Source organism: Gobio gobio, assembly GCF_949357685.1.
Source record: "Gobio gobio genome assembly, chromosome: 6".
Classification (NCBI taxonomy): Eukaryota; Metazoa; Chordata; class Actinopteri; order Cypriniformes; family Gobionidae; genus Gobio; species Gobio gobio.
In genome coordinates, this window is record NC_137102.1 from 17393814 (window position 1) to 17517861 (window position 124048).

General features: G+C 40.0%; 5 protein-coding genes across 11 annotated transcripts; 3 read left to right on the forward strand and 2 right to left on the reverse strand.

Annotated features, from left to right (window-relative positions):
* Positions 1-914: 914 nt before the first annotated feature.
* LOC307128423 (uncharacterized protein) lies at positions 915-8562 on the reverse strand. The gene is made up of 17 exons (XM_079820272.1): positions 8483-8562; positions 7332-7563; positions 7014-7128; positions 6821-6913; positions 6230-6625; positions 5987-6091; positions 5618-5850; positions 5351-5529; positions 4314-4407; positions 4008-4243; positions 3092-3209; positions 2917-3008; positions 2177-2294; positions 1938-2039; positions 1685-1852; positions 1362-1538; positions 915-1215 (listed from the first exon to the last, which is right to left on the reverse strand). Exons 2-11 carry the CDS (start codon positions 7410-7412, stop codon positions 3101-3103), a joined length of 1641 nt encoding a protein of 546 aa, XP_079676398.1. The 5' UTR covers positions 7413-7563; positions 8483-8562; the 3' UTR covers positions 915-1215; positions 1362-1538; positions 1685-1852; positions 1938-2039; positions 2177-2294; positions 2917-3008; positions 3092-3100.
* An 8321-nt stretch (positions 8563-16883) lies between these two features.
* On the reverse strand, positions 16884-18545 carry LOC307128513 (zinc finger BED domain-containing protein 5-like; the record flags this gene model as incomplete). The annotated part of the gene is made up of 1 exon (XM_079820425.1): positions 16884-18545. One exon carries the CDS (start codon positions 18543-18545, stop codon positions 16884-16886), a length of 1662 nt encoding a protein of 553 aa, XP_079676551.1.
* Positions 18546-31375: 12830 nt separating this feature from the next.
* Positions 31376-37693, forward strand: LOC307128514 (serotransferrin-1-like). Its single transcript, XM_079820426.1, has 17 exons — positions 31376-31439; positions 31526-31686; positions 31781-31883; positions 32522-32695; positions 33825-33960; positions 34046-34101; positions 34216-34376; positions 34562-34709; positions 35291-35439; positions 35538-35634; positions 35744-35761; positions 35894-36055; positions 36169-36319; positions 36429-36496; positions 36602-36789; positions 37021-37180; positions 37283-37693. Exons 1-17 carry the CDS (start codon positions 31403-31405, stop codon positions 37309-37311), a joined length of 1998 nt encoding a protein of 665 aa, XP_079676552.1. The 5' UTR covers positions 31376-31402; the 3' UTR covers positions 37312-37693.
* Positions 37694-45277: 7584 nt separating this feature from the next.
* eif4g1a (eukaryotic translation initiation factor 4 gamma, 1a) lies at positions 45278-90049 on the forward strand. 7 transcript variants are annotated; one of them, XM_079819283.1, is made up of 34 exons: positions 45288-45712; positions 61036-61106; positions 61256-61374; positions 61459-61542; positions 61719-61751; positions 62371-62391; positions 63654-63833; positions 63922-64021; positions 65887-65997; positions 66346-66497; positions 66569-66661; positions 66745-66820; positions 67745-68521; positions 68603-68691; positions 68803-68989; positions 70703-70836; positions 70931-71050; positions 71147-71554; positions 73481-73627; positions 73709-73945; positions 74178-74282; positions 74423-74692; positions 74835-74943; positions 75435-75546; positions 75647-75942; positions 76049-76173; positions 76379-76551; positions 80177-80302; positions 80411-80492; positions 80579-80677; positions 80944-81078; positions 81209-81290; positions 81404-81544; positions 88598-90049. In XM_079819283.1, the coding sequence occupies exons 3-34, from the start codon at positions 61300-61302 to the stop codon at positions 88777-88779; spliced, it is 5061 nt and encodes a 1686-aa protein (XP_079675409.1). In that variant the 5' UTR covers positions 45288-45712; positions 61036-61106; positions 61256-61299; the 3' UTR covers positions 88780-90049. The 7 variants fall into 7 exon arrangements, with proteins under 7 accessions (XP_079675415.1, XP_079675409.1, XP_079675410.1 ...); XM_079819284.1 differs by lacking the exon at positions 65887-65997; XM_079819285.1 differs by lacking the exon at positions 65887-65997 and having other exon boundaries at positions 63922-64012.
* Positions 90050-96319: 6270 nt separating this feature from the next.
* Positions 96320-119540, forward strand: fam131aa (family with sequence similarity 131 member Aa). Its single transcript, XM_079818524.1, has 5 exons — positions 96320-96547; positions 103631-103718; positions 103825-104010; positions 111250-111384; positions 115989-119540. The coding sequence occupies exons 1-5, from the start codon at positions 96494-96496 to the stop codon at positions 116453-116455; spliced, it is 930 nt and encodes a 309-aa protein (XP_079674650.1). The 5' UTR covers positions 96320-96493; the 3' UTR covers positions 116456-119540.
* The last annotated feature ends 4508 nt before the right edge of the window (positions 119541-124048 follow it).

Sequence of the window (124048 nt, forward strand, 5' to 3'; positions counted from 1 at the left end):
AGATCAAAGGGGCAACATCTTTTTATCAAATATTGGCTATTAATAGCTTTTACATGACAACAATGCTAATAGCCTACAATAACTACAACAACAATGACAACAAAGTGCAACATGCACACAATTAACAAACATTTACTGATAATGTCAAGATACTGATAAGCTCTTATGGCTTAGATCAGTGTTTCCCAATCCTAGTCCTGGAGAACCCCCAACACTGCACATTTTTGATGTCTCTCTTTTCTGACACATTCATTTGAAATCTTGGAGCAGGGATGGGCAAACTCGGTCCTGAAGGGGCCACTGCACTGCAGAGTTTAGTTCCAACCCTAATCAAATACTGTTTGCTATATTTCACTGTTGTTCATGATGACCAATGTAGTTAATGTTACAGTATTAAGTGTTATCCACAGAAGAATAAAAAGGGTAGTATTTGTAATTAACGTAATATTAATAAATAAAACATTAAATATTAAGTGTGGATATACAAATTGATAAGAAATAAATGACCTTAAAAGCGCAAAAATGTAACTGAATATAGTAAAAGTACAATTCATAAATAACAGTTATGCAACAGTGGAGGTGTAATGCAATGTCCAGTAAAAAGGTATGGTAAGTTAAGCAGGCTAGCTGTATTTATGTAGTAATTGTGGCAGAGTTTTTTTTTTTTTTTTTAAGTTCAGTTGCATAAACACAGCCATCCATTATGTTAAGACAACGTCTTAAGATCTATGATCCACTTACAGTTAGTCAAGGGGCATTCAGTCTTTTTGTATCAAATCAGGCAGATGTTTTTTTAAAAAGTTCATAACTTTTAAAGTTATGAACAGTCTTTTGATGACTAACTTGTAAGACTAGTATTAGCGGTTTATGTAAGCAGACCCAAGTTGGTATAAGAGAAAGAACAGACAGTAGCTCAGGGTTAGAATTACATTTTTATTTTATTTGTTTATAAATCAGAAATCTATTTGATCCAAAAAAAAAAAGAAGAAAAAAAAAGTCCAATGGTCTAAACCTCTTCCTCTGAAAGTTCTGGACTGCTGTAGTCCTCTTCACTTTCCTCTTTGTCTTCCTCCAATATGAAAAAAGAGGGACCAGTGTCAACACAGGCATAGGTGCTGGTGACAGCACTCAGTGTCTGCTGCAGAATGTGCCGTTTGTGTAAAATACAGCAGTACAGTCCCCTGTGTCCCTCTTCGGTCAGCCCTCTGGGTGAATCTAAAGTGAAAAGTGAATAAAATGTACATGAACAATTAGGCATCATTTCATGAACAATTTAGTTGGAAACATACTGCAGTTTGAATGCAGAGTTTTGAATTCCCAAATCTGGGACATTAATAAAAATAAAAAATAAATATATATACTATTGATTTTGATGTCCTCTTTAGTCTGCTGAATGAAGCGGTCCTGTTTCTCCAGTGCCTTTTTCAGATATTGATAATGTTGACTCATCTCCTTCACAATGATTATTTTCTCCTCTTCCATGCGCTTGACCAGCATGACCTGATCAAATAGTCGCCTCTTCAAGCGGAGGCTCACCACTTTTTTTTGGAGGGAAAAAAAAATTAACACTTAAACATGTTCAGCTTTAGGTCTAGCACAGTGTTATTACTTGTATTAAAAGTCAATTGAATTTTGTGAATTTCTAAAAGCGAAAAAATAATAATAATAAATACACATTGCTTACCATCTCCTTGTGCTTCCCAAGGCAGAATTACATCATCACTGCATGCTGCATCTGCATCAATTTTCTCTCCACAGCCAGGAAGGGTATTGTAGTGCATTATATTCTCTTGGAGGGTCTTTTTGAGCTCACCAAGTCTCCGCCTTTTTCGTTGCCTTGTTTGGCTGCTGTCTGCAAGATTAAAAAAAATATATATATTATATTATATTAGAAACAAAAATGTAAATAAAAAGTTGAGTGATGTGGTAGCAAATACCATTTTGTCGATACAAATCATGCTTCCTTCTTCGGATGGAATATATGATCTCGTCAATTTCTCTCTGGAGCTCTTCCTGGCTACTGTGAGTTTTAGGTTTCTCTTAAAAAAAAAAAAAAAAAGAAACAAGCAAATGTTGACCATTACAGAAAACAGTATCACAGCCAAAAAAAAAAAAAAACAAGCCAAATGTATGGCAATAAAGTACTAATTTAAACACCAGTAACTACATGACATACCAGTGGCTGCCCATTTCTTGACATCACACACCCACCGATCTGCATCCTCCATAGAGACGTTAAACTCTTGCTTGAGACTCTCAAGTTTGGCTGTTTCAATTTCTGCTCTCTGTGTAGTCTAACAAATAACAAAAAAACATAAGCCCCAAAAGTTAATCTCTAAAGCTGTTAACATAGGCAATTCAGTATTAGATTTTTAAGGTAGGACAACCATACGTTTCAATAACATTTATACAAAGGACATATACAGAATTATTTAAAAAATAACAATAGCAGTTTTCTAAATGCATGACATTATATTTCATATTTAAATTTACAAACCATTTGTAAAAATGTACAAACCAAAGTATAAATTTAGTTAAATTTAGTTTCAAACATGTATACAAGAGTGCAATTGTTGGCAAATACCAACGCAATGTAGGATTTTTTGTAGGATTCATTGAAATGTAGATTTTATTTTGAAAATTAAATAAATAGAACATTTTAAAAATACTACATTTGTTGCCTTTGCAGAATAAAACAATACAACTTTAAAACATTAGTGACAAATGACATCTGAAAAATACAATCAAGTACCTGTCAAATTTTTATTGAAAAAAAAATCTAAAATTTTAAAGTCTGTTGAATACTTGTCATTAACCAACAAGTGCCTAAGGTCAGTATTAAAAAAAAAACACAAGACCATTACAAATACACTTCAGAAGAACCCAGAGGATTAACATGCAGTGCTGCCTTCTTACTTTGACAAATCTTTTCGCCAGTGTCTTGTGTAGAGTCTCAACCTTCCTCTGGTTCCATCCCATGGCCAGCACGGTTATCATATCTGCTCTTCCTTTAAAAACAAATCAGATGGCAAAATCAATTGTACAATCTAATGTGTAGTGTCAAAACACTTTTTTTTCACCTTTAACCAACCTGACTTGGTCATGTATTTTGTGGTAAGAGCTGCCCTTGAAAGGAAGCTATTGACCTGTTCCACCTCTTCACCAACAGTATTTCCTGCACCATCCTGGCTTCTACCACCCCACCTAACCTGCTCCAAAACATAAGATCAATACATTTATCATTAGAATCTTTCACAACTGTAGTTGGTTAAAGTGTTAAGGATGGTTTTGGAAGCAGACAGTCCTACAGACAGTCCAGCTGTTTTGTAACAGTATGCATGCATATGCATACATACACATACAACAGGTTGACAAAACATTTAACACACACACACACACACACACACACACACACACACACACACACACACACACACACACACACACACACACACACACACACACACACACACACACACACACACACACACACACACACACACACACACACACACACACACACACACACACACACACACACACACACACACACACACACACAACCTCACATTTGCCAGTGTGAGCCTTGGCATGCATTACAGAGAGAAAAGGCTTCATCACTGTAAGGGGTTGCAGCTCAGGCAACTTTTCTGCCATCTTTTCCAAATATGGCCAATACCTGTAATGAGAAAACCACATTGTATTTGGTGTGCATGGCAGCAAAATGGTAAGGAGACAAACCAGGACCAATGTGACTTTTACAATTTCTGTAAACAATCAAAGAACACAGCTAATGCTGTAATGCTAATGTTGCCTTCTATCTGCTGGACTAAACTGTAGTAACAGTAAACTAATCACATGGTTACAATATTAAGCTTGCAAGTCCATTATATCTTAAATATAAATATCTTTAGCAACTCACAGCATTACGTGCCTACATTGCATAGATTACTACATATTAAAATATCAGTGAAAACATCAGTTATCATTTGGTGATGGTTATCTACCTGCAAGTGATGTCCATACAAAAGAAAGTTGTATTTGCAGCTTGTGCCAGCTCTTTTTGCAGAAACATTGGGTAGGCATATATTTCACCACGGTAGTGATTCAAGCCTTGCAACAAGATTCCATGTCTGCACACAGCTACTTCAAGGCCCTCCTCATCCACCTTGGCCTTGGATTTCTGTGATATTTCTCTGGCTGCTGTAAATGTTGCCGGCCCACAGACATCCTTACCTGTCCTCTGAAAGTAGAAAAATGTCAACACAGGACTAGTAAAAAATTAAGAATTGTTGAGTTTAATAAATTCTTACACTAATCATCTGGCTTCTGATTTGGTCAACAAATACTGACACTTTGGCATCTTGTGCAATGAACAATCCATCAAAAAGAGATGGTCCATCTGTCCTGTTAAATAAGAAGAATTCATTGACAACATAAATCACATAATCAAATGCTTTATTCTTCTCAAATTAATGACAATTATCCATCAAGTTACCACATCACATTTGATCTGGAACATTGTTTAGAGCAGGCACTCAACACTGCTCCTGGAGGGCCACTGTCCTGCAGAGTTTAGCTACAACCCTAATCAAACACACCTGAACCAGCTAATAAAGCTCTTCAGGATTACTAGAAAGCTACAGGCAGGGGAGTTTGAACTCTGCAGGACAGTGGCCCTCGAGGACCAGGGTTGAGAACCGCTGATTTAGGGTATCATGTTTTATGTCACCAATGGAAATTAATTCGGTCATTTTGCATTAACTTGCGTGAGAAGTTCAAAAATGTTGTGATTTACTTTTTTTTTTTAATTTTTTTTTTATTAGGCATGGAATCAAGTTACAGAAGTGAGAAATATTGAAAAATGTATTGTTTGGATCTGAAATATCACAAGCTGGTTTAATACACTATTTCCAGTTGGTGTACAAATATTAACTTATAATGTTGTATAATGGTAATGTTGAACATTAATGCATTGTATATTTTGTTACTTTATATGCTATGAATTTCAAATAAAAATCTAATTATACAATTATGTGAACCTAATGTTGTTTAACTGCCCAGTGATCTTTGCAAGCCCTGCAATAGACTGATAGCCTGGTTTATCACCTTTCACCCAATGCTAGATAGGATATAGGATTGAAATTGTATGTATATGGAAAGTTACATGTTTTAACAATAAGCTGCAGCATAGTTTCTATATAAAAAACTATCTGACCATCCAAGACCATCTAGCATTGGGTGAGAGGTAATGTACAACCTAAACCAGGCTACCAGTCTATTGCAGGGCTCGCAAAAAGATCACTGCAAAACTGTGCCACCCATTAAATTGTAAAATGATTACACTGACCCTTTGGACTTCTTAAACCGGTAATGCTTTCTATTGCCATCAGCAGATATAGCCAGCATGTCTGGTGTGCATGCTGGGCATTTAAAGGGCTCCATCAGGCACAGATCTTCCTTCTTAAAATTGCAGAAGGCAAACTCTCGAAAGACTCTATGAAAAGTATCACCACAAATTCTACCCGTCTGGAAAGAGAGATGGTATTATTTTGGTTAATGAGAGATTTTGAAGTTTGAATTTCTGAATTTAAAAAAAATTAAAAACAGTACTTACCCGACCAGTGCAAAGAGATCGGTGTTCAAGCATTTTGAGAAATGCATGTTGGGATAAAGCTGGGCTTGCCAACTTCATCTGCCCAAATGATGTGAGCACATCAAACTTGAACAACATTTGGCAGCTTGTGGTTGCTGGCCAGTATCTACATCCAAGCAAGTCACTAATTCCAGGAGTCCATTTAAAAGAACAAAGTGGGCAGCATATGCTAGGCAGGCACAGGTTGTACGGACCTTAAAACAATGATGTGACAACTATTTTACTAGTATTTGTACAGCACAAAACAAAAGAATAAAAGTAAGCCATTATTATGCTTGACATCATGTCACCTTCTGATGGAATACCAAGTAGAAAGACGTGACAACATACCATTGATAGTTACCAAGACAGTCTGCTTTCCTGGGATAACTGTGAAGTCTTGGTTTGGACCACAGGAGCAGATTTGTATTGGTGGAGGAATTGGAAGCATACACACTGCAGTAAATACAATTTCAGACATGAATATTAGTAAAGTCTACAAACTACAGATAGAGCTTATATTGTACCACTATACATGTAGTCAACATTTTGAAAACATGGTGAGAGGACACCTACTAAATTCCTTGAACATACCTTGTTCACAGAGTTGATATTGGCCACTTTCATCAACCACCACTAAGGATGTTGGTGGAATAGGTTTGTAAAAACCATCAATCATAGCTTCTCTGTCATGGAACACATTTTTTCTGTGAATGACTGAGTCACATGCAGAACAGAAAAACTGACTTCCTGAGGGAACACAGTCTAGACACCGGACAACAGCATCAACAGTTTTGCATTGTTGACAGCAATGCTGGGTTACCATCTCTGCAGCCAACATGCAATTTAAGAGCTCGGGCATTGCGGCTTTAAATTTCTCTTCAGTGATGACCTGTCTTTTGGTCCATGCAGACATGGTGGGTGTCTCCTCTACTTCCACTGAAGCAGAGACCGAGCTTAGCAGTTTTTTTAGTCTCTGGAGATGTTGATCTAAATTAATAAAATATTTTAAAAAGACAGTTACACAAACATTTTAATAAAACCAAATGAATTTCTTAGTTGGCTTTGACACTGCATATGCATCATAAAAATGGGCATTACATACGTTTGTCAGTTACCTATATGTCACATTTTTACGTTTAAATAAAGACCGACTTTTTTAGGCTGTCAGTTCAATATATTTACCAAGACTTGGAACCTCTTGTGGAATTTCACTTCTTTGCAATTCATCAACGTCTTCTTCAACATCTTCAACATCCTTAGTGCCAGAAGATTTAACTGCAAATACAAAATATTATGACGTAGAATAGAAAAAGCAGACTGCTGACCAAAAGCATAAACACTTGTAAATAACAAATTAACTATATATTTTACTGACCAGATCGATTCTTCACGATTCTAACACGTTGTGGTACGATGTTCCCATGCTGGTCTCTCTTCCTCCAGGAAACATTGGAGCCTTCAGTTCCCTTCTGCTTTCTTTTCTTTGAAGGCTAAAATAATAATAATAATAATAATAATAATTATTATTATTATTATTATTATTATTATTATTATTATTATTATATATATATATATATATATATATATATATATATATATATATATATATATATATATATATATATATATATATATATATATATATATATATATATTATTAGGCCAAAACCATAAAACATATTTTTTTTTTTACTTTTTTTGTTTCCAACTCATCTGCCATGGTTTCTCCCGCTTCCAGCCATTCCTTAAACTGTCTGAATGACTCAGATGCCATTTTTCGATGTTTTTTTTAAAGAAAAGAAAAATAAAGACAGTCAAAGTACAAAAAAATACAGGGGGGGGGGGGGGTCTCTAAAAAGAACAGATTGATTTCAAATATTGAAATGATATAAAGATGAGTTTGATTTGGGTTGGGTTTCAAAAACCTGAAAAAAAAGATGAGCTAGGATTAGTTTTACCAACACTATATACATTTAGCTAAATGCAGAGTAAATGACCAAGTCAAAAAGGAAAAAGCTGTATGTCTACAAAAGCTCTGAGAGTACACTAATCAAACAACCAGGACTGTATGAGTGGTCACAGACTGGTTACCATGTGTGCCTATAAATCTGAATGCACTAACATTTAATTGTTGTGTGGCTATAGTCTTGAATAGGCAGTGAACCTGAACCTGAACCTGATTCTGTCAACCAATTTTGTCAATATTGCACCTTAATGTGCTTTAACAACAAATACCACAGTAAAACGATGGTTACTGTGGTAAAACCATGGAAAGAGGTGTTTAATGTGCTTTAACAACAAATACCAGAGTAAAACTATGGTTAATGTGGTAAAAGCATTGCAAGTGTTGTGGTTAATATGCTTTTACTACAAAACACCACAGTAAAACTATGGTTTCTGAGGTAAAAACCATGGAAATAGGTGTTTAATGTGCTTTAACAACAACTACCACATTACAACTATGGTAAATGAGGTAAAACAATTGTAAGTGTTGTGTTACCATGCTTTATAACTTTTGCTGTGGTAAAAGCATTGTATAAGTAGTTACTGTGTTTTAACTACAAATACCACAGTAAAACCACAGTGTTAAAAGCACGATGCTTTGTTACTATTATGGATATACAAATACCACAACAAAACTACAGCTACTGTGGTAAAATAAATATGGTAAGCTTTGTGGTAACGGGGCTTTTTTACTAACTAACAGCTAAGTTACAGTTACTGTGGTAAAATCGCGTTAGTTCAGTGGCATTCGCAAATGATTTGTAAACGTCAGACTGCACTTACACATGAATTGCAGACGATCAGAAAGATAACTTACAAAGAACATAAAATAAAACCCACCTGGATTATGAGGTTCAGGGTCACTCCTTCCTCTCATTGCATGTTTTTATTGACAACCGCAGTCATATTCCATACCGGTCAAAGTTCATTTGATGACGACACACCCAACAAACGAGACTGTCGTTATTTATCAGACCGCTAGAGGGCGCTAAATTTCAAAACGTGAAGATAGGTCGTAATATGCTGCATGCACAAACGACCTATGGTGTCGTTTTTTGGAGGAGGACAGGCTGTTAAATGGGCACTTTTACATTAGCTTTGAAACTGAATCTTCCGTCGTATATTGTTATTATACGAAATTATTTGTATTACTAAAACAATCAAAATTATATCTATACGACTGTTTATAATTTCATACAGCTATATATAGGGCCTAACGAAAAAACATTTTCAAGTAACATCATATCCGGGAGATAAGTCAGTAAATTCGAGTAAAATCACAGTTTATCTCGTGCGAATGCGCCACGCAAAATTCAGATGTGGGGGAGTAATTTCTAAATCACACGAGGTCCCCAGATAATACTTATCCCGTGCGAATAGGGCTTTATTTGTTGTTGTTGTTGTTGTTGTTGTTGTTGTTGTTGTTACAGTGGGTCATAATATAGCATATCTTTGTCAGTGCGTTTTGTGGTGTTAGGAATTGTTTTTCTGCGCATTTTCGCACTAACTCAAAACGTGCGTACACCACCTCCTGAGCTGGTGTAGGATTTGAGCGTGCGGTACGCCAACGTCCATATTGATAAATCTCAAAGTCACCGTGGTTTTGGGTGTACGCCAGGTGTACGCTGGAAAATTGGTGTACGCAAGATTGATAAATGAGGGCCAGTGAATTTAGTCATAACAACTGTCCATTCAATTTAGAGTTTGACTATCTCTATGAACAAAGCCATTTTCTGTACATGGTGGAGGCCTAGATCAGACACCGAAGTTACTGGTCATATAATACATTAATCAACAAAATCTCTCATTTAAGGTCTGTGTGTAAAAACATCTTATACTTCTTTAAACACTTTGTTTTACTTAAAACATGTCTTATTATTTTCAAGTGATGCCCTGTGCTTTTACTTATCACTATCTAATCATCTACACTCTAAAAAAAAAGGTTCTATATGGCACCAAAAATGGTTCTTCGTCGTAATCATAGAGGAACCACTTTTGGTGCTATATAGCACCATATCTTAACATGTTCTGTATATGGTAGCGGTACATATAGCACTTAAAAAGGTTCCCCTATGATTAAGAGCCAAGAACCATTTTTGGTGCCATATAGAACCATTTTTTTTTTTTTTGAGTGTATGACAGGCTCAGATATCAGCTTTGAGCTGGGTTCGAAAGAGAGAGAAACTCCTAGGCATTCAGGACTGTGTACTGCATTTTCATAAACTTTTAACTTCTCCCTCTAGCACAGCATAAGACTTGGCTAGAGATTAAATTTGTCTTCCAATAAACATCAGACATTATCCTTTTAACTCTATCCTTTGCCAGAAATGACGTTTTCAAAAAACCATAGTTTTCATATTTTGTCTTTTTCCCATACAATAAATTTAAACTTTAACTTTAATCCAAATTGAGTCTGAGTTACTCTTCCAATTTTAGCCACAGCAACAGAAATGACATGGTGGGCCAGATTCAGATAAGCAAATTTTTTTTTTTTACAGCTCAGCACAAGCTTATCTTTTGAAACCAAAACATCAGCTTCAAGAGTTTTCAACATTTTTTAACACCAATTCTCCTACAGAGTTTTTTTTAATTACTAACATTCAGTCAAATAAACATTAGCAGAAATAGAATAATAATAGAATAATAATTTTTTGTAATTTAAACCCTCTATGTCACTAATTATAAATGTATTGCCATTCACATGTTTATAGTTATGTCTTTAATTTTTAACCTCATAGTTTATTTTAAAATTATCATTGATCTTTCCTTTAAAAGGAATTCCTTAATACTTCAATTTATTGCTATTACCATTTCATTATTTTCAATCTGCACACCTCTGTTTAAAGGTCCTGTTCTTCGTGATCCCATTTTTCAAACTTTAGTTATTGTGTAATGTTGCTGTTAGAGCATATATAATACCTGTAAAATTATAAAGCTCAAAGTTCAATGCCAAGCAAGATATTTTATTTAACAGAAGTTCCCTTTCAAAGCCTACAGCGAACGGCCGGTTTGGACTACATCTCTGTACATCCTGCTTTAATGACGTCAGTAGAACAGTTTGTTGACTAACCTCCGCCCACAAGAGTACGCGAAAAAGGGGGCGTGGTCTTGTTGCTCCCGCGTGGAGAAGAGGAAGTGTTGCGTTCGGTTGCGTTTGTATAGTTTGTTTGTCGCCATGTCGTCGAGACGCTGTTATTTTCATCCCAGAGTCAAGTCACCTTTGTTTGGTTTTCCCAGGGACGCTGTACTTAGAGATCATTGAGCGCATGCATCCCCGTTATGGTAAGAGACGTGACCTTTCCGGTAACGTGCGCTCTGCGTGCGCTAAGCTGCTGTCGAATCACAACACGGGAACCGCTGGCACAATCAGAACTCGTAACGTGTTTCTGAAGGAGGGACTTCATAGAACAGGGAAATCTTTCAAGCCGTTTTGAGGACAGTGAAAACAGCAGTATACAGATAAGTAAATTGTGTGAAAAATACTGTGTTTTTTTACACGCGAAACATGAACACATGTTATATTGCACACTGTAAACACAATCAAAGCTTCAAAAAAACACGAAAAACGGGACCTTTAAAGTCCCTCAGTCTGATTCTAAGTATCATATTGTAGTGTTTTTAATGAATGTGTTGTTAAGTGAATGAAACGCCACCTACAGGTTCAATGATGTAACCTCCAGGGAGTGTTATTATGGCTTCAGTCTTCTGTCAACAATTATGTAGGCTACTGAGGGACTAATGAAGTTTTAAACTTGGAGAGCATTAAGAAGGCAGCCCTAAAGGGTTAGTTCACCCAAAAATTTAAATTACCCCATGATTTACTCACCCTCAAACCATCATAGCTGTATATGACGTTCTTCTTTCAGACGAATGCAATCAGAGTTATATTAAAAATGTCCTGGCTCTTCCAAGCTTTATAATGGCAGTGAATGTTGCTCTGTAATTGAAGTCCATAAAATGCATATCCATCATAACTGCTCCACGCGGCTCCGGGGGGTTAATAAAGGCAATAAGGAAATAATCCATATTTAAAAGTAAAACTTTATAAAGTAAAATGTCTAACTTCCGGCGGACCGTCTTCTGTATTCAATTTACGGAAAAAGTGTAGCGCCTGCGCCTCTCGCAGTTCAAAATGCTTACATTTGACGAGCGTAATTGTTGTGTGCAGTGTCGTCAGACGCACCGTAAGCATTTTGAACGGCAGAAAGCGCCTTTATTAACCGTGTGGAGCAGTTGTGATGGATATAGATGCACTTTTATGGACTTCAAAAACAGAGCAACATTCACTGCCATTATAAAGTTTTTTAATATAACTCTCATTGTGTTCGTCTAAAAGAAGAATGTCAAATACACCTAGGATGGCTTGAGGGTGAGTAAATCATGGGCTAATTTTCAGTTTTGGGTAAACCAGCCTTTAAGAAGTGCTTTTTCAATAAGAGAAAGAAAATCACACGAGTTTGTAACAAAATGAGGGTGAGTATAAATGATCATATTTTTTTGGGAGCTGTTCTGTCAAGAGTTCTGGGACACCCTCAAGATTCATGTCACAAATTGATCACCAGAGGTCACTATCAGTTTTGTTTTAGCCCTTGAGTTAATATCCCCTGTTAATGATTAGGGTAGGCTACTTTGTGTGTTCTTAGTTCATATTTCTCATTGTTTATTCTGATTTTACATTTATTCACAGTTTTAGATATGACCGTTAAGGTGTTGAAATGTAAAAAAGTATTTTGCAAATCACACCATGTGTCCATATGTACATAACCATACAAACCATTCTATATGATCTCGTTTCTCTATAGCTCATGTAGCCTATTGAATTTTCCTGCCCCTACATGTGCTGCCAGCTCAGATCTTTACCCTCCACATGCTGACAGCACAGTTTTCCAGGCAAAGGTCACAGAAATGTGTCTACTATGATATTTTCTATTATGTGGGTTGCAGTTCTTTATCTAGGGAACCACTAACGGCAGTGAACGCCATTCCATTATAATCGATAGCCTAGTTGGAAATGAACCCACAATCTGCATTAGTGGCCAAGATGCTTCACTGTTAGATTACTACCCTGTGATAGAGACCCGAGCGGTGGCCAGGAGAATCACACCAAGATGTAAGAAACGTGGCGATGTTGGCTTTCAAAAAGATGCTTATTCAAACAGATATGCAAAATGTGTATAAAATGTATTTTGTGTAAATAAATAGACATGATATCACTAAAAACAGTCTAAAACTAGAATTGTAGTGTCCTAAAACAGTACAAGCTCTCCTCTGCATATGAGGACAGAGTTTTGGTGCACTCAGACAGCCCTTTACCAACCTCGTGCAAATCTCTAAAACCATGGCTGCAGAATTTTGTCACGGGTTGGTACTCAGGAGCAGGCAGAGGATACAGGAGATGCACATTCAAACAAACTTTAATCAAAACTTCTCAGACACAGTACAGGGGAAAACTCCAACATAACACAACAGAGACTAGACAAGGAGTGAATGAACAAGGGGAACTTAACAGAAACGAGATAATTAAGAAGACACAGCTGAACAGAACTAGACTATTGGGGGAACCAAGGAAACGGAGAAAGTGGCGGGAAAGAGAACAAAGGAACATGTGACAGAATCAATAGGCTTGTTCGACTTCACCCAGCGATGCGCAGACCGATCGGCGGCTGACTTGAAGCAGTGCATGCCGGTTAGAAATGTTGTCCAACTTGAGGCAGCGCCGACGCCACGTGACAGTGACGTATGTCAACAAAGTGCCGCGAGAGCGATTCGAGAGCAGCCGGCGAATACAGCCGGTGCAGTTTCTCCAGAGCAGCTGCTCGAGGCTGCAGGGGCTCTGATGACGACACAGCCATTCCACGATTGGCCAGATTCACCGCATGACAGCGATCACGTGTGTTTCGTGTTTATTCTAAAACCTTCAGCTCCACTTATGCGCAAAAATCTGTTTTTTATAACAGTAAAACCTCCTTTCATGTAGTCGTGATGTTATATTGTCATGTTTATCAAAATAGAACTGATTAAAAACATAGACCCCACTTCATTGATAGTGTAGGCTTATATGTTGAACTTTATTCTTGTACAAACACACCCTGTATTAAAAAGTACACGAAGTATTACATGACAATAATGTCTCTGAAACATCTGTGTATTGCCAAATATTGCATTTATTTCACTTCAGCTGATAAAGTATGCAAACCAAGCGCGAGCGTCACTGCGGGAAGCAGAAAGTGTCCGACTTCACGTCTCCGTTTGCAGCTCCTCCCCGCCTGCACGCAGCTACTCTCGCCGATCAGTTGCATCCAGCCGCAGCCGATGTCGAACACACCTAAAAACACAACCAAAACAAACTAGACATGTGACAAATTTCTATTGCACATTTTTTTGGTTATTATTCTATTATTTTATTAACATTTTGCTAATGAGTTAAAATAATTTTCAAAATGTTTCTCAACATCCGATTCTTTCTCAGGGTAATACATTAAGGAAAGTACTAAATTAACTTTCCATTACAGTGCACCTGCATGGTAACAAGCTAAAGAGCATCAACTTTAAGAAAAGTCTAGAGATAAAATAGAGAGCTTAAACACACTATCCAAATTTTTGTCATACATCATATGGTTAAAACACTTTTTATAAATCTTGATGGTCAGTTGGTGGATCAGAGAACAAATGTATTTTGTTATAAGTAAAGTTTCAATGGATCAAAAGATCTTGAAGAACACAACAGTTTAAAAAAATTTAAATCTTATGTCATATTCAGAGTCAGGGCAAGGGGTGCGCAGAGTGAAAAGGGACAATGTGAATGAGTCACATGAGGTTCAAAGGCTGGTAAATGAGGTTACAAAAACAGAATTCCAATGAATGTCCCAAGATATCTTTATTTGGCTGTGACGGGATCTCCAGAGTTGCAAAAGCTTATATTGTAAATATTATGTGGCCCAATTCATTAAACAAATAAAAGTCATATTGTCATGGGTGGTTGCAGGAAGGGAGACGAACACGATGATAAGGCTATAGAATTACAATGTGAAGTTTAATGAAGAAAATACAAATTAATACCAGACAGGCAGGAGAAACACACAAAAATTGTGAACGTAGACCGAACAAAGACAGACTGTGAAGGGAGAACTAAAATAGTGGCTGTGTCTGAAAACCTAGGCAGCTGGCTAGGAAATGTGTCCCCCAAAGGCAGGCTTTTCCAGGTTTTGGACACAGCCAGTGACTCTAAAAAGACGATTAATAATGAGGAGCGGGAAAACTCACATTATAAGAATGAAAACAAACTAAAGGTCTATGAAAACTAAGGCAAACTGAACATACTGTACAGAGTCACTAAGGAATTTAAATGTAGAAGAATAAATAGTAGAAAGCAGGGTTAGTTGTACTTTGTTGAATATCGCTGTGGAACAATATACATTAAAATAACCCAACAAGATGCAAATTAAAGCTTAAAAAGAGACCAACTCTTCAAGTTATGTGTTGGTTTAGTTTTATGTGTTCCCAGTTCCTGTGTTTATTTCCTGTCTTCCTTAGCTGACCTAGGCTGTGGCCTAAAATTTAAAAATTCTGCATTTCAAGGTAGGAAGGCACATCTGAATCCAATGTTAGCTTCACTTCCAATACCTTCATCTGATCGATTTTTGAAGGCAGCATAGATGTAGGTAGGCCTATCCTTCACTGCCTTTAATATCCCACAATCCTGTGCAAAATGTCCATTCTGTGACAGCTAAAAAAATAAATAAAGATGGCATCTAAAAGTTGCGGTTGGTGGTCAGTTTGTGTGTAAATGTATATTTTTGAACAACGTTTTCCCACTTCTGATGTCATTTCTAGCGATAAATTACTATTGTAGTAATTCAATATTTGCTTAGTTATCACCAAATCTTGCTCTATTTTTCTGTAGATCATTAAACCGTTATGCTGCCTCAGACGTCTGACCAAATTCAGTTTCGTAAGGTACCTTTGTGCGCAAATCCTGCCTGCAGAGTCACTGGCTGATAGGGCAGCTAGGCAACAAGTCAGCTGCCTAAGTTTTGGACGCAGCCAGGTGAAACTCGAAAAATTTGAATATTGTGCAAAAGTTTATTTCAGTAATTCAGTAATTCAACTTAAAAGATGAAACTAATATATTATACAGGTGCTGGTCATATAATTAGAATATCAACAAAAAGTTGATTTATTTCACTAATTCCATTCAAAAAGTGAAACTTGTATATTATATTCATTCATTACACACAGACTGATATATTACAAATGTTTATTTATTTTAATTTTGATATTTATAACTGACAACTAAGGAAAATCCCAAATTCAGAATCTCAGAAACTTTGCATATTATGAAAAGGTTAAATATGGAAGACCCCTGGTGCCACACTCTAATCAGCTAATTAACTCTAAACACCTGCAAAGGCCTTTAAATGGTCTTTCAGTCTAGTTCTGTACACTCTAAAAAAAAAAGGTTCTATATGGCACCAAAAATGGTTCTTGGCTCGTAATCATAGGGGAACCTTTTTTAGGGCTATATAGCAGGGGTTTTCAAACTTTTTGTGTGTGTGGACCACTATTTGTAATCAAAAAATTTTGCGGACCACCTCATAACACACATAATAAAATATTTCTACACACAGTCCTACCTGAATTAATCCGCACCTCTCAATAGGCTTACTAGCACTAAAACTATAACTAGTCATCACATCAGTACAACAGGCTTGTTAAAAGAAAGTTTACTGCACACAACGGCTTGCCACATATTTAATTTATTTATTTACTCAAGCGCCCGAGGGCATAATCAGGTTAATTTGAACAACAGGCTTATTTCCATAGCAATGGAAAAGAACACTTGGATAGTCAACATTTCAAAACCTTTGGCATTTCTGAAAAAAACATTCTGAAAAAAAAAAAACATTTCAGAAACATGAGATCAAGAAACTAAATAGAAATTAAAATAACAGGTTTTATTCATTCCATATTTCCATACTCCAATATTTTATTTCATAAAACTGCCTATAAAGGCTATGTGTGTGATGTGATAATGAAAACACATTTAATGAAAACAGTAGGCCTACTCCAGATTAAAAAATAAAAAATAAAAAATAAAAAGTAAAAAGGAACAGCCATTGGAGTCTATTTACCAGCCCGATATGAACGTTATATCCCCCTTTTTCCCCCTCCACATCTTTCCCTCCTCTTTTTATCGTCTGTCTAATATAGGCCTATATTAAACAGCTAAATAAATGCTCACCTAATGAGACGGATGATGTTGCTTTGCAGACGTCAATTTCTGGATGTCAGGTTCAATTGATGACAGCCTCAATCTGAGATCAGATTCAATATTAAGTCTGTTCCGATATTTTGTCTTCAACATGACCAGGGATGAAAATCCTGATTCACAGAGGTAAGTTGTTGGAAAAGGCACAAGCCACTTCAGGGCTTTGTCGGACAGCTCAGGGTATTCTGTGGCAACATTCAGCCAAAAAGCAGGAAGGCGTTTCTCAGAAAAGCTCATTTTTAAAGCACTGTCACAGGACAGTTCGGCCAGGCTGTCTTGCTCTCTGGAGGTGAGGTTTGTCAGGATGTAGTCATCCAGGGTGGCAAACGGATTTCTTATCCAATTCGCTGTTGTGTCGGGGGTTGGGAAATAAATCCGTATCTGAGTTTTCAGCAGGTGTAGGTACTGTCTGATATCATCTTGCACAGCACTTGAAAGGTGCGTGTCTGAGCTGTCTAAAAAATCAGAAAGATTTGGAAATGAGTCATAGTTTGCCTCCTCCACACGTTTGGCCCACATCCCCATCTTCTTAATTGCGGCTTCAACTTTGTCTTGCGTATGAAAAAGAGTAACCGACTTCCCCTGTAGGCTCCTATTTAGTCCATTCAAGTGCTCAAAAATGTCAGACAGATATGCCAACTTGCAAAGCCAGTCTGCATCATTGAATCGACCAGAAAGGTCGAACTTTGTGTCAAGAAGAAACAGTCTCACCTCATCTCGCAACTCGTAAAGCCGTGCAAGCACCTTCCCTCTTGACAGCCACCGGACCTCGGTATGGAGCAGCAATTGTCGGTGCTCACTGCCCATCTCATCACATAAAACTGAAAATAATCTAGAATTCAGTGGCCGGGCCTTGATAAAATTGACAGTTTTTACTGCTTCATCCAGAACAGTTTTGAGATCAGGTGGCATTCTTTTGGCTGCAAGAGCCTCTCTGTGGATGCAGCAGTGGATAGATTTTGCTAGCGGAGCAACTGCTTGCACACATTTAACAAGGCCACTGTGTTGGCCTACCATGGCTGCTGCCCCGTCTGTGCTTATTCCCACACATCTTGACCAATCAATCCCATGTTCTGTGATGAAACCGTTCAACATGTCAAAAAGTGCCTCTGCGGTTGTGCGTGTTTGCAAAGGTTTACAAAAGAGAAATTCCTCCTCTATTTCTCCGTTGTATTCATATCTTACGTAGGCGAGCAGGTTGGCAAGGTTCGCTATGTCCGTGGATTCGTCCAGCTGAAGAGCAAAAGATCGACTGGCTTTGATCCGCGATATTAGCTGGTTGTTCACATCGCTGGCCATCTCCTCGATTCTGCGCTGCACAGTGTTGTCTGATAATGGAATCAAGTCCATTTGCTTTCGTGCTTTTTCACCCAGCATGATACACACAGTCTCTTTAATTGCTGGTAGCACCACCTCCTCCCCGAGTGTGTGTGGCATCCCTTTTTTCACTATGATTCGGGACACCCGGTACGAGACTTCAACTGCTTTAGCAGTAGCGCCACCTGCAGATGTCGATTCTATAACTTTTTTGCTTGTGCGGTATTCCTGGAGCTTCCTTTTGAAAAACTCGACTGGCTTAGATTTAAATTCCCCATGCCTGGTTTCCAAATGCCGGCGAAGATTTGATGGTTTCATGCTCTCGTTAGCCAGTGCCTCGTAGCAACAAATGCAAACGGGCAACGGCTCGTCTTCGGGGCCGGTGTAGCTGAAACCTAATGCTAAATAGCTTTCACAGTACTTTCTCTTCACCCTCCTTTTCTTTGTTTTTTTATGATGAATCTGGCTCATAGATGCATCCGACTCACTGTCAATCTCTTCATTTTTTGTTACTTCTGCCTCTGTCTCTTTTCTCTTCAGAGAACCTGTTGCTATCCACCGATCCATAACGGCACTGAACTTGAACGTCACGGCCGAGTGCCACTAGCCTATTTTAGTAATCGCACAATAACTTGACAATTTAATACAAATGTTATATCAATATATGCCTACATATTCTTTTTCTTTTAATTTTTTTATGGGAATTTTCTGGTAAAATGAAGGTAAAAAAATATTATTTTATTTTATTTTGCCTTTCACGGACCACCTGCAGTACCCTCACGGACCACTAGTGGTCCGCGGACCACAGTTTGGGAATGACTGCTATATAGCACCAATTTTGGTGCTGCAGTGGTTCTTCAGCAGTTCTTCAGAGGTTCTTCACCGGTTCTTTGACTAAGGTGCTATATAGCACCCTGGAGAGGATTGTGAAACAAACCCCATTCAAAAATGTGGGGGAGATTCACAAAGAGTGGACTGCAGCTGGAGTCAGTGCTTCAAGAACCACTACGCACAGACGTATGCAAGACATGGGTTTCAGCTGTCGCATTCCTTGTGTCAAGCCACTCTTGAACAACAGACAGCATCAGAAGCGTCTCGCCTGGGCTAAAGGACTGGACTGCTGCTGAGTGGTCCAAAGTTGTTCTCTGATGAAAGTAAATTTAGCATTTCCTTTGGAAATCAGGGTCCCGGAGTCTGGAGGAAGAGAGGAGAGACACACAATCCACGTTGCTTGAGGTCCAGTGTAAAGTTTCCACAGTCAGTGATGGTTTTGGGTGCCATATCATCTGCTTGTGTTGGTCCACTGTGTTTTCTGAGGTCCAAGGTCAACGCAGCCATATACCAGGAAGTTTTAGAGCACTTCGTGCTTCCTGCTGCTGACCAACTTTATGGAGATGCAGATTTCATTTTCCAACAGGACTTGGCACCTGCACACAGTGCCAAAGCAACCAGTACCTGGTTTAAGGCCCTTAATTGGCCAGCAAACTCGCCTGACCTTAACCCCATAGAAAATCTATGGGGTATTGTGAAGAGGAAGATGCGATATGCCAGACCCAACAATGCAGAAGAGCTGAAGGCCACTATCAGAGCAACCTGGGCTCTCACAACACCTGAGCAGTGCCACAGACTGATCGACTCCCTGCCACGCCGCATTGCTGCAGTAATTCAGGCAAAAGGAGCCCCAACTAAGTATTGAGTGCTGTACATACTTTTCAGTTCTGTAATTCTGCCACAGAAACACACTTAAACCACACTCTGTGACCCGGTTTAAAAAAATATCAGATTCATGCTCCCAAAACGGCGGATCCGTGTGAACGAAACGCTGATACGGTACAAAATTTGACGTATACAGCTAAACGCGTCTCCGTGTGGACGGGGCCTCAAAGTGTCACACTCTGCGCATACAGATGGCGCCGAGGATGGCCGCAACGTCGCAAGCTCTGCTGAAACATTGTAGTTTTTTGTTTGTTCTGTTTATAGTTTTTGTGTTTTTTGTCTTGGATGTTGTCTGCCTTACTACGTACGACAGACAGACACTTTTGGACATTGGTTCAGCAATCGCACACCGAAAACTGGACTTTAAATTCATCAACGACGACACGATGTTTACAAACACAGCAGCGGATCCCTTTGTTTGGACGGCCCGACCACGGAAACACCGCCGGAGAAGGGGATGTAGAGCCGGCGTACTCATCAGAGTAAGACGACGCGCAAACCGACCCCCGCTTCCCAGTATTTTACTGGCAAATGTTCAGTCTCTGGACAATAAACTCTGCGAGCTGAGAGCGCGGATCTCTTTCCAACGAGACACGAGGGACTGCTGCATTATCTGCCTTACAGAAACTTGGATGTCCGCTGAGATTCCAGACTCGGCCATCGAAACCGCGGGGTTCTCCGTGCACCGAATGGACAGAGAAAAAGATCTCTCCGGGAAAAGCAAAGGCGGGGGTGTATGTTTTATGATCAACCAATCCTGGTGTGATCAGAGGAACATACATTCTATCAAGTCTTTCTGTTCTCCTGATCTGGAATTTCTCACGGTTCTGTGTCGACCATTCTGGCTACCGAGGGAATTCACCGCGGTCATCATCACAGCTGTGTATATTCCCCCACAAGCCGACACAGACCGGGCACTAAAGGAACTGTATAGGCCAGTGAGTGAGCAGGAAACCGCGCATCCTGAGGCTGCGTTTATTGTGACCGGGGACTTTAACAAAGCCAACTTCAAGCGCATTGCACCCAAATACCACCAACATGTTAGCTTCAACACGCGAGGGAACCGCGTCTTAGATCACTGCTACTCCCCCTTCAAGGATGGTTACAAGTCCCTCCCGCGCCCACCATTCGGCAAATCAGATCACGCGTCCATTCTCCTTCTGCCCGCTTATAGGCAGAGGCTGAAACAGGAAGCACCCGCCCTCAGAACCATCCAGTGCTGGTCGGACCAATCAGACTCTATGCTACAGGACTGTTTTGATCACGCGGACTGGGAGATGTTCCGGTCGGCCTCTGATGACGACATCGAGGTCTACGCTGATAGCGTAACGTGTTTCATCAGGAAGTGCGTAGAAGACGTTGTTCCGACCAAAACAATACGGCTGTACCCAAACCAGAAGCCGTGGATAAATGGGGATGTTCGCGCGGCACTCAATACGCGGACCTTCACTTTTAACTCCGGTAATGCGGAGGAGCATAAACAAGCAAGTTATGCCCTCCGGAAAACCATCAGAGCAGCAAAACGCCAGTACAGGGACAAGATTGAAGGACAGTTCAACACCACCGACTCCAGAAGCATGTGTAGGGGAATTAACATCATCACAGACTATAAAGGGAGCACAAACTCCACCGTGAACACCGCTGCCTCTCTCCCGGACGAGCTCAACACCTTTTATGCTCGCTTTGAGGGAACTAACACCGCCCTCGCGGAGAGAGAGCTCGTGGCTGAAGATACAGAGGTTGGTACACTCTCCGTATCTGTAGCGGATGTAACCCGATCCTTCCGGCGGGTGAACATCCGTAAAGCCGCGGGTCCAGACGGGATTCCGGGCCGCGTCATCAGAGCGTGCGCGCACCAACTGGCTGGAGTTTTCACGGACATTTTTAACCTGTCCCTCTCCCTGTCTGTGGTCCCCACATGCTTTAAAACGTCCACCATCGTTCCTGTACCGAAGCAATCAAAAACACTCTGCTTAAACGACTGGCGTCCTGTTGCTCTGACCCCCATCATCAGCAAATGCTTTGAGAAACTAGTCAGAAACCATATCTGCTCTGTTCTCCCCCCCTCACTGGACCCACTGCAGTTTGCATACCGCACAAACCGCTCCACTGATGATGCCATTTCATCAACAATTCACACTGCTCTCTCCCACCTGGAAAAGAGGAACACGTATGTGAGAATGCTGTTTGTAGACTACAGCTCAGCATTCAACACCATTGTGCCCTCCATACTTGACAGAAAACTCCGGGCTCTCGGCTTAAACAGCTTGCTATGCAGCTGGATCCTGGACTTCCTGTCAAACAGACGCCAGGTGGTCAGAATGGGCAGTAACATCTCCTCATCACTGACTCTCAACACTGGAGCCCCTCAGGGCTGTGTTCTCAGCCCACTCCTGTACTCCTTGTACACACATGACTGTGTGGCAACCCACAGCTCCAACACCATCATCAAGTTTGCTGACGATACGACGGTGGTAGGTCTCATCACTGACAATGATGAAACGGCCTACAGAGAGGAGGTACACACTCTGACACGATGGTGTCAGGAGCACAACCTCTCCCTCAACGTCAGCAAGACCAAGGAGCTGGTGGTTGACTTCAGGAGGAATGAGAGAGAACACCGCCCCATCACCATCAATGGAGCTCCGGTGGAGAGAGTCAGCAGCTTCAAGTTCCTCGGTGTCCACATCACAGAGGAACTCTCATGGTCCGTCCACTCCGAGGCCGTTGTGAAGAAGGCTCATCAGCGCCTTTTCTTCCTGCGACGACTGAGGAGGTTTGGAATGAGCCGCCACATCCTCACACGGTTCTACAGCAGCACCATAGAGAGCCTGCTGACTGGCTGCATCACCACCTGGTACGGCAACAGTACCGCCCGCAGCCGCAAAGCCCTGCAAAGGGTAGTGCGCACGGCCAGCTGCATCATCGGAGGTGAGCTTCCCTCCCTCCAGGACATTTACGCCAGGCGGTGTGTGAAGAGAGCTCAGAGGATCATCAGAGACTCTAGCCACCCGAGCCATGGGCTGCTCTCACTGCTGCCATCAGGCAGACGGTACCGCAGCATCAGAACACGCACCAGCCGACTCCAGAACAGCTTCTTCCCACAAGCAATTAGACTCCTCAACTCCTGATCCATCAGGATCATAACACACACTGACAGAATATCACTCAGCACAACCCACTGTAGATACACACACATTATATACACGTTTATTTATCATACAGCATCTATTGCACTTTGGATTACAATTTTCAATTTGTGAATAATATTTTATACTATACATTGTATACTATTATTATTATTATAGCGTAATGTATATTGTTTTAGTGTATATTGTTTAAAGTATATGTATATTGTAAGTATGTGTATATTGTTTAAAGCTGTGAGAACTACACTCACATTGTGTAAATTATTTATTGTTTATTGTAGAGTTTACTGTGCTGTGAGTAATTGTGGGCGCATCAGATGTGTAATCTGATGCTGCTTTAAATGTTGTACATGTCATGTCGTGACTACTATGTTACTCGGAACTGCACCAAGAATTTCACCTGCTGTTGCACTTGTGTACATGGCTGTGTGACAATAAAGTGATTTGATTTGATTTGATTTGATTTGATTTGATTTGATCTAATCAGCGAATTAATCCAAAACATCTGCAAAGGGTTCCTGAGCCTTTAAATGGTCTCTCAGTCTGGTTCAGTACAATTCACAATCATGGGGAAGACTGCTGACCTGACAGTTGTGCAGAAAACCATCATTGACACCCTCCAAGGAGGGAAAGCCTCAAAAGGGAATTGCAAAAGAAGTTGGATGTTCTCATAGTGCTGTATCAAAGCACATTAATAGAAAGTTAAGTGTAAGGGACAATTGTGGAAGACAAAGGTGCACAAGCACCTCCCTCTGGAGAGGATTGTCAGGAAAAGGCCATTCAAATGTGTTGGGGAGCTTCACAAAGAGTGGACTGAGGCTGGAGTTACTGCATCAAGACGGATCCTGGACATGGATTTCAAATGTCGTATTCCTCTTGTCAAGCCTAAAGAAATAGAGAACTGGTCTGTTGCTCAGTGGTCCAAAGTCCTCTTTTCTGATGAGAGCAAATTTTGCATCTCATTTGGAAACCAAGGTCCCAGAGTCTGGTGGAAGAATGGAGAGGCACACAATCCAAGATGCTTGAAGTCCAGTGTGAAGTTTCCACAGTCTGTGTTGGTTTGGGGAGCCATGTCAACGGCTGGTGTTGGTCCACTGCGCTTTATTAAGTTAACGCAGCCGTCTACCAGGACATTTTAGAGCACTTCATGCTTCCCTCAACAGACAATATTAATATTAATTTTCCAGCAGGACTTGGAACCTGCCCACACTGCCAAAAGTACCAAAACCTGGTTCAATGACCATGGGATCACTGTGCTTGATTGGCCAGCAAACTCACCTGACCTGAACCCCATAGAGAATCTATTGGGGCATTGCCAAAAAAAAGATGAGAGACATGAGACCGAACAATGCAGGGCGCTTTTGAAGCATCCTGGTCTTCCATAACACCTCAGCAGTGCCACAGGCTGATAGCATCCATGCCATGCCATGGAGGCAGTAATTCATGCAAAAGTGTCCCAAACCAAGGACTGAGTACATATGCATGATTAAACTTTCCAGAGGGCCAACATTTCTGTATTTAAAATCCTTTTATTGATTGAATGTAATATTAAAATTTTCTGAGATTTTGAATTCTGTGTTTTTATAAGCTGTAAACCATAATTATCAAAATTATATCATATAACGCCTTGAAATATCTCACTTTGCATGCAATGAGTATATAATAATATATTCGTTTCACCTTTTTTAATTACTTGTTAAATTACTGAAATAAATGAACTTTTGCACAATATTCAACATTTTCGAGTTTCACCATATGTCCGAATTCGCCCCCTATAGCCTTAAATAGGGCACTACTTGAGGGGACAGCCATTTGTAGTGTGTCCAAAACCATAGTGGACATTATCCAGTGCACTCATTCAATCCCAAAATGTACCGCAATAACTCATGTACGCTTGAAAAACAAAGTAAAGTGAAATAGGAATAGTATGACAAATGCTTAGTATAGTTCACTTACATGAACTTAGCTCCGTCGAATGGCTAGTGAAAATCCATAAAAGCATCGTGAAGGGGAAACGCAGAATTAATTCCTGTGTCTCTCTAGAAGATGGTGCCCACAGCTGAATCATCCATCCATCCATCAATTTTCCAAAGTTCACACTTGTCATGTTTAGTTAGATTAAAACGAACCCTGGTGCGATTGCTCGGTTAGTGCGGTTCATTTGAACATGTGTGAACGCTCACGCTGCCAAACGAACTCTGGTGCGCTTCGATTGATATAGATTCAAGATTCAAGAGATTTTATTTGTCACATACACAATTATATGCAATATACAACTGGCAGTGAAATGTATGATATATGAACGCAACACGGACCAAAGACATGTAAATGAACCAAAAACAGGGCGTGATGTCACAAGATGCGATGCTACAAGTCAGCTGATTTGACGAAGCGGAAAGATCGGTGTATCCAAAATGAGTAGAGGGCAAACCTGGAGCAACGAGGAAGTAAAGTGCCTCATCAATATATGCAGATCTTCGTTTCTGCACACAACGGAGGAAATCCTGATGCGGTTTTGAATGTTTTGAACATTTTATGAGCTCTTCGTGAGTTCTCAGCTGGTAAAATAAAACCATATGTACACGCATTGTTTTGAATGTTCGCTTTGAATAGCGCTTCAACCCGGGCACGTCCTCATACAGCTTAAGGGGTTAAGCAAGCTCCGTCGAATGGCTAGTGAAAATTCATAAAAACACAGTGAAGGGGAAACGCAGAATGAATTCCTGTGTCTCTCTAGAAGATGGTGCCCACAGCTGAATCATCCATCCATCAATTTTCCAAACCGCTGGTACAGCGTAATAGCAGGTATTAATTCCTTTTTTATTAATTATTAAATTGTACAATTAAGGTTTATAGATAGTTTCATGACAGAAAAAAAAATGGGCAAGCATAAGGATTTAGAGTTTGACAAGGGCCAAATTTTGATGGCTAGACCACTGGGTCAGAGCATCTCCAAAACTGCAGCTCTTGTGGGGTGTTCCCAGTCTGCAGTGGTCAATATCAAAAGTGGTCCAAGAAAGGAACATTGGGGGGGAACCGGCGACAGGGTCATGGGCGGCTCATTGATGCACGTGGGGAGCAAAGGCTGGCCTGTGTGGTCCAATTAAACAGATGAGCTACTGTAGCTCAAATTCTCAAGACCATTCAGGGTGCACATGATGACCCCTGTCCAACGCCAAAAAGCGCCAACTGTGGGCATGTGAGCATCAGAACTGGACCATGGAGCAATGGAAGAAGGTGGCCTGGTCTGATGAAACATTTTCTTTTAAACCACGTGATTGGCCGGGTGCGTGTGCATCGCTTACCTGGGGAACACATGGCACCAGGATGCACTATGGGAAGAAGGCAAGCTGGCAGAGGCAGTGTGATGCTTTGAGCAATGTTCTACTGGGAAACCTTGGGTCCTGCCATCCATGTGGATGTTACTTTGACACGTACCACCTGCCTAAGCTTTGTTGCAGACAATGTACATCCTTTCATGGAAACGGAATTCCCTGGTGGCTGTGGCCTCTTTCAGCAGGATATTGCGCCCTGAGCCTGACACAAAGCAAATATGGTTCAGGAATGGTTTGAGGAGCATGAGTATGAGGTGTTGACTTGACCTCCAAATTCCCCAAATCTCAATCTAATCAAGCGTCTGTGGGATGTGCCTCACCTCGCAACTTACAGGACTTAAAGGATCTGCTGCTAACATCTTGGTGCCAGATACCACAGCACACCGTCAGAGGTCTAGTGGTCTAATGCTTCGTCAGAGGTCTAATGCCTCGATGGGCCAGGGCTGTTTTGGCAACTTTATCACATAATAAAGCCAAACTAAAAATACTTAAACACATACCAAAAGGGAACACAGGGGTAAACGGTAGACGTAGACAATACAACAATCCGACGAAGACTGAAAACACAAAGGGACTTATAAAGGGGACAAATCTAGAGGGAATGAGGAACACAGGTGGGATAAATTAAACCAATAACGAGATAACAAGGGGGGGGGGGATATCTAGACAAAGACAGGAGCACATGCCCAAACTACCAAAACACCACATGTGCACACGAGACAGGACAGGCATGTGACATTACCAGATGCCAGGGGGGCGCAATCAGAGCAGGACACCTCGGCGGCGCGGTCAGAGCAGGACATCTGGGTGGCAGAGGCAGGAGCCTGGATGGCACGTCCGGCACCGCAGTGACCACCGGAACTGTATCCACCGGAATGGAGATGTCTGTCAGTCAGCACAGATCAGTTAGTAGTGAAGTAAAATTCAAGATCATTGTTGATCAAGAGACTGTAGAAATATTCCTGTTGAAGTACTGCAACCTTAATTTCCTAGATGCTTTTAGTAAATTTTCAGTCAAACATATGTTGCCATATTTTTCATGATCTGCCATTTATGAGCATATCATTGTGAGTATAACACATGATCTCTTCAAACAGTGGCCCTGTATCTCTGGACAATGTATCATGGAGCATCTGCTTGAAGCCTGACTGTTATCTCATTCAGATAGTGGAGTGTCCAAGGTTAGAGTTCATGAGACAGATAGTTGGACTTGGTAAACTCAGGGTTTATTGTTTGAAATGTCCTGGTACAATGAAGGAAAAAATCCACTTAAAAAGAGCAAGATTCTTAATAATATAATAATGAAAAATGTATATGATTTGAATATTAATATTTTTAGTTTCACTGCTTATTCACTACTTATTAATATGTGAAAAAGTATGCATCAATCAAATCAATGTCATGTGATGCATTTATTAAACAATTAAAAAAACAGGAAATTATAGCATAGAGATGACTTAGATGGCACTTTCGACCGCTCCAGACACGACGGCGCACCCACCATCTTGCAACGGTCAGCGCGTCCTCACCGACAGTAAATCAATGATGCCACATTATTACGCAAGTTCTGTTTGTGAAACCGCCAAGATTTAAATTCCAAAAGAAATGGGATCACCTTTCACAGGAGAGAATGTGTTGGTTTGAGTTTTTATATGCATTCAACAGTCTAAGGGCAGCACACAAAACATCCAAACAATGATGAGACCTAACAACAATGAACAGAACCAAGGGAACATAAATACACACAAGAATAATTAATCACACACACCTGAAATTGAATGACGAACCAAATGAATGACAATGACAACAAACAAGCCAGGGATGAAAACCAAGTCCAAACTGAATGAAACAATCATTGATTCTACTACTGATTTCACTACTTTTTTCATGGCATTTTTATAGTTATTACATTTAAACTGAAAATGGTTTTAAATATGAAACCTGCAAAGAGTACATTTCTAATAACTTCTAATAACCAACAAATGTTTTCTTTTTTCTTTGGAATAGAAGACACTAAAAATCCTCAATGTGGATTAGTGTTGGGGAAAGTTACTTTGAAAAGAAATGCATTACAATATTGCGTTACTCCCTTAAAAAGTAACTAATTGAGTTACTTAGTTACTTTTTAAGAAAAGTAATGCGTTACATTACTTTTGCGTTACTTTTACGTTACTTTTTCTCACCTCGGCTGGGCTTGTTTTATTGTTTTTTTTTATAAAAAAAAAGAGTTCTATTTTTGTGCAAATGTAGACCTCTTTATACCAAAATTTAAATAATAAGCCTCAGGCTGAGGTAAAAATGCTAATTCACGCATAAACAGTAGAGGGCGCAGCTCTGCTGTGCTGCCATTCTGGATAATGGAAGAATAGGACGCAGGAGAAAAAGGTTTTACCAATAAAAACAAAACCAATAACCATTAAAGGTAGATTAAATGCATAAACATATTTGTTTTATTTAACATTTAATTATTGGAGGTTTGCATAGTACTCTGATTTAGCATTTGACTGATTTTATTCATTTTGAGGAGTACTGGATCTTTATTGTGCAAGTGAGATGAATAAATGCTCAGATTTAGTCTAGAACTACAATAACCATCATGTTTACACACAACGCCTCTGCACTTGCTCTCGATTTTTCTCAACATGGGGACAGGAGAGCTGTCAGTCAAATAAATGTGAAAAAGTAACTCAGATATTTTGTTGTAAATTTGAAAAGTAATGTGTTACTTTTCTAGTTACTTGAAAAAGTAATCTGATTATGTCACTCAAGTTACTTGTAATGTGTTATGGCCAACACTGATGTGGATAGTGCGAATTACATGCCAAATAATGCATTTAATCAGTCAAAATACTTTTATTGTATTTTGCAATAACTATAACAGTTTTTTTTCTTCATTCCCTTTCTTTCTCTGGAAAGCCCAGAGTTGTGCAATGCCATCACAAACTGGTGTGATTTTTGTGATTTAGTAGCAGATACTGATACCCGCAATGTTTAATCTGGACATCATCACACTTCTGATATACCCAGAAAAGGCTTTTTGGTTACTTTGCTGAACCTGCATCAGTTTGTACTTTACACTTTTGCATTGAGCAATATTTACAGTGTACAAAAGTCAAATACAAACCAATAAACTGATTCTACGAACAGAGACCATGTTTACTCTGGGTAAATGTCTTTACAAATGGTGCCATCCACCACAAAATGAGTTAATCATGTAAAGGAGCACGTAAGGAATGTGTATCTGTGTTTGGAATAAATCAACACCCTTTTATGCTGATGCATACAGCAGCAGGGAAGACCGGGGCTAGTTGACACATGGACTTTATCTTAACTATAAGATTTTGAGTTAAAAGTCCAGTTGCATAAATGTGGTTTTGCACTCAAAAGTACAAACTTTTGTTGTAACTGTTAAACAAAATACACAATAAAGCCACACTAACATTTAGTAGGGGTGTAACGGTACCCAAACCAATTGGTACGGGTTCGGTACAGCAAGGGGGAGAAAACTAAACAGTGGTTTACTGAACAAATTGTGTCTCTGTATTTAAATGAATTCAATTATAATTAAATGTTTCTTTAGGATAAAAAAAGGATCTCTGCTAATGTTGTGAACTATATAGGGAGCCCTTACTTGCACATTACTATAATATTAAAGTTTAACAACAGACCCGAAACCATTAGCCTAAATTCAGTTGCTTTTTATTTTTTAGATAAAATAATTAACACCCAATTAACAAATTGTATGCAAACATGTAAACTGCACATAAGGCTGTTTTTGCATTAACTTCTAAATCTAATTATTAAATAGTTTTTACTCTGATTGGTTGTTATAGGCTATATAGCTAGGCCTAATCATTTGTATCAAGACATCACTAACAGGTTAAGTAAAATATAATGAATATATAGGCTAATATATTGCATATATTTAGTGAAAGAGTTCACTTCTCTGGTAACAAGCTAAGGACATTGAAAGACTTGCCAGAAGTGAACCAATGTAATGCTATACATGACATTGTTTACAAGCGGTTTTATTGATGTCTTAACGCCGTTGAAACACTGATTGAGCAATTACACGAGATATGATACGTTTCAGTAAGTTGTACTGTATCTTTGAACATACCTTCAGATGTTCATTCATGTTTATTCTGTAACTAGTACTAAAGAGGTAGAGATGGTCACATTCACTTACGCTCCGCACTGCCACTTGAATTTAAGAGGCGCTTCAGTGATCTTTCACAAAGAGCGCCAAAAACAGCATTTTTTGGTTGGAATTCCGTGATAACATGGACAGAATTTGAAAGATGACACTTTTTTCTTATCGGAAGTAACAAAATGTGGAGCGTATTGTGATTATTGGTGGTTAATGATGGTTGGGCTACAACACTGTAGCCTATTTGTCATGTAAGACATAGAACGAATATGTACTGTTACACGCCTAATTATTATTTAATCAAATATCATGGAAGAAAAATTTGAGTCATAAGGTAGAGTAAGGCCAGGGCTGTGCCATGAGAGTACCGCAGTACATCCTGTGGGTGGTGTATCACGGTTTTCCGGTTCAGTTTGAATATTGTTACACCCCTAAATGTTGAATATATAATGAAAGTACATTTTACTGAAAGGCAAATTGTCATGTTTTAATGTAATTTTTTAGGTGACAGTATAATTGTACTGTTCTACTATTCTTTTATATAAAAGAGAAAGCTAAGGGTGATTTTTCAAATTGTTAATAAATGTTTGACATTAACTTTAGCCATACCAGGGAATTTCCATGACAGAAAATGGCCACTTTGCAAATGTGATCTGGCTCACTGCCTGCACAAGCAGATATTGAGAAACCATGAGCAAACGATGATGATGAATGATCATCATGTCTTGTTTTTGCCTGGCCCAACCCACTAGTGCTTCTAGGCCTCCTATAAAAAGCATTGTCTCTTCTGTCCCTCCTGCCAGATATCCCTGGTGAAGGCCTAATATGAACATCCTGCTCATCTCATTGCTGGGCTGCCTTGGTAATTCTCATCTTTGATATTGTCTTCATTTTATTCTTCAGATAATATTTAATCATTGTGTTTATCACTGATTGTTTCCTTTGCAGTTGTGGCACTGCCCTCAGCCAGTGCTCAAAAAGTCAAATGGTGTGTGAAAACACAGAATGAGCAGAATGAGCTGAAAAAATGCCAACACCTTGCCAGCAAATCAGCAGATCTTGAGTGTCATATTGAGCCTTCTGTAACTGACTGCATAACGAGCATCCAGGTAATAAAACGTGTATTATTTTACCTCACTCACCCTTGGGGATTTTGTTCAGTCTAAACTATAGCATTTTCATTAAATTGTCTATAATTCACAGAAAGGTGATGCAGATGCTGTAACTGTAGATGGAGAACATGTTTACTTCGGTGGACTCAAACCTTATGAACTCCGTCCTATCATTGCAGAGAAATATAAGAAAGGTAAATATTTTATTGTGGTGTTGAGAATATTGTGAAAGAAGCCCCCAGTGGCATATTGTTGCTGGTGTTTTTATTATTTAATGAAATGATTATTATAATTCATGGAGATATTTAATAGTTCGAATATAATAGTTCGTAATGAATAAGATGCACATGATTTCAAACATCTTAATTATCCCTCATAACCTATGGACCTATATTGGTATCATTCGATCTAAGTAGCTTGACAATTAAAGTAGAAATATAGGTCTGTATTTAATTTATAGAATAATGTAGTGCAATTCAGATGGATCTCTTTACCTGTGATTTTTGTCATTCATTATTCAGTTTTTCAAGTAAATTGTCAAAATACACTCATTTAAATGAAATACTTGACCTTTTTTAAATATAAAAATAAATAAATGATGATATCACGTGTATTTGACATATTCCCCAGTAGTAAGGCGAGATGGCCCCTTTTTATGATTTTCAATTAAATTAGCAAATGTTTCCTTTTATTTCTCTTAATAATATTTTGGAAGATCCATCATCAAATCTGCACATGGTTTAATCATTTCAGTTTAGCAGTCATTTTTTTCCTGGCAGATTTTTGTGTTTTTGATTCTGTTTGATTCCTCTTTGCTCCCCTTCTTCTCAAGAACGCTGTTATGCTGTGGCTGTGGTAAAGCGAGGCACTGACTTCAGTATCAAGGATCTCAAGGGAAAGACTTTCTGCCACAGTTGCCATATAATCTTATGTACACACATTGCAAGACTGGTTGCAGACGGGATAATTCCCTGGGATGGTCCTGAGGACATGCCTCCTGAGAAGGGTTAGTGTGGCTCTATTTGGAGATCATATGTAGATTGCACTCTGGTATTTCCTAATATTGATTGTCCTCCATGGCATATATCAGTCCACTCATCAATGCAACTGAAACAAGCGCCACTTTTGTGTCTCTCGTATCACACCAAAGACTCATACAAACGAAACTGCCGTCATCTTGAGTCTCAGTTATGTTCTAACAATAACCTCAGAGGACTTCAGTATGCTGTAATATTGTTGCAGTGTTTGTCTTGTTGCTATGCCAATTGTTTTGTACATGGACTATTACAGCTTTAAAATATATATACTGGGAAAATTATCAAATAATTGACCTTCAAATTATTTAAATTGTATTTTTATGTATTTATTTATTTGGCGAATAGTCATATGATAAGCTGGGATAATAATGCTGAAATAAAATTAAAATAAAATATAAATATTAGATTGAAAACTTAACCCTTAAAACAAGCTTAGTCCTAAAATGGCTAAAATAAAATTAGGTGGCCCCCACTTATTTTAGGTGGCCTTAATTATGTACTTACATCAAAAAATAAGTACAATGTAATTATTGTGTTCATATTGTATTGCAAAACACTTTTGCTCATATTGAGGTGGGATACGGGTAAAGTTAGGGACAGGTGTGGTGGTATGGGTAAGTTTAAGGGTAGAGTTAGGTGTAAGGGAAGTGTCAACTGTGTAATTATAAATGTAACTTCATGCAGCTATTTTTAAAAATGTAAGTACAATGTAAAAACATGTACACAATAAGTGCATTGTATCAAATGATTAATTTAAATGTTAGTACATAGTAGTTAAGGCCACCTAATATAAAGTGGGTCCAAAATTAATTAAATTAAAGCTAGAAATTTAAAAAAAAGTACAAAAGCATAACAAAATAGTTTGAACTTAAACTAAAATGAAAACTGAAAATATAACAAATAACAAGCTAATTCAAAATATGAATAAATAGTATAGTAACATAAATAATCCTAAAATAACACTGATAGATCATATTGGGATAATGATAAGCTTACTGTGCATGACCTTTGAGGTATTAAATGTGATTTTTGGTCATGTGAATTGTTTTGTAATTGATGTATAACTCAATAATGGGGCACTTTTTTTGTGTTCTCCAGCTGTGTCACAGTTCTTCTCGGGCGGTTGTTTTCCTGGAATATCAAAAACCCTATACCCAAAACTGTGCTCAACTTGCCAGGGTGACTGCAGCTGCTCACAAAGTGAATTGTACCATACCCAACGAGGAGCCTTCCAGTATGAGCCTTCCATACTAGTACACTCATATTTCCACTGTCTTCTCTCTGTATAAACAACAATATAATTCATGCATCCTTTCCAGGTGCATGAAAGAGGGTAATGGAGACGTTGCCTTTATTTGCCACGATGGAATCCCAGGTGAGCGATATCTTTTGCCAAATCTAAAATATTATTGACTGTCACAAAACTGTTATTAGAGTTATTGCAGGAAGTCAAGGTTGCTGATTTTCTTGTCTAATCTGAACTCTCAAGAGAATGAGAGACCGGACTACGAGCTGTTGTGCAGGGACGGCAGTAGGAAAAGTGTTGAGGATTACAAACACTGCAACCTCGCCATTGAGCCGGCCCATGCTGTCATCAGCCGGAAGGATGCTGATTCACAGCACATTTATAAAGTCCTTAAACAGATTCCGGTATGTCATTCCAGTGGATACTGCATCAGTTACTTCATTTCGCCATACTAAATTATTACTGAAGAAAGACCCTGTCATTGTTTTAAGAAAGGTTGATCTAAAGCTAAATATTTAACTCCGTAATACAATACATTCAGGAGACAATGAAAGCCTCTTTTTTAATATTCAACTATTGTACTCAACAGGATTCAGATCTTTTCTCTTCTGATGCTTTTGGGGGTAAAGACCTGATATTCTCAGACTCTGCGTTTGACCTGCTGGAGCTCCCTAAGATCACAGACTCCTTCCTCTACCTGAAAGAAGATTATTATGAGGCCATGCATGCCCTTAAAGGTGTTACAATTATACAATTATTATACATTATTATACAATATCTGTTATACAATTATTATTAAACAACATTTATTTTAATTATTTAGCATTCATTGAAGGGTTAGTTCACCCAAAAATAAAAATAAAATGTCATTTTCTCACCCTCATGTCGTTCCAAAAACTTTCATTCATCTTCAAAACACAAATGAAGGTGTTTTAATTAAATCTGAGAGATTTATGACAGTCTATGCAACTACCACTTTGACCCATCAAAAAGTTCATAAAGAGATCGTAAAACTAATCCATATGAAAAGAGCTGTTTAGTCCAAATTTTCTGAAGAGACATGATCGATGTATATAGTGAACAGATTGAATTTAGGCTTTTATTCACATATAAATATTGATCAGCAAACAAACAAACCTCAAACGTGCTGCGTAACACAAGAATGAACCTCATTCTTCTGAGAAATGCTATAGCATCATGTGTTTGCCCCATTTTAAGGTTGACTTGGGTGTCAAGACACGTTTGGGGCCTTGATATGAAGTTCTTGACATTTACTTGAAAAACATGATTATATATTGTATGTATAATTTCTCATCAGTTGGTAACCCGCCAGCTCCGGCTCCGGACCGTAAAATTAAATGGTGCGTTATTAGCCACGCAGAGCAACAGAAGTGTGACATCTTACAGATTCCTCGTAAAGAGTGCACAAGGGCATCATCTGTGGAAGAGTGCATCCAGAAAGTCATGGTATTGTTGGGTCACATGGTTGAGTGCTGATGTTGATGTCAATCATCTTTACGTGCTGTCCACCTGTAGGTTAATATTCTGTTTTATTTACACTAAAGCGAAGAGAAGCGGATTTCTTTGCAGCTGATGGTGGCCAGGTATATATTGCTGGAAAGTGTGGTCTAGTTCCAGCCATGGTTGAGCAGTATGATGCACGTAAGAATGAACACTACCTCACATTTCATGAATTAGTTCATAAGCCACTTATTAGTCAGAATTTACATTTTTGATGAAACCTAAAATATTATTCTCTCCTACCTTGCAGAAAGATGTCCTGATAAAGGCAAGTATTGCGTACTTTCACTTTTGTGAAGCTCTAGACTGCATTTTCTCATCCGTTTTCTGACAACAGTTTTCTATAAAAATGTATCTGCTAATCCAGTCTCTAACTGGACTTTTTCTGTGATGTGCACAGAGGCCTCGAGTTACTATGTTGTGGCGGTTGTGCGCAAGGGCTCGACTGTAACGTGGAATAAACTGCAAGGGAGAAAGTCCTGCCACACTGGCCTGAACCGAAACGCTGGTTGGAAAGTCCCAGATTCAGCCATATGCGGCACAACACCTGACTGTACCCTATGTGAGTGTCACTGAGTGTGTTCTCACAGCTGGTTATTTAATGTTTTCTATTGATTCTATCAGATTTAGTTCCTGTAATCGCATAAAATAACACATTTTGTCTTAATTTCTCAGATAAGTTCTTCAGTAAAGGCTGCGCTCCTGGTGCTGATCCTGCATCAAACATGTGTGAACTGTGTAAAGGAGGTGGGAAGGCGGTGGGAGATGAGAGCAAGTGCAAAGCCTCTTCTGCGGAGATGTATTATGGCTATGATGGGGCTTTCAGGTACTGGAACGTATCCCAGACTGGAATGGAAAGGGAAATGTGATTTTTAGATCTGTATGCTGACTCTAATCCATAATCTAAATACTCCTTAATCTCACTGCTCTTGTAGGTGTCTTGCAGAAAATGCGGGTGAAGTTGCTTTTATCAAGCACAGTATTGTTGGGGATTACACAGACGGTTAGTGTGGTTTACGTCGATTGATAAAGCTTCACACTTTTCATAGTGTCACATTTATAAATATGATTTTTTTTCTGATCTGGTTCCCTCTCTGTATCTACTTAGGTAAAGGACCGGACTGGGCTAAGGATCTGAAGTCAGACGACTTTGAACTGATCTGCCCAGAAAAACCAGACACAACAGTCAAATACACTGAATTTGCTGCATGTAACCTTGCCATGGTCCCGGCTCATGCTGTGGTCACTCGGGAAGATGTACGCAGTGATGTGGTGTCCGTTCTGAAGGAGGCTCAAGTGAGTTCATTGTATATTTTCCTTGGGCTTTCATTTTTCTTCTTTCTCATAATCTGAATGTCATCTTTTGCGATGTTGATACTACAGGTGGGAGATGTCTCCAGTCCTGTTCACGTTTTAATTACTTGTATTTAAAGCATCATCTTTTGTGCTACTAGACCTCAATCTATTTCTATATTTTGTCTTCAATGTCATTTATATTATGGCTGAATTCTCTCTCTCATGTTTCAGAACTCTTTAGACAATCTGTTCAAGTCAGAGGGTGGAAGAAACCTACTTTTCTCTGATTCCACTAAATGCCTTCAAGAAATTAAAAAACCTCTGCAGGAATTCCTGACTAAAAAGTACACAGACATGATTGAAAGGACCTATGCGACGCAGGGTGTACCAGGTATAGAATATGTCTGTGATTTTCTATAATGATTTTATAGCTGTGTCTTGTTGCTTTTGACTTACAAAATGAAGGGATTCATTCTAATGTTTTTCTTCACAGATCTGGTGAAGGTATGCACTTTGGAATGACAGCAAAGGTGTAACGACCGCTCCAACAAGTTGAGTCACAAGAGTTAAAATTGGGGTCAGATTAAATTGTGTGATGTTGAGTGTTTTTAACAAGACAGTGTCACATAACACATTTGAGTTCCTAACAGAAATAAACAGTCTGACTACTTTGTCTGACACGTTTCGCCCAACTAAGAATCTACATCTCTAAATCACTCTATTTCTCTTTATAAGTTACCAGTATGAGGGAAACATGATGTTCATATGTTGCAGTGTCAGTATAAATGCATATGATCAAAAACAAGGGCAGCATTGCTGGTAAATCTCACACTCAAGAACAGAGATGGATGTGATTAGGTTTCTGTTTCATTACAACTATAAATAAATAAAAAATCTCAAAACCATGTCTATGAGTGTGTTTCATTTTCAATTATAGTCAGGCTAGAACTAGAAGGCAACAGTATAACCAATTTTGGGCTAAAAAATGTTGTATGTCTGCACCCTCTACTGGGGGAGCTGTGCAATTCATGTCAAATCGGGCATTATTATAATTTATGTGGGAATTAAATTGCATTTCTCTTGCAATTCCTGCTTCACTAACATAAAACTTTTGTGAACTTTCTTACAATAACCACAACACACATATTTCAAGCGTTTGCTGTATACAGATGCCTGCTGGAGAGCTACATGCCAGAACATGGCCCTGGCAGTAAACATAAAAAAGACCAACATTATGGTCTTTCTGAAAAGGCCCAGATGTTAGAAACACAGATACCAGCTCAGTCTAGGCAGTATCGCCCTTAGAACACACGATGCAGTACACTCACCTTGGACAGATTCCAGTTTGGTGTGAAGTATTTGATACTTTAATTCATCCCATAGTGATGGAAGTGAGGTTTGGGGTCCACTCAGTGATCAGAGCTACACAATGGGACACACATCCAACAGAAGCTAACTACAAAGGAAAAGAGCCTAGAGTGGTGCAGACCCAGAAGACAAATTAGCCAGTGGTTTCCTCAAGATTTTCCAATGGGGTTTTATGATGGGATTTTCAAAGTAAAATAAGGTCTGTGGTAAACACAACACTTGAACATTTTGTTCAGCAACATAAATTACACACACTCGCACCGCAAACATTCTTATCTAGTTACTTATTTATTTTAAAATAAACATAACAGATTCGAAATTCATGTTTTCTCAATTTTATTGCTAGTTACCCAGAGAGCAAAGCGTGTGTGCTCACTGTAGGACAGGAGAGATCGTGACAGAGAAGCACTTCCTCCTTCACTGTCACAAAATCAAATCAGTAAGAAACGTTTACATAAACAAATTCATAAAATTAACAAAGAACTTTACAGCCATGACTGAAGTAGAACACAAAAATATTCATAGGAGAGGACAGGCAGCAGCACTGGCTGTGAGATATATGTGGATGTGCCACAGGCTGAGAGACAGTGGCTGACTGTGTGTATTGTGTCTTACCTTAGACCCTGTCTATACCACGGCGGCCCTCAGTGTGTGTGTGTGTGTGTGTGTGTGTGTGTGTGTGTGTGTGTGTGTGTGTGTTACATTTGTCCTCAATTGCTTTGGCTTAATTCTCAAAATTAAATTTTTTTCTCTCAAAACAATAAGTTCAGATCTCTGAACAGTTAACTTTGAAATATGAGTTTCTTGATTTAAGAAAACTGCATTTGTTTTGGCACGTTTGCAAAAGAGTAAGTACAATTGTCTACAATTGCACAATAACTAAATGTACATGCCTTGTTGAAAACTCTTGCAGCTGAGAGAATGTTAAGACTTTTCTTCGAAAAATGTGCCAAAACGATTGAGAAAAACTGTAAACTCATGTTTTCCCTATTTTTTTATTTTCATATGTTTTATTCATTGTTTTTTGTTTGATTGATTATTTATTTAATAGTTTAACTTTGTTTAAATGTGTTTTGGTCCATCAAAATAAAATGTGCACTCTCAAAAAAAGAGTACAAAATTTTACCTTTTAAGGTACAAGTGTTCGTCACTGGGGTGGTACCCTTAAGGGTACATATTTGTACCTCTAAGTCAGAAGTAGGCAAGTTCAGTCCTAGAGAGCTGATGTCCTGGAGAGTTTAGCTCCAACCCTTCTAAGCCACCACAGTTTAAAACTCATCGCTCCCAGCATGCATTTCAGCATTAAATATGTCACTATTGTTGAGATTCATTTGCTGATTCTTGATATCTGTGTGTGTCTAAACTTTTTTCTCCATAGATTTATATATATAAACATTTTTTTAGAATGCCTGATCTGAGGCAAGAAAGTATTGTTGATGAATATTATTTACTGATATTTTTAGTCAGTGATGAGTTTAGTCAACCATGTTTCTTCATGACAACTTTTGTTTATGGCTTCTTTTGATTTGAACAGATTTTGTGTTTTGTTAACACTGTCGCAAAAAACCACAAAACTTGCATACAAATCTAAGAGTCAAACTGCCCAACTAAAGAAAACTAAACACTCATCACCATAATGGTGACCAAATATTTTCAATAAGACCAACATCTAAACCTCTGTTAATTCTCAATAAGAGCTTCTATAGATTTCTTTCAGGGTTGGAGTCAAACTCTGCAGGACAGCTACTAGGACCGGACTTGCCTGCCAATGGTTTAATTGTACCCTAAGGACCAAATGTGTACCTTTAAAGGTACAATTATACGTTTTGTTCTTCAAGGAACAAAATTGTACCTCCACTGGACCTTTTTTTCTGTGTGTTCATCATTATTATTAACAAAGCTTGGTGCACAAACTCTGCTATTGTTGGGAGTCATTGTTCAGCTAACCTGGAGTTTCTCATGGTTAAATGTAGACCGTTTTATCTACCGCGGGAGTTCACCTCCACTATTATAACCGCAGCCTATATTCCCCCAGATGCTGATGCCAAGCTTGCTATGAAAGAACTTCACGCAGCCATCAGTAAACAACAGACTGATCACCCGGAAGCTGCGTTTATTGTTGCAGGTGACTTTAATCATTCAAACCTAAAGTCAGTGCTACCCAAGTTTCACCAGCATGTTTCCTGCCACACCAGAGGAAACAAAACCTTAGACCATGTATATACAAACATGGCTGGAGCTTACGTTGCGACACCCCTCCCCCACCTGGGACAGTCAGACCACCTCTCTTTGTTTCTATCACCCAAATATTCACCCCTCATCAACCGTGTGAAGCCATCAGTAAAGACCATCAAGGTGTGGCCTGCGGGGGCAGACTCCACACTCCAGGAAAGGTTTCTAAACACAGACTGGAGTATGTTTGCTTCTCAAGCCACCAGTGGCGCTCACACGGACATTGACTCATTCACTTCCTCTGTATTGGATCATATCAATACCACCATCGACAGTGTTACAACCCAGAAACAGATCACCACATACCCTAATCAGAAGCCTTGGATGAACAGGGAAGTTCGACTCCTGCTGAAGTCACGCAATACTGCCTTCAGATCAGGTGATGCACAAGCCTACAGTACGTCCAGGGCAAACCTGAAGAGGGGCATCAAAAAGGCCAAGCACTGCTACAAGCTAAAGATAGAGGGTCACTTTTCCAACTCTGACCCTCGACGCATGTGGCAGGGCATCCAGGCTATCAGTGACTACAAACCCACCCACTCCACCCCCGCTGCCACTGATGTCAACTTCCTGAACGAGCTAAATTACTTTTATGCTCGTTTTGAAAGAGACAACAGAGAAACTGCCACCAAGCTCAAACCCTCAGCTGACCACCCACCAATCACACTCTCCACCACAGATGTCTGCAAGGCACTGAGCCGGATCAGCGCACACAAGGCTGCTGGACCAGACAACATCCCTGGACGTGTGCTCAGGGCATGTGCGGAGCAGCTCGCTGGGGTTTTTACAGACATTTTCAACCTGTCTCTTGCCCAAGCAGCTGTACCGACATGCTTTAAACGCACTTCCATTGTGCCAGTGCCAAAACACTCTAACCCGAGGTGCCCTAATGACTACCGCCCTGTAGCACTCACACCCATCGTCATGAAGTGCTTTGAGCGGCTGGTCCTGGAACACCTAAAAGACTCTCTACCATCCACATTGGACTCACACCAGTTTGCCTACCGCAGCAATAGGAGCACAGAGGATGCGGTTTCCATGGCACTGCACTCTGTGCTCACCCATCTGGACCATAAGAACACGTATGCACGCATGCTGTTTGTTGACTTCAGCTCCGCATTCAACACTGTCATCCCATCCAAGTTAATAGCCAAACTTGGAGACCTGGGCATCAACACTTCAATGTGTAACTGGATTTTGGACTTCCTAACTGACAGACCCCAGAATGTTCGTTCAGGATTCACCTGCTCCACATCCATCACACTCAACACTGGTGTACCACAGGGCTGTGTGCTAAGCCCGTTTCTCTACTCCCTCTTCACCGCCGACTGCAAGCCTGTGTATGGATCTAATTCTATCGTCAAGTTTGCGGACGACACTAAGGTGATCGGGCTCATCAGCAACAACGATGAGACTGCCTATAGGGAAGAGATCCAGCACCTGGCCACATGGTGCGCTGATAATAACCTGCTCCTCAACACCACCAAAACGAAGGAGCTCATCGTGGACTTCAGGAAAGAGTCAAGAGGCACACACGACACCATCCACATCAATGGAATGGCTGTTGAGCGTGTCTCCAGTTTCAAGTTCCTGGGGATCCACATCTCGGTGGACATGTCGTGGACGACCAACACCTCCAGCCTGGTAAAGAAGGCTCACCAGCGCCTCTTCTTCCTGAGGACACTGAGGAAGAATCAGCTCTCCTCGGCTATCCTGGTGAACTTCTATCGCTGCGCAATAGAAAGCATCCTGACCAACTGTGTGGCAGTGTGGTATGGGAGCTGCTCTGTTGCGGAGCGCAAGGCACTGCAGCGGGTGGTGAAAACTGCCCAGCGCATCACAGGGACTCCACTGCCTGCCATCGAACACATCCAGAGGAAACGCTGTCTGCATCGAGCTCGCAGCATCCTCAAGGACTCCTCTCACCCAGCCCACAGACTGTTTTCTCTCCTGCCCTCCGGCAGGCGTTTCAGGATCCACCGGACCAGGACCAGCAGACTAAAGAACAGTTTTTTCCCCAGAGCTGTCTCTTTATTGAACTCAAACCCCCGTTGATCCACTTCCCTCATAAACTGATAACTCTCCTACCTGTCATCTTCCTTCACTTTGTTATTTGCACTACCAACTGTTTATCACAGTAACAACTGTTTACATATGCATCTTGCACTGCCATATCTTAACTGGATTATGCTCATTTGCACTGCCGACTGTATTTATAGTACCAATGTTTACATTTGCATTTTTGCACTGTACTTCTAAATGTAATATGCAACCACTTTCCACTGCACTGTACACTTTTTTTTTCCGGATAGCTCTGTCCATAATTTATTGCACTACCCTAATCCACTGCTATTCCTCATATTAGCCTAACATATTATTGTATACCTCTATCTGTAAAATTCTGTTTATAGTAATAGCCATCTGTATATTGTATTCATAGTACATATTCACCTGTAAATTCTGTTTATAGTAATAGCCATCTGTATATTTATTCACTGTACATATTCACCTGTAAATTCAGTTCTGTTTATAGTAATAACGTCTCTCTATTTATACATATTTATACATATTCAGTACATATCCATGTCCTGCACTTACGCATCCATTGTATATCCTGCACTTGCTGCTATTGCACTTCTGGTTAGACCTAAACTGCATTTCGTTGCCTTGTACTTGTACTTGTGTAATGACAATAAAGTTGAATCTAATCTAATCTAATCTAATTATTATTAATTGTGTTAGTCCATTGGTTGTCATTTATGTATCTTATCAAAATGAATAGCACTATCTCAACTGGTTTTTAATTTCATGTTGAGTGTGCAAAACATGTTAGGCTATATAGATGACAATTATTGTTTAAGTTAGCAGGAAAAAAGTAGAACCACCAAAGTATCTCAAAAATCGAAATAATCTGACAGATGTAGGACATTATTTACTGTTCTGTCATTATCCGAGTTCCATGCTTTTGCTTGCTCTGATTACCAGCTGCGTTGCAGAATGAAGAAAATCTCTTAATAATTTGTAATAAATGTAACAATTTCTCCACCACAGATAGCAACACAACACGTAATTTCTGATAAATATTCTGCAAAAATATGTAGGCCTATCTCTCACAACTTTAATAGGAGAAAGTAACAGGGGGAGACCGGGGGCAATTGTAACATCTCAAATTACACCAATCAGAAACAAGACAGAACCATGAAACTCATTTTGTGGAGATCCCTCTCTGCCTGCCAAAGGACAAGCTGCTGAGTGATACTTGGTAAACTTTTTCTACAAAAACTCATTTTTGGGGCATGAAAGTAATTTTTTTCATCTACAGTATTTTCCTCATGTCTTAACCATTCATGTCTATAAATTCTTGTTTTCATGACCATTCTGTTGTCTAACATTTGATATTTTTTGTCAAACTATATCTTTATTGTTTCTACCAGGGTAGCTTGTCATGGGGTGGTACAGTCGGGGGCAATTGTAACACTGCGTTACAATTGCCCCCGACACTATCAAAATAGTGTCCAGCTTAGTAAGGACATCTAAATAGATTTTTTCCCCCCAATAATTTAAGAAAAGAGTTTTGTGTTCAGTTTAAATATCTATGTAATACATCTCTAAATATTGTATTGTGGTAGCATAGTCCAGTGGTTTACAGTCATAGTCTTTGAGTGCCTCTCAATCTGGGGACCGGGGTTCAGATCCCACCAAGAGCAAATATCTATGAATCAGAAGTTGTCTTAACTTTAAATACCGCCATATTGGCATAAGATCAACATATTTATTAACATATTTACTATTATTTTGGCTTGTTATTATTTTTGTGTAGCCTACCATGGAAACTCAATATAAAAATAGATTATTGTTTTTTTCTAATGTCATAACAATAATGTGATAATGTGACAAGTGTTTTTTTTTCTTTTTTTTCAGTTTAAATATATATGTATACGAATTAACTATATCCTACTATACTTAATATATCAATATATATTGATATATGTTATCAATATATTTAGAGGTATATTCAGTATATTTAGTGCAGAGGTTAATGGTTTTGACTCTCAATCTGGATCCATTTTACTGAGTAGGCCCTGTACAATCTCTGTTCACAGCCCCGTTCAGACAAAACAATAAAAAAAAAAGTGTCACTGTCCATATTGTGATGGATATTAAATAGTTTAAACTATATCTATATTATCTGAAGTTTATTATGGTCTATTTATACAAAGGTATTACATGTGTTGTTACAATCGCCCCCGCATGTGAGGGCAGAAGTAACATTTGACTTCTAATGTTTCTATCAATATTGTGACTCTAACATTGCTTGTAAAAAAAGCAATGTTTGGTGAACTGTTAACAAGTAGAACACAGATACAAGTTACCATATTTTATCCAAATATTTCAAAAGGTTTTTAAGCAATGACAACATGACCAAAATGTGTTACAATTGCCCCCGGTCTCCCCACATCCCAAGTGGTAGGTATTTCATGTCGTTTCTTATTTCAGTGTATAGTCATTTCATTTTTTACGATGCTTTTAAATAAAATAAAAAAAATTATTTATGCTCAGTTCATTGTATTATATTGTACTGATGGCAACGTGTTATTTTTCTATTTTGCATAAATTACTTTCACACATTTAATAATTTCATAATGAATGTCGTATTTCATTTTTTTTTTTCCATTTCATGTTATAAATAAATACAGTCTGTGCCATACTGAAACACTCGCGGTTCGTTTTATAGCTCTTTCTAGCAAAACTTCAATATGCTCGTGAGTATTTAATTATTCTTCTGTATGCGTACATGTGTGCAGGAGACTTTTATTATAGCGACTTATATCTACCCTTGGCGAATGACCCCGCAGCGCTCAAGGTTGATTAACCCGGAAGTACCCACGCGGCTCACTGAGCACTCCGTCCGGTTCTGCGGGCTCAAGGGGAGAAGCGCCGAGGCACCATGGCTCTGTTCTAATCGCGTTTATTAAGAGAAGTGTGATCAACTTACCGGCAATCCGTCACCATCCGCGCCTTAAACATGGACCTCCAGTCAAGAGGCTTGTCCTGGGGGCATCAACTTTGTCAGTAGCAACATCTGAAAACTGTATTTATTATCTTTTCCCCCATACTGTCACTTTTTCTTGCTTTGCACGCTACATGGGATTTAAACCTAAAGTGTCAGCCGCTAGCCAACACTTGTCACTTGATTAACCCAAATATCCCTGTGGAAACCAAGACGCCCTTTGATAGTAACGAAAAATAAAAAAAACAAACTTTCAAGAAACACGTTGACGAAGTCTTGCCCTCAAGTTTTCCCATTTGACTGCGGTGCCGGGTGAGTAAATCCTATTGCCTATGCTAACTTTGATAGCCGCGTCTAAACCGATAATCGTAGGGGCCAAGCGGGCCTGGATGGATTCTCACGACGGGTTTAATGTTGATGGGTGGTCACGTATCAAACGTTTTCTCATTTAAACGCGTTTCATTAAACTTGTCACTAGTTATTTCCCAATTTCCCTCCCTGATAAGCCAATTATGTATTCCCTGTGCTTTATTTTCCAGGACTTGGCTTTTTTTTCAGGTTCACACATCCATATTGCTCATTTCTGGGAGTCAGTCCAGTTTAATTTGGGGAACATATAAACACGGGGCTTTGTGCCGTCCCGTTTGTGTTTACATGACCTGTCGGCTGTGGATGGTTTGCTCTCGGGGATTTTAAGAGCATTTGTGACCGTTAAATGTCTCGTGTGACGTAAAGAAGGAATGTCGGCACGCGGACGTTAGAATAAGTTTGTGCGGCACGTTCCGTTTTTTCTTCAACGACCGCAACTTTACTGAAGTCTTGCATACGATACAGTTAAACGAACCAGGGAGATGGTCTCATGGACCGTCGGCTTTCATCATGTCATTGATTTAGAGGGGGGTAGCTAATAAGCTAGTGCGGTGGAATGGGCACTTCCCCTCACATTTACTGAAGGCCCGGGTTGATTTTATAGTTTTCTCAGATGGTTGTCGAGGTGGATATTTCGTGGGTTGTGTGTTGAGGTGGTTAAATCTCGGTTTGGGAATGAAACTGTTGTTATGGTATAGATAGTGGAGTGGATGCGAACGTGTCAGTGCCATATGGAGGCTAGCACTGTTAGCCACACCGGCAGTGCATCATGGCTGCGGTGTGACACGTCTGTAGGAGCAGGGAGCACCGCGTGCAGAAAACTTGGACATTTTTGGAAAATGTTACCCTAGCGATTTACCCTACCTATGCCTGTCTGTTCCGCAATGAGTATGCGAACTTATTTTAAAAGGGTTTAACGCTATTTTTTTTATGTTTGAGATTCACTTACATTTTCATTTATCTTGAGGAATTCATAATTGAATCGGCCTGTTTGGTTAATTTATTTCCTCGTGGCTCTGACCTATGTATCACTTTAGTGGGTGTATTTGCTTAAAGAGGTAGTTAATCCTATTTAACTTTTAAAACAAAATTTGTGATAGACTTTTTTTTCTGTGGAAAACAGAATGACAGCCTCAGTTACCATTCATTGTGTGGTAAAATATGTAATTGAAGGGAATGTGTAATGCATGCACTTTTGTCCTATGCAGAATGAAAGCTATTTGTGCTTGGAACAACTGATGTGTAAATGGTCAACTTCACAAAAAAAAAGGAAAAACATCTGCAAAAATGGTTCTCTGTGAACCTTCGAGTCATGATATTATGTTTTTTTTTTCTTGAAACTAACTGCTTGTTGGTTTAGTAGCTATGTTTATGCAAATGTCAACAGATAAAAGAAAGTCTAAAGTCAGTCAAGGTTTTTTATTGAAGTATTCAAGAAATTTCCCAAATGTGTATTAAAAGGAGGTAAACACTAACCAACAGTACACTCAGTAATCTTGTAAGTTTTTGCGCACTGGGAATCTTTTTTTATTTTATTTAAATAAAAACAAGGAAACACTATTTTTACAAACAGCGCACAGTAAAAATGACATGAATATGACCTAGTGGACAACATGATAGAGCGCAGGATGTTTTGAAATCAACGTTTGCAGATTGTGCGTCTCCAGTGATGCTGAATTCTCCTCCTGTTCACGTTCAATTTGCACAGACCGACTGCCACACACAGAATGGTACTTTTTTGTTGTTGTTTGTTTACATGCCAGACTTGTCTATATATTCTACTGATCAGGCATAACATTATGACTAATATTATGTTTGGCTGCCAAAACAGTCCTGACCTGTTGGACCATGGACTCCACTAGACCCCTCAAGGTGTGCTGTGGTATCTGACACCAAGACGTTAGCAGCAGATCCTTAAAGTCCTGTAAGTTGCGAGGTGGGGCCTCCATGGATCGGACTTATTTGTTCAGCACATCCCACAGATGCTCGATTGGATTGAGATCTGGGGAATTTGGAGGCCAAGTCAACACCTCAAACTGGTTGTGCTACTCAAAACGTTCCTGAACCATTTTTGCTTTGTGGCAGGGTGTATTATCCTGCTGAAAGAGGCCACAGCCTCCAGGGAATATTGTTTCCATAGTGTATAAGGTTAGCAAACTGCCTCCGCCGGCTTGCCTTCTTCCCATAGTGCATCGTGGTGCCATGTGTTCCCCAGGTAAGCGACGCACATGCACCCGGCCATCTACGTGATGTAAAAGAAAACGTGATTCATCAGACCTGGCCACTTTCTTCCATTGCTCCGTGTTCCAGTTCTGATGCTCATGTGCCCACTGTTGGCACTTTCAGTGGTGGACGGGGACGTCAGCATGGGCACCCTGACTAATCTGCGGCTATGCAGCCCCATACGCAACAAACTAGGGCTGCAACGACGCGTCGGCTTCATCGACGACTACGAAAATACGTAGACGTGCGTGAAATGCGTCGACGCGTCGGCGGCACATTATTTACGTTCTAGAATAGAACAGAAGATCTAGAATAATGGCAGCTTCTGCTCCCGGGCATAGTGAAAATGATAATTTATCATATAAAGCCAGACCGGGACATTCAAAAGTGTGGGAGTACTTTAAACAGAAGCTGAATAAAACTGTGCTTTGTTCGCTCTGTAACGCCGGTTTCACACTGCACGTGGTGGCAGAGCAGAAGCTGTGTGCGTGGAGAGTGGGAGCTTTCACACTGCCAGTCAGTGTTGCCAAGTCCGCTTTTTTTCCGCGGAATTGGGCTACTTCTACACTGTTGCCGCGGGCTGTGTCTCATGTCCGCGGGTTGAAGCGATCCCAATTATGTGATATTTATCCCCGGGAATGAGAATTTTAGCAGGCAGCCCTGCAAAAAAACCCCACATATTTAACCCCCCGAACGCAATGTTTACCGGAGAACCTCCCCGAAACGCGATTGCGCTTGTTTTGGGCTAGTTTTGAGTAACGAATGGGTGGGTTTTGTTGTGTAAACCTGGCAACCCTACTGCCAGTGTTCGTCTCGCGCAGTTGAACCGTGGCGCGTGTATTGCAACAGACGGTCACATTTTCCGGTGTTCTTCTCCGACCCCAGTACGTCTCGTGCTTTTATTTATTATGGGCTGCATATATCTGCTGTAAATACGACCTTATTTGTTCAGCACATCCCACAGATGCTCGATTGGATTGAGATCTGGGGAATTTGGAGGCCAAGTCAACACCTCAAACTGGTTGTGCTACTCAAAACGTTCCTGAACCATTTTTGCTTTGTGGCAGGGTGTATTATCCTGCTGAAAGAGGCCACAGCCTCCAGGGAATATTGTTTCCATAGTGTATAAGGTTAGCAAACTGCCTCCGCCGGCTTGCCTTCTTCCCATAGTGCATCGTGGTGCCATGTGTTCCCCAGGTAAGCGACGCACATGCACCCGGCCATCTACGTGATGTAAAAGAAAACGTGATTCATCAGACCTGGCCACTTTCTTCCATTGCTCCGTGTTCCAGTTCTGATGCTCATGTGCCCACTGTTGGCACTTTCAGTGGTGGACGGGGACGTCAGCATGGGCACCCTGACTAATCTGCGGCTATGCAGCCCCATACGCAACAAACTAGGGCTGCAACGACGCGTCGGCTTCATCGACGACTACGAAAATACGTAGACGTGCGTGAAATGCGTCGACGCGTCGGCGGCACATTATTTACGTTCTAGAATAGAACAGAAGATCTAGAATAATGGCAGCTTCTGCTCCCGGGCATAGTGAAAATGATAATTTATCATATAAAGCCAGACCGGGACATTCAAAAGTGTGGGAGTACTTTAAACAGAAGCTGAATAAAACTGTGCTTTGTTCGCTCTGTAACGCCGGTTTCACACTGCACGTGGTGGCAGAGCAGAAGCTGTGTGCGTGGAGAGTGGGAGCTTTCACACTGCCAGTCAGTGTTGCCAAGTCCGCTTTTTTTCCGCGGAATTGGGCTACTTCTACACTGTTGCCGCGGGCTGTGTCTCATGTCCGCGGGTTGAAGCGATCCCAATTATGTGATATTTATCCCCGGGAATGAGAATTTTAGCAGGCAGCCCTGCAAAAAAAACCCACATATTTAACCCCCCGAACGCAATGTTTACCGGAGAACCTCCCCGAAACGCGATTGCGCTTGTTTTGGGCTAGTTTTGAGTAACGAATGGGTGGGTTTTGTTGTGTAAACCTGGCAACCCTACTGCCAGTGTTCGTCTCGCGCAGTTGAACCGTGGCGCGTGTATTGCAACAGACGGTCACATTTTCCGGTGTTCTTCTCCGACCCCAGTACGTCTCGTGCTTTTATTTATTATGGGCTGCATATATCTGCTGTAAATACGACCTGGTTCCCCTCTGTCCCAAACACATATGCATAATAACATGCTGTATATAGTTAGTTTACATGATTAAAGTAACATTAAAGTTAAGATATGCCTCTAGCTTTAATCATTTAAATATGTCTTTGAAATTTGGGCAAAAACTTCTGGCAGCTTTAGTCGTTGTTTATGCACAAGTATATCTTCAAAATAGACGACTAGTTATACATTAAAACTATGCTGAAAGCTCCTGTATGTGAACCTTTTGCAGATAAATACAAGTGCATTTTCGTTTACTATTGACACAAATCAATAAGTAAATCATACTCAACTACTATAGTAAACAACTTTTCCTAATTAGGCCTACTCTGTATAAATTTTATGATGAATAGTATCATTATACATGATGTTTAAAATGCTTCTTGTGTCCATATATTTAATTATAAAATGGCATACTATGTACACTACCCTTCCTGAAATACAATTAATATTGTCATCATTCATTGATTTCATGTTAAATTAATATACAAATTCACTACCCTCTTTGAAATACAATAATCAGTAAAAAAAGAATCATAAAATTAATCCGGAAAAATAATTGTTAGATTAGTCGACTAATCGAAAAAAAATAATCGTTAGATTAGTCGACAGAAAAAATAATCGTTAGTTGCAGCTCTACAACAAACTGCGATGCACCGTATATTCTGACACCTTTCTATCAGAACCAGCATTAACTTCTTGAGCAGTTTGAGCTACAGTATCTGGTCTGTTTGTTCAGACCACACGGGCCAGCCTTCGCTCCCCACGTGCATCAATGAGCCATGGCCGCCCATGACCCTGTTGCCGGTTCACCACTGTTCCTTCCTTGGACCACTTTTGATAGATACTGACCACTGCAGACCCAGAACACCCCACAATGCTCTGACCTAGTCGTCTAGCCATCACAATTTGGCCTTTGTCAAACTTGCTCAAATCATTGCACTTGGCCATTTTTTCCTGCTTGTAACACATCAACCTTGAGGACAAAATGTTTACTATATCCCACCCACTAACAGGTGCTGTGCCCGTGATGGAGATAATCAGTGTTATTCCCTTCACCTGTCATTGGTCTTAATGTTATGCCTGATCTGTGTGTGTAGTGTATATATTCATTCCACCAAATTCGCTTTGTAAAATGGCACAGCTTTTTAAATATCTCAATGTACACTCTTAACTTCAGTCAATCAAGCATTATATTATGATAATCAAGCACTATTTAATGATAGAACTTGAGTTGTTAGAACTATAACCTGGTAACCATGTATGAACGCATATTTGTAAGTTTAACTGAATTTAGGACTGTGGGTGGGTTCAGTATTACTTTGAAAAAGTTTTTATTATTGAAATATAATAATACTACTAAATTCTACTACTAGTAACATTATACAATGCACTAAGAATTGATGAGCTACTGGGATCATGAATCTTAATCACGTTGTCAGCGTTTGCTCGAACTGATTTGCTGAAATCAGAACAGGCACGGTAATAGGGGTGCGCCAGCCAATGAGATTGACGTTTGCGCATTAGTTCCGCCAATTACCGGAGAAACCGCCATATCTTCTACTTGTTTTTAAAAGCTCATTAATTCCAAATTAACTCCGTTGTTTTGATCTTTTACATGTAACGCGTTGATCGATTCTGTGTGGTATGTAAGATTCTCGCTCTCTCTCTTTGCAAGTGTGTGAGAAGCACGGCGCTCTCAGCAAAGCGACGGCGAGTTGTGCGCCTTCACACTATAGTTTACAGTATATCAAATACAGGGATGCTGTCCATTGAGCTGAATCGAAATACTACAGATCGCTTGATGGAGAGCGCAACTCTCGCGCTCATTCAGAGTGTTCAGCGAGTGAAAATGTATCGTAGAGCCAGGTGATTTTCAATAACTGTCAAACTATGGTTGTGGCAAAACATTCACACAAACACGTTCTCGTTTGTCAAGCGTGTACAGTTGAGTTTGTTCACTGATCAATGTTTATATGTGAATAAAAGCTTAAATTCAATCTGATCATATAAAGCGATCCGGTCTTAAAAACATTGTAAAACTAATCCATATGAATTATGAACTTTTTAAATTGTCAAAGTTGCATAGAATCAATGCAGGGACAGAAATCTCAGGTTTCATTAAAAATATTTGTGTTCGGAAGATGAACGAAAGTCTTATGGGTTGGAACGACATGGAGGGTGAGCAAATCAGGGCAGATTTTTTTTTTGGGGTTTGCTAACCCTTTAAAGATGGTCTAGCTATTTACATAGAAAAACAATATTTTCTACATTCCAAACAAGGTGAACACAAATTTATGCAGGCAAACTACTTTTGCCCTAACTGCCACAATATTTAGGGATGGACTTTTAAAATGTGATATTCTGTGATTTGATATCTTGTCTAGTCTCCCAAATGCATTGATCATAACTCTATGAGCCTGTTGTTCCCTCCCCCACCACCCCACAAACACTTCATCTGGATGTCACGGATGGCTGGGCATCGGGCTATATTGAACACGCGTGTGGCCTGCCCTTCCCCCCTTGTGCCATAAACATCCCATGTTTAGCTTGTTTATTTCCAGGTCGTTTTTTGGCTTTGCCTGTAACACCGATGCCTCTTTGACCTGTTCTCCTGCTTTTTTTGCTTTTTTTTCCCCTTTCATCTCCTTTCGAGTAAGAAATTCATAAAGGGAGTTGGGCCTTGGTGATCCGTCAGAGGCTCTCGTGTTCCCAAGGAGGCGCATTCCCTACGTGCTTTAGTTCCCTAGCATTGCTCGTCCTCCCCCGTCTGCCGTCTCCCAGAAAGTCAGGTCTTTTTTAGAGGGTCTGAGGGTGTTTATTGGTTGCCATCTGTCGGGATCAAAAACACAGAGTCGGATGGTAAGTCCCGCTCTATTGTGTGCAGGTCACAGGGGGCAGACAGACACTCCCAGAATGAAGAGCCTGCATCTCTATAACCCCTGGCCTGAGCTCTCCAGCTGCTCTCCTGTGCGTTCCACTTCTTTTCTCAGCTGAGCTGGGAGATTGTTTTAAATGCGCATTCTGTCTCTGTGTGTTTGAGATCTTAAGGGTGTGGTCTTATCTCGATAGACACTAGTAGACCCCCACCCATTCTTTACTTGCTTGCAGAGATCTTTCATTCAGGCTTTCTTGGAGTCTAATCTGGTACAGAGTGTACATCACTACAGCAGTATAACTACTGGTGTATCCTATAGTGCCCGTCTTTTCTGCAGTCATGTTTGACATTTGAATGCATGTCTGTCATTAATGGAACTTGGTCCCTTGTAATTGATGCAGCTGAAGCTTCATTGAACTCATGTTCTTTAAGAGATCGGTACTTTTATTCAGCGAGGAGGCTTTCAGCTAATCTAAAATTAAAGTAAATGCACCTATAGTGTTACAAAATGTTTCTTTCAAATAAATGTTGTTCTTTTGAACTTTGCATTTCTAGAAAAAGCTTCAGCACAACTGTTTAACATTTGATAAATGTTTCTTGAGCAGCAAATCGGCATATTAGAATGGTTTCTGAAGGATCGTGTGACACTGAATACTGGAGTAATGATGGCAAATTCAGCTTTGGAGAATTGTAATATTTCACAATTACTATTTGTACTGTAATTTCGATCAAATAATGCTGCCTTGGTGAGCATAAGGGACTTGCAAAAACATAATTTTGAAGACCTCAAACTAGGGCTGTACGATTAATCAAAAAATAACCGAAACCGACGTATTTTTCCCATGTTGGTTATTTCGGTTTTCACGTGACTCCGCCCCGTCAGTCACATCAAGTGCAGGTTGCAGGCACAGACAGATGCAGGAGCGGTTATCTGTGTTTATAGATGCCCAGAATCACTATAGTAACTGCATGTTTTACAGTTTATATACAGGTCAGTTAATCACCGTTCTTATAGCCTATACGCGCTGACACACACACACACACACACACAGACGGCGTGCGCAAGCCCCGAAGCAGATCGCTTTCACTTTCGTGCTCATAAAGTTTGTCAAGTATGCGTTCAAAGGATTGCCAGTTTCAACATTTAAAGCGATTGTGCACTATTCAAAAACAACAATATGGAAAACTTCTCCGTTCAGTGCTCAGCTTTTTTCTGTGACAGAGCCGAGCTGTGTCGCGTCTCTGACAACGCGCGCCCTGAAGGCAGACCTCTATCACCTGCGTCCTCACAAAGCTTGTCATTTGTATGTGGTTTAAGCCCTGCCATTTTGAACATTAAACGAGTTTCGACCATCAGATGTGTGTTATGTTGAACTAATGCCTGATATATTGTGACAAACGAACACTCTCAGACAGAAGCTCGCACATCACGTGAAGATCGCGCACAGAGAGTATCGCAGAAACGGTGTCAACGCTGTCCTGTGACTAAAGTCACTAAAGTAGCTTAGAAACTCAACTGTTATAGGCATACATTTGCAGAAAGTACAAACCACAGCTTCATAATGAATAGAGACACTATGAGTAGGGATGCACGATCCACATTTTTTCACATCCGATCCCGAAGTATGATATGTATGATAGTATGATATGAACATAATAGTGACCCAAATTATCACGGTTATCAATTTATATTTGAAAATCAACAAACAAAAAATAAAACAAGCAGCTCTAAGCACTTTTTTAAGATAGATTCTGTGGGATTTCCTTCCTTATAATGGCCGTCGTCAATGGCAACGCATAATGCATAAATCTCTATTATATCTGATGAGAATTTTGCTTGAGAATATATTTACAGTGTTCTATCAGCTATGACACATTTAAATCTAGCATATTTTGTGTAAGAGCCCATACAGTATTCTAGTGAAATAAAGCATATATTTTCATATGATTTGACAGTTTATTTGATTAAATATCAAAAATCCAAAAGGTGTGCATCATGCCTAACACCTAGATGAACACTTTACAGTCAGTTTTATGACTAAGTCATTCTCTTCAAATGCCATTTAAGTTAGAAACGTGTATAGCCTACCAATGTTGTATGTAACTTTAGAGACGGTCCCTAGATTCGCGAACGTCAAAGCAACATAATGCCAGTCATATAAGATGCGCTGTGTTTTGTTTGAAACTATTTTCGGTGCTGAAATATAACAAACTGTCAATCACTGTATGATGAATGAATCTCCTGCGTACATCGCACGTTTATCTCTGCTTTGTGTAGATTTCAACGAGAGTGAGAGCCGCGCGCGCTCTGAACAAAACTACGCTAATCTGAACGCCTCTTATTATATTCATAAACTCAATATAAACACGTGTGATTGGTTATAATGCGCAACGCGATTATAACAGATGGCTTTTGAGAAGACCATAATAAGTTCAAAGTGGCTGGTGTGAGTGTTACACAGCCAAAATACACGCAGATGGCGATTGTCAAGCCCTGATTATCTCTTAAATGTCACCCTAGTCTTGTCTGCTTTTTTAAATGTTTGATTGCATTCGTTGTGTTGTACGATGCGAGGGAGCTTCCACCTCTCTGAATTACGGTTTTGCAAACATTGTCTTGCTCTGCGGTGTTTCCAGTGTGAAGTATTTCAACACAGCTGACATTTTGGCTAGCTACAATGCTGCTCAATGCTATCCTGCTGCAAACTGCGGAATGGATTTCCTGAGTGGGGCGTGTCTCATAACTCTGTCTCATTGAGCCGCGCCTCCGTTCAGGAAATCCATTGCATAGTTTGCAGCCAGCTAGCAGACAAGCCGGCGGGAATCACTTTTGGAAAGCGCAGACGTGGCTCATGGGTATCAGATTTCTCCGCAGGTTCAGGGTTTTTCCTGGGTCAAAAATGGTCTTCGGTGGTGGCTGACAGACATGGTCATCCATACACACACACGCACGCACACACAGTAAAAAAGTACCCTACCCACGTGATCTGCAAGCACAATACTGACAATACATTTTATATAAATTCAAAGAAAGTTTGTAACTTTTGCTTATCTTATTTTGATCCCACATGAAAAAATACTAGAGTATATTATAGTAAAATTACTCTAGTAAATACTATAGTGTTTTTGAACCGTACTATAGTAAATATACTACAGTAAATTAACAAAGTGTAGTAAATACTATAATATACTACAATTTACTGTAGTATCTTTACTATAGTATGGTTCAAAAACACTATAGTAATTTTACTATAGTATTTTTCCATGTGGGATACCTTGATGTTTGTTTTTGTTCCTCATTTTTACACTATTTACTGATAATTGTTTTGGTATATAATCATATCAATATTAAAAAGTAGTATTAAAAAAATGAACAAATAGCCTAATTTTCTGCCATATACAATTTCATAAAATTATCAGCTAGCTAACAACAACTTTGTTCTGGGTTCACCTCACTCCAGTCTAAACTAAGTGATTTATAGGCTATTTATTTTACTACACATTATGAACATAAATAAGCTGTAAGACTGTGGATAATTAAAACTAACTCTTACACTCTTGCTAAATTGGGTAAGCACACTTGTGTTCTCATTTCAGATTGTTCTGAGTAAATTAATAAACTGATTTGTGAGTTCAGTGTTGGACAGATCAGTTGTTCTAACCAGTCGTTGAAATGATTCGGTTCAAATGAGTCATTAGGTGGCAAATCGGACATTAGCAGACGCGTTGTGTCTTGTGTGCGAATCCCGTCTGTTAGAACATCGCGAAAGATTTGTAAACACACAGAAAACACTTCATAACCGGATAGGATTTGTTTCCCGTTTATTGAAAGTATGGTTTATGTCAGCTGGTCAGAGAATCAGTCAATGTTTTTTGAGCGCATTTCACACCCAGCGGTTATTAAAGGAAAACATATTGTCTGATAGCGCCACGTGCAACATGGATTCGGTCTTCCGACCTTTTGATTTTGATTAACGTAATATGTGAATTATTAGAAAGCTAAGAATGCTTATTTTGAAGACAGAGAGCGTGCGAGCGGGGGAGGAGCTCTCTGATCGTTCTCTCTGACAGTCGGTTATGCGCAGCATCTATTCTACATCATTCATAAATCACAATAACTCATCAAATAAAGCTTTGGCGGGACAAATTTGTTTTGGCGGCCGCCAAAAATTTTTCAATGTAGGAAAAACCCTGAGGTTGGATCGGGAAAATCCGATACGTGAATTAAGCTGGTATCGGTCCCGATACTGGATCGGATCGGCCCCATCCCTAACTAGGAGTAATTCACATTCACAATCACTCTCTCATTAATGCATTAAAATAAATGTAATGTAGGCCTATGTGCTAATATATCTATCTAATGTACAACAAGCAGAAATCTGCCCCATAGACAATAACTGCTAAAAGTGAACCGTTTCCTTCAAGTATTTTTAAACCACAAAGAAATGCACTTTCATTAGAAAAAAAAAATCCACCTTTTAATAGTAGAAAATATTTACAGTACAAACCTTATCAGTGAACTTACTCAACCTTATGAGGGCAAAAAAAATAAAATAAAATCGTTCATTAATCGTAATCGAGGTCAAATGTTCAATTAATCAAGGTTTTTATTTTTGGTCAAATCGTTACAGCCCTGCCTCAAACTTTAGCGATTGCGTACATGACACAATAGAATGAGAACACATTGAGATTCACCTCTGGCTTTTGGAGCCAGCACATAACGCTGAGGCCAATTGTAGCTTAATTTTCACTCCGTGTTCAATGAAATCGAGCACATTGTCTAGGTCTTTTAGGGGGCTTTCACACTGGGCACATTTGCTGCGGGCCGAGTCTTGATTTGTTCCTAGCACCCCTGCAGCATTGGTCTGGTTTCACACTCAACTTGATTCTGTTGAACCCTGGTGCATTTGCTTTCATCTTACGTCATCAAAAACGTGCACGGTGCATGATAGAAAACAGACGCTGTAAATATTTTTTATTTTATTTTGGTGCTATTATGTGCAGCAGAATGAACAACACTTGGGTTTGCTATATGTGTCGAATGAAGATGGCTTTCTGCTGCTTGCAAACAGACTCTTTTGAGGAGACCTGGATTGCCATTTATTTTCTACCTTGATTGCACTCGCTATGCACGAATACATTGCAGGCTAACTCTCACTCATATCCAAGGTGAATGATCAACACCATTATCCCTTACATATGTTTTATTGAACTAAATGCACAGTCATCAGCTACAACGCATGCACAGGTTACTTTACTTCCTGAAAAAGTGTGCTTTCACATAGGGCTGGGCGATATGGCTGAAAACTGTATCGCGATAGAAGTTTCATATCGGTCGATATCGATAATTATTGATATGTTTTATGACCCATTTAAAATAAGTTTTTATTTTAAACTTAACCTTCCTCTGATTATAATCCCCTCAGTTATAAAGGCAGAAATGTCAACACAACCATGGAAAACATATATTAATTAATAATTAAAATATAAACACAAGTCTAAAATACAATGAACACTTAATTCTCTAAACATTAAGGTGCAGTGCCTCCATTATTTCTTTGTAACGTTACCTTTCCATGTAGTTTCAAAGGCTGAATCCAACATCGTCCTCTATAGCCTTAAATAGGGCACTATTTGAGGGGACAGCCATTTGTAGTGGTGTCCAAAACCATAGTGGACGTTGAGTGCACTTATTCTATCCCACAATGCACCGCAATAACGAGTGTACAGCCGATGTACACACAGCAGCCTGATTTCGCTCACTTGTTTTCATTCACTCCTTCAAGTGAACTATATTAGTGGACTAAAGTAGGGAATAGTGATTGAGGGTTTAGGGGGCGATTTTGGATTCAGCCAAAGTCAAGGATAGCACAAACGAACGAGGCACGTGCTGTCAGCGGAGGCTTGCGCTGACCAGTCTTGGGGATGACGGTCAGACTTATAAAATCCAAAAAACTACCATACTGGCAAGCTGGCTTGTTTTCCTGTTTTATCATCAATTCCTTGCTCGCTGCGGCACTCATTTTCCACGTATCACTCCACACCGGTTCTGTTACTGAAGAATCCAACACGAGACACGACATGGCACAACCAAACTTGATACAGTTACCTGATTGGCTGTTAGCCTGTCACTCCCTACGTTGCTTGTTTACCAGAGAGTGAGTGCCTTTGTTCATGCACCCAAACTTGCTTTGCAACCTCTGGTTTCTTCCGACGAAGAAATAAAAAATTATCGAATGCATTTTTTGATATCGATTGCATGTCTATCATGATATCGTTATCGTTTTATCACCCAGCCCTACTTTCACATTTATGCGAATCGTGGCAAAGTTCGAGTGCAACCTAACTCAGACTACACCTTCCAGGTAGACTCAGGTTTGGTACCTGATGGGCAGACGTCCGCATTACTGTTTTCACATGACCAATTTTTCATGCGACCTGTGCACCGTTTCGAACTAAACTGCCAGTGTCAAAGCACCCTTAGTCCCACTTTTGCGAAAACTGTGGTTTCAGTCAGTCTACAGCATTTGTGACATTTTAATTCAATTCAATTCAAATTTATTTGTATAGCGCTTTTCACAATACACATTGTTTCAAAGCAGCTTTACAGAAAGTGCATTTCATAGATGTACAGTAAAAATGTTAGAAAGACAATGTTAAAGAATAATGTTCGAAAAAGTTAATCAATCGTGTATTAATTTAGGCCATAACAACGCTGGCGTTGAGTCGTCTCTTCACAGGCGTGGAGTCGTCTCATCACAGGTGTCGGGGCATCTGAAGTCTCCATGAGAGGCTGGATACAAACTGGAGCTGATGAACTATTTACCTCGGGACTAGTGTCCCGAGATAACAACAGAAAAGCAGATGGGAAATGATTAGCGTAGCTGCTGTTCAGAATATTATATTAATGCTTTTGATCCGATTTAACTGTAGTATAAAAAGATAATTATAATGTGAATGCTTGGCTAAAGAGATGCGTCTTTAATCTAGTTTTAAACTGGGACAGCGAGTCTGAACCTCGAACAATATCAGGAAGACTATTCCAGAGTTTAGGAGCTAAATGTGAAAAAGCCCTCCCTCCTTTAGTGGACTTAGATATCCTAGGAATGACCAGAAGCCTCGAGTTTAGTGATCTTAAAGAGCGCGATGGATTGTAGGGCGATAGAAGATCCGTTAGATACACTGGAGCTAAACCATTTTGGGCTTTATAGGTTAGTAGCAATAGTTTGTAATTGATACGGAACTTCACAGGTAACCAATTTTAAAAGGACAAGTAGATTTAGTCTGACTGTAGAGCTCCACGATTAATCGTTAAAACATTGCAATCTCGATTTTAAACACCCACACAATCTCATTCCTAAATGACAGCAATTTGCCTATAATCACACCAGAAGATTCAAATCTGTGTTGCCGCTGAGCCAGAAAGTACAGTTATGTATAGTCATGAAACCGCTTCACAAACAGTATTATTTCTTACAAATATTCATATCACAAAAGAACTTTGATTAAAGGTTATAGTTCTGATATAAACGCTGATGTCTATGGAAGCAATTAAAGTAGAGTGAATCACCTTTAGGAAGTAACATGTCGCTTCAAATAACGATTGTCAATTACATTAAGGCACCAAGTAAGCGACACATGAATCATTCAAGAGGTGTTTTTTATTTATTTTTTAACATTCAGATTAATTAAACTAAGTAGACTCCAACAATTAACATTGTCCGAACCTCTAGTGAATTTCTTGTTGTCTTGTTAAGTTTGTCTGTTCACAATTGTGGGAAAATCATGATTTCTGTTTAAAGAAAAAGGTTGTTTCTCAATTTATCCAGAAACGTGCAGCTCCATCTGACTGAAATAAAGTTTTTAAATTGCATTTTAATGCACTTATTCACAGAATACATCGTAGTCTTGTTGTACCTGTACAATTACAATACAGAACTTGAGTTTTTTTTTTTTATTTTTTTTTTTTACTTTAATAGCAAACTAATTTTCTCTTGTTCCCCTCCAGGGTGAATTGCTAAAGGACACACTACACAAGGACTTGTCAATACCCCAGAGATTCACAATACTAATTTAGAGGTATGATTTATTATTTGATATACACACGATTGTAGATGTTGAATTTAATTTTGTCAAGTTGGCAATGGATATCTCATACTGTTCTAATATAACATGTTTGGTTGGATCCTTTTTATTCCTCATAAAATCATGATTTGTTGACTCGCCAGTTTGGCAGGCAAGTGTGAGGCCCCCTCATGCAGAACCACAGGAAATGAGTAAACCACCTCAGCCTATAACAGGACCCCCTGCCATTCCCCACCCTGCCCAATCGCCAGGACTGACACAGGTGAAAGTGAATTCGGAGAAGCTTATATGATGAGGATGATTTGTGTCATCTTTAACATTGTCAGTGTTTCAATTTCTTTTACAGGGTGCCTATTCCACAGGCCAGCCTCCCTCGGTTGTCTTTCCCGGGCCATCTCCACAAATGAACACTGCACCGCAACCCAGACAGGTACACCATCTTCAAGCCTTGAAACTCTTCCCAACCAACAAAGTCTTCAGTGTGTTTTATGGCTTAGCTAGGTGTCCTAATTTCTGCTTGTGTTGGAGGAAAAACTGTGCATGTGGCAGTGTCTGTCTCCTTTTTGCATCTCAACTTTGTCCTTTTACTCTTTACTTTCCTCCCAGTTTGTGCCAGGGCCTCGTGCTTTACACCAACAGGTACTACCAATTTTCATAAACTGGAGCCTGCTTGATTTTAAGAAACTACAAAACTAGTCTGTAATGCACTAGTCTTTCTTGCATCTAGATGCTCCTTGCTGGTTTTTCCATGTATTCATTGGGAATCAATTGTTTCATGAATATTGTTTCGATTAGATTATTTTAGTACATTTGAAGAAGCACCCATACCTGCCTCACTCGAAGCACTGAACAAAAATACTGTTTAAATTGTTAGTCACTAACCACTCCATTTAAGTCTCCTTTGAGTATTTTATAATGTATTTTATTAGTTCTCGAGTTGTTGAAAGTAATGACATGAAACCCATAATGTTGAAGCAATTCTGAATAAGAACAGATTTTCTTGATTCCCAACCCTAATGGTCAGAGGCTGCATGTGTTTTAATAGCGGTTTTGAGTCTCATTCGTTCCCCATTAACACCTTGTTCTCTGTGTGCCACTGACCTCTGTTGTGCTTGCACTATATTTCTCAGGCTCTTCTTAATGGTGCATGTGGGAATCTTGCTTTCACTGCTGATGGCTAACGTTTACTGCTGCTTGTCTGTTTCTCTCTCACGCCTCCTCTCCACTCTATTTCTTCTGCTTTTGTGTGTGGCTGAAGGGTGGATTCAGGTCGCTGCAGGTAACTGGCCCTCTCTTCTCTCCCTCTGTTCTCAGCCATTACAATCAGTGTTTCAGTGTATAATGTTCAGAGTTATTGTTGTATATGAACATGTTAAAGTGTACATGAGAAATGTTCAAAGGAAGAGCTAGTTATGAATCGTGCATATTAAGACCGGAAATTTGTGTTGGTCATTTTTGATTTCATGTTAAGATGGACCATAAAGTCCATCTTTCACCACGGTTCATCTCAAATCTGATGACCCATCTGTAATGTTTTGTGTAAAGTAACGTGTAAAACAGACACAGAGTTAGGTTATGTTTCTGTCGATGGATAAACATTCTGGCTTCCCAATATAAAAAGCATAAAAAAAGCTGCGGTTTTAAAAATACCTGTGTTCGTGTGGACAGGGGCTTAATCAGACACAGACCTGCGCATAACAACTTTCCACTTTCCTAGACTCAACTTGATTGAATAAATTGAATACAGAGCTGTCAAATCACGACATGGTCTAGTGTCTGTGAATAGACTGCTATTAGACAAAAACACCCCCAGACCTGCTCTGAGAGAACACTTAATCATTTAATTCTTATTTGAGAGAAACTATTGTCAAATACACCATGAAACTCAAAGCTCTTCACCTCAACCCGTCAAAATAAGTCTGCTTTTTAACATGAAGAAATTTACAGAAATTACGATTGTAAAATAGAATTTACTTCTCAAAATAATAATCATCAGTACTACAATTTATTTAAACATTAAGGAATATATCCTTTTCCCCATATTTTAATTTAGTAACTCTCTGTTGTGCAGCCAAAAAGTTAGTTATTTTCATTTGATTACATTTTAAAACATTATTTAAATTGTTAAAGTTTTATGCATTATTTTCATTACCACCATTTTTGATAGTATATTTTTATCAAATCAATACATAATCCAGAATTAAAACGGTCAAACCAGAATTTCAGATTTTTTATAAATTAATGATAAATATAAGTTGTTAAACTAATCTATAATCAATTATTAAATTACCCTTTTTTTATGTTTTTGATCAAATGAAATTTGAAGAAACAAAACAACACTGTTTTGATTGTTTAATATCGTATACTGTAAAACGGTGGTATTTTCTGAGGCGATTATTGTACCGTGAAAATCTCATACCGTTACAACCCTAAGTGTGACAGCACCTTAAATCTTGAAGAAAAAGAAGTTTGGTCATATGCAGCTTGTTTTCTGACACGCAATCTCTCTCTCCCTCTCTTTTATTCTCATTTCCTCAAAAGCCGTACTACGCCAACCGGCCCAACATGCAAGGCAGTGCCCCTCGGGTCCCGCAAAACAGCACCCCCCGGTCTGTTGCACCCACTCATGTCTACCAACCTACCTCACAGGTTATGATGATTCCCCAGCAACAGTTGCCATTCGCCAACTCTCAGGGTCACACTTTTTTTCTACATGGACAGGTAACCTCTATCGTTCTCTTAACAGCTAAGTTGTGCTCTTTTTGTAAGGTGGTTCATTTGTTTAATAGCCTTTCGTTTTCTATTATAGTACCGCCCCCCCTACATGCCCCAGACCCAGCAATACTCCGTATCCAGCGGAACTGCAGGCTTCTACGCTGGAAGCAGTCCAGCTGAATATGGTACATATGGTAAGAGGCTCTGCTCTGGGCCTCCCCTGCTTATTTGAACCACCCAAACCTCTCTTTACTGTGCCATGTGCCAGTAACCTGTTCTTTCTTGCTTGTATATCTTGCTCCTTTCACTCAAAAGTGGTCTTGCACCAGTCAGTAGAACACATGCAACAGATTCCTGAATATATAATTAGACTTGCGGAGGTTCTCTGAAACAAACATTTGGGTGAATCTCACAAAAACATGGTTAGGTCACATTTCATCCCAGAATCAAAAGAAAAACATATAAGCTAAACCAGTTTTAGAGACAAATGGTTTAAAGGGATAGTTCACCCAAAAATGCATGTAGTTACAAACCTTTGACTTGTTCGTTCTGTAAAACATAAAAGATATATTTTGAATGCCTCCTTTTATATTATGGTAGTCAATAGTAAACAAAATGTTTTGCTTACCAATACTCTCTTAAGCGATCTTGTGTCCTCGTACTACGTATCAACCGTCAAGGTTCAATTCCAATACTAATGCTGCCTTCACGTGCTCTCGGAATTATCGTAAATACGAGTTTCCTAGGTAAACATTGCACATGAACGCCCTCACATTTTGAAACTTGAATGCAATGCGCTCGTAATCACGATTTCAGAAGTCGGAATCATCAAATTTCCGATAGCACGTGAAGGCAGCATAAAAAACGCAAGTACAGAGGAGGCATGAAAGTTAGAAATCCCAGAAGACTTATGGAAGCCTGTAAGCTTAATTTCTCATTCTCACTTAAGAGATTCCCGCTGCAATCTCACAAATATGTGATGGTTTGTAAAAGTAAACATTTTTCCATTTGTTTTCCTTAATTTTAATAGTGATAAAGAGCTGCAGAAAGCCTGCTTTATTTTTATGGGCACATTAAATGGAAACTTAACATTGACCATGCATGGATAATATTAAACATTTCACAAATACACGTGGTAAATTAAAACGATAAATACTATGAATAATGTCCTTAATAATATGAAATGTTTTAATAGGATTTTGTTGTCCACTAGCTGCTGCTTATAATATGCTGGGACGGTCAGTTGAGCAACAAATTCGCAGCACATCTCAATTGTCACAAGGATGCCTTCCTTCCGAGTTTGTTCTTCCATGGTCGCCTGGCAAGACCTGTCTCTACGAAAACGAAAGTCCATTCTTTGCTGCTTTGGAATTAAGAAACAGCCTTTTTTACCTCACATGAGGGTCAGTAAATGACAATTTGAATTTGTGTGAACTATCACTTTAAATGTTCAAGAAACAAGTTCTGCCAATGATGCCAAAATTACACACTTCGACATAATTGTCTTATTTTTTTTCCCATGATGATTTTGAATGATGAGAATTAAGCTAACGTTTAAAGGTGCACTCACTTTCCGAAAGAAAAAAGGTAATTTGCCTTGTCAGTAGTGCAGTGACGAATGAAGCACAGCTCATGCAGTCTTTCAGTGACCAATTTGAACCAGTTGACAATCTGCTAGATTTCACCTGTGAACATTTCTACATTTCTAGATTTCACCTGTGGACAAACTTCAATAGCTATATCATTTCTTATTCCATGCTTTTGATTTTTGGATTGAAAAATGACCCGACATGTTCTGGATAGGTTTTGTAACATTCACCTTGTTATACCAAGAAAAGATGAATCAGTGTTTGGAAGTCAACGTTAGATCTGTCATCTACATAATAACTAACCACTAAACGCCTAGTTCTACCCTTCATGTCTGCTCGGATTACTGGCTCACTAACCCTGTTCAGCACTTATATCTGCTGCTTGTTTCCTCTTACTCACTCTCAACCTTTGTCTCTTTCTCTCTGTTGTTTCGCTTTCCTCTTTTCCCTTCTCCTTTGGCTGAGTTCAGATCCCTCTCTGGCAGGGAGGGAGAGGCGGGGGGGTGGGGGGAGAGGTGCAGGAAGAGAGAACGGACGCCTCTCGCTGCACGGAGCTCCTCTCACCTCCCAGCGCTATCCTGGTGAGTCTGAAGCGCAGGGCTGTTTGTGTCACACCTCTTGTCCGTCTCTCAGCCTGGCTGGTCGTGTTTTAACACTGCAGAAAGCATGTACCCTTTGATGTAGTGCTACTTCAACCTTTGACTCCATGTACTAGACAGAAAAACAAGCGCAAACATTCTGGGATTTAAAATCGGAACACTTTTGTGATTTAAGCAGTGTATGACGAGAATCATATGAATGAAGTATTGAGATGACATCGTTTTCCCCTAGGAAGTGTTTCTGTGTGTGAGAATACTTTGCATGTGGGTCCCCCTCCCATTAAAGTCTCTTATTTTAGCGTTTAATCATCTCTTTTTTTTGTGGTCTAGCGGCTGCCTATTACCCTGCTACACAGCAGTACCCAACGTCAGTCCCCACCACGCCTGTCATGATGAATCCCGCTCAGCAGCAACCGGCTCCTCCTCCACAGCAAGCTCCGCCTCAGCAGTCGGCACCAGTCAAACCGAGAGAGCGCAAACAGGTGGGTGGGAACAAGACTTGTGTTTTTGTTTTGATCCATTTGTCTGTGACTTACCAGTTGGTTCTTCACAGATCAGAATACGTGACCCCAACCAGGGAGGACGTGACATCACAGAGGAGATTATGTCTGGAGGGAGAACAACTTCCACACCCACTCCTCCGCAGGTTTGTTGATAGCGTCGTCTGTTTACAATGACATGAGCAGGGCAAAAAAGACAATTATTTCAATGGGTTTTGTTCTTTCTCAGACTGGCCCAGAGGCGGGAGGTCCTGTCCAGACCAATGGTGAAAGTGTTCCGCCTGTTGCTGTTGTGATCAGAGCCGGTGAGTGGGTTTTCTTGAAAACACCCAACCGGATGTTTGTCATGAAGTCAGAAAATCTAAAAAAAGATCAAAGGATTTCAATCTAATCTCATAAATTGTGCATTTTAAATAATTTTTTTTAGAGAGCCTGTTTGAGGTTATCATAACTTTAAGAGGTTATGGTTTATAGCAGGGGTTGGCAAGTTCGGTCCTAGAGAGCCGCTGTCCTGCAGAGTTTGACTCCAACCCTGAAAAACCCTCACCTGCCTGTAGCTTGAAGACACTGATGAGCTGGTTCAGGTGTGTTTGATTAGGGTTGGAGCTAAACTCTGCAGGACAGCGGCTCTCTAGGACTGAACTTGCCTACCCCTGGTTTATAGGAACATTCATCAGTTATATCTTAATAACATGTTTTAAAAAAACGTAATAAAATGTTTCGAAATCAACTACGAATATTCTTAGTATTTTTTTGGAATACAAAATATGCTCAACTTCATTCCTAAAGGGATAGTTGACCCAATTTAAATAGTCATTTACTCACCCTCTAGTTGTTCCAACCCTGTATGAGTTTCTTTCTTCTGTTGAATACAAAATATACATTTTTTTTTGAAGAATTTCAGTAACCAAACAGTTGATGGACCCCATTGACTTCCATAGTGTTTTTTTTTTCCTACTATGAAAGTCAGTGGAGCCCATCAACTGTTTGGATGCAGACATTCTTCAAAATATCATCATTTGTGTTCAGCCGAAGAAACTCGCACAGGTTTGGATCAACTTGAGGGCGAGTAAATATTGACAATTTTTATTTTTGGGTGAACTATCCCCATAAGTTAGAAAATGGCAATTAAGATTTTTTTTTTAGGAATATTTTGTGACTCCGGGTCTAGGAATGTTAGAACAGCAGCTGGAGTTTCTTCCTGCTTATACTGATTTTATGCTCCTCAGATGATCAAGTAAAGTCCATGACTCCTCCTGCATCTGTGTCCACCCCTCCTCCATCAAAGACGCCAGAGCAAGCCCCCGCTGCACCTTCAGTCACCGACTCTAAACCTGTGTCGGAGGTCAGGCCTGTTTCACCTTTGAGCATGATTCCCATTCCTCCAGCAGAGGACCCTGCGCTATCCCCCACACTCCCACCATCTCCTTCTCCTCCTCCCACAAACAATCCCCAACCTTCAGAGCCTCAAGCTGGTGACAGCGTGGATGCTCCAGTGCTTCCTGATGCCCCCCCTGCTCAACAGAAGGAGCCTGAGGATGATGCTTCCAATATTGAGGAGCCAACTTCTCCTGTGGTTGCAAAAGACGAGCCAGAGTTAGTCAAGGGGAAAGAGATTGAACCTGAGGCTGAAACAGAGGCCGTATCTGAATCTATCCCGGCTGCTGTCGCCTCCATCCCCGTGGAGCCTTCTCCCGCTGTAGCTAAAGATGGTGATGATGCTTCTGAGGACCCCACCCCTGTAACCAAGGCGACACCCGTTCCAGAACCGGTCATTGATGAGCCAAAGGAACAGCCTTTGCTTAACGGTTTGCCTCAGGATTCTGCAGAGGCTCCAGATGTGAAGCCAGAGAGCTCCACTAATCCAGTTGCTGAACAAGCAGTTCCTCAGGTCCAGCAGAGCTGCCTTATGGCTGTGAAAGCACCTGTGGAGGAAGCAGAAAAAGAAAAAGAGGAGATGCTTGCCCCTGTAGCAGTCTGCCCTGTTGAGGAAACGACTATGCAAGGTGGGGAAATGAGTTGAGGAACACTTTGCATATTGGTTTCTCTTTCAAGATGAAGTTTGACTTTAGTTTCTCTCTTCCTAGCTGCCGTGACAATAGTGCCAAAGAAGAAAAAGAAGATCAAGGATCTGAATAACAAAGGTTTTGGGGATGTCCTAGATGCCTTCAAAGAGGTTTGTAGTAATGAGATACATTTTCACTTTACAACAGTAGACCTTTTGGGACATTCTTTGACCTGTGAAGAGTACACATGTGCATTTATGAATCATCTTTACCGGTTTCAGCCAGAGGAGGAAAAGCCTGCTCCTGAACCAGAGGTTGCTCCGAAAGAACCCTCCCCTGCTCCAACCCCTTCCCCACCAGCTGAAGAGTCGGAAGAAACATGGGAGGAAAAGGAGGACAAGCTTGACACAGAAAATATTGAGCCTGATGCGTCTAAACCTGTGGAACAGAAGTATCAATATAAAGAAGGTTAGAAGTCAGAATAATTGAGTCTCGCTTGAGAACGTTCATCCTGTTTTCAGTGTTTCCTACAGGATTTTGTCAGACTGTGGTGGGTGGACCTTAAAGAACAATTTTTCAATTTTAAAGTTAAATTCATCAATCTGGGACACTTTGAAATTAAGAGCGCCAACCCATGTTCTGTGTGCATATTTACCATAGAAAAAGTGAAATGACTTGTACCTGAACTTTAAAGGGGACTCTATTATTTTTTTTTAGTTGTGATTTATAGTCTGTCTACATTACATTCACACTGGTGCATTAGAAAGCCAAACAATTAGAATATAATAATAGGCTAATAATTTTATTTTGTTAACTTGTAGTAGTATTATTATTATTATTATTATTATTATTATTATTATTATTAATAATTATTATATTTTCCCCCTATGACCGTAATAGCCATATGGTGTAAAACAAATGCACTGTAAAATAAATGAAAATGAATACTTAAGTATATTATTTTACTTTACGCTAAAGTTTGGAAATTATTATACTTTAGTTCTAATTTATAAAATCTAATTTTATTTGGACGGAAAACACCGGATCAAAACGAAAAACGACTAAACGCTGCTAACTGCTGGCCTGGCATGCATAATACAATGTCACCTTAATATTGTATGCACCGTCTATTCTGATGAATCAATTTTGATTTTCTATATATCCGTTCAAAGGGACCATGTCTGTCATGATGCCAGATACATTTTTTAAATCAACCTTGTTGCTGATTTAAAGATATATCCAATGTGTCCGAGTTTTGTGGTCTGCATATGATCCCCTCTGTGCTTTCGTGTCTCTGACAAGACTGCGCACATACGCATTATTTTACAGAGCAGACTCATACCAAACACACATGCCAGACTAAACACGTAATGCATGTGCATAACGTCACCATTTTCACAGCTTTACATGTTTTTTTTCCACAGAGACAGTAACTTTGGTTTTCAAAAGCTTGCTATATATTTATTTATTTATTTATTCTCTATCCAAAAAGTGACAAATGGGATGAATTTGTCCATAACTTATGACGTGAATCCAGTTATAAATGAGACCTAACCATTTTCATTTTTAAAATAGAAATGACCAGACTGTATATACAAGATTTGGTCACACAAGACTTAAGCATGTATATTTATTGAAAGGGAATATTTGCCTTTAGTTTATTTTTTTTTTGGCAAGAGTTTCCTCACCATAAAGCATATTTTATTGGAATGTCATGCTTTTAAATACCTTTTAAATGGACCTTTTTAAAAGGATTTCTCTTGGGAAAATATAATTTTTATTGCATATCAAAATTTGTAAAAAAAAAAAAAAAAAAAAAGACATAAAAAAGATATTGTATAACTATTGTTTTTTTTTTTTTTTTTTTTGTAGAGATTGTATTAAACGATTGTATACAATTGAATTAGAATACTATTTATATTATAAGTATTATTAATTGTATTACTCCTGAGTGTGCTATGAATAGAGCCTTTGATGCTGGTTTGGTGTTAAATGATAAATATAAATGCATTTACATTCCCACCCAACTTAGTTTATCCTGGAAAACCAACATAAACTAAAGTCAAAAGGTCTTTATTCGTGATGTCTCATACAAGGCAAATTCACCATAAATGTCTTCCTTTAAATGTTTGTGGTGCTGTCCTGCAGCTTTATTTATTTTTTTCATTTTCCCTCTTACAGAGCAATGGAAGCCCATCAACCCAGAAGATAAGAAACGATATGATCGAGAGTTCCTGCTTGGCTTCCAGTTCATTAGTGCAAGCATGAACAAGCCAGAGGGTTTGCCACACATCAGTGATGTTGTCTTGGACAAGGTGAAGCTTCTATGTGGACTTAATAGATTTAACCTGAGCTGTGTCTTGCTGAAAATTATAATAACCGTCTTACTCTTTGCTGTTTTCAAAACAGGCAAATAAAACCCCATTGCGGCCGTTGGATCCCAGGAGTCTGATGAACTGTGGGCCTGATTTTACACCTTCATATGCTAACTTGGGAAGACCGTCATCCGGAGGAGGAGGGCGAGGACCGGTCAGTTGAATTTCTTTACACTTACGATTCAAAAGTCAGTTGTCAGTTATAAGCAAAGTGGCTGTATGTTGAGATTGGTCATTTTATTTTTAAAAGCACTCTTCTCAGTCTGCACGGCGCCCTCAGCCGGGTCGAGGCAAAGACCAAATGAATCGCAACCCCAAGATCATCACCAGCTTGTCTCTTAAAGACAATGTGGAACTCAACCAGGCTGAGAACGCTTGGACGCCTTCGGTAAAGAAGCAAGGCCGAAGCCGTGGAGGAGAGGAGGTGGAGGAAGATGATACAGAGGCCGGAAAAACAAAGGAGCTGTTCCGCCGCGTGCGCAGCGTCCTTAACAAGCTCACGCCACAGATGTTTCAGCAACTGATGAAGCAGGTGACGGAGCTCAGCATAGACACAGAAGAGAGGCTCAAGGGTGTCATTGACCTCATCTTCGAGAAAGCCATCTCCGAACCCAACTTCTCTGTAGCTTATGCCAACATGTGCCGCTGCCTTATGGGGGTGAGTAATGTTTGCTTTGTGTTGGCTCCGTTGATGTCCACTGTTTTGTGCCACGTGTCTGGGCCACTGATATTGAGGAACTGAGGAGCTCTTAATGGGTTTATCAGTAATTTAACACGTTTCATAGATTTAGAATTTCTGCAGTGGCAGATGTGAATCAACTAACAGACAGTTTAGTTCACTGAAATTATTTTCTTGTTGTTCCAAATAGTTGTAATGACTAGTTGAGAATGTTGCATGGAATGGTTCACACGTTCATCCCCTTATATTTTACACAAAACAAGACTCTAAAGCATATGCTAAAGGCTAGTATGACACCTCCATTTAATATGGCGTGATAACCGCATTCTATAATCGAACTGACACCTGTACACTTTCATATTTTCATATTAGGGCTGTCGATTTAACACGTTAATTAGATTAATTAGTTAGGGTATTGAACGCACATGCCCCAGGCCTACTTGGGTCATCTTACTTTTCATTGATGAAGAATAGAATGCAGGGCAACTCAGTGTGATGAAGCCTATAGAATGCAGTTAGAATGTCCATAAAATTCAAGATATGAGGCAAAAGTGCCCGTTTTAGTCTCAGGGCGTTTTTACACTTGGCATGTTTGTTTGTGGTCTGCGTAAATACACTCACTCGTATCCAAGGTAAATCATCAACACCATCATCCCTTACATGTGTTTTTATTGAACTAAATACATCATCATCTGATAAAACGCATGTGCAGGTTACTTTTCTTGCACCCGAGTCCATGTTGCTGTCACACACATGAATCGTGCACAAGTTGCGCAACCGAATTCAGACCAACTCTTTCAGGCAGTCTCGAATTCGGTATGGTACCCCTGAGCTCGCATGACTGCTTTCACATTAACAATTTTTTTATGTGAACTGTGCCCTGTTTCAAACTAAACTGCCTGTGTGAAAACGCCCTCACATTTACGTCATGATATACAGTAGGCCTATAAGCAATATCACACGAGTTTTGTTTTTCTGTCCATAATAGCATGAGTGCAAATGTGATACTGATTATATACAACAGTTTAATAAAATAAGTTAATATGTGTTGTTTTAGACAACATTGTGTTGTTTTTAGTCGCTTTTGCCAACGAAAATATAAAGACAAAGCAGAACTGTTCATCTCCGATTTCGAGCCATAAACGGTATTTCATTTCTGAATCCACGTGGAACGAATCGGGTGAATCAATGGACCATAAAGAGACCCATTTAGCCTATATTTACCATTTCATAAAGATAACCATTTATTTCCCTCTGAATGAACGAATCGAATGAATGCATGATGATAGGACAAGTATTTTATGAGAATGTTTAAACAAAATGTTGAAAGATTAATGACAGTTACGGTCATTAATTTTGGTAGGTTAACTAAAGGATTAATCAACTGCCAAGATTTTTTTTGATAATTAATTGTAAAAAATAATCAATAGGTTAATCGACTAATCATTAATTGATCAAAATAATCATTAGTTACAGCCCCAAACCCATAAGAATTGTGTTCATGTTTGAAACACAAATGACAATGTTTGTAATAAGTCCATTCTACCGAAACTTATGCTTCATAAAATTCATAGACATCTTCAAAGAAATTCGTATGAATCATGTGGTTTAATCCAAGTGTTGTGAAGAGAACTTGAATACAGATTTAAATTGAAGATCGAACAACAGATTTTAATGAGCTTTTAATTCATATAATCAACACATGCATAGAGCACATCAAATATGGTAACGCAATAAATTTGTTCTTGTGCATCAAGCAATCACGTTTAAGCTTCCATTTGCCATATTTGAGTAACTGATGGCATAATTACTCTTTAAGAAATATTTCTGAAACCGTTTCTGAGCAAGAAAAGGAAATTATTTAAATATCCAAGTGACTTCATTTTTGAATGATCTGTTTTCCAGCTTAAAGTCCCCACTTCAGACAAACCGGGAGTCACTGTGAATTTCCGTAAACTTCTGCTCAATCGCTGTCAAAAAGAGTTCGAAAAGGACCAGGACGATGACGAGTTCTTTGAGCAGAAGCAGAAAGAGCTGGATGCTTCCACTGAGGTGACGTCTCGCCACATTTTACTAGAGGTGTATCTAATAGTTCTGTTAAAATTAAAACAATGCGTTTCTTTTTTACCATAGGAAGAGGAGCGTCAGCGCCTGAATGATGAGCTGGTGGATGCCAAGGACAAGGCACGTAGACGGTCGCTCGGAAATATAAAGTTCATCGGAGAGCTGTTCAAGCTGAAAATGCTGACAGAGCCCATCATGCACGACTGCATTGTCAAGCTCTTGAAGAACCATGATGAGGAGAGCTTGGAGTGCCTTTGCCGGCTGCTGTCCACCATTGGCAAAGACCTAGACTTTGAGAAGGCTAAGGTACAGCACAATTTGTACACCTGCAGAATTCTGCGATTTGACCAATCAGAATCAAATATCCATCAGAACTCTCTGAGGAGGTTTATCAGTTAGGAGCTTTGTAATTCTTTTAGGTCTACATTCCTTTTAATTGTTTGTAGAATAATGTAGTATTGTAAAGCGTTTGAGTTTTGACAGTCTTCGCTTGTTTTCTTGTAGTCAGATTTAATGTTTTTCTTTTGTGTGTGTGTAGCCTCGTATGGATCAGTACTTCCACCAGATGGAGAAGATCATTAAAGAGAGGAAGACATCATCTAGAATCCGCTTCATGCTTCAAGATGTAATAGACCTCCGAAAGGTAACATCATACTTGGTTTAGGAAATCTGTGGCATTTGCACAAGGTATTCGGCAAGAATACGCATGATGTTATGTTTTTGGTTTTCTTGTGCTTTTATTTCTTTACTCTTTTAACTGTGCATATGATCTCTGACACACAGTGCAACTGGGTGCCCAGGAGAGGAGATCTTGGTCCCAAGACCATCGATCAGATCCACAAAGAGGCTGAGTTGGAAGAACACAGAGAGCAAATTAAAGTCCAACAACAGCTGCTTTCCAAGAAAGACTCTAGTCAGGGTCGAGGTGGCCGTGGTGGGCCGCACTCCTCTGGGGGCCGCGGTAGCCAGACCCAGGATGAGGGCTGGAACATAGTGCCTATTACCACTAAGAGCAGACCAATTGACACCAGCCGCCTCAGTAAAATTACTAAGGTGAATCTTTGTGACTTAAATTTTATAACATCAGACGCTAATCATTTAGCTGTTGAACGCGACATTTCTACATGGCATAATATTTTCAGTTATTTGTTTTATATGCTCATTGATTTATTTTTCCTGTCTTTTCTGTCTTCAGCCTGGTGATTTCAGTAACCAGCTGCTGGCCCCAGGAGGAAAGGGCTCATGGGGAAGCTGGGGCAAAGGGAGCAGTGGAGGCACAGGAGCCAAGTCCACTGGAGATCAAGGTGAGTTTGCCCAGTCTTATTTAACTTGGACCTCGCACAGAAAAGTGAATACCAGCTCTTTATTCATGGAATAGATGGGCTGCTAGTTTTGATTGGTGCTGCATACCACGGCTTTGGACATGAGTGATGTCTCGCATCTTGTAACATTTTAAAATATGAAATATATTGACATTTTTATGTTTGGGCATATTGTAAACCATTTGAAGCTATTTTAAAGCCCCATTGGAAGTTTGAGAACCCCATGGTTGACAACCACTGCTTTGCACTGTGACAGAGGGACACAAGTCTTTATCTGGAAACAAGAATGTCTAGAGACTTAGTCTCTTAACTTGAGACAGTTTTCTACCGCGCAAAGTATTGTAGTAATAACAGCCTTAGCAACCATCCGCTCGCATGGGCAAGCATCACAAATTTTCTTGAGAAAATGTAAAAATCTAGTTGTCTGTTTCACTGTAAATGCAAGTCTAATGCTGTCCTTTTATATGATGCAGACCAGGGGAGACCTGCCACCAGCACACTCAACCGCTTCTCTGCATTGCAGCAGTCTGGACAATCTTCATCATCCTCATCCTCACTTGACTCTGATCGTAGAGTGCCTCAAAGGTATAGTTTTGAAGAGATTTTTGTTTTGTGTGGTAAATGAGTGCTGACTTCAGGTAATCTAAGGAGTTTCTGACTTTTTTTACGGCCATCTCCTATGCAGAAACAGCTCCAGTAGGGACCGTAGCGACAGAGACCGCGGTGACCGAGATCGCGGTGACAGAGACCGAGAACGCAATGATCGAGACAGAGATCGCTTTGACCGATTTGATAGTAGGCGGGAAGACCGGGACCGAGACCGACCCCGTCAGGCCATCACTAAACGCAGCTTCAGCCGTGAAAATGAAGAGCGCAGAGGAGGCGATAGCCGTGGACCACCGGATTCTGTACGCCGCGTGTCCAGCATGACTGAAAACCGTGACCGAGGTAGTCGGGAGCGCGATAGAAGCAAAGACGCAGGTGAGAGTCGACCAACTAGAAAAACTGTCGTCTGATGCACCAGCAACACAGATGTAAGTTGATGATTCACAAATTGATGGCCTCTTTACCTGCTTGTTTTTCCTAGTGAAGCCAATGTCGGCTCCTGCTCCACCACCTCCTGCTCCAGCCAAACCTGCCCTGAGTGAGGAAGAGCTGGACAAGAAGTCCAAATCCATCATTGAAGAGTATCTCCACATCAACGACCTGAAGGTATGCAAGTCCAGATGCGTGTGCTCCAACCTGCATTTTGTGCCACGTGTCTGGGCCATTGATCCAAAATAATGGGATTGAGTTCATTGCATACAAATATGAAATGCATCATCTTTATCAAACTTGTTTAATTTGTTTATAAATTTAAACCTGTAAATGTACACTGGTCTGTTCCCCTGATGTTATTTTCATTACTTGTCTGTAGGAGGCTGTGCAGTGTGTGCAGGAGCTGAACAGCGGCTCTCTGCTCTTTGTGTTTGTACGGAACGGTGTGGAGTCCACACTAGAACGCAGCACCATCGCTAGAGAGCATGTGGGCCTGCTGTTTCAGAAGCTTGTTAATGCTAGAATACTACTTCCTGAGCAGTACTACAAAGGGTAAGTTCATACTGAGCCACAGTTAATTGTTCTGAACAGTAATAGGGTTGCACAATGGTTAATGAACATTGTAACCACTTGTTCCCCTGATGACCTGTTTTGTTCCACGTGTTTGGGCCACTGACCTATACTGATGGGATAGAGGAACAGCTTTACATGCATGTTTTGAGTCCGAGTCAGGAAATATAGCTCTCCAAAAGCCTTGTTTTCATGCAATCAATTTTTTCAGCATTTTGGTGGTGTTGCGAGCAATCTGCATTGAGTTTTTTTTCCCCCTAAAGGACACTATTTTAATGTTTTTGAAACTTAAATTGAAACTTAACTTGCTTGTGACGAGGAGATGGTAACCAGGGCTCAATAGTCACAAGACAACAGCTAAATGTTTTGTCTAATGTAGAATGTTTGCTTTTGTTTAGTTAAAATAAATTCAATAAATAGACAATTAAATGGACCTGGAAGCATATTTATCTTGAAAAAGACCATGTTTATCATCTTGAAACCATTGTTTTAGTATTTATATACTGTATTTAGTTCAATTTTAAATGTTAATTTTAGTTTAATGGTGTTTTCACATCTGAAAGTCTGCACCAAGGTCCGAACCAAAGTTCATGTTTTGATATATTTGGTTTGGTTTCACATTGCAATATCATAGTAACAGTTACTATATTTTCGGAAATCATAGGCTATGTTGTCAAATAGTGATATCGTCACAAGAACTTTTGAGGAATATGCAACACAATTTAGACAATTGTTTGTCATATGTATTATAATAAGGCTATGATTTCAGCTGCTCTGTGCAGCTCGAACATAGGAGCTCATCTCCGCTTCGTGGCTGAGACACAAATAGACTATTAACTTTTTTATTAACTAGCTTTTACTCTTAAACATAAAATGCACGTCAACTTTAATAAAAAAGGAATATTTATTAAAGGTCCCATGGCATGAAATTTTCATTTTATGAGGTATTTCAACATTAATATGAGTTCCCCTAGCCTGAATATTGTCCCCAAGTGGATAGAAATGTTGATCGGGGTAAAACCGAGTTGTGGCTGTCTCTCTCTGCCTTTGAGAAAATGACAGGCCCGACTAGCCAATCCTGAAGGCTCCTGGTTTGACGTCCAAGCAGGCACGGTTTCCTCCCTTTCCCCCGCCCAGAGAATCTGGCACGCCCATGCAAACACTCGAGAGATCATTAACGTTACTTGTGAACGAGTGAACACTGGCAGTTTCTCAGTGTTTGGATGTACAAATGAAAACAGAAGTCTTTCTTCAGTTCCTTCTGATCTGTGATCAGTGATTTCTGATGTGTAGCTAATTATTTATTATTTGTGGACACGCAGCGGCTTCTCTCTCTCCCGACAGAACGGTGTTTTCGTGTTTTCTATCTTGAGAGTCAGTGTTTTTGTACGTCCTCGTCGCGTCTATCTGTTCTTAAATGTGCATACAGTCTTTTCTGTTTAACATCAGCAGTCACATCTTTAGAGATAAACTTCACACACGCCGAAGCTCGGCCTCCAACATCCCCGACCCCCAGTAACGTTACTGCATCTGGCCCACAGCGGAGGCACCAAACGCGGCGTGAGATTAAGCAGAAGGAGGGTAAGCGTGAGGGTATCTGGGCTAGGCTAGCCAGCTTTCCCCACAATAAACTGGATTACATTCGATTACAGCTGTTGTGTCTTTGTTTGCGCTGTGTAAGTTACTCAATGCGCGTCAACGACGCTATTCATATGTTTGGAACATATCTAGAAATAATGCTATATTCAACACTTACTAACTCGTTCATCTCGCTGTAATGATACATTGCATGTGTTACAAAGTTGGTAGAATAATGATGAAGAGGACTCGGTGTGACTGGGACTCGTGTTTATTCAGAACTCTCAGATACAAACACAATAAACTCGCGCTGACTGACAGCGCTCTCATAACTCAGTAGTTACTATAAATAACTTTGTTAGCAATCGCTTCGTCTCCGTGATGTCCGGTTCGCGAACGAATCATTCTTTTGAATCGGTTCTTTTTAGTGAACCGAACCAGTTCACCAAATCGGACTGAATCGTTCTGAACGGTTCGCGTCTCGAGTCAGCGCTGATCCATAATTTACTAAAGTTACTAACTTTCTGACATGAGTGACAGTCCCTCCGACTAGAAATAAACTAATAACCTGAAGTATATGCTAGTAACTACAACAGTTCACCCTGAACTGAGACATGCTGAGAGAACTGATGAGAAGTGAACACAGGTCCATCCGTCTCTCTGGCAGACTCGTGCCTGCTCGTGCCTCGTTAAACCACGCCCCCTCCGCTCATTTAAAATGCAAAGATGTCAGCCAATCACAACAGTGGGCGTTTTTACTGAAGTCTCACAGCAGACACGCCTCTTGAAGCAGGGCAGTCAGCCACAGGGCAAACAGCAGTATAGAAAAAATGCCTTTTATTTCTAAATTATGACATTTTATGATGTAAAAATCATACTAATAATATAAGTACACCTCAGGAAACACTATAAAATAATAGAAAAATGCCATGCCATGGGACCTTTAAAAAAGCCAGATCAAGAGCAGAAACGAAATAAAGTGCAACTCAAAACAGACAGGGCAACCTAACGCAGACAAGTTAGCTTACCGTTTTTAGGTGATATGACATCTTTGTCGTCGAGCTGTGATATGCAAACTGTGGCTTGCAAATTTGGCATTCGACTTTTTTCCCCATTTTCTATTTTTAAAAAATGCTACCACAGCCGATGTCTTTCTTGACATGGTAGAAGAGGACTGACTAGGAAAACGCTCTCACAATTAAATAAATAATAGGCCTATACAGCAAAGTAGCGTACATCAATCTGTCTCTCTTCTCCAGCGGGTTCGTCTAATCCAAAAGGTGAAAACAAGGGGGGTGTTCTGAAGACAGACTGTTACCTGTGAAACGGGGGTGCTCTGAAAACACCCCCATTAGTAATTAGTGCTTTCCACCTGATGAAATGAACACGGCCAAGCTGATGAAATGAACGCGGCCAAACTGATTAAATGAACGTGGCAAATTGATTAAATAAACGCTGCAAAAAATCGACCAATCAGAATTTTGTTCGAGCCAGAACGTATCGACTAATAAATGACTAATCGACTGGGAGATTACAGCCCTACCTATTTGCTGCTTATTTATTAAATCCAGGCAATTGGCTGACGAAATGTTGATTTAAAATTAAGAGACAATTTATAAAAAACTAAATGCACTCTAATGAAAGGCTTTTTACAAAACAAAACTTAAGGAAGTGGTCAAAATAATCTCTGCCCTCTGTTTTCTGACAATGCGCATCTTTGCACTTTTCATAATCAATATAGCCTAGATATAATTTAAAAACATATTTAAACATAAACGGGAACTTCCTGTAAATGGTCTGAAAGTCCGAACCATTCAGAAAAGGCCTTCACACTAGAAACTAACCAAACCTTTGTTCAGTTTGATCCGGGCTGAGACTGCCTCTTAACAAGGGTAGGTGTGAAAGGGCCCTAAGCTGTAGCAATTGAGCTTTTGTCTTTTTAGTATATTAACATTTTATTTCAGTTAGCTTGGCTAAAAAAAAAATCAGTGACTGCACTGATTTTAATGTCTAATTGTACCCTCTGTAGACTTCAGGAGATCCTGGAGATGGCAGATGATATGGCCATTGACATTCCCCACATTTGGCTCTACTTGGCTGAGATCATCACACCCATGTTGCAAGAGGGTGGCATCCCCATGGGGCAGCTCTTCAGGTTAGGCACTGAATCAGATGCCTCTATGCAAAGACCATTAACTATCAAAGCAAGAGAAAATAATGCATTTACACACCATCTGACCTTTTTAAATCATCCTGTCCACAGGGAAGTGTCCAAACCTCTTTTGCCTATGGGCAAAGCAGCAGTCTTGCTTGTTGACATACTTAACCTTCTCTGCAAAGGACTGGTGAGTATCATTTTGTGGCAAGTGCTTTGAGTATTATTTGCACACACTGCAGTTAAAAAAAAAAAACTTCTCTGAAATATTTTCAGAGTCATAAAAAGGCTGGAGCGATGTGGTGTGAGGCAGAACTCGGCTGGAAAGATTTTCTGCCTGAAGATGAGGATGTCAATAAGTTTGTTACAGAGCAGGTACTGAAAGCTAAACATTTTCACTGGCAGCACCAGAAAACAATCCATTTTATAATTTTCTGTTTTGTTTGCTAGAAATATATTCATTTTTATATTTTATAATACTCTTTAATATAGTCTTTAGTTCTTATATTTTTTTCTCTTTGTATTAATATGTGTATACATTGTAAATGCTTACGTACGTACGTATGTACGTACGCACCCACACACACCATATGGTGCATGTCTTCATCAGCCTGAAGGTCATTAAGATGTCATATTTGCAGAAAATGGAGTTTACTCTGGGTGAGGAATCTGAGAAGCCCAGTAAGAAAGAACTGACTGCTGAGGAGCTGAGTAAACATTTGGACAGGTTGTTACAGGAAAAGGCCAACAACCAGAGGATCTATGACTGGGTAGAGGTGAGCGTGTGTGCTTTGGCTGTGGTTCAATGCTCTTTAATCAAACATTAAACTATTTTAGTGATCTGCATGATGGGTATAACATCATGCGCATGGGACGTGTACTGACTGGTGTTTTTCTCCTTTAAAGGCCAACCTGGATGAGCAGAAGATGATCTCCAATCAGTTTGTGCGGGCCCTGATGATGTCTGTCTGTCAGTCTGCCATCATATGTGAGTGAATCCATTAAATGCAATCCACTTCCCTCGCCTTAGTTTGACTTCAGACCTGAACTTTCACTGATCTGTACTTGATGTTAATTGTGTGCATAAATGAACTGTTATAGGTGAGAACCCCTACAAGGTGGATGTGGAGCAGATTAACCAAAGGGCCAAGCTGCTGCAGAAGTACCTCACTGATGAAACGAAGGAGCTGCAGGCACTCTACGCTCTCCAGGCTCTCATGGTGCAGATGGAGCAGCCAGCCAGTGAGTTCTTTTTTTGCTTGCATCCTCTTCACTCTTATCAACAGATGACATCTTTCTAAAGGTGTGTTCACACTTAGTAGTTTAAACTAGTCATTTGGTCCAGACCAACAAAAAAAACATTTAGTCCTGGTCCACATTTTCAGCAAGCCTAAAGGCATAGGGATGCATTCACAACGTGATTGGTCTGTTTTTATTACGTATTGCCTATTTTGAGACTGAACTTACTGAACATCCAAAACAATGCTGTGTGCTGGGATTAATGTACTCGTTTTACGTCCATATGATGGTATTTTGACCAGCAGAGAACTCGTGTAGAGCTTATGAAATGTAAAGGAGTCAAAACAGTGGCAGGAATCTGCTGCGAGAAGATGCATTCTGATGCTTGTACCGATCTGTGATGAGCAACATCACGACTATGACAAGAAAAAAACGGTATGCGTGAGCCCTTCGATTAGGGGTGTGCATGAATAGTCAAATATTCGATCTGTAATTTAAAAAAAAAAAACAATAGTATACTTTTTTTACAAAAGTCACTTTGCTGACGTAAATGTGGTGAATCTATGATAAATCCCACTGAAACGTGCAGTTATAACTAGATCCACTGGGTGGTGCTGTAGAGCGTGTGAGAAGTTGTTTGTATTTGATCACATAATGTCGTCTGCCTAGTGCCGCCGCTCCCACCACACGCATCACGCGCTCAGGGGGGCACCACAAGAAAATGCTCTCTCTACTCTCTCTTGAAAAATGCCCTCCCCTAATTTCGATTCAAACACACACGTGATTTTATTTCTAAATGACAATGATTCCACTATGTCTATCACCATTTGCATCACTGGTGTCGGGGGAGCGTGGGCGCCATGGTTTTTGTCTCTGCCGGTGTTAATGAGTGAGAGGGTCGGCCGTCACATGTGGGCGCTCTTTTTCATTGATATGGCCAGCGAGGGCGTATGCTGATAATTGTGGTGTGAAACAGGCTTTAGGGACTTTGGTTAGCCTTTTAAATTACGATCATCGCACTGCAACATTCAAATCTGTGTTCGCGCTGCTGCTGATCCAGCTCTCCAGCTTTAATGACAGCCATTTTAATTGTTTGACATTTTATTGTATTGTTAATCTCAAGTAATTTATTTATTCTTTTGTTGGAAATACATTAATGTTCAAAAGTCCTATGCTCACTAAGGGTGCGTTCACACTTGTAGTTTGGTCCGGACCAAAAAACAAAAACAAAACATATAGTCCTGGTCCGCTTAGCGTTCACACTGGCATTTTTAACAGCGAACGTAAAGTTACCGAACCAAAGGCATAGGGATACGGTCACAACCTGATTGGTCGGCTTTTATGACGTATATTTTGTGACGGTGCTTGCTTAACGAACATTCAAAACAATGCTGTGTGCTGGATTAAACACCATCATTTTATGCGTGTACATTAGGGATGGGCAACAGTGGTCGAGTAATCGAGTACTCGAACGTGACAGCGATCATCGATCATGAGAACGATGATCGCCCTGAAAAAAATATATTTGTCTCTTTTTTTTATTGGTTATTGCATCGTTTTGCGGAGGTCTGATTGGTTAGCGTTTTACAGCACGCCTCCAGACCGCGGCGAAATAAAGGCGTGCACTGCAGTGATGTCTGGAATCATGAGATCATTAAATGGTTAGTGCAAGATGTGCAGCGCCAATCTGTCATAGCCTACATAGCATTATAATGAAAACACGATGGAAATTAGAATGCTGTAAATGATCTGTGCTTAGTTCCCCGTGTATCAGCTGATCCACAGAGAAACTAGCGAGAACACTCAGACTAGCGCGTGAAGTTCATGTGCGCATTCGCGTCCTTATCTGCAGATGCACGTTGTAAGATACTTTTATGTTGTCTATATCTGATTAATCTAATATAAGAAGCGTTTGGTTGAGCTTAATAAGCTAGAAAAGCGCTGCCGTTATACCGGCTGTTGTTCATTCTCTTCAGTTTCAGCTCAAACGCATATTTCATGCTAGACATTATGGTTTAGAGACAGTCATATTCTTTTCAGATAGGCTATTTCTTTCTCAGAATCATTGATATTAGTAATGGAGCACTGCTATACTGTTCTCGTATTTTTTAACAGTAGACCTAGTTTATGTAAAGTTGGTTTTTCGCTATGAGTTCGAAAACGCGCAGTGATGTCTGTAACGCTCGATCATGAATAATAAAATGATGTGCAGAGTCAATCTGTCAAAGCATTATAATGAGAACAGGATTTTAATAAAATGTTTCTGTGTGCTTTCGTTGTCCGTGTATCAGCGTTGTTAAGGGAAGAGCGCATTCAAAATGTTCCGTTTCAAACCCTTCGGCTGTAAAATCTAGCACGCTGAAGTTCACGTGCGCATTCACGTCCTTTTGTGTTGATTTATGTCGTTATAGGTTCATAATAATCTCATATTAATATTGATATAGGGTGCGTTTGGTTGAGTTTATTAACCAGCTAGCAAGCTCTGCAGGGTGGTTTTATTTCACAGTTTCAGCTCAAAGGCAATGCTCGATATTACTGACTTGTTTATTTGAGACGGTCATTTTATAAAGATGTTTCTTTTTCAAAGACATTTATGCATCATAATCTAGCAGTTATTTTTTGTTTTATATGTTCATGTTTTCATATACCCGTTTTCATGTCACGTTTGTATTTGTCAACAACCATTTTCATAACAGTATTTTCATTATCTCAATGACGGACATGCCCCGCCCCCTGCACATGCCCCGCCCCCAATTACTCGAGTACTCGTTTTTGAGACCTATCGATGATCGAAATGAGAAATTGACAAAAATGCCCATCCCTAGTGTACATATGGTTTTATTTTTACCAGCTGAGAACTCACGAAGAGCTCATATGTTCAAAACAGCACCAGGATTTCCTCCATTTTATGCAGAAACGAAGGCACTTTAGCTCCACGTTTGCCCTCTACCCATTTTGGATACAACGCTCTTTCCGCGCCGCCAAATCAGCTGACTTGTGGCGGCATCTTGTGTCAGCACGTCCTGTTTTTGGTTCGTTTACATGTCTTTGGTCCGTGTTGCGTTCATATATCAGGGTTCCCGCGGGGTCTTAAAGTCTTAAAATGTCTAAAATTTAATTTAAAAGCGTCTTAAAAACGGCCAGATTTTCACCCGAGGTCTTAAATTTAATTTAGTTAGGTCTTAAAAAAAGTGTTCTCCTCGTTCATTTCCAGAAACGCTGGCCGCAGAAAGTTATTAACGTTACACAGTAGCAAAAAAGTATCGAATCGCGAAAGCGGAGCTCTAGAGTCTTTGCTGCGCCGCCCTCAGAGCGTTCGATCAGTGTGTTGTAGTTCTTCTGGGGGTGTTGGTACACGTACTCTGTGATCAGGGCCGGCCCTGACCAATTTGCTGCCCTAGGCAAGATTTAACTTGGTGCCCCTTGTGTCAAGGTTTAGCACTACACGTTATCAGTCTTTGGAAACACTCGTACTGTTTTATTTTTGTAATGCATTGATGTTTTATTTTTATATTTATTGTTGTTGTTTTATATGATGTCCAGTCCATTCTACCCCGTCATTATGTTCATGATATTATTATTATTTTTTATTTTTTAAAGGCTGATGATAGTCAAACTATACAAAAATTGCACCAATGCCACATTACAGCCTAAACACAAAGAGCAGGAGTTCATCTAGCATTCATTTATATTTATGCATTTGACAGACGCTTTTATCCAAAGCGACTTACAGTGCACTTATTACAGGGACAATCCCCCTGGAGCAACATGGAGTAAAGTGCCTTGCTCAAGGACACACTGGTGGTGACCGCTGGGATCAAACCAGCAACCTTCTGTGTGTCAGTTCCACCATCTCAGCATTCATGCACAAACTATTCATTGAGAACTAGCAAAAGTGTTTGTTTTCCAGTAGATGGCAGCAATATTCCACTAAGCTATGAGCATTCATGTTTTCACCAGGAATTAAACAGAAATTTAGATATTTAATGTGAATTTTACATAAAATGTTGCTATTTTAAATAAACCTGTATATAAATATCATTACTAATTTGGGCAAATACATTTTAAAATTGATACACCCCCTTAAAACTCCCTTAAAACTGCACAACTGCAGAGTTAAAACATTAGGCTATTAAAAAAGTGATATTACATGCGTTTAATATTTTTATATTATTTATTTTGTACAAAATCACACTGGCTGTGGCCTCTGGAGAACCCAGAACAGCTGCTTGCATAAAGTTTAAGGTAAAAATAACTGAATTAATTAGCAAACATTAGTATTTTACTACTATGCAATTAAATAAACAGTTCATTAATTTGCCTATCACTTTACTTCTGTCTTTACACTGCAAAAAATGCTCTTCTTATTTAAACACAAATCTTTTTCTTGTTTACAGTCCAAATATCTACAAATTCTTAAATCAAGGTGCTTTTATAGATAAGTAAAATGACATAAGACATTTTTCTTGTTTACTTGAAAATAAAATCAAAATGAAGTGAGTTTTTGCTTAAAACAAGCAAAATTATCTGCCAATGGGGTGAGAAAACTAATCTTATTTCTGTTTGGGACAGAAACAAGATTTCAATCAGGAACAAGATTATTTCTCTCACTCCATTGGAAGATAATTTTGCTTGTTTTAAGCAAAAACTCTTTTTTTATTTTCAAGTAAACAAGAAAAATATATTCTGTCATTTTACTTATCTAGTAAATGCACCTTGATTTAATAATTTTTAGATAAACAAAACACAAATACTATGTAAGAAGAGCAGTGTATCCCTTATCTTCCCTGCATCAGAGGGCTTCTGTCTTTTTTGACACTACAATTCGGCCATCCGTCATAAATAATCAGGCAACTTACACCGTGTCAACACCTGGAGCGAGCGGCCAAGCACCCTAAAAAATGAAAGCAATCCTGTCTGCGTTGGATGCGGCGAGAGGCGACGCAACACAACAAATTTCCAACGTTAAACTGATCGCGCGTTGTATTTCTGACGCACTTCAAGTAGATCGGCGGGGGAGATTGATGAGGCGGACCGGGAAGAGGCGGGGGACTTAGTTAAGTTTTTTTTGCGCTTTATTTGGTAATATTTCAAATTAATATTAATAAAATAGTATCAGTAATACATTTTGGCGCCCCTATGGATGAGTGGCGCCCATAGCATTTGCCTATTCCGCCTATGCCACGGGCCGGCCCTGTCGGTGATAAAACTACAAATCCCGTGATAAATGCAATTACCTGCCCGCAAAATACGTCTACATTTAATAACGTTGTATTTTTCTGGACAGAATGAGGCAGACATGCATTGTTTTATATTATTCTAAACAGTGATAAAGTCTGCACTCAATCAGCACTGCATACCTTATTATTATGACATTAGTGAAGCTTGAAGAACTCAAATACACCATAGCTTGATGCAGTCGTGTTTATTGTCTTCGTTTCATCAGTCAAAGCGTTTCTATCTTCAGTTTATCCTACATCGCTAGCTTCACATTAGAACTAAGGATTACTTCTCTGAGGGAAATGTGGAGTTTCTGCTTGAGGGCGCCCTCTGGCTTCCAGTATGAATGAAAGTTTGGGTAACAAATATGAAAAATAATACTTCTCTCTAAATAGATTTATTTGACAACCCATATGTTTTTCTCCAATGTACAGTTTTTCCCCCACAGTGAATGCATAAGAGGCTCATATTTCATATTAAATACATAGACTTTAAGAAATTTATATCACAGATAATAGGCACAGAATTTCTTTCTTTATTTTTTACAATAAATCTTTAGACCTTTCTAATGATTTTTAGTCATAGGCTGTCTGCATATTAACAGGTAATCCAGCAGGTTTTTTTGTAAGATAAGTTTTCTGTAAACTATAAATGTTATTTTATTAGTATTATTATTATATTGTTATATTTATTCTTAAATACTCTATTTTTAATTTTTTAATAATTAAAATGTTATTGTAATAGTAATATTACTATTATATTAAATATTTCTAATTTTGTTAAATATTTGTATTTATTGAATATAATCATTATTATTATTATTAGTCTCGTTAATATATAAACATTAATATATCAAATGTTATATGCATACTTTTCATTTGTAAAAAAAAAAAAAAAAATTAGCATTTTAACCAGAATAATCGCAATTAGATATCTTCCCCAAATCGTGCATCCCTAGTTTATCCCCTGTTCAATCTCTATTAGGCTATTAATATGCCGTTTTGTAATCTATTCTGTTTGAGGGCAAGTTTGTTTTAGCCTATTTTCATTTTGGGCCTAAGGTTTTGGGCATTTGGCAGGTTGTTGGCTGTGGAGGGTTACTAATGTCATTGCTTTTTTTATTATTTCTTTGATTTAAATAATTTTGGTAATGCGTCGTATAGGTCTTAAATTTCAATCTTTATGGTCTTAAAATGTCTTAAAAATGTCTTAAATTTGACTCTCTGAAACCTGCAAGAACCCTGATATATCAATCGAACCGCACCAGAGTTCGTTTGGAAGCGGACCGAGACCCATCTTTTTAGGTGTCTCGGCCCGCTTGTTTGGTGCGCACCAGGGTTCGGATGGCAGCGTTCACAAATGTTCAAATGAACCACACTAACCGAGCAATCGCACCAGGGTTCGTTTTAATCAAACCAAACATGACAAGTGTGAACGCACCCTAAGGCTGCATTTAGATGATCAAGAATACAATGTAAACGGAAATATTGTGAAACTACTATTTAAAATAACTCTTTTCTATTTTAATGTTTATTCCTGTGATGGCAAAGCTGAATTTTCAGCTTCATTACTTCAGTCTTCAGTGTCACATTATCCTTCAGAAGTCATTCTAATATGCTGCTAAAGTTGCTTAAATGTTGTTTTGTAAATTTGCAATATTATAAATGTCTTGACTGTCACTTAATTGGATGCATCTTTGCTGTAGAAGTGTTAATTTCTTAGAAAAAATCTTACTGACCCCAAACTTTTCAAATGGTTTTGGGATTTTAACTAATTAGTTAACATAATTTTCTTGTCACTGCTGGCTTTTTAAACCCGTGTCTCTGTTTTACCCAGATTTACTGCGCATGTTTTTTGACGCGCTCTACGATGAGGACGTGATCAAAGAGGAAGCCTTCTACAAATGGGAGTCCAGCAAAGACCCGGCAGAGCAGCTGGGAAAGGGTGTGGCCCTGAAGTCAGTCACTGCCTTCTTCACTTGGTTACGGGAGGCCGAGTCCGAATCTGACAACAGCTAATCCTGAACTTTGCTAGCCCAGGTAGCACTGGAGAGAAACCGCTGCCAGGGACTGAGAGGAGGATATCTGACAACAAAGTTGAACTTGATCCTCACGAAGCCAATCTTATCTGTTCAGGGTGGCTCTTGACAGATACAAACTACAATCATTTCTCAGTCATTTCTTCTGCTCTCTATATCTCTTGTGGCTAATGTCCACCAAAAACAATAAAATTAAAAAAAAAAAAAATCTGCAGGACTGCTTAAACATGCTAACAATTCATCGTCATTTATTTTTTATGAGAAATTCTTGGGAAAAAAAGTACAAACCAACGCTGCTCTTACATGTTAATATAGATTTATATGCAACGTGGTATATGACGGACCAGACAGGATGTCATATATTGTGAAGAGGGCTTGATGGCGATCATGTCCTTTCGGTTTGTAATTTCAGATCAAACGCAGAGCTCTTACAGAAGTTTTTCTTTTGTGTGTGTGCGCGAGGGGAGTCAAGTTTTTAAATCTGCAGATACAAAGGTATATGAGCTTAGTATTTGAATTCTCTATGTGACGGATGAAATTTGCGTAGCATTTGTATGTTGCCCTTTTTTTTTTTGCTTCCTGTATCCTTTTAGTAAGGGGTGGACCTGTTGAATTTCAGGATGATGGTATTGGATGGACTTTGACCTTTTTGACCTTAGTGCTGCTGGATGAGGAGGGGGGGGTCCAACATGCTTCCTATTAAGCCATCCATGTCCTGCTTCCTACCCCACACTTTTGCGTCTTACCTCTCTTGAAGAACTGATGGGGTCTTTCATGGAAGCCCTACTTAAGCAAGCCTGCAGTGGAATTTTAAGAGAAATCATTAAAACTTGAAGCATATAGAAAAATCAACTTGATGAAATGACAGTAATGGTCCTAAAGCCTTTTCTACTTGCAAAGTGGAAATACATTTCAGGAGCGTTCTGTACATACATGGATATGTTGTTGTTTTTTTTGTTCCTTTTTTTTTCTTTTCCTTTTTTTTTTTCAGAAATTAAAAGTTAAAAAATCCGATGTAATGCCATTTATTTTTTCCAAAAACAATGGCTGTTTCCCTGTATTTAAGATTTGTTTTCTTCCAGATGGTAAGAGGTGCTTACAATGATCCATTGATTAGTTTTATTGAAAAAAAATGTGTAAATATTTTTTGCTCTCTTTATTATTTAAGGAATTAAATGCTTTCACATCAAACTGGAAACGTTGGAGAGATGAAACATTGCAAATAATAAAAGATTATCAAGTTGCTTAGTAGAGTGTGTTTGAGGGAAGTGGAGTATGGGTGAAGGGTTTTTTATTTAATTTTTTGGTTTGCTTCCCATTTGGAGAAACTGTTGCTTTCATTCTGTAATGAGCCTTTCTGCCAGGAGGGGGCATGCGTAACAGATTTTGTTCAAATGAAGGTTAGAGGGCTAGATATATCCAGCTGCAGAACTGCAGTGCCAGCCTTTTTCAAACCAGCAGTCAGGATGGAAGTGTCTGTGGCTGCTGGTCTGGATCTACGTTTCTGCAGCTGGATACTATTGGAGGGCTATGATAAAATGCTTAATTTGAGCTGTGTATCAACCTTTGCTTGACTGAAGATAAGTTTAGATGTGAGGAACTGCATCCGTTTTGGTCTGGACTGGAGACAAAACATGTACTGTCATTTACTTGATAAACTTGGCATGTAGAGAGAGTAAAAAGTAGCCTGCATAAAAAAAAAACATTTGTGCTGTCCACCATACACTAGGTCTTGTGCTGGTAATATAATGGGTCATTACCATGAAATGAGTGCCTTTTGAAAAGGTGCTTTTAAATTAAGATTTCAAGAAATCTATTACAGTGTGAAAGTATTAGTTGTGTTGTGCCCTTTGAATTTGATGGCAATATTTCCTATGCTAATATTTTTTATCAGCTGTTTACAGTGCAAAAATTATGGCAATATATTGACTAAATTACTACTACTACCAAAACTTCTTTCTAGTGTAATATATAGCAAAAAAAGTGCATATTTGCTAAGAGTAAGTATTTGCAAAAGTTGTTTCTTTAATGATTAGAATCCACCCAGAGAAAGAAGAATGTTTTATTAGTCATATATATATATACATACACACACACACACACACACGGATCAGGCATAACATTAAGTGTTACACGTGAAGTGAATGACTCTAATTATCTCTTCATCACGGCACCTGTTATTGGGTGGGATATATTAGGAAGCCAATGAACATTTTGTCCTTACAGTTGATGTGTTAGAAGCAAGAAAAATTTGCGAGTACAAGGATTTGAACGAGTTTGATAAGTTGTGTTGAGGCAAGCTGGAGCTAAACTCTGTGGGACAGCTGCCCTCCAGGACCGAGTTTGGACACTCCTGCACTATAGGAAGAAGGCAAGCCGGTGGAGGCAGTGTGATGCTTTGGCCAATGTTCTGCTGGGAAACCTTGGGTCCTGCCATCCATGTGGATGTTACTTTGACACGTACCACCTGCCTAAGCATTGTTGCAGACCATGTACACCCTTTCATGGAAACGGTATTCCCTGGTGGCTGTGGCCTCTTTCAGCAGGATAATGCACCCTGACACAAAGCAAACACATTTCTGGAATGGTTTGAGGAGCACAACGAGTTTGAGGTGTTGACTTGGCCTCCAAATTCCCCAGTTCTCAGTCCAATCGAGCATCTGTGGGATGTGCTGAACAAACAAGTCCGATCCATGGAGGGCCCACCTTGCAACCTACAGGACTTAAAGGATCTGCTGCTAACATCTTGATGCCATATACCACAGCACACCTTCAGGGGTCTAGTGGAGTCCATGCCTCGATGGGTCAGGGCATGAAAAACATCCCCACAGCATGATGCTGCCACCACCATGCTTCACTAGGAATGGTATTGGCCAGGTGATGAGCGGTGCCTGGTTTACTCCAGACATGACGCTTGCCATTCATGCCAAAGAGTTCAATCTTTGTTTCATCAGACCAGATAATTTAGTTTTTCATGGTCATTCAGGTGCCTTTTACTGAGGAGTGGCTTCTGTCTGGCCACTCTACCATATAGGCCTGATTGGTGGAGTGCTGCAGAGATGGTTGTTCTTCTGGAAGGTTCTCCTCTGTCCACAGAGAAACGCTGGAGCTCTGTCAGGGTGACCATCGGGTTCTTGGTCACCTCCCTGTCTAAGACCCTTCTCCCCCGATCGCTCAGTTTGGCCGGGCGGCCAGCTCTAGGAAGAGTCCTGGTGGTTCCAAACTTATTCCATTTATGGATGATGGAGGCCACTGTGCTCACAATCCTGTCTCAGAGGTCTAAAGATAATTCCTTGGAGTTCATGGCTTGGTTTGTGCTCTGACATGCACTGTTAACTGTGGGGCCTTATATAGACAGGTGTGTGCTTTTCCAAATCATGTCCAATCAACTGAATTTACCACAAGTGTACTCCAATCAAGTTGTAGAAACATCTCAAGGATGATGTGGAAACGGGATGCACCTGAGCTTAATTTTGAGTGTCATGGCAAAGGCTGTGAAAACTTGTGTACATGTGATTTTCGTTTTTTATTTTTAATTAAAAAAATTGCAAAGATTTCAAGAAGATTGCAACTTCTTTCACAGTGTCATTATGGGGTATTGCTTGTAGGATTTTGAGGAAAATAATGGATTTAATCCATTTTGGAATAAGGCTGTAACATAACAAATTGTGGAAAAAAGTGAAGCGCTGTGAATACTTTCCATATTATATATATGTATTTCTTTTTTTCTAGTAATATTTCAACTTGTGCTTAAGGACAAATTGTCAGTAGAGACAACCTGGTCACAGAAGGTACAGATCCTCTAACAAGTTATTTTAAACCACAGCCCACCCTTGAGACAAGACTAGCTTATTACACTTTTTCCATGTATCACATGCTCAGCTGCAGTTGTGGCTTCTGACTGCTGCTGAATTAAAGATTTTCTTTTCCTCTAACTGTGCTAAAACGAGCAACACAGTGTGGTCGGAGCTTCTCGACCTTGAAATGTTGAGATTTTAATGCCCTTACAGCACAGGTAAATTGATGCACCATTGTCTGAGACAACAAATGCATGTACAATAGTAGATATAAAGGCAACCATTTATTCAGAATGTGTTTTCATAATCGTATAGGCTTAGAAAGCCTTATAAGCTTATTATTAAGTGCTAGTATCCATGGGGGGAATAACATGTTTTCCATTATATTATCTCAGGTGCTACTGACTGCATTATAAGCGAGCAGATGATAAGTTCTTAACCCAGAGAATGAAGATGTATTGAAACATCGGCATGCCGTAGGTATGGCAGTCTGTTTAAACATTTATTCCTTAAAAAATATCTTATCACTAGTAGGTAGTCCAATAGTGACACGTGTTTTATTAACTCTCAATAACAATTATAGTATCTGTAAAGTTTCCTTACATCTTTCTCTGGTATTGTCTATGATTTAATGTGGTTGTGTTCTCCTGAGTTCCTCCCTGGGTTTATTATTATCTGAATCTCCTGCGTCGTACGCATCATTACAGCCACACGCTTGACTGAATATTGGGCCCAGATAAGATTTTTGCGTCCAGCATTTTTTTCTCCATTTTTGTTATGGACTTGCCAGCTGTCCAACTGCTCTGCCTAGAGGAGAAGGAGCAAGAACTAGAGGACCACACCAAGGGCTTTTTAGATCTGGTGTCCCTCACACACTATTCTGATCGCTCACTTTGTGTTTTTTAATATACCAACCTCAGCGAGCGAATCACAAGTGAAGGCACGCCAACCCAGTGTTAGCCCTCTGGGAGATTTTGCTGCGTTTGTTGAGTGGGTGCTGGTGAACAATGGATCGCGGTTCACCATCTGCCCCGCTGAGGAGGACATCATCAGCCCCACTCTGGACCCAGTGCCAAGCCAGCTGCCTCCCACACCCTGCATGGGGCGTATGCCAGAGCCAACCACAGACACAGAGCCCGAACCTGCCACAATGTCAGCGCCAGATGGAACAAAGACTGAGCCAATCGTCGCCCCAGAGCCCGAGCCCTACGGATTGTCTGAACAGGTGCGCGAGCCATCCATCACAGTGGGTGTCCTCATGGAGTTCGAGGGCATGGAGTAGAGCAATGTCCACATTCCCGTTACTGAGGATGACCTGCAGCTGGCCTCTGATAATATAATGAGGAATTGGAAGAGTATATTTCCCTGTGCCTCCGCTGGTCCCGGCCAGCTCCAAGTCTCCTGTGTCTCTAAAGATCCTACCCAGACAATTATAGTTTCTGTAATGTGAGCAGAAGGTGTGAATCTGGCGTTAGATCACATGTCCACTGATTCACGGCAGAGGAAATATATATATATTTTTTAACAAAACATTCATGGAAATTAGAACGTTCTGATGAAAGGGTATTTATGGCCACGGCTAGAAAGGTGTTTGAAAATGCATTGCTTGTTGTCTTACAGGAGAAAAAATATTTGCATGGTGCCCCCCCTGGACGTGGATAATACTGTATATATATACTGTATAAAGAAGATATTTTACAGAATGTTGGAAACCAGACTGTTGATGTAGCCTTTGATTGATTTCTTCCCCCCTACTATGGAACTACTGTCAACTGGTTACCAACATTCTTCAAAATGTTTTCTTTTATGCTTAACAGAAGAAAGAAACTCATACAGTTATGGAACAACTTGAGGGTGCGTAAATGGTGACAATTTTTATTTTTGGGTAACCTATCCCTTTAAAGCCTGTCAGCCGCATTATAGAGTGCCACTCTCAGGCTTCATAGTTTTCACGTGACGTCACACCGTTATAGGAACGCCTACCTGGAGGGCAAAACAAGGTTTTCCTCCATTGCCCGCCACCAGTCATTTTTACCAGGATTGTAGTAAGTTATAATGTAGTAAGAACCAAATTCAATATACACCTTATTGATGATGCACATTTTGTACAGGCAAGCAAACCAAAATAAAAATGCAATTTTATGCAATGTTACTTTAAGAAAACCATGTGATAGCATATTACATCCCCATTAAAAAAATGTATGTATAACCTTGAGCATAATGATCAAACATTTGTACAGATGTCCAAGTTAAAGGAACACTCTACTTTTTTTGAAAATAGTCTCATTTTACAAGTCCCCTAGAGTTAAATAGTTGAGTTTTACTGTTTTTGAATCCATTCAGCCGATCTTTGTATCTGGCGGTAGCACTTTTAGCATAGCTTAGCATACATCATTGCCTCTGATCAGTCCATTAGCATCTGATTCAAAAAATGACCAAAGACACTTTCAATATTTTTCCTATTTAAAACTTGACTCTTCTACAGTTACATCGTGTGCTAAGACCAACTGAAAATGAAAAGTTGCGATTTGCTACACCCATATGGCTAGGAACTACTTTCTCATTCCTGCGTAATAGTCGCGGATCTTCGCGGCCGTACCATGGCTGCAGCAGCGCAATGATATTACGCAGCGCCTGAAAGTAGCCCCCAGCTAGGTAACTTTCAATGTGTTCGTGTAGTTGCAGAGAAAGTTTCAGGCTTGCAGCCGACAAATTGTGTTGTGGATTTACCTGTGTGACTAGCCATGGTTCTGTGTGTTGTAAAGGGCTGTGTGATAGTAAGTCGAAGGTGTATATTACCACCATGTTTCACAGAATACCAACGAATCATTGCGTCGCTGCAGCCATGGTACGGCTGCGAAGATCCGCGACTATTACGCAGGAATGAGAAAGTAGTTCCCATAGGTGAAGAAAATCGCAACTTTTCATTTTCAGTTAGTCTTAGCACACGATGTAACTGTAGAAGAGTCAAGTTTTAAATAGGAAAAATATTGAAAGTGTCTTTGGTCATTTTTTGAATGAGATGCTAATGGACTGATCAGAATCAATGATGTATGCTAAGCTATGCTAAAAGTGCTACCGCCAGATACAAAGATCAGCTGAATGGATTCAAAAACGGAAAAAATCAACTCTAGGGGAGTTGTAAAATGAGCTTATTTTCAAAAAAAGTGGAGTGTTCCTTTAATGCCAGTTAGATTTGAATTGAGTTTGAAATGTCAGGTGGTGCGACCAATATGTCAGGAGTCGCGACCAGAGTTACAGTTAAACCAACTGAAAAAAGTCATGTTAATTAATGTTTTTGAATATATTTAATATATTTGAATAAATATATAACTGAATTTTATCGCTGTTTTAGTACATTAAGGCAATAATAAGGATTCTTTAGCCTGGCGTTGGTTCACCCTCCGCCTGCTTGATCAGCTCTTTAATTCTAAAGGTATTTCTGTGTAGTTAATCTGTTTAAAATGAAGTGGTGCAACACAACTCTATTTAAATAAAACCCAGATCGACAAACCTTTGATTAGTGTTAAACTTTGCTAAATGTAATCCTTATTGGTGTACTTGGCACCCTAGGTGTTTTTCACATTAAGCGTAAACATAAGCTAGCGCTAAAATCTGCCAAGCCGCTATGTGTATAGCCTACATGTTAAAACGGCTTGCCATAAGTTGCACTCATCGCTAAGGCACTGTACGCGTGAAAGAGACTGTGTCTTTAAGAGAGCCGCATTACAGGTGGGATGACGCTGTCTGAGAGACTCCGTGTGGTGGGGACGATGTGTTTCGTGGGTTAACAGCAGCACTCATTTTTGCCCCTGTCTCTGATGCTCAAGAAAAGGTGGTGTCTATTATTCACTGCCGAAGACGGCTCCGCGATTCTTCTCTTCAGACCCAACGCTAATGCTGTATCCATGTGCAATGCTTTTGACAGCTTTACCCCAACTAAATCTAAAGGTACGTGAGGATTCCACGTCACTGACAAATTGCTGATCGATTTTCGCTCGCACCATCAATGTTTATGGTTTTGGTGACTGCAATGCATGTGTTGTTGTTGCGCTGGTATTAATGAGATCGCAATAGGCCGTCACGTACAATGCGTGAATAATATCACAGCTCGCCTGTTGCCAGGAAACAAACGCGTTTGAGTGCGGTTGCTGTCACACTGTTGTTTATGAAAATGATCTGCTCGTCAATCAATCAATCAATTCTCCGGCCGCTGATGGACTTCGGGTCTTGTGTCCTGCCGTGTCACCCTCACTTCTGTGATGGGATTCATTTATCAGGGCCTGATCCATCACCTTAAAGCGCTCAATTATCCGCAAAATAACTAGCCGGTTATTTGTGCCATTAGCAACTGTCGTACACGGGCTTCATAGAAACTGATAATCGTTTAAGATCACTGAATTTGTATGTAATGCTGCAGTTGTGCATAATGCAGAATGTAACAGTTTGAACAAAAAAATCCAATCGAACCAATCAAATCACAATAAACCCTAGTAGCTCAGATACAGCAGCACATTTTATAGACCTGTGCCTGCGTGTTGAGCATGGTCAATGGGAATTAATGATGCTCAGGGACAGATGGTTCACGGGTTACCTGTTGCTATAACGACCGGCCCTTATATTGCGTTAACTGCATTGTGTTGCTTTCCATGAATTGAGCTCAGGTGGCCCATTTTAGATACGTTTTTCCTTCACTGCAACTACATTTCCTTTGCAATTGCTGTAATATATTAGGTCTTTCAAGGCTAATTATGTTGAGGCTATATATTTATTTCACACAGACGCACTCTCCGAGATGCTGTGCAGCTCATTTCACTAAGATGAAACAAATCTCAATGCATGACCTCGTTCCCTCCGTGACAATTTCTGTCTGTTTATATTTTTTTTCTTGCGTATAGCGAATTATTTTGTATGTATTATAGCCCATTCCGACTAATTATAACACACACACACACACACACACACACACACACACACACACACACACACACACACACACACACACACACACACACACACACACACACACACACACACACACACACACACACACACACACACACACACACACACACACACACACACACACACACACACACACAATATATGGCATTTTAATACCATTTTGACAGTACCAAGAAGTTAATACCATGCTTTTTTTAGGGCATGTACCACCATACTACGTTTCTAGACAGTGCCATGGCCATGTTTTTTTTTTTTTTGTATTGGACATGGAGGCCTACCTTGGGAGACAATATGTGTAAACAATATGTCATGTAATGTAACATTTACCTCAGAAATTTACTGACTGAGCGATTACATGAGACATGACACTGTGTCTTTCAACATGAAGATATCCTCAGATGTTTTTTTCGTGCTATAACAACTACTAATAAAGTAATAATCTCTTCCTATTTAATACTAGTTGTTAGCACAAAATAAACATAAATGAACATCCGAGGGTATGTTCATTTTGCGACTTACTGAAATTTACTGACTCATGTAAACGCTCAATCAGTGTGGAAACACATCAATAAAACAACTTGTAAACAATATGGCATGTTACATTTACCTCAGCCATTTAGTCTCCATAATCTCTATTCGCTCACTCTGTACTCCACAGAGGAGCATTTTGTAAAAAAGAAAAAAGAACAAAATCACTATCCTATTATTCAGCACTACACTCTAAAAAAAAGGTTCTATATGGCACCAAAAATGGTTCTTGGCTCATAATCATAGGGGAACCTTTTTTAGTGCTATATAGCACAAATTTTGGTGCTTCAGTGGCTCTTCCGCGGTTCTTCGGAGGTGCTATATAGCACCTTAGTCAAAGAACCGGTGAAGAACCTCTGAAGAACCGCTGAAGAACCACTGAAGCACCAAAATTGGTGCTATATAGCACTAAAAAAGGTTCCCCTATGATTACGAGCCAAGAACCATTTTTGGTGCCATATAGAACCTTTTTTTTTTTTAGAGTGTATAGCCTATTTATTCATTTTGTAATTAATTATATATTTACTATTTTACTATATAATTAAAAATATATTACCTTAGCTATAATGTTATTATTTTAAAAATGTATAATAATACATTTTTACATGTATGCAATTGTATTCAAATCAGTTTTTAATTTAATAACAGGCTTCCCTGTATAGTTTACAACATTAGTTGAGAAATATTTTTTTCCTTGAGAAAAAATAACATGTACTATATCCATGTATATGACCTAATGAATTGACATGTAATCACAATCTTTTGAATAATTATTCCTTGGCAGGAATAATTCTTACGGAGCTCAAAAGTTGGAAGCCCTATGGTAAGAGTAGTACATAAAAAGTCCTAAAAATATAACATGGTTCTACTTTCAAAAAACGAAAGCAACATACCATGAAACATGTCTAATAATACATGGTATTACCATGATGCCCAGTCCAAATTTAGAAAGTTTTATTAATTTTAAAGAGCACCACGTTTTTGAATTTCGTAATAAAATGTACAAAATGTAAAAGCTGAGACTTTTCCATCACAGTTTCATATCTAAAGTACCCTGCGCTGTCTTGTCTGTCTGCGCATTATCTGTGTCGTCTTTGCTCCTTGATGTTTTTCACTATGTGAGAAAATGAGGGAACGGACGTGTGGCGAGAGAGCGTGAGAACAGTGTCAATTGTGTGAGTCTTTGACGGTTGGCAAGTCTGCTTACCATTCTTTTGGGCATGTACCATGCTAAATCTGCATTTCTAGATGTAGTGCCATGTTGTTGTTGTTTTGGGCATATAGCCTACCTTGCTAATACCATGTTTTTTGGACAAAGTACCATGGTAACACCATGATTTTTTGTTTATTTTGGATCATGGTCCTCTATGTTGCTTTTTTGGATGTAGTGCCATGGTAATACCATGTTATTTTTCTAGGACATGTACTATTGTAATATGTAGCTAGCATTCTAATACTATGTTTCTAGACACAATGCCATGGTGATACCATGTTCTGTTCTTTTTTGTATGTTTCCTGGTAATACTACACTTTTTGGACAAAGCACCATGGTTTTGTTTTGTTTTGTTTTGTACATGTAGCCAATCGTGGTATATTGCTTTCTGTTTTTGAACGTAGTACCATGGTAATAGCATGTTTTTTTTAGGACAGGTACTATTGTAATACCATGTTTTTTGGCATGTACCATGCTACTAGTATGCTTGTGGACATGTGCATTGGGCACGTACCTTGGTAATACCACAATTTTTGGACATAGTACCATGGTAATAGCATGTTTATTTTTTACATAGTAATATAGTAATGTTATGTTTTTTTTTTTTTTGCTCATAGTACCATGATAATACTATGTTTTATATTTTCGACATTTTTTACGACAAGCATTCTGAAAGTGTGTCTGGAAATTTTTGTTTTAATTGTCCTCCAGCTCTTCATGGAAGGCTGAATGACATGATGATCAGGGTGAGTGTTATTCAGTAATGTGGTACTGAATCATTACCATATCAAAGTACCATGGTATTAGCATATGATACCAGGGTAATGAAGTAAAATGAGCTCGAATCTTGTGGTTTAAGCTTAATTGACCTAATTATGATCACCGTGGCCCTTGTCTGTCTCTCTATGCTGTGACGGCTAACCCCAAATCACGCAGAAATATTTGACCCACATACGACACTGAAACATGGCAGGCAGTTGGTGCCTCTGCAAATCTTCTTCAGTAGCAGCTTTTCTTATGGGCTTTAGAGGACAATCTGACTTAAGCATATCTACCTTGACACCAGGCACGTGCATGTCAGAACCACCTGTGTGATTTAATTTTAGGAGGGTGGATCTAGCTTAAATGCAGCATTTTATGCTTGACACGGTTGTCCTTTTGTTTTGGTGGTTTACGAATCCTTTCACCTCACCTGATGATTTGGATCTGGAAACTGTATCTCTGTTTCTGAAAGGTTTGCAGTATAAGGACTACAAATAGCCGTCTCATCACTCATCAGACACATCAGTTCTCTTTTTAAACCGATGGATGTCACTTGTCAATTCAGATTTCCATCATGTAATCCATTAAAGTCAAATGCCAGGGGTCATTAGCCCCCAGCTGTGGCCAGATTTTTTTTTTTTTTATCGTCTTGAGGGCTGCAGGCTAATATTATCTGACATGGCAGCGAATGCTGTTTGCAAATTAACAAGCCACAGGAAGAGGCTTGATTGGCCAAATATGCCCGAGCCATCGGCTGCTTTGATTATTAATGCCACAATGTGGCTGATCTCTCACAGCACCATTTGACTAGCATATGCTTCAACTGGGATGAGTGCAAGTGAATTGTCAAAGGGTTAATTGTGGATTTGGCATCTGTTTCTGAAGTGGAGCTTGAGTCGGCACTTACGTTAGAGCCTTTACTTTCATGTGGAGCTCTTGTAGTTTGGTATTCGTGTCTTTTCTGGAAAACTTAGCCTTCTTAATTCCTTGATGGGGGTATTTGCAATGTTTACATTGATTCTCAACCAGGGCCGCACCTACTGTACCCCAGAGGGTATTTTAGCAGATTACAGGGGACACTTGGAAAATAATTTTGTGTGTAGGACATTTACTGACAAACAGTTTGTTTTTTCACCCACCACTGTATTGATTAGTTTTAAATAGACTTTATATAATAACTAAAGTGCCCCTATTATGCTATCTTAAAGGTTCCTAATGTTGTTAATTTTGTCAGGTTTACATGCATCAAAGGACAATTTTTTTTAAAAATTTTCTCATAATACGCATTGCACATTAGCCTAGAAATTTAGACTCACCCTTGCGGCAGCAAATGTAATTTGCAGCCAGGGCGTCTAGCAACTCTCCGTTAGCTTGCGAGCTGGAAAAACCAAACTCTAGTCAGGCCAATCACATTGTGTATAGAGTCGGTGGGCGGGCTTAACATAATGACGGCAGAGTTGCAGGTGGTTCCACGTGCTACTTGAAAACAAAGAAGCTGGCGAACAGCGGTCTTTCGAATCGGCTTTGGCCGCGACTCTGGAAGATGAAGCTTTTCTTTGAGAAAAGAACAAAGAACGGCACTGAAGTCATTCTTAAAAAAGGAAGATGTGTTCGGAGTTTTGCCAACCGGATACGGCAAAAGTTTAATCTATCAACTAGCTCCGCTTCAACCTTCTTCGTTGCTCTGGTTGGATGTAGCTATCCTATTGCGTGCAGAGGGAATTTGAAAGACAACCGTTTATCCCGCCCCTCGGATTGAGCCCTGCCAATGGTGTGTTCCCAGACCCAACATCTTGATGTGGGTCTGGCTTGTCAGGCTAATTGCACATCACATTTTTAAATGACTCTCAAATGACTCGTCTGATGATTCAGTCTCTCTAAATCCCTCCACTCCTCTCTCTTTGGCCAGATGGCCCAGTCTGTTGTGATTGGTCTAAAGCTCAGCGATTGTACACACTGTAAAGACAGTAACGATGGCATCGATTTCACCATATCAATCCGAGCATGAGTCTGATGATGAAACACTGGAAGAACTAGTTACTCAACCCGGACCTCCATCGCAAGCATGACTTGAGCAGGACGTTTCTCAGTGATTCTTTACTCATTTTGAGGTAGATTATTAACAAGTGTATGTCCATCAACAAACTGATGTGTATATTTCTAATTTATTGCAGTGCCGGGAACTGTATCAATAACGGTGAATACGTTAGCTCAGACTGATGTAACAGTGAAGTTTGTTAAACAAATCTTGCTCAATCCTTCATCACTACTCAAAGTAGTAAGAACGACAGACAATCTGCATTAATAGACAGTTTTAGGTAATAGTGGCCCACAGCTGCTCAGCAGAAGTTTTTCAGTAAGATCAGTAAGAGCCGGAAACGTACACAATATAAAACACAAAACTACGTATTTTGAACACCCGGTAGAAAATATATACATTGATAATTATTCATACTTACAGGTTGTGATTCTGAGGAGCAAGATGGTCCAAATAAAGTGGGTACTGACCCATCTTTAATAGATAAGCAATTACTAAATCCCATTTAGACCTAAGAGATTAGACTACTGTTGTATCGCTGTGGTAATTTTAACCACTGACTCTTCACATCCTCATTTTTTGGAAGCGTTTACAAAGAGAATTTGTTTTTGCACACCAGCTACAGCGTTTGAGGGCGGGTCAAAGTAGACGTTGTTTGTGGGCCATAGCTGGTATTTTACGCAAATGTGTTACCCAGTGACGTGTAGCTGTAACAAAGTGGGATTCGTTTTACAGATGACTCGCTTTGGCTGTTCAGAGTCCATTCTTTCTTTTGAGAGACAATAACTTTATTTATTGTGCACTTTCGGCTTCACAACTTTGCAGTACGTTACAATCACAAGTTATATTACACACTGCATTAAAAGGGAATATTCGAACAAGCATAATAGGGGCACATGATCCTTCAGAAATCATACAATGATTTGCTGCTTAGGAAACATTTCTTATTATACATTTTGAAAACAGTTAATGAATAGAAAGTTCAAAGAACAGCATTTATTTGAAATCGAAATTAATTTAATGCATCTGTGCTGAATAAACATAACTCAAACATTTGAACTGCTTAATTAACTGAATTAACTCGTCACAGTCTTTTATTTTATTTATTTTTTGTTAAATGTATTATTTTAGTTGTAGTTTCTAGTTTGTAGGGAGGAGGGTGCCATTTTCTTTGCTAATTCTTTTTCTCCTGTTTTGGGGATAAGCTAGGGAGTTAAGGAAGTGCAATTGTCTTTTGGTTTTCTTTCGGTGGTTAGGTAAGTTAGATTTAAAATTGAGTTAGACACTGTTTTGTTTGTTATTTTGGCTATGCCCCCTCCTGAAGCCATTTTGTGTACCTCTCTTGATTTCTTCATACAATAAATCAAACTTGCAGTAGTTTTCAGTGGTTGATGGTGTTCTTTAGTGCTGGGACTGGGAACGAGAAGCTCCATGTGGTCTCCCCTTTCGTCGTGTTACGTTTTCCTTCAGTCATAATATCTACACAGTGCAAAAAGAGACCATTTTGTCTTTGAACTTGCTTCCTCAGGTTGATGACCCTATTGATATGCTCCCCAAGTCAAGAAAAGCTCTTAGCATCCAGGAAATTGCAGCTCTGGCCAGATCATCATTTAATGGTAAGGATTTAAACACCTGTAGCTTCATTCATCATATGCATTTATGCATGTTAGTAACACTGAGTCAATCAGTCTTTACCACCAACCCCCGTGCTTTCCCTACCAGGCATCTCACAGGTGGTGAAGGATCACGTGACCAAACCCACGGCAATGGCTCAGGGTCGGGTGGCTCATCTGATTGAGTGGAAGGGCTGGTCTAGGCCCTTGGACCCTCCATCTGCTACACTGCAGTCCCACTTTAACTCCTACTCCCATCTCAGTGAGGGTGAGCAGGAGGCCCGGTTTGCAGCAGGTGGGTGTTTTACAGCTGTGGATCTCTCAGTGTTGAGGATATAACCCTAGGTGTACAAAGATATTGCTGCCTGGGTGTTTAGACATGGGCTGTTGCCAAATAATGTGGAAGTGAACTTTATTACTCAACATCAAGATTTTAACATTTGTGCATGAATGTATTAGGTAAACAGTATATTTTAGGTGCTGCAGCTGGTCACCATTAAGGTTTTTACAGGTTTATTATTATTATTATTAATAATAGTAAATAATAATCAGCTTATGTGAGGTCAAAAACTACATTCATAATAATAGCATTATACATTATTTTTCATAATTATAAAATATTTAGAAACTACTATCATAAATTATTAGAAATGTATTTATTTATTAACATTAATTTTGTGAAATATTATTAACATTTTAAATTACTTATTTCTATTTTGATATACCGAATTTTTTAATAATTTGCATGAATGTATGAATGTTTTTATGCATGTTTTTAATAATAATAATAATAATAATATCAGCTAATGTGAGGTCAAAAATGCACTCATTATAATAATAATGATTATAATATTATTTGTAATATAATACATATTATACATTCTTATACTTAATTATAACAGATTTAGAAAATAGTTATATTATAATATTAATAAAACAATTGTATTTACTAAACCTCTAAAATTGTGGAAGAGGATGTAGAATATTATATTGCACTTAAAAACTGCATATATTATATACAGTTGTGGTCAGAATTATTGGCACCCCTGGTAAATATGATCAAAGATGGCTGTAAAAATAAATCTGCATTGTTTATCCTTTTGATCTATCATTCCAAAAATTTGCAAAAATCTAAGTAAAAGAATGGAAAGTCGGGGGAAAATCACATTATGAAATAATTGTTTTTCTCCAAAACACGTTGGCCACAATTATTGCCACCCCTTGAATTTATTATGAGTAAAATATCTCTGAAGTATATTCCCATTAATATTTACATTTTTAGCACACCAGGGTGACTAGGAACATGAAATTGTCTAGCTATGACGTCTTGTTTCACAGGAGTATAAATATGAGGAAACACAAAGGCCAAATTCCCTCAATCATTCATCACAATGAGTAAAACCAAAGAATATTGTTCTGATGTACAGCAAAAGATCGAGCTCCACAAAATAGAAAGTGGCGCTAGGAAAATAGCTAAAGCATTGAAAATCCCCATTTCCACCATCAAGGCATTAATTAAGAAGTAAAATCTGCCTGGAAGAGGACGTGTGTCTAGATCGTCCTAATGCACGGTGAGGAGGAGAGTTTGAGTGGACAAAGCCTCTCCAAGGATCACAGATGGAGAATCACAGAGATTACTTGAGTCTTGGGGTCAGAAAGACAAAAAAAAAAAAAGAAAAGAAATCAAACACCCCCTACATAACCACATGTTGTTTGGGAGGGTTTCGAGAAAAATCCTCCTTGCTCATCCAGAAACAAACTCCAGCATATTCAGTTGTCAGACACGATTGGAACTTCAAAAGGGACCTGGTTCTATGGTCAGATGAAACTATAAAAAGAGCTTTTTGGCAGCAAACCCACTAGATAAAAAGACCCCATGCCCACGGTTAAATACACTGCTGGATCTTTAATATTGTGGGCCTATTTTTTGGGGGGGGGTCTTGTTCAGATACATGGCATCATGGATTCTAGAAAATCCAAAACCTGACGGCTTCTTCTAAAAATCTTATAATGGGCCGTGGTTGGACCTTCCATCAGGACAATGATCCAAAACAAACATCAAAATCAACACACAAATGCGTCACTGAGCACAAAATGAATCTTCTGCCATTACCATCCCAGTTCCCTGACCTGAACCCTATAGAAAATGAGTGAGGTGAACTGAAGAGAAGCACCAACATGGATCTGGGAATCTGAAGGATCTGGAGAGATTCTGTATGGAGGAATGGTCTCTGATCTCTTGTCAGGTGTTCTCCAAACTCATCAGGCATTATAGAAGAAGACTGAGAGCTGTTCCCATTCAGTCGGTCACTCTCGACGCCACGTCGGAGTACCGACGAATAGGAATCTCGCTCGCGAGAGCCAATCTACTTCGAGTGTAACTAAACGAGCCAATGCACATTGGCATGCAATGATTGCACCAGGTGCTCATGCCACGCCGTGCGGGTATAAATGAGACACAGGTGATTGCATCAAATCAACCTTTTGCTTCGGAGCCGGGTGGTAGAAGGTAACGCCAGATATCACTCACTACTTCGCAGTCCTGACTGAAGACGGAAGCCGCCTTTCGGAAGCGATCTCTTCAGTCGGTGTTGGTGTGACGGCACAGCAGCGGTCGCGTGGTTTTCGGATCATCTCTCTGTGTTGTTTGTTTAGAGCAATCACAAAGGCTGTTCTCACAGCTGGTTCGGTGCGCTAGGTGGAGAGCGCTGAAAAGCCGTTCTTACGGCTGGTAAGAGAGCGCCTTCGTGTGAGAGAGCGCGCACGTCAGGCTGCACCCACCCCCTGACTGTGTCGCCGCGACCCCGCCCCCTGCGTGCTTCAGCACCAAGGAGAGCGTCCTTCTGAAAGAGCAAACACAGATAGAGCTTGCGTCTTTTTCAAGATGACATTCTATCTGTGTGTTTCTGGATGCGGTGGTTACCTGTCACCAAGGGATGGTCACCAGCGCTGTATCTCGTGTTTGGGCGTTCAGCACGCTGAGGCAGCGTTGGTGGATGACTCATGTTCTCACTGCGGGAACATGACCATCTCAGAGTTGCGGTCTAGACTCCATCTCGCAAGGGGTGGAGTCCCCGTGCCTCTGCCCCGATCTAACCCTCCACAGAGGGTTACTTCAGGCAGTAGCGCGGGTGATTTGAGGGTTACGGTGAGCGCGCTTCCCCCAGGGAACCAACCCCCGGGGAACCCTCATCCCTCACGCACTCCGCAGCCAGTAGAGCTGCCGTCGGAACGTGGTGGGCCGTCCTCGAGATGTGCACCATCCGTATCCTTCGGGGCTCCCCCTGATGATCAGATGTCCATCGCTGCATCGGAGGGAGGGTCAGACTTCTCTGGAGATGACGTGTCGGCGCAGGGGGCTCCTTCGGGAAGATCCGCTGTGCCCGATACGGATCCGGAGATGATGGCCATGCTTTCCCGGGCCGCCGAGAAGATCGGGCTCGTGTGGAACCCTCCACCGTGTCCCGAACCTTCAAGGTTGGATGATTGGTTTCTCGGGGTGGCCCGTGCTGGTTCTCAGCGCCCCACCCCGGTTCCTTTCTTCCCGGAGGTGCACGAGGAGCTCACTAGGTCGTGGACGGCACCTTTTACTGCCCGAAACCGGCCCAGTGGATCCTCCTCCCTCACCACCCTCGATGGCGGACCTGCAAAGGGTTACACGCAGGTTCCTCCCGTGGAACGGGCCGTTGCTATGCAACTGTGCCCTAACTCCACATCCAGGGGGAACCCGTGTCTCCCCTCCCGAGCCTGTAGGTACTCGTCCGATCTGATCGGAAAGGCCTACCAGGCTTGTGGAGAGGCAGGCTCCGCCTTACACGCTATGGCGTTGTTGCAGGTTCATCAGGCCCAGGCACTGAAGAATCTGCACGAGGGTGGTCACGATCCCGCAGTTCTCCAAGAACTGAGAACCGCAACGGACCTCGCGCTTCGTGCGACGAAGGTTACGGCGCGGGCCGTGGGTCATGCGATGTCCACTATGGTGGTCCAGGAACGCCATCTCTGGCTGTGTCTGGCAGACATGAGGGAGACCGACAAGATCAGGTTCCTTAACTCCCCCGTCTCCCAGACCGGCCTCTTCGGCGACGCGGTCCAGAACTTCGCCCAGCAGTTCTCGGCCGCACAGAAGCAGACTGAGGCCATCAGTCACATCCTGCCACGGCGGTCAGCTGCTGTCTCCACCCCACCGCCGGCAGCACCTCAGTCTGCTCGTCGCCGAGGGCGGCCGCCTGCGTCTGCCTCCGCTCCCGCTCTCCGCTCCGCTCCGCAGCAGCAGCCTCCACCCAAGCGACATCGTGGAGCCGGGCGCAAGCAGGCCGCCCAGCCCGTCCAGGCTCCTGCCAAGAGAGGTGGCAAAGGCAGGGGCAAGGGCAAGCGGCCCTGAGACGGGCGACCCGGAGATGGGGAGGACTGCTCTTCTGGAGACGGTGACCGCACCGCTCCATCCCCCGGAGGAAGGCCGGGAGGAGAATTTTGTGTTCCGTTTTGTTTCTGTTCCGCCGCTGGGCTCAGCAAATTTTCAATAAAAGAGCAGTTTCCTCCATCTCTGGGTCCTCAGGGGGCTCGGAGAGTTGTGGCCGGTCAAACGCCGGACCACACTCATCCTCCCCCTTCGCCAGCGGGCAGCAGTGGACGACCTCCTCACCTTCCTCCTGCCCACCTGTGGAATCAGGTAAGTGTTGCACAGCACACTCTCACCTCGCTGCGGGCCGCCTCCACGAGACAGCCGCCCCAGCCCGGTACCTGCATTCCACCTCGCTGCCCCACCGTGGGTACGCCGGTGGTCCCTATGGTCCCGCTTGCACGGTCTCTGCGAGCCTGGCTTGAGCTCCCCACTCCGTCTCACTGGCTCATTCGGACCATCAGGCTCGGCTATGCGATTCAGTTCGCCCGGCGCCCCCCCAGGTTCAAGGGCGTCCGCTTCACCTCGGTGAATGCTGCAGATGCCCATGTCCTGCGTGCGGAAATCGCTGTCCTACTGGCGAAGGACACGATAGAGCCGGTCCCTCCAGCCGATATGAAGACCGGCTTCTACAGCCCGTACTAAATTGTACCCAAGAAAACCGGTGGGTTACGGCCAATCTTGGACCTGCGAGTCCTGAATCGGAGCCTCCACAAGCTACCGTTCAAGATGCTCACGCAGAAACGCATTTTCGAATGCATCCGTCCCCAAGATTGGTTTGCAGCGATCGACCTGAAGGACGCGTACTTTCATGTCTCGATTCTTCCTCGACACAGGCCGTTTCTGCGCTTTGCGTTCGAGGGTCGAGCATATCAGTACAGAGTCCTGCCCTTCGGGCTGTCCCTGTCCCCCCGTGTCTTCACGAAAGTCATGGAGGGGGCCCTTGTGCCCATGAGAGAACAAGGTGTGCCCTGTCCGCTCAGGGTGCGAGCACACTCTACTAGAAGTGTTGCATCCTCCTGGGCGCTGGCACGTGGCGCCTCGCTGTCAGACATCTGTAGAGCTGCGGGCTGGGCGACACCCAACACGTTCACTAGATTCTATAGCCTACGTGTAGAGCCGGTCTCCTCCTGTGTTCTCACCTCAAACGGGTAGAAGCACTGAGAGGCCCCGGCTCTTGTCGGCTTTCTGCGCTACGGCGCTTATATTCTCCAGAAGCAAACTCTGTGAGTCCTCCACCGCCCTCGGTGCCGGACGTGGCGGGACGTCTGGCATCAGGCCCCTTGCCGCTGAATCCTTGAGAACCGGTATTGGGCTTGGGCCATATGAGTGACCCTGCGGGGATCCCATATTTTCTTCCACGGTCGCTCCTACGGGAAGCCCGTGTCTTTCCCTTGGGAGAGCCTTCCCTACAGTGGGACTGAGCCCCCTTCTCCTGGCGGGCTACGGCTCAGCATTGTACTCCACATTACTCCTTCGGGGTACGATGTGGGCTCCGCAGCGTTCCCTTCTCTAGGGCACGCTTTCCCAGTGTTATCCAATAATCACTGAGCGGGTCATGCGGAACAGCGGTGATGGACTTCCCGGTGTGAGCCTCGTCTCATCAGGTAAGAGAGCTCAGGTGGCTCACACAGGGCACTGGATGGGGGCAGAAGCCATGGCGCTTTGGTAGGGATTCCTATTCGTCGGTACTCCGACGTGGCGTCGAGAGTGACCGACTGAATGGGAACGTCTCGGTTACGTATGTAACCCTCGTTCCCTGAAGGAGGGAACGGAGACGCCACGTCCCGTCGCCATGTCCTCTGTACCCTGCTGGGGTGCCTATCTACCTACCCGGCTCCTCAGCAAAAGGCTGATTTGATGCAATCACCTGTGTCTCATTTATACCCGCACGGCGTGGCATGAGCACCTGGTGCAATCATTGCATGCAAATGTGCATTGGCTCGTTTAGTTACACTCGAAGTAGATTGGCTCTCGCGAGCGAGATTCCTATTCGTCGGTACTCCGACGTGGCGTCTCCGTTCCCTCCTTCAGGGAACGATGGTTACATACGTAACCGAGACGTTATCTTGGGAAAAGGAGGTTTCAAAAAGTATTTAATGAAAGGGTACCAATAATTATGGCCAACGAGTTTTGGAGAAAAGCATGTGATTTACCCCCCACTTTCAATTATTTTACTTCAATGAAAGGTTAGATTTTTGTGAATTTTTTGAATAAAAGATAAAAAGGATAAACGATGCCGATTTATTTTTACAGCCATCTTTGATCATATTTACCAGGGGTGCCAATAATTCTGACCACAACTGAATATAATATACACACACACACACACACACACACACACACACACACACACACACACACACACACACACACACACACACATATATGAGTCTTTATTAATAATGACAAACAGTGAATGCAATTATTATTATTAATGAATTTAATTACTGCAATAATTGTAATAATGACTACACTATATTATTCTATATTCTCTTCTGAAATTTCCATTAATGAACAGTACGTTTGAATGACTTTATTAATGCAGCTATTATATTTATTTATTATATATATTCATAATAATTAATTACAAATATAATATTATTAATTATTTATTGTAAGCATAAAACTTTTTATTTTATTATAGTATATTTTAATTTATTGAAGTGTTATTATTATAACAATGAACATAATGCAACAAGAATTTGCATCAGGTGTCAGTCATCTTTCACCCCTCCTTCTGCCAGCTAAAGGCTTTTAGACTCAGCAGATGGTGTTAAATTAGATTACACAGCCACAGTTACACCTGCTGATCCTGCATGTCAGTTTACTTCATTCCTGTCTTCTAGCTCTCTTCCTTTTACTTTACTTTTCCCGGCAGCTTTTATACTCTGCCACATGTTTGGCTGTCATCAGTTTCCTGACTGCAGTGAATTGGGCTGCTGAAATAGCATTTAGCACAGCAAAACTCGAGTCTCACAGCAACAGAGTTTGTTCAATAAGAATAAAAGCCTCACCAGAAAACTTGTACGTCATCGCAGTGTCAAAAGAGATTTTGTTGCACTGCCATCTGTTTAATTAGCACCTTTTTGCAAAGTCCAGTGTCATTCGATACGATTCTTCTTTTTTTTTTAGGTGTGGCTGAGCAGTTTGCCATTGCAGAGGCGAAGCTCCGTGCCTGGACCTCTGTAGATGAGGAGGAGATGGACGAAGAGTCATATGAAGAGGATCCTCCTCTCTATGACGAGCCAATCACAACTCTGAGCTCAGGTGAGCGCGACCCTCAAAGTGGCCCACAAATAAAAATTTATGAATTTGTTCGTTTGCTAAGAAAATATCAAAGTGAGCTGCGTATATTAACATTCAAACAAATCGGAAAAAATTTTTTTTGTCAAAGAAATTAATACTTTTATTCAGCAAGGATGTATTAAAATAATCAAAAGTGACAGTTTCAATGCTGTTCTCTTGAACTTTCTATTCTTCAAAGAATCCTGAAAATAATATATACTGGTTTCCACACAAAACTTTCTTCAACATTGATGATACTAAGAAATGTTTCTTGAGCGGCAAATCAGCATATGAGAACGATTTCTGAAGGATCATGTGACACTTTAGACTGGAGTAATGATGCTGAAAATTGAACAGGAATAAATTACATTTTAAAATACATTTAAATATAATATTATGTATAATATATATATATATATATATATATATTTTTTTTTTTTAAACTGTAATAACATTTTACAATAATTTTTACTATATATGATCTATGGATGCAACAATACAGTTAGTCCACGGTTCAATACATACCTCCGTTTTTTAACCACGGTTTTCGGTTCGGTTCTGATGGCTTGTCAAATTAGTTTTCACTCAAGTTGTTTTAAACCTGAATAAAGTTCTTTCTTCTGTTGGAAAATATATTTTGAAGAATGTTGGAAACCGAACAGTTGCTGGTCCCCATTGTAGGAAATTATGGAAGTTAATGGCTACCATCAGCTGTCTGGTATTCAACTGTCTGTGTTCAATAGAAGAAATTAATACAGGTTTGTAACAATATTAGAGTGAGGAAATAATGACATCATTTTATAATGAACCGTCTCTCTAAAGACAATCGGCAGCGTGTTCACTAGGCTGCGCTGCTGTCAATATAAGACCTACACGCATCTAATATACAGACACGCCGATTTTACTTTCACTTTAGACATAACCGACTGTGTTTATGTTAACCTTGTGTGTATTTGACAGTATTAGCGCAGTAAGACTACTTATTCCCGTAATCACGTGTTTGACAGGCTTTTAGTGAGCGCACTCAGAAAAGCGCATGTTAAAACAGTGCACAAGCACGCAAATGAAATGTTTAACCGGCAAGGCTTTAAAACGCATGCAAAAATCAACTTTCGCTGATTCCTCACTCCACCGCTCTCTTAAAGTGTGGACAGCATTGCAAGCGTGGCTAAACACCCATAACTTTAGTGCATAGTGATTGGATATTTGCTCATATCAGCGCGTAGACTCACATGCACACTCAAACAGAGCCAATTCGGAGAGAAATAAAAATAATTAATTAAATGCATACCGAAAAAAGCGCAATTCACAAGCACGTATTAAACCGTGAATGCCGTACTGAACATTTCAATATTATATTGAGAATTGTGGCGTCCCTAATATGATCAAATAAATGCAACCCAATCTAAATAGATATAAAAGCACACAACAAATAAACGAAATGAGGTTTGTTATGTTACAAAACATGAAGCCATAAATATATTGTTCAAAATGAACACTTTCTGGTTGTCAAACTTTGTGTAACATGAAAAATAATGAACTACTCATAGCTCGGTTCATAATTTCCAAACAGTGTTGGGTAAGTTACTCTAAAAAAGTAATGAATTACTAGTTACCAGTTACATCTTCAATAATGTAATTAGATTACTGTACAATGTACTCCAAAAAGTATTCAATTACTTGTTACTTTCTAAATCCTATATCAACCTCGACTAGTTGAATAATTCAAGGGTAGACATGAAACTGCTCTTTCAATTCATTGCAATTCATTCATTCAAATAAATAATTTAGAACTACATAAATTATTCTTATTAACTGACCACAGTAATACAAATGTGAAAAGGTTACATAAAAACACGCATTTTAAAGTTAGACTTTAATGTTTTATGTTAAAGGAACGCAGCGACTTTTTGGGACTTAAGCTTATTCACCGTATCCCCCAGAGTTAGATAAGTCCATACATACCATTCTCATCTCCGTGCGTGCCATAACTGTCTGACGGACCCACCGCTAGCCTAGCTTAGCACAAAGACTGGAGGTAAACAGCTCCAGCTAGCCTACTGCTCAATAAGTGACAAAATAACGTGTACTAAATGGTAAATGGACTGCATTTATATAGCGCTTTTAACAGACCTACGGCCATCCAAAGCGCTTTACATTTGCCTTACATTCACCCATTCATACACTCATTCACACACCGACGGAAAATGAAAAGTTGCGATTTTCTAGACCGATATGGCTAGGAACTATACTCTCATTCCTGCGTAATAATCAAGGAACTTTGCTGCCGTACCATGGGTGCAGTAGCGCAATGATATTCTGTTTATAGTAATAGCCATCTGTATATTTATTCACTGTATATATTCATCTGTAAATTCAGTTCTACTTATAGTAATAACCATCTCTCTACTTATACATATTTATATATATTCAGAACATTTTTATGTCCTGCACTTACGCAACCATTGTATATCCTGCACTTGCTGCTATTGCACTTCTGGTTAGACCTAAATTGCATTTCGTTGCCTTGTACTTGTACTTGTGTAATGACAATAAAGTTGAATCTAATCTAATCTAATCTAATATTACACAGCACCTGAAAATAGTCCCCAGCACTCTCTGTGCAAGCAGGTTGTCACGTTGGTTATGTTGACGGAAGTTAGCCTATTTTCAGGTGCTGTGTAATATCATTGCGCCGCTGCACCCATGGTACGGCAGCAAAGTTCCTTGATTATTACGCAGGAATGAGTGTATAGTTCCTAGCCATATCGGTCTAGAAAATCAAAATTTTTCATTGTCCGTCTGTCTTAGTACACAATGAAACTATTAGGGGTGTGCATTGGCACTGCCCTCACAATTCGATTCGATTACGATTCACCAGGTAACGATTCGATTCAATTCGATTCTACGATGCATCAAAATTCTACTGCACACAACAAGGCAAATTTTTTATCAGTCATGAGGCAATACAAGCAGTCAGATATTGAACAACAGATTGTATTGGCTGCTATGTGTGTATTATCTCTCTCCTGTATCTTTGACATAAATGTCATTAAATAAAATAAAATTGAATGGTACAGGGTATTGGATATGGCATTTTCAAACCTGAAAAAGAAAATATAAATCACTGCTTTCAGTGCTTTGAATGAGAAATGTTTCTCTTCTCTCTGCTTTAGAACCATTTGAAATTATATAGAGCAATAATAACCAACTAAGCCAACTTTTTCCAGCAGTGAACATAAGTTTTTTTTTTTACACACAGTAAAAAGCTCTAAGACAGGGCACTTCATGAACTCCTGTGCAAATATTAATCCGTAATTACAGTCACACTATTGTAACAACAACCACCACCCAGGCACCCAGCAATAAAAATATTCAGTGCAACACTCACAGTAACGTTGACACTAGGGACTCGTCAATTCTCGTGCTTGATTTTAGTGTGGCAGGCGCGTTAGCAGGGCGAAAGCAGCGAATATTTTTTTCGGCGCCCATGTTAACAGATTAGAGCATTCACATCGCACACAGAGGCGGCAGCGCATCGCATCGCAGGAGCAGAAGCAGCAGTGCCGCGATCATTTCGGCGCCGAGTCTATTTTTGCCGTTAGTAGTAATGCGTGCGGTGTGAAGCCGGCGTCAGAATCCGAAATGTGCCCAGATGTCCGCTTTCCAAGCTTTGGGTGCGTTTTTAATTACCCGTCTATCGCGGTCATCTCCCTCCGCCTCAGCCATCTTGATTGTTGTTGTTATGACCCTGGAAGTAATTGAAACTTCACAACTTTATTGTCCAACTCAAGGCCAGAAAATAAACGGTGACATAATCGATTATGGCACTTTGCCGCATCGATGCTGAATCGTGCATGCCCCGCATTGCAATGCATCGCTGAATCGATTATTGTTGACACCACTAGAAACTATACACATCACAACATGTAAATAGGAAAATGTTGGCATTATTTTGTCACTTATTGAGCAGTAGGCTAGCTGGAGCCGTTTACCTCCAGTATTTGTGCTAAGCTAGGCTAGCGGTGGGTGCGTCAGACAGAGTTATGGCACGCACAGAGATGAGAATGGTATGTATGGACTTCTCTAACTCTGGGGGATACGGTGAATAAGCTAAAGTCCCAAAAATACGGCGTGTTTCTTTAATTCCACTATTGTACTATATATAATTGTTCTACTGTCTATACACAGTATTTAGTGCAATTACATCAAAAGTAACTGTAATTAAATTACAGAAGAAATAAGAGTAATCCCTTACTTTACTTTTTCAAGGGAAAAGTAATTAAATTACAGTAACTAATTACTTAGTAACTAGTAACACCCAACACATTTTGTATGTAATGCAGTGACAAAAACATTTTGCAAACTCTGTATCTTGAATTCATTTTTGTGGAACATACTGTAAGACTCGTCTTTTCATTCATGTCTTTTGCTCTCTCATTTGTTTTGTGTTTTCTGCTTCATTTCTTCCTTTTTGCTACCATTTGTCCTTCATGTCTTCTTTCTGTGTGTCTCCATCTTCTTTTCCACTTCTGTCCTCTCCGACCTGTATCTATAGGTATGCTTACACTTTGCTCCTCCCTCAGACGCTGTATTATCCAATCAAAGCTGCCCAGTGCCAAGTCAGGCTGAGACAGACGTCGCTGAAATCCCACTGCGTCAGTCAGACACCTACCGGAGTGTGCAGGAACCCTGCTCCGTCCAGACAGACACCGACGACCTGCTCTTCTCAGAAGAAGTGCCACCACATGCCCAAGAACTCCAGCTTACAGAAGGGGAGGGCGACAGGGCAATGTGTGCGGTTCACAAACCAGACCGCAGGCCGTTGTGGAGCAAGGGAGACTCCTGCTACTACTCCACCTCCTACTCTGAGTCCGGCCTTTCACCCGAGGAGGAGGATGGAAGAGATGTGGAGGAAGGGGAGGACAACGTCTTTCAGGAAGTCATCCGCTGGTACAGACACTGCCGAAGCATCTCCGATACCTCTGGGGCCGTGTCTTTTGATGAGGAAGAGGAGGAGGAGGAAGAACAGGAAGAAGGTTCCAAGCAGTGACGCTGTGCTCTCGCTCGCCCTTTTGTCTCGGTCCCTTTGTAGTAACCCTTCTGTGAAGTGTATGTCCAGTCTGTTATGCATTCAGACACGATGGCTTGTTTTTCTTCTCCATACCTTTAAAGGGAGAGTTCATCTAAAAATGAAAATTCAATCACCATTTACTCTCCCTCATGTCTATCAAAATCTGTTTGACTTTCTTTCTTCTGTGGAACACACAAGATGTTAGACAGAATTATTTCTTTTTTTTTGTCTATAGTATTCATTTTAATTTGTTTTTTATTAAATAAGTGCTTTAAACAATAGCTGAAATAGTTTATAATTGATTTTATTTAAAGCAATTAAAATGTTTTTATTTTTAATGATAACCCTGGTTCAAGCTGCTCAAGCTAGAATTTCAGCAAACAATGCCTCAAATTTTGTCTGTTTGCCACATAAAGTTATTGTATATAAATATAACATGTCATCAGACCACTTATGATGGACTTTTATTGTGCTTGATTGAAGGTCACCATTTGCTTTCATTGCGTAGAAAAGAGCAGCGTCAACATTTGTCAAACCGTCTTGTGTGTTCCACAGAGGATAAAAAGGGTGAGTAACTGAGGACCGAATTTGTTTTTTAGAAAAAAAAACTACACCTTTAATCTCTTCCTCTTTCCCTGCTTCCTCATTTGAAATGAGCGTTCAAGAAATCTACAGTACTGTTTCCTCATTCAAGCGGCGAGTAGGGTGATAGTGACATTATGATAACGGTGTGCAGTGAAACGCGGACGTGGCGCTCATTACCTGTGCTCTTGGTGTATTCAGCAGCTTCGCCGTTTGTCGCATATCTGTGACGACACATCAAGAGACTGGAATATCTCTGTGAGGAACATGGTTTCAAACGTTTTTTCTTCTGTGACCATTCAAAAGTGACATTATGCTCATAGTAAGATGTCGTTAATACTTCAGGCCAGGGTCGCAGGTTTCCCAAGGGACAGACGAAGCCCACGTCTTTATTTTTTGGGGTTTAGTTGTCACGCTGCAAGTGCTCGTGTGTCTTGGCTTATTGCTCCAGAACGGTTGAGGTGCAGGAAGGTTTCTGCGTTGTAACTATGAATAGAATGTGCCTGTTATTATGATCACTGTGTGATGTATATTACCAAACTATGGAAGGCCATTTCTGACACAAGAAAAAGAAGACATGCTTTGGTAAATCATGACATTAGAAGGTGATATTATGACAGACTAAGTCATATTTATGAAAAGTTGAAATAATGACGCAGACAAAAAAGTCAGAATTATGACTACAATAAGAAGTAGTCATATGACATATCGAAATTGACATGTAATTATTATGACATGAAACGTAATTTATGTAGCCTGACAAGCCAAACACACCACTGGCAGGGATCAATCCGAGGGGCGGGATAAACGGTTGTCTTTCAAATTCGCTACAACCAACCAGAGCGCTATCAGTGGTGAGACAAAAATCACAAGCGGGTTGTGGCTGAGTCCCATGCGTTTTCCCACCAGTGGAGCTAGTTGATCGATTACATTTTTGCCGTATCCAGTCGGCAAAACTCCGAGCACATCTTCCTTTTTTAAGAATGACTTCTGTGCCGTTCTTTGTTAGCAGGGAATTCACGCGGAACCGTCGCAACTCTGCCGTCATTATGTTAAGCCCGCCCACCGACTCTATACACGATGTGATTGGCCTGACTAGAGTTTGGTTTTTCAAGCTCGCAAGCCAACGGAGGGTTGCTAGATGCCCTGGCTGCAAATTATATTTGCTGCCGCTAGGGTGCGTCTAGATTTCTAGGCTATCATTTATGAGGTGAAATTACGACACACTAAGTCGAAACGTCAAAATTATTCGATAAAAAGTCAATTATGATGTCAAAATGTACTATGTTGAAATTGAGTCGGAATCATGAGATATAGGGCCCTACCATACACCCGGTGCAATGCGGCGGCAGGCGTGATGCAAGTGTTTTTTTCAGCCCGACACAGTTATCATTTTCACGTCCAGCGCCACGTTGTTTAAATAGCCCGTTGTTTTTTGTGTTAATATGCACCTATAGGCGGGTGCACAACGCGTGTACATTAATATGACACAGCAGCAGCACACAAACATTTTTAGATATTAAAAATAAAAGGATTCCTCTCGGGAGAAGTTTTCAGTCTTTCCACTCGGAAATTCAGACCATGTAAATAGCGACTCTGCCATGGCGCGAGCTAAATTGGCTTTTAAAGAGAACGGGAGATGAGGCTCTGATTGGTTTATTGCACGTTACGCCCAAAACACACCAATGACTCATTAAGAGACTAGGGACAACCCTTTTAGACCATGAAAGAAAATTGACACGTCCCAACTATGACAAAAAGTAATTTATAAGACAAAATGTCAAAATGGACATACTAAGTTGAAATTGAGTCGGAATCGTTACTTCATTTAGGAGATTAAAAATATTTTTTTTTACAAAAATCGTAATAATAAGCTAGAAAGTCAATTATGAGACAAAAGTCAAAGAAAATTCATAATTTTTTGGTCAATAATTCTTATTTTGTCATCATTTTGATGCCTTAGTATCTCATAATTTCAACTAATCTCATAATTATATCATTTTTTATGTCACAATTGATTCGCCAAAGCATTATTTTTTCTTATGTGGCAGAAATGGCCTTCCATACCAAACTGAGCGAGAATCCTCTACCATATTTCTTTCTTTCCTTTTTTGCCATCTTTTTCCTCCCTATCTGCACTTCATTAGATGTTTGATTTGTGATTGGCTGCTAAATGAACAGGTCTTTTTGAAGATGCTAGTTTAACCTTGACATGCAGCTACAGTAAAACAGTAGACAGAACGAATATGCTGCCTTTCCGAACTGCATTCATTCATTGCAGAAGCATGGGGAAGGGCAGTGTAAATTCATAACCAACCACGTTTTGTCATCTTTATCCCCAATATGGACCAGTAATGTCATGATGTTCATTGACGTCAATGTGTGAATCCCCCCACCCAAAAAGTTTTTTTTATTGTTTGTACAGAAAATGTCTGAGGTCAAATGTGAGAATTATGATTGCATTAAAGTTATGTGTATATTCATACGTTTCACTGCTGAATCATTACATATTGCAGCGGTTACGTCTGCTGCAAACCTTAAAACTGCAAAAAAGAAAGTATTTTGTCTTGTTTTCTAGTCACCCCTAACAAAAAAAGCATATTACATATTAGCCCTTGTGCACTGTTCGATTTCTTGTTACACTCGTTATGGTCCGGGTCAAATTGACCCCCAAAAATCACACTATGAAAAAAGAAAACAAAAACCATACAATCAGGTACAAACAATTTACTTTTAATATTAATGTTTTTCACACATTACAAATAATAAATATCAGAATTAACGAATTATAAAAATATTTTTAACCACTATTTTTAAGATTGCCCCCTTCCCAACACTTGTGGGACATTAGCCATTATACATTTATAATAATAATATCTTAGTCTAAACCTAAAGTAATCTCGACAAACTATATAGCATTTGAAAGCTTTCAGACTCTAATTTTCATATTTGGTGACTGATTTTCAAAAGAAATGACAGAGCAGTAGATCAATAGCGATAGATTCTTCATTTGTGATTCGGTGCCAAACTATAGCGCACGCTCTGACTCTTGCCATATGTTTTATTTATATGCATTTTAGAGATTGAATTCAAATCAAATATTAACATTACTGCCTAAACTACTTCTGAATAGGATGTCTACTTCATAGATATTTTGAAAAGTATGAAAATATATGGTTTAGATCACTCAAACCATATATGGAAATCGAAGAGTGCTTATAAGGTCAACGGTTGAGTCTACATGTCATCTATTGGAAAAGTTTGGTTCTGCGCACAAAAAAATCTTACTGAAAGTAATTTTTTTTGAGATATCAACCTACAATTTGGCACAGAACTTGTTCAGATATTTAGCTTTAATTTTCTTATATAACATATAAATATGTTATATATTTTACATTTTCATAAACTTAAACTGATATTTCTTTTTTTAAACTTTACTTTTACTTCTACAATAATCTGTTAAGTTTTCCCTTTAAAACGATACCAAACTTAAGTCTGTGATTTTTAACAATTTAAATGGGAAAAGTCATATTCAAGTCTATGCTCAAAAAGTGGGACAGACAGTTAACAGGTAAAATAATTGTTTTGTTAAACTCAGCAAGATACTGGCACTTCAGGACTAGAGTAGAAGAGCTCCAAAATAGTGTTTAGAATTTTGTGCTTGTAGAGTTGCTTTTGAATAACTTTTGGGTCTATATGGGTCAAATTGACCCACGAACAGCAAGAGTGTATAACATTTCTGTATGCACATTTCACAACGCATCAGCATGTTAAAACTCTGCATGGATGTTCATGACCCTAAATGGGAAAAAGTCACAAAATTTGAAGAAAAACAATGTAGGTTAGATAGTATTTCTGATAGATTGAAAAAAGATTTATATTTCTGTACTGAAATAAGTCACCTTTATTTATATAGCGCTTTTTACAATGCCAATTGTTTCAAAGCAGCTTCACGGTGTTAAACAGGAAAATAATGCAACAGATTTTGATTCGGCTGTACAGCCGCTCTGGAGAAAACAGTGATGTCATCCAACTCATTTCAATTATCATATAGTGTCAATGCGGGCGGATCAGTAATACAGTTGAATGTTTAGTGGGAAAAAGCTAATTTTTTAGCTTCATAGGTTAGTAAAACACTAAAATAACAAAATATGACCAAGAAATTGTATTATTTTGGGTCTCTACATTGCCTTAGAACATTTAAAATATGCGGGTCAAATTGACCCGCGAACATCACGAACGTAATAGTAATTTTATGTGTATATGTCAAAACACATAAGCGAGTTGAATGTTCATGACCCTAAATGAGGAAAAGGCACAACATTTCAAGAAAAAAAAACATAGGTTAACTGATATTTCTAACAACTTTAAAATCATAACGGGTCAAATTGCCCAAAAATGTACAAAAATATTTTAAAATACCTAATTCTCATACCTAATTTTGAAATATTTTACTGGAAACCAAGACAAAAATAGCCTACTTAATTAAAAAATAATAATAATTCCAGCGTAACAATACAAAGTATTTCCCACGCAAATGAGAAGCATAACACAAAGCTTTAAAGTTGAAATATTTATTGATGTACAAAACAATTTCATGTTTTCTGAAAAATAATGGTAACAGCTGATTCAGTATGCTTATCTCTATATGTACAGGGTATGTGAGTAGAGTTCATATACATACCGCTTTACCCTGTATTCTGTACAAGCAAATGATTTATAAAAACCATTTACGGATATGGGAGCAGACTTATTGCTTAACTCTACACTGAATGTGCGGCATATTAGCAGACACTTTACACATTGTGGGCTTGACTTAAACTGCACAAGCGGCAAACAGAGACAAAACGTGACACAACATATCTAAAGATCATAATTAGCTTAAGTTATTCCTGTCCCACACCAGGTTTCGGTTTTATAACAAACGTTGATAAAACAGCTGATTAGTGCAGCCGGATGAATGGCGAGGAAACATTCTGCTCTTCAGGCGTTTCTGAGAGAATGAGAAAAAGGCTGTGTCAGGAAGTCAGTGTCATGGTTATGGTTTTGGTCCACTCGCCTTGATCCGTTTAAATCAAACCCGTAGCCTCCCGTTTCTGCAGTGCACGAGGAAAAGAAAAAACATTACTCGTTCTCCGTTTAGCTCTGCTCGGGCCGTGTCTGGGGTAGTTGTGCTGTTCTTGACCATACTGCATAGCGTCGTTCAGCCAGTTTGGATGCAAACAGACTAAAACTAAAACGTCATTCACAGGCTGAAACGAGTGAAAACTCCACCGCCGAGGTCCAGTCAACACTTTGCAGGTTGTGAAAGCGAAATTTAAAAGGCATTCAAAATATGAACTCCAGCTCGGACCTGTTCATGATGTGCATTATTGCAAACAGTTTGAAAACAATACGCACTGTAGAAACAGAGCAAGTGTTCAGTAAAATAACCCTATTCGGCAAGCAGTAATTCTAATAATATTTGCACAGTTGACAGCTCAAAATCATGTTAAAAGCTTCACATATATGTAAAAGAATTCTGATATGACGCGACTGCAGGTACACAGAATATCCATCACGTTTTAATACTTTGATGCTTGAAAATGAGATCTGCACAATGACTACAAACTCCCTGCAAATTATGGTATTTATACAAAGGCTGGTTCTTGCAGTTCTAACACAGTCGACAACTTTATCACTATTGTGACGTGTTGTGAGCACGTACAAAAAGTATTGCGCTCTGGATTTGAAAAAGCAAAAGTAAATGCAAGTAACAGGCTTATGCAGTCTCTTTAAATGGCTGTGTTTAAGCTGGCTGGAAAGCAATACGACGCGTATTGTATATGCGAGTGTGCTAGGCATGCAAATGATTGCGTCGGGGTGCATGCATATAATTAAGAATTTAAGAGGCTCCGTTTCTCCACTTGGAGTCTCTCTGGGTATTCCGAGCTTCCAGGGAAGATGCTTTAATACACTTTAAACGGCCAGGCAGCTATGCTGCACACTGGTCCTCGTACAGATTTGCGCATGCTTAACGTGCCTACATATCGTGGGATATCATTACTCGTAATTACAGGCAACACTAACCAAACCGTGTGCTGTCAGAATGGAAAACGCTTGTGTATTGCTGTGTTTTGTTTCAATGATAATTACAATGTGCTTTAAAACTACCCTGGTTGGAACCTCCACTGCGAGACTGTGAATCGCTGTTGGTTTTGTATGGGAGAGTGGCGTAAAATGTGCCGCCCCCATAATCTAGCAAACTGTGAATTTCGCATTAGCATATTTGCTGTGGGTTAAAACATTTGTTTTGCATGTTAAAGTACATTTTCTACATGGCAGGTAAGATGTTGATGTCAAAACAAAAATATACAGTACTGTGCCAAAAAAACCCAGTTCTGTCAGGACCACTATCGTCAAAGATGACTGGCAGTTAGCATAGTTTGGATTGGCGGTATGGTTCTGTTCTGGGCAAGAACTCCCTGCCCATCCATGCAGCCTAGCATGGATAAGAGCAGGGAGAGCAGCGATAACCCCACTTAGGGTGAACAGAACAAAAGCAAAGTATTGCGATATCATTAATTTTCTTAATGAACATAATTAAAAAGCACAACGTAATTGAAGAAATGAGGAGCTGGGGATGGAGGAGGATAATTAGCTCGTGATTAACGCAATAAAGCTCCTGATAATACTGAATTAACCATATATATAGGAATGCGGTGATAGGCGTCACACTACTATAGGTAGATGTGATCAGCTGACAGTCAGCTGATGCGAGCTTGACTAACGTGAGCTGCCAGAACTAACGCTACGCTTGATTTATCTTTTGCTGTAGTGTGTCAGTAGGAAATATCAGTTTACATTTCCAAACATTCCTTTTGCCATTAACCCTCTGGTGCTCTTCGTTTAGGGGTTGCATTGGTTGTGGACACCTACAAATTAAACTTCCTCCACCCCAGTAAAACCAATGCAATTTATTTTTCTTCAATAATATTTTTTCTTTTTAAT

Bases quoted from the DNA above. Each gene is read 5' to 3' on its own strand.
- LOC307128423 (XM_079820272.1), bottom strand. From the start codon at position 7,412: ATGGCATCTGAGTCATTCAGACAGTTTAAGGAATGGCTGGAAGCGGGA. The intron at 4,408-5,350 runs GTCAGTGTAATC...CTTATTTAACAG, and splicing joins CGGTTTAAGAAGTCCAAAGG to GACAGATGGACCATCTCTTT. The intron at 4,244-4,313 runs GTAAGAATTTAT...TTCTACTTTCAG, and splicing joins TCAGAAGCCAGATGATTAGT to AGGACAGGTAAGGATGTCTG.
- LOC307128514 (XM_079820426.1), top strand. From the start codon at position 31,403: ATGAACATCCTGCTCATCTCATTGCTGGGCTGCCTTG. The intron at 36,320-36,428 runs GTACTGGAACGT...CTGCTCTTGTAG, and splicing joins GGCTATGATGGGGCTTTCAG to GTGTCTTGCAGAAAATGCGG. The intron at 37,181-37,282 runs GTATAGAATATG...TTTTCTTCACAG, and splicing joins TGCGACGCAGGGTGTACCAG to ATCTGGTGAAGGTATGCACT.
- eif4g1a (XM_079819283.1), top strand. From the start codon at position 61,300: ATGAGTAAACCACCTCAGCCTATAACAGGACCCCCTGCCATTCCCCAC. The intron at 61,375-61,458 runs GTGAAAGTGAAT...TTTCTTTTACAG, and splicing joins AATCGCCAGGACTGACACAG to GGTGCCTATTCCACAGGCCA. The intron at 75,943-76,048 runs GTGAGAGTCGAC...TGTTTTTCCTAG, and splicing joins CGATAGAAGCAAAGACGCAG to TGAAGCCAATGTCGGCTCCT.
- fam131aa (XM_079818524.1), top strand. From the start codon at position 96,494: ATGCTGTATCCATGTGCAATGCTTTTGACAGCTTTACCCCAACTAAAT. The intron at 104,011-111,249 runs GTGGGTGTTTTA...TTTTTTTTTTAG, and splicing joins GGAGGCCCGGTTTGCAGCAG to GTGTGGCTGAGCAGTTTGCC. The intron at 111,385-115,988 runs GTGAGCGCGACC...CTCCTCCCTCAG, and splicing joins AATCACAACTCTGAGCTCAG to ACGCTGTATTATCCAATCAA.